This window comes from Syngnathus typhle, linkage group LG19 (assembly GCF_033458585.1).
Source record: "Syngnathus typhle isolate RoL2023-S1 ecotype Sweden linkage group LG19, RoL_Styp_1.0, whole genome shotgun sequence".
Taxonomy (NCBI): Eukaryota; Metazoa; Chordata; class Actinopteri; order Syngnathiformes; family Syngnathidae; genus Syngnathus; species Syngnathus typhle.
The window spans coordinates 8560713-8661990 of NC_083756.1; the positions used below are offsets into that span (position 1 = coordinate 8560713).

General features: G+C 42.2%; 1 protein-coding gene and 1 long non-coding RNA gene across 8 annotated transcripts; one reads left to right on the forward strand and one right to left on the reverse strand.

Annotated features, from left to right (window-relative positions):
* The first annotated feature begins 278 nt into the window (after positions 1-278).
* ofcc1 (orofacial cleft 1 candidate 1) lies at positions 279-61105 on the forward strand. Of its 6 annotated transcripts, none has more exons than XM_061266214.1 (20): positions 279-394; positions 17645-17711; positions 18093-18182; positions 19812-19901; positions 21768-21983; positions 22355-22452; positions 23824-23901; positions 27105-27347; positions 30456-30604; positions 30735-30846; positions 31105-31384; positions 34765-34856; positions 36435-36556; positions 42878-43153; positions 44939-45191; positions 45414-45577; positions 47347-47506; positions 55874-56074; positions 60533-60671; positions 60841-61105. In XM_061266214.1, the coding sequence occupies exons 1-20, from the start codon at positions 335-337 to the stop codon at positions 60909-60911; spliced, it is 2961 nt and encodes a 986-aa protein (XP_061122198.1). In that variant the 5' UTR covers positions 279-334; the 3' UTR covers positions 60912-61105. The 6 variants fall into 6 exon arrangements, 5 of the variants coding, with proteins under 5 accessions (XP_061122198.1, XP_061122203.1, XP_061122200.1 ...); XM_061266215.1 differs by having other exon boundaries at positions 330-394; positions 17921-18182; XM_061266219.1 differs by lacking the exon at positions 55874-56074.
* LOC133143934 (uncharacterized) lies at positions 13556-43943 on the reverse strand. Of its 2 annotated transcripts, none has more exons than XR_009710516.1 (5): positions 43806-43943; positions 27087-27238; positions 23718-23908; positions 21025-21187; positions 13556-14227 (listed from the first exon to the last, which is right to left on the reverse strand). It is a non-coding gene; the product is annotated as an uncharacterized LOC133143934 (long non-coding RNA). The 2 variants fall into 2 exon arrangements; XR_009710515.1 differs by lacking the exon at positions 43806-43943 and adding an exon at positions 28951-29122.
* Positions 61106-101278: the final 40173 nt, after the last annotated feature.

Sequence of the window (101278 nt, forward strand, 5' to 3'; positions counted from 1 at the left end):
GGTTGCGTAGCCGGCGCTACATTTATCCTAACAGCATAATTGGTCCAGCTCCCTGGGCTGCTGGCTCAGTTACCCGGCCTCCCTCAGGTCCCCCTTGTATGTGTTTGTGTACGGATTGGTGCATGTGCAACCACGCCCGTCCCCCCCCCCCCCCCCTCACTACTTGAATGGAGACATGAATTCCTGACTCATTAGTAGGGCTGGGTTTGATGTGCTATTGGCAAACGGGGCTAATAATAACAAACTAAAACACACCTGCTGACAACACCATTGCAGGGCAATGAGTGTGTGTGTGTGCATGGGAGTAAGTAGGAAGTGAAGTTGTGGTTGTTATATGAACACACATTTCTGCAGATCCACTTCCTGCCATGAACGGTTTATATCCACTACAAAGGTAAAGGTAAAACTCATTAACTATTAATGCTGATTATATAAAGGATTTTCTTTCCCATTTTTATTAATGTTAAAAAAGAATTCTACACATTTCCTAATTTCTCAATAAATGATGACTACATGAAGCCTAATGACAAAAGTCAGCATATGCAGGAAGTAGCGACGGAGCAAAGTGTTCTCGTGTGTCGGGAGACATTTGAAGGTGATAACCAGGAATGAGGCAGAGGTTGGCGGGCAAGAGGATGAGATTGGAGCAACATAATGCAGCGGCCACTGTGCTAATTTGGAGATTTCCAGCTGGTGCAAGCCAGAGGGCTCATGCTTCCATAACACCATATTGCTGCACATGCACACAGCACTTTTTTTTTGATAACGTGTGTTTACGTACTGGAAGAGAATTTGTTTTCCCCCCACTATATTCATCATAGGTAAAAAAGTACAGGAAAATACCCCAAAATCAATTATCTGCCCTGGCACCTGGGGGGGTCCAGTGGCCCCGCGCGGCCCCCTCTAGCTCTGCCAGTGGAGGGAATGCATTTCAATGAATAAAAAAAAAATTGTGATTGACCTTAGTCAGGTTTCCACAAGAATGGTAAGTAATGCTATTTCAAACACTACAGGAACAAGTCCTCTGCTGCCAGATGCCACCGTTTGCCTTCAACATATTGTCGGATATTACGACGACGCTGCTGCTGAAAAGTTGGAGTCAAATTCCTTTTCTCTCAGGCTAGATTCAAGTAATGGCTTTAATGCAGCTGGGTTAGCGTTTTTTTCTGGTGCTTTTACAACCAATAAGATTTCCCCATCTACAAACAATGCCCAAGTATCTTTTTTCTGCCCTCCTCCATTTGGTTAACCTCAAGTCTTTATGGTTTACTGAGGGGCTGCTCGAGGGGTGATGGCATTTGACTCTAGACTAGAACCAAAGTCAACGGCTGACTCATCTGAAACATCTGGCAAATTTGATGAGAAAAAGAAAAGTGGTAGGAAATCATGCCAGGTTGGCAGGTGGACGACTTACAAGCAAGCAACATATCAACTAATGTATACATGCACATACAACTTTCCACCACCGGGTGCAGTGGATACTGATGCCAGACAGTTTGTAGCTCTGTGCCATTTTACGAGCCACAAAGTTAACCAACTCTCATTTAAAGGCTTCTCTCCTCAACCACATATAAATCCACCCCGGCTGGCTTTGCCACCACCAATGGCCCCAAATATATTCCCTAGAGAAACAAAATCCTTGAAACTGTCAGCATGTCAAAAGTTGTGGTAAACTACTAATGACCGCACATTAAGGCAACGGGGAATCTTTAATTATTCATGACAATGTACCATATAAAATCACTCACTATTAATAAGGACATGACATTAGGTACCCCTGCTCATCTAATGAAATTCACAAGAACTGTATCAAAAAATTCTGTTCACTCTTCTGATGACATTTTGCAGTGATCTGTATCATTTAAGAATAAAGCTAAATTCTTGCGAGGTAGCAATACATATCATGGGCATACATATGAAATTTGTAATTTCACATACAACCACACTTGATGCACTCACTCAGCATAAGGTGCCTTCCCAATGCACTGAGGGAAAAAAAATTAAATGGCTATTGCACACGACAGCAAATCACACACAGACACACATATGCACACACACACGCGCACGCACAAGCTGAGGCTTTACGCCATGTTCAAGATGTACCATGAAGTAATTCACACACATGCATGCCGAGCTGAGGAACAGCAACAAATTGGATTTCCCGAGGATGATGGTGTGATGAAAGATTGTGGTTTTTTTTTTTCTCCCCCTCATCTACCGCCAGTGCTGTTAGAGCATGTTGTGATTAAATAAAAACCTTGCCCAAGTTTCAATAAACGCATTATAACAATTGCGTTTCCTTGACAAAGATTTAGGGACTGGTGTGATGCGATTGTATTACCGGAGCACATTGATCTTTCTTTTTTTGAACATCTGCCTCTGCTTGAGCAACTTTTTTTCTTGACATGGTTCGATGTAGTGCAAAGAAAAATGTTATTGGTCATATAGTTAGCTTAATTTTTCTTGACTATTTATGGAATATGTGTTCAAGCCTTTCTTCTTAAGGTGTGGCAGGATTGAGCAAAATCAAATAATAATGGAAAATAAAAGCAAAGTTCTTATTTTGTGCGAGTTACATATTTTGAGGGAAGTGTAAAGGTCTTAAGGCAAACTGTCCGCCTTCATATTGATTTAAGGTGCCACTGTCAGCAGACACAAACACGAATAGACACAGGTGTGGCACAATGCTATCTATGTATAATTCTGGCAGGTGGTGACAAGCTTAATAACAGCACACTGTCATATTTCCCCCCCTTTGATCTGCACACACACACACACACCGGCCGCATTTGAGATTCTCATGAAGATAATATTCAGCTAATGCCAATCAATGGGGGAAAAATAATCTATTCAGATGCGTTTGTATATGGAACACCTGCAAACACAAATTAAGTCCAAATAAGATAAAAAAAAAAAGGAAAAATTGCTTTAGAGTTTTACAATATTGGATATTAAATATAATATTCACATGAAATGTTCCAAGATGATTATCATGCATGCTATGACAACATTGTTTAACTGCTTTTTCTGGGAGTTAATGTTCGTTAACGTTAACCCAAACTAAAAATAGAACAAGCATTTATATGCTGATCGTTTTATTCCGGCTCCCCCACTCATTTTCTCACAGTTTGAGGCAACCTAGCGTGGCTCACAGTTTTTCCCCGCTCTCCTTGGAGGCGAAGTCAAAAGGTTTTTCATTTATCTCCGACCAAAGACGAAGCACAAACACGAATCCCCTGAGAGACCCACAAGGAAAGTAGCAACACCTTGCCCCAAATATCTGATCTTGGAGGAGCAAAAAATAGCATACGCGTATTTGTTTGCCGGGTCGCAAGCTTACGTTGTTCCCCTGACACGACATTGTCATTGAACATTTTGCCGTCGTGCGCTAGGCGTATAAAAATCTTTTTTTGGGGGGGGAAAGACACGTTCTGAGAACAAAGGATAATTATATTTGTTGAACATGCGGTGTTGTTGGTAATGTTTTGTAACTCCGGGATGATGCATAGATATCTTAATATGTGCATTTGTTTGGTTTGATGCTTCCGCATTTTTGTTTTTTGATTACTTACTATTGATGTATTAATATGCTTAAAACGTTTAATTAGAGAAGAGAACTCACGCAAGAAAAATGTAACAATTACTCAAGCCCTAAATATGTACTAAATAAGAAAGAAATAAGAAAAGAAGAGAAATTAGAAGGCCTGCTTTCACCCACAGACAGAAAGTTTCAGTCTGAGTTGTCAGCTTTGGTCTCTTGGCTACAGGGCATGTGGGATAGCCCAGCTTCTTGGCAGCCATTTCTACCTTAAGCGGGGAAAAACAATCTTTGTACGCTTCTGTCTGGCCTTCTGACTCATTCCGCTTGTGAGCATGTTTTGTTTTGGGAGGAGTCCGTTTCTGACTTTGCATGTGGCTTTTTACATTTTATGAGGCCTTCTGTTTCTTATATCGCCTCCTTGTGCGTGCCTATGCATGAATGCATATTTGGTTTTATGACTTTTGTGTAAGCGGGGGAGAAAAAAAAATGAATAAAGAGTGAGCCTTGGCACATGAGGGGAAAGTCAGAAAAGGAAAAGCAAAAGTTTGCATCACATTTTTTTGGAGTGGGGGTGTGAACTCATTTTCTCTTTCGCTCTTTTGTGCAACAAAAGGATTTATGCAGGAGTTTCTCAGTCTGCTTTTTCATTTTTAATCAAAGCCAAAAAGACATTTTAGGATTGTACTGTATATGAATGTATAAATGACAGAATGGCATGATAATAATAATAATAAAAAGTTCCTTTCATTATATTTGGGCTAAACTGCCTGAAGGGGGTAAAAGAAAGCTTTAACATTTCATATCGTGTCATACTCGCACTCTCCTCAGATTACACTGAGATGTCTCCTATATAAATTATTCAAATTCAGTCTTTAAATATTGGTTGCTTTTCGGTATATATATAAAAAAAAAAAGGATGTACTTTTTTTCTAAAAATAAAAAATCCCAAGCCTTCAGCAGTACAATTGGAATATCCGTTTCTTTTTTCACATGACTCGAACTAGCAATAGACTCGACTTTTTTCGCATAGTTGTGATGCTCCCTTTTAATAAATCAGGTTGGTCCGCAAATCTCACGGACTCAAGTTGTTTAACGGCCATTGCTAATGTTCACGTGCTTTCCTCTCTCTTTGTCTTGTCCGCGGAGTCGACCTAATCGCTGCTGACAGTCAGCTTTGCTCTTTTCTTAGCGCCGCGTCGCTTGCAATCAGTGACAGTGAAGTCAGGCAGCAGGAAGGGCTTGTGTGAAGTCAACACCCACTCGGGCCCACCACACACACACACGCACACGCACAAACACTGAAAGTCGCACTCACGAGCAAATAAAAAGTCTCTCGCTTGTGCACACAAATGTATATTAAATTCATAAATGCACACATGGACATGACAATAGGCACATGCACACATTTGTGAACGCACACTCTTGCTTTCAAAATAATAAAACCAGCTCAACCGGAGAGCCACTGGCCTCCTTGTATGTGGGTCAGACCCATGCAAAGCTGTATTGATTTTTCAGGCTGCATGTCTGACCGCGTGCAACGCGTTGAAAAAGTTTGACAGCAGAAAGCAGCAATATTTGACACGCGGCCATTCGCAGACGAGAGGTTCCGGGGTCCGCTCGCCTCTCCTCGTCAGCGCCCCGCCAATTGGCAGACAGTGGACTCGTTTGATAAAGAGGAGGGCTGACATTCGAACGGGCAATTTGTGAGTGACAGACCAGGAGGAAGGGATGAAGAGAAGGGGGAAGCGGTGGCGAGTGAGGGGTCAGGAATTTGCCTCTTTAAAGAATGTAGCGTCACCCATATGTCCGTCTGCCCTGGTGCATGCTTGATGGAGTGGAAGGACGGGGATGCGAGAGTGCTCTCTTCTTCCTCTCTCTATTTCCACTCTACTTTCTCTTGTTTGTTTGTTTCCCAATTGGATTAAACCATGCACTGGACATTTAGGACAAAGGGGAAAAAGCTTTCCAGCCAAAAAGTTTTCTGTAGAAGAAGTCAGATGCTGACCAAAGAAGCAAACAATGATAGGTTGCTTTACATAATATGTGAGAGAGATTTTGAAAATGGATTCAAAATGGAATAGGAATCCTTTGTTGTTGCATTTTAGACCAGCTTAGACTGTCTAACCACTTAGTGGAGCAGTCAGTCAAGAGTGACTGATTGGCTTTCTTTTAATGTTACACATGCGAAAGAATGCCGTCCTTGACAATTTCGGAATGTGAGCGTAAATGGTAAGTCCTGGTTAAAGGTGATACGGATGTTCTCTGTGTTGCTCGAGGCAAACGTGAGCCAATCTCGAGCACTTTTGTCACCAGAGACTTTATCTCTTAGGTCATGGGGTCCAAGGACGATTACTTTGAATTCATCTGACTTTAGTCGTGAGAAATTGTTGGTAATGAAACTTTTGATTTCTTTAAGATGTGCCTGAAAGCTTGGCTAACTGGTTGTTTCATGCAAATATGAGGTAGTGTGCCCTACTGGTCCAACTATGGACCAGACACTATGACCAAGTTTTAAATGTAAACAATCTGACAAGTAAGAATCTAAATTGATAGTCCTCAAATAAACTTGTTCGACAGGAATTCATGCATTTTTTGTCAACTGCTTTCACAAGGCTTTTGTAATGATGATTAGATATCGGTCTGTGGATGGCTTTCTCGAGAAGTCATGAGAAGAGCATCCACAAAAAGATGCTTTGTTGACGTAAGAATGCCCTCAAGTCAAAAACTAAATTATGCTTATAAATGTGGCTCGCAGAGGAGATTTTTTTTCAAATACTCCATTGAAGCAAGGCATGGACATTTTCTGTCCCGCTCCATAACGTTTTGAATCATAATCCGTGCTCAAAATACAGAAAAATATAGTTGTGTGAATTATATTTTGCCTGGGACAGTCTGGAAAAGTTGTTCCAAAATATTATTAAACATACCAAGTCATACCTGAGACTGTTCTGAAACTCCTAGCTAGTAGCGTAACCTCTTTGTTTAATGTGACTTAACCAAATGAGCTAATAGGAGTATTATTATCCACTGGAACTAAAGGTGAACCCCCCCGCCCCTGGAGCACACGTAAAAAGTGGCTGCCACATTGAGGAATTCCTAACATTAATGGAATGGCGTCCTCTCCTTGCAGAAAAAAAAAACGTGCTTGACGTCGCCATTGAAGTACTTTCAAATGACCTCTTATTAATCCTGCAGATGTGCTTCTCATATTTACTGCAGTGGTACTTTTTGACCCTCACCAAAAATTGGCTAATTTGCAAAAAATTGCTGAATTTGGGAGAGGGGGGGTTAAAGACCACTTAGAGCTAGCTAATGGCTTGCTCATTTGAAAGAGTGCACTCCGCTCAGGGGAGGGCTAGCTCGTGTCAGTGGGGTCCAACTGAAAGAAGCCCCCCCCCAGCCCGATCATTGTGAATATTTTCCACCTTTTTCCCTTCTGGTGACATTATTCTGCCATTTGTTATCCCTGTATGCTGTAGGCTTTTTCCAAATTTCAATCATATCTAATTTCTGCACTCAGTTACTACCTTTAAGGTGTGTTGTACTGTAAATTCATTTGGAACTTTCTGTCTTACTCCCTTTTCATTAGGGTAGTAATGGGCAACTCTTAAGAATAACCAGGGGGCTAAATGGAAGCAGGAAAGTAATGCCATGAACAAGAGAGACAGAGTCATTTCCATTAAAGCTGCACGAGAGAGAGAACATGATATGTGACAAACGATACCAGACCAGCATATTGCGTCAAGCCGGATCGTGCAGAGTCCATTGCCCCTCGGTCATGTCTGCTACATATCTTATTTCATGAGGTAAATTTCAGATTTTATACACATGGTGATTAGATTACATGCAAGATATTAATTGTAGGAATGAATGGAAACACATTAGATCAATGTGGTCAGCTGTAGCGTTTGATGAAATTAGCAGAACATGAATTTCGTCAATGTGTTTTTGGATGTAACATTTGAGACTTTCAGTGGAATGCTGAGATAGAATAAGAAGCTCTATCTTCCAGGAGTAGAGCCGCTGCTCCTCTACATAGAGATGAGCCAGATGAGTTGGTGTTTTTGGCACGTTAAGTCGATCCAGGTTACTCTCTAGAGACGACAACACCTGCTTTGTCTGGGAAAGATCCCCGCACATGAGCATGAGAGTGAAATCTTGGCTTTCTCGCTTAAGCTGCTGCCCCTGCAACCTGATCACGGATAAGCGGCAAAAAATGAATGGATGGATATCTGACTCCATGTGTGAATTAGGCCGCATGGGAGAAAAAAGATCACAATTCTGTCATTTGAACCATGTTGCGTAAATGTAGCATGAGAAACTTACTATCGTAGTTTGACTCAGTTTCTTTCAGCGTATACAGTTGAAAGAAATATAAAAACAACAATTTGAGCATGTTCAGCGTGTTTACGGATGACCCCTTTGAGCTAAATGAATAGAAGCGGCTTTAGGGAGTGCAGCGCAAAATCCCGAGCAAGATGTTCATTTGCAACGTGCTAGGATGATTAGCAATTTACCACTCTGCGATCGATCTCGCTTCATAATACACGTTCATCGTCTTTTGTTTTCTTGATGCCTGCGAAGGATGCGTGACTTATACAGCAGAGGATACGTCGGCCGCTTGCGTCTTGCACATAACTTCATTCATAGACTTTCCCACTGTGGTCCCACACATAAAAAGACATTGCCTGAAGATCCAACGATGATCTCTATGGCTCCAGGTTTTAACTCACTAACAAGAGCGTTGACAAGCCAGCTAATGAAAAGTCTTGAGTAAGATGTCGCTTCAAGTCACACTATATTGAAATATGTAACGTGCCGTTCCAGGGAGAGACATATTAAAATCCATACATCACGTGAGCGTTCAAGCTCTGTAGTATGCACATTTGCGGAGTCAAATATTTTCAATGATTCACCCTCTCATACAGTGAGTGCCCACTTATGTTCCTCAAGGTTGGGCTAATTACGGGCTTTGTAATTAATATAAATGATATAATAATCATTTGATAATTGCATCAACCTTTGCAAATTACATTTACACACTGTATATTATTGCTAGCATTAAAATGAATGGTGTTTTCCCATATAAGTGTTTTGTCAACTAAATGAGATGACAAGTACAAATGCTGAAGGAAATGTCTTGACCAGAAGTTCAAGAATGAGGCAGAGAAGGAAATAACAGCGTAGCCATGGTTACCTTCCGCATCATTGCTCGTGTTTTAATATGTCAGTGCACACACAGTAGTAAACTCCGCGTTGAATCATTAACTGTAGGAAATAGATCATTAAAAGTTCAAAAGAGATCTAGGTTAAACTCACAGAGTGAACACTATACCCTTTAAAATCTTAAAAGGCAAAAGAAGCAGAGGACGCAGTCTATGAATAGTCCAATGAGCTCACGACTACCCTAAGGGTCAGCGTTGCATGTCCTCCCTCCGTAGACAAGCAAGAGTGGACTTTGTCATTGAGGACATTTCCATTTCAAACACTTGATGAGGCCACTTGGAAGAGCCACTCGTGTCAGGACAGCTGATCTACATTTGCTTTGCAAACCTTCACCAAATGTTAGGGACTGTACTAAAATCACAAACATGAGAGCAAGCATATATATATTTTTTTTTAAGAGCACGGGAAGGTGATGACGATTTGAGCTATCCGTACTTTTGGTTAATACAATATATCCTTCCTACATCATTAATAAGAAATGTCATTGAGGAGTCTCCTGACAGTCACCAAGATTCTTCTAAGACCCCTTCGCACACTTGGCCTTGCTCTCAACTTCTCTTGCCCTAATGATGACCCTAGGCCCACTTTTAATCACCATTTGCCTTGCCCCTTTAACATATCATTCCACTCGCCTGCACAGGTTTAATTCCAGAAGAGATGGATTTGTGACATGAAGTGCCCTTCAGAAATCATCTTTTACATTTTTTTAATTCACATTTTTATTCTAATTGGTATTTGCTTTAATGGCTTTAGTGTAGCCAGCTGTATTGAGATAAAGTATCATCCCCATATGCAAAGGGAAAACCATCTCTTCACATTACAGACTCGGAAAATGGGGGGGGGAAAAAAACCACTTAATCAACTAACATTGATATTACTTCTGGCAATTAGTAGCATGCTGGTAATGATATGAGTTTTCAGCTGTAAATAATTATGCTGCCTGCAGGCCATACTTTAATTCTCGGCTGTATCTATAAACAATAATCAAACCAACAGCGGCAGGCTAAAAGTTGGAGATATGCTCTCGCAGAGGAGCAGTTTAAGAGCAGCTTATTGGAGCCCCGTGGTGCTGCCGGCAGTCAGGGTCACCTTCAGGTGCTCTTGCATGTACACTGGCGTGCTATTGCACAGCGCTATTGATCAGCAATGTGCCGAGACACAAAGCTGAGTGGAGCTGCATTGCCCACTGCTTTGATATGAAATGAAATGATGTGTCTGGTAAACACAGCGGAATGCAACAAAATGAGCTGTTCAAAAAGAATAGATATTCTTTTAGATATAAATATAAAACATAACTATAATATATAAATATTTCTTTTCAATGGATCCTCCGCTGTTCGCATGGGATCAGGACGGAAGGAAATCTGCAGTGCATTGTGAAGGAAGAAGAAAAAAAAAAGCTACAATGAATGACCCTTGCATAATGTTATCAGAAATTATGAAACGATTTAATATTTTAAATCCATCTTAAAAATAAATGTCTTCCAGATGATCTGGGTTCTTTATAGAAGCCACATCCAGTGACACTTGCCAGTTAACTTTTATTCACTGTCCAACGGCAAACAGGCAGCGCGCTGATGAGTCCAGACGAAGATGAAGAGCATAATTAAGGAAACACATGAAAGCCGACACCGGGTGCGAGATTAATTAGGTGCATGCCAATAGCTCATCAATAGCCGATTAACTAATGACACATGGCCCAATGAGGGCTATTGAGCTGCTCCTAGTTTGCTGTGTTAATAGGTTGGAGCTGACATTCAGAGTGAAAGCTGACACGCAGCGACGAGGCGAAGAGGGCCAAACTGCAAAATCACAAATGTAGTCAAACGGCATCGATGGAACGTGCTCTCGCGGGATGCCAGTGATTACTGTGACCACCATGTGACAGAATTCCCATCCTTTCAGTGATAATTAAAAATGACCCCAAAGGGGCCCTCCCCTCCCCTACCCTCTCCGGAAATAGAAGGCAGGACTCAATCGAGATTAATGGCGTTGGAATGGCCAACATCAAGTTCGCCACTTTATGATAATGATTGTAAAGAGAATAATGAACACTTGGATGAGGGATGAACAATCCCATGTCCTGCAGTCGAATCCCTATACAGGTTAATTAGGTAAGATAACATAATTAGCCACTCTCATGCCTGCACTAAGAATAAATTGGATAAGATGGCGATTTAGGTCTATATTAATCGGATAAACGATCAATGACAGCTTAGCTAGGACGTTGGCCGTTTGAATTAGAGCATATCTTATTCATGTATCTTAACGAAGACAGAAAAATGATCTGTTGTGATAATCATATCAGTTTGTGTGTATCAGTAAATAACATTTTATTTTATTTTCGGCCTTTGTTGTCGCAGTTTTAGGTACATGTAACCTGCTAAATGCGTCGCTCCTATTTGTTTTTGAGCATTACATCTGGTTCGCAATTTAGAATAACTGTTGCGGTTTAGCCTGATACATAGTTTGGAAGTTTAGCGTCGTCCTGCAAAATTTTGGATGGATTCCTAATTGCACTGCCTCTGGTATTGGAAATATACTCTATTACATAATACTGTGGGATCATTTGTCAACTATTTTTGAGCGTAAGCCAATTTGAATCTTTTTCTCAGAGCAGCTGGTTAACTTGCTGGCTTCCCTCCCGCTTGAGAAATGCATTTTTCTGCAGCTACCTTTCAATAATGTATAATGCAATTGTCATATGCTACATAATGCATGTTTACAAAGCAGAGCAAGTATTTTACCTTCAGTTTATTGTCACTGTGGAAAGGTGATAAAGTGGCCATCTTTACCAGTAATGTCTCCCTCTGAGTCCCGATGAAATAATAAAGGGCCATGGATTTTTGAGTGGAGCAACATTTCACACTCATTAATAATAAAGTAGACTGAAAAGACAACAAACGGTGATGCCATCTGCTAGTTGTGACCTCCATAAAGATGCAACTTTTTTTCTCGGCAGGTGTCGGGCATACACGTACGTCTTGTAGGAAACCGTTTGGAAACATTTTGGTTTACATGTCACCCAAATCAATCCTCAGCCCATCTATTTGTACTTTGCATCCTACTTTCACTTGCGCTTCATGTTGCAATGAGAGAAAGAGAACATGAGGAGGTTACACGAGTCGCATGTGTGTTGACGACAATGCCATGACAACTACTTTGGAGCTGACCATCGGGACAGACGATGTGGGCCTCTGAAGGTAACCTTCCCTTACATTAACTTGAAAATGCATTTCTGACTGCATTGTTGTTAAAAGTGTGTACTTTTGTGACTTGCGCTTTAATCGACAAAGGATGGATGGTGAACATCTTTGTTTGGCAGGGAGGGGGGAAGTGTGTGCCCCCTTTTACTTGGATTTGTGTCTTGAGGGAGGCTGGCTGTTTTCAAACACTGAGAACAAATACAATATTCTTTAGTGCACGGTGCCCTGTCCCTTGGTGACTATTGAATTACACTCCTTATCCATGTTTGTGGAAAAAGAAAAAAAAGCGTCGAGCAAAGATTTTATGTTGGGCTCTGCTGCAGAAAATTGGACGTGGCTTGTGTTGTGCAACACAGAGCCCAGTGTCACTCTGGATTAAGGCCTGATTGGGTTTAGCAGACTGGATGACAGAGGAGATGCTCACTCTCGGGAAAACAGAGGGAGACTGGAGAAGGTCAACTATTGTGTCAAGTCATTTTGGTGGAATGATGTCGAAAACGTATCTATTTTTAGACTTGAGATTCTTCATTATTTGGGTTTTTGCAGGCTAATTGTATTCGGGACAGCTTTTTTTAAATTTCCAGTATTGTGTTACTGATGATATGATCAATTGACAAATCTGTCCGTTTAATTATTATTATTTTTTTTAAATACTATTCTTCTCCGGGCCGTGATAAGGTGCATGGACTCTGCTTCGTTAACATTGACCGCAGACTGGCTCCGGTTTCACAGACTTCTTACGCCTTGAGTAATTTGAAACAATTACAAAAACACTAGCCCACTTGTTACAACACTCATTTTGCTTCGCATATACAAACCACGAGCTTTACATGTACCCCAGTGGAGCAGCAGTGTTCAGTGCAAAAAAAAAACCAAAAAAAGGAAAAAGCAAGGGAGTCTTCTATTTCATACTAGCTCGCATAGTATGGTATAATCTTTCCCACTTTGCCTGAGGTTTGTTTTGCTATTTCAGCAGAAACTTGTGCAAGCTATGTGAATGATCATAAAAAAAGAAATTGTAACAAGATCAATTGATACACTGTCACTTCAAATGAATTATTTAGTTGAACAATCAATGCTACTTTTTTGTTTATCTCTTATACTTCTATAAATGGCTTCCATTGTCCTGTACTCTCATTGTGAATAAAGAAGAACATTATATATAAAAAAAAAAAACACTGACCACAATTCATTAGAAAATGTCTGAGGATATCTAAATCAGAGGATTTGTATATTGTTATGAATACTTTGCTGGCTTTACCAAGCGGTGATGGTTTCAGCGCTAAACTTCATAGCTGAACAGAGGTCAGGACTGAGAAAGGTTCTGGTCCAATGTGACCACTGACATTTGGCATTCCTTTGTGCTGTTCTTCAAATGAGAACCAGACAAGAATGCCCTTGGAAATTTCAAGGAGTTCTCATGAAGGAAATACCTTGATCCAAATTGTGTGAGATTTTATCTTTTGGTCTAAATTCCCCTCACTTAATTGCAATTTGTCTTGATTGGCTCCTGAGTATTTACATGGTGATCTGACTGTAATAAAAATGTGTACTAGTCGTATGACACCATCATTCATTCAAAGTCCGGCTTGTTTTGACATTTTTATGGTGGAAAGTTTTCAAAGTCATTTTCCAAGGTTTCGCTTCCCCTCTCTTTCAGCAACGTACATAATCTGTTAGCATCAGAGGAGCACACATGCATAAATAATTGCCCAATTCACTTTAAGGGGGCCAGCGTAGATTAATTAAGCCTGAATACTAATTATGTTTTCTGTCTACACCAACTGACGCGCTTGTTGTGTTAATAAGAAACTGTTGGCTGGGTCACAATTACTGTGCGCACATCAAAAAGATCACACTTTGAGGGTAACATTAGCTCGATGCCTTGCTTTTATATTAACTGAAGAGATGCATGTGTGCCCTCAATTTGTGTTTCACATTGCCACACAGGCACATCACGACAGATGATGTTTACTCTATGATGTCTCTTAAAAAAAAAAAAACCTTGCATCATGCAGGCAAGAAACACAAATGTGATATTCTATTTCAAAGATCTAGGAGGACACACATACATACTGTATGTACAGCCTTGTCATTTTCAGGAGCACCCATGTCCTTGACTCCTTTGCCTATTGCACGTCTCCAAATGGTAGCTTTAGCTGGGTGAAGATGATTTTTTGTTGTCCACGCTCTCCTGGCACTAGCGCACACTGGGACCGAGGAAGACAGCTCAAAGCCGAGGCCTTGTTTACAGCTGCGTGGGGAAGAAAACAGGCAGACGTAAATGAGGGTTGACGGTTTCATGAAGCACAATTGCTTGACGGCCGATTCAATGTGACTGCGCTGAACTGGGCGATGATCCGTACAGTATGCAAAATTCACTTTCTAGCTGGTCTGTGCCCACCAGCCCCCAGCAGCAAGCGGTCTTCCCCAAAGCCTTCTAGCTATGCCTTTGAATGCAACAAGAAGTGAACAAGGCATTGCTGTGCTCAATTCCTTTTGACAACAATCGCATTTACCCAGGAAGAAATGGAGGCAAAAGTTACAAATGACGTTTTCCTCATTTTCAGCAGGGGCGTCAAACACTCTCCTTCCGAGAGCCGTTGCAACTGTCAGCGCCCAATATTATATACAATATAAGCAACACGACAAACTGAACTATAACTAGCTTCCAAATCAGGGACTAGCAAAAACTGTTTAAAAAGATGAATGGTAATAAAAATTGCCAGCAATATCTCTATTTTTTAATGTAAAGACAATTTATAATTGTCGTACTGGCACAAATTGATGGACAATTTGCCTTTGCCGACCACATCAAATGATGTGGGGGTCGTATCTGGCCCCCGGGCCTTGGGTTTGACACCTATGCTGTAAAAAGCAATGTGGTTGCCTCAAACTGAAATAAGAGAAGACAAGAGAAGGACCAATATTCTCCTCAATATGCACGTTGCAACTGACCCAAATGTCTTGGCACAGGGTTCTAGTGCAGCACCCCACGTTTTACATATTTATGTGTCATATATTTGAGCATGCGCACTGCGTTGTTGACCGGGCAGATATCAGTGTATTCTTTTTGTATGCCAGCGTCCCTGAGGATTCGATTGTTGTTTATCGTTTTGGAAATGCAACATCTGCATGTTCCATCCAGTTATGGCACATTAAACAACAGCAAGGAGCACGCTGTCAATGTCAGCGGGATAAAGGAAGCCAGATGAGAAGCAGGCATTTGGCTTTGCTCTCGAGACGCAGAGGCTCACGTGGTGTCGCGTGGATTCCATTTTTACTGACAATGACCCAAAGCATTGTGCCTGGGGTCTACAGTATGTACTGTACTCCTGGATGTGGATTTTCCCTTTTGTGTTACAGGGGGATTCTTTCTTTTTCTTTGCTAGGAACTCAACTTATGGACAGAGAGCTCATTTACTTGTTGAGTTGGTGCAAAAGAGGCCAATGCGAAAATGTTGTGATTAATTGCAAGCAAAGAATTTTCCTTCGATTTCCTAATCGCAGCTTTATAGATGAAAATATTTGCAGTTGAAGCACATTAGTTCTGCTGTATTTATTTATTTCCAAATTCTGGTTTGAGGTTCCAATAAGGTTTGGGATTTTAATACCTTCCAACAAATGATTTCACTGTTTTAAAGGACCGATATTATTTCACTCATTTTGTATGGGCACTTGACAATGTAGTGCCATTTTTTTATTCACAAAAGTACCTGATTAATTTTCTCATAATAGTTGTGTCCTACCTTGAATGTGCACCCAAACACCATTAGCAGCAGCAATACACATGCATATGTGTAATGAAAATGAGAATATAATAAGAAAAAAAACACACGCACGAGCGACCAATGCCTGTCTTGGAGTCCCCCCAGTCTTTGTAATTCACAAAACGGATTGGTACCCAATCCAAAAGAAAATGGTTTTTAAATAAGTTACAATTAGATAAGCATTAATCTCAGTGGTATAAATGAATGTCTGGCTGTAGGGCTTGTTGAATATAAAAACAGATTTACCAAAACTCCTCTTACCAGATTGTTCTGGCAGTAGTCCCCTCTCTATTTTAATTACTCTGTCATTTAGAGTGGAAATAACCCCGTCCACTTTACCCCTTGATTTTCCCCTTTGAAATGAAATATTGTATACAAACACATGTTCATGGGTCTGAACGCAAATCATCAACGGAATCTGCATAAAATGATGCCTAAAAAAAAAAACCTCAAACGCTTTGAGCAAAAGAGCCCTTTATATATATATGGTGCATCCTTGTGTAAACATATCCATAACCAAAACAACAAGTTCGGGGGATTTACCTCAGCACTCGTATTGTTGTCGGCGCTGCAGAAATGAGAGAGATGCGGGACTGGCGAGTTTGTTCCACGTACTGCTGATTTCAAAGAGACCCTGCTTGAAACATTCCATGTCATGCAAGTGTACAGTAGACCACCTACATTTCACATGAATGCTTGGATTATACGGCACAGGATTTATGGAGGTTTAACTTCTCAATTGGCAAGTGTTAGACTGCATGGAAATGTTTTTGTATCTTGACAAAATAGACACATTCAGGCGGTGTCATTTGGGCTATTGTTGTCACATTAGGTAGAGCAGTTTTTATAACGCACTTGCTGCAAAATTCATTAAAAAAAATATATAAATCTTAAAATTGCATTTGACAGTACTTCTGTTCTATTTAAAATGACTTAACCTAATTGCATGAAATGTTGCAATGTTCCAAGGAAGAATCTTTTACACGTTCAGGATTGAAAATTGAAAGTTCTTGTCTTAACGAATCCCAGTTGAGGAGTGGAATGTGTGGGAAGATTGCTGTGGTTCCTTCTTAAAAAACAAAACGAAAGAAAAAAAGCTAATTGTAAAACTTGTTTCTAAAATGGTCCAGTCCACCAAAAGGGCACCAAACAAAAGTCAATATTAAAAGTGAAATAAGATGTTTGACATAGATAATGAAGACTCACGGGGAATCATTTTAAAGGGAATATGGCAACAGAATAGCCTTTTTATTATTTGATTTTTTTCTCTCTTGTTTTTGTTGACAAATGGAGTGTCATTTCTCCTGTTTTGTTTTGTTTTGTGGTTGTTCCTAAAATGCCAAATTGCTCAGTACGGGCAGCATCAATATGATATGGCTGTAAACAATTTGGTGCTGATCCAAATTTGGTTTCTGCACGCTTGGCAGAGGTCGGACTTCTAATGAGTGGATATCTTCTTAAAGGCAGAATTTATGATGCTAATTTTGCCTTTGGATTTCAATTGATTGTACATCTGCAACATATGTTGTGGTTTGTACTTTGGCTAATGCAAAGGAATTTTAATTTTCACAGCAACAGATATTCTATGTGCTCCATGCTGCTTGTTTGGATGTACATCATTTTCCAGGAAAGAATGTTGTTCATAAAAAAAAAAAAAGGAAACAAGGAGAACATATTTGAATGTGACCTTCATTACTCATTCATGTCAACTTTTCTTATCTATTTATGATGAAATTTCTTTCCACTCCTGTTGTTCAATTAGCGCTTGACCCCTTTAGCGGCGATGTAAATTAAATGACATTTCAGTGTCGTCCCATATTTAAAATACTGCGTTAGTTGCGGATCATAAATGATGATCTTCATTCTGCAGCTAATTTATTCATTTAACAATTTCCCTCCAGAAGTTACAGCAGAAGGCTCTGCAGCAACCTAAGCAGAAGAAATCCAAGTCGGCTGAATTTCTGATGGGTGAGTCCTGCTTGATGAGTTATTGCTCATAATTTGTGTAAGGATTAATTAACTAATTACAGACAAATGGCTTTGGGCTAAATTTTGCTCTTGCTTGTCAGGGCGCAATTTGTAATTATTTTAATCATTTCTTCACCCCCCCCACCCCGACCCCCCCCCCCTCTCTTCCTGCAAGATTCTGATTTAATTTTAACCTAATTGTGTTTTAGTGTCAACCGAGGAGGATGCGTGAGAACATTCTGAGGGCAGACAACTCACCGATCGCATTATTTTGCTGCTAAATGCACTTTATTTGACAACGGGCCTATTTGACCTAACATTTGCATTTCTCCTTCATGTCTCTGTGTGTACTTTTATTGATATTTCCATTTATTTTGTCAGCAAGAGGACATGTTGCGGGCATGGAAAAACACGGCGGAGGAAGCACTGAGCTTTCCCTTCTTCCCGTTCGGCTGCCGAGAGAAATTCGAGGTGACAGGCCAGATAGCGCCCTTACAGCTCACACACACACACACACACACACACACACACACACACACACACACACAAATGGAGCTGCAAGCCCCAGCCAAAAAAAGAGGTGAAGCTTCATTTTTCATTAGCCTCAAATTTGTTGGCAGTAGATGTGTTCCTGATCTAACCTTTACTCCTGCTTTCTTTCTGACTCTCTTTCCCTCCATTCCAGGGCCCCTTGGTCCCTGCATTCCAAAGCGAGCATGTCCTAACAAGCAAAAGCCCCTCCTCCTCTAACTTCTTCCTCCAGTGGAGAACGCTAGCTACACTAGTGGGTGTTGTATATCTATCTGGAAGCACCCCGGACACAATCAGCCTTGACTCCCACTCTCAGCTCGCTCAATGCCTTGTGGTGGGCTGGAGTCATAGGAGAGTGCATTTCCATGCACTACTATGATAGTGAGCCTGTGCGTTGTCTGTGGCGCTGTACTCGCAACGCCCCCGAAACACGGCTTGGGGCCAATCAGGCATATGAATATGCCCCCTTATAATTCAGTATGTCAGGAAGAACTCTTGAGGAATGGGATGGTAAATTAGAATGCGTCTACGGTTGCCAGTGTGCCAGTTTTCTCAAGGATGAGTCACATGCCAGTTTGGGTGCTTTATTTTCTCTTTGCCGTGCGTAGAATGGAATTATTATCAGGGTAGTGCCATAGTGCCCCAATGCAAACACTTTTTTTTTTTAAATATTGAGACAAAAGGTTCATATTGTCAACTATTTGTTTATGCTTCTGTGGAGAGAAAAAGTTAAATAAAAATAATAATGGTGGAACCATAGCAATGTGACATCAAGAGGTCATTAGGTCATTCAGTGTACCAAAGACTAACAATATTTGTTCTTACCACACGTAGTATTCATGTGATAGCACATGGTAAGATTACATTTTCTAGCCCTGCAAACTAAGAAATACATGCAAAACTATTTAGATAGGAGTGAAATATTCAAAGGCTGTAATGAGAAGGATTTGGGGTTAAGAAAGCCGCTCGGTGGGGTGCACCTTTAATAGCGGCTGCCCCCGAGCGCTCCGATTCCCGTAAACTCTGGGCAGCAGACTTGATAGGTCAGTGATTGCTAATAAGAAGTCAATGAGACATGGACCCAGGTTATTTTCCTTTTCCACACTTGGCCAGTCCTCGAGGCCGCTGACCCCCCCACAGTATTAGGACGACGGTATTGTCTTTGAAATTCCAGGTACTTTTCAGCTTGTCGACTTTCTCATTAGTCCCTTTTGAACACGCCAAACATATGGCAGTCGTATTTAAGAGATTGCCTGCCGTGACCTTTTGCAGCATGCTAATTAGGCCCCAGAGCACTGCAGGCCATGCAGGGGCGCACACAGAAAAGCCGCACTCTCTCTCTCGCTCTCGCACTTCTGCTTCCTTGCTCAGGTCTCTTCCTAGCTCTGCCTTATCTGCAAGCAGCCGTTGGCCCTAGCCTTCTACACTGCGCGTTTCAAACTTAACATTTCGCTTCACGTGCTTCTAATAACTACTGACCTGAACCTGTATAGCCTCACTATCCCCCCCCCCCCCCCATCACCACCACCAGCAAGTCTTTCATTCTCTCGCTTCTTGCACTTTTCACAGGAACTGAATATGCCCGAAATTACTTTGACCCGATGTCGGCGGCGGAGCAGACGGACTCAAGGCGTAGCAGCGTGGCCGAGCTCGAATTAAGTACGTCATAATAGTTCTCCTCGGTTCATTAAAGTGAGGTGAGAGAGATCACCGTTTGGTCCAGTCTATGTAAATACACCAAATGATGGTGTCGCTAGATTGGCTCCCCAACGTCACTGTCATTGATGAAGGTCACGTATCATTGGTCAGTTTCCCTTCTATTCCCCCCCCACGTCCAATGTCACATGCAACTCAATAGTTGGCAAGCCCCTCCTAAAGTAGGCCCTATTAAAAAAATGAGCTCCTGGGAGCCAAGTAATATGCATGTTATAATGAAACATGGCTATTAATGGAGAAGCCATTTCACCTGTATCTTTTAGATATCACTGCCGTGTAATATCAAAGGATTCACTAAAGCATATCTCATCACATGATGACAGACATTTTAATGCTCCCGTTTCATTACCTGACTCCCTGTACTCCATTTTCAGCCATCCTTGTCCTGGCTGATATCAATCGTTTGCATGTTAATATGTGGTTTGGATTGACGTGGCTGATGTGTTAGAAGGGATTTGGAAGTTTTTGTTTTGGAATCATTCTAATGTATTTTGGACGGAGACAACATTTATTGACATACAATACGATGCAGCCATCCATTTTCTGAGCCACTTAAACTCATAAGGTAAAAATGTTCTGTAGGTTCCAGTGCTTGTAAATACACAATGCGACACCATCCAAAATATGACTGACTGCACACAAAGAACATGACCAGAGCTCTTCTTTCCAAGCACAGCTTTTGTTTGAAGCCAGGCGTGCCCATGCCCATGCTCATTAGCGCACACGCTTTTAAACGTGTGGCACACCAGGGCCACGTGGAGACGCTTTAAGCTTGCCATTGTTTTGGCTGAAGACACTCGCACCAGATATTGTTGACATGACGCGCGTCTTCCTTGTAATTCCCGTACACAAGTGATAGGTTTAGGGCCGCTTCATCACGGTGGAATTTACTCGGCTCTTATTATTTGCCTTTGTCTGGGATTTAGCTGTACCGCAGAGATTAGCAGCCCCATCCTCATTGTTTTGAAATGTTCATGAAATCCCACAGAGAAGAAAAAAAAAAAAGTAAAGAGGATCTCGGATTTACAGTTCCCGCATGCAATACAAGCAGAGAGAGCTTTCTTACCGGACTTCCAGACAATCACCTTACGCTGTTGTATGGATGCCTCCCACCGGTTTAGGCCGCACGTCCTCATCGCACTTGCACACGTGGATCAGCGTGTGTCGGCGTGGATCCCGACATTTTCCCGCACGCTTTTGTCTCGGCTTTTGCAGCCTGCCACAATGTCCTGAAGAACGAGCACAGAGAAGTATTGATAAAAAGGGAGAGACATATATTGAATGGAAAAAAAAAAAAATCCAGGACCAATCCCTTCTTCCAAAATATTTTTAACTAGACTAAGTCTCCCGCCGAATCCGACTGTACTTAGTATTTCCTCCATGCAATGGTGGCAGCTTGCACATGAAAAGCATGAAACGGTGATAACGGCTTTGGCAGTTGCTCATATGGGACTACACACGTTGCATATAGACACCTAAATTCTCAAACAATATCTTCTGTTCCCTACCAACGAGGGGGCGCAAGCAGGGAATCTGCAAAGAGGTTTGATTTTCTTTTTCAAAAATGGTAAATAATAAATCGCACGAGTATGGAGGTGTTAGCTTTATTGCTTTGACCTGAGAGTACTTCAAGCACAAACTTTTAAGGGTCAGACATTTCCAAATATAGTTCATATATTTTTATTCTTTACAATTTCAGTCTTCTGACTTAATATCCATGTCAGTATGCATATATATGCATGTGTTTATGTGTGCTGATTCATTTGTGCATGAGGCTATGTGCATGCCCACTGATGCGTATCTCTCCAGGTACAGTGGTAGCCTCCAGGGATGAGGAGGTGTTAGAGGTGAAGGCGGGTAATCCACTGCTGCTCCATGGTGGTTGCGATGGTGCCGCCTCAGGCTCGGAGCGCTCCCGGGCTCGTCCCACTGCCAAAACCCAAGCTGGGCCCACTGCTGGCCACTCACGAGAGCTTGGAAGACAAGCAGCGAGGACCGTAATGGGCAGCGAGAGCGCTGCAGAAAGTAACGCTAGGAATTGATTCAAATTTGTGTGCTGTCTTATTTCAGATGTTAAATTTGTTTGTGTGGAGACGACTGGAAATATTAAGGAAAATGTATTTCTGCATTTCTTTCGCAGAGCTTATTAACTGTGCTAAAAATAAATAAAAAACGTCAAAAATGGAATGTGAAACAACTAAATATTTGTATTAAATATTTTCATTTAAACACAAACTACCATAAAGAGATGATAGAAACACCGTATGCCTCAATATTACGCAAAATATTCTTTCTAATATGGAATTAGATGAGGATGCAAACATATTCAAATATAAAAACGATATGAACAAATGGTACAAATTCTAAGAGGATTTTTGAATGTCTTTCTTTTGCAGTAAAGATGTCCGAAGAGGCGGTCCCCCGCCATGCCTGGCTGCCGAGGGAGCGCGCACGACCTGACATAATTACGCTTGGCAGCCTTTCACTGCAGCAGGTCAGCTACAAAGCTACAAAGAGGAATATCTGTGTCATCATCCCATATTTAACAGCACATCAGCCACGTCCATTATGCTGCGTATGGCTGACTTTAGCTAATGGACGAAGAACATCTTATCTGTTGCTGTCAGTGTTTGTGTACGTTTCTGTCCTTTTTCTTTGCCCACTTCATTCTTTGCCCCACTTTTTTGCACAACTATTTGGAATTTGCCACATCTCATTCCCAGCGTTCGTCTGAATGTCTCCTGGATGCACTCAAGTAAAAAGCACTTACTAGATGATGCATCCATCTAAGGTACCGAAATAAGTTGAATAGCTTTAAAATATACAGTGCAAAAAAAAGTCAGCGAACAAATGTTTCTTTTGTCCACTGGATGGTTTTGATTCGTGGTTCGTGGAGGGTGACAGCAGGGTCATGCCATTATCGTTCTGCAGCTGGATGGTTGAAAACTAAAGATGAACTAAATCATAAAATTGTTATATTTTAATTAAAATATACAATAACTCACTTGACATATACAAGAAGTGCAGCTTTATTGTCTCTCGTTGCACGTTGTGCAGAGACTACTAACATCTGCGCTAAGAATGATTGAAAGAGCAAAACTAAAGATAGCTTTTGTAAACATTCAATCGAGTGGAATCTCAACGTATTGAAACTTCCTGTTGCATTGTCATTCATATTTGTTTCATTGATACTCCGTTTCGATGCCATGTTTATTTTCCTCCTCAAGCAAACTAGAGCGTGACTGCTTCGTATTCTCTAACTTGGCTTTTGTGCAAGGATGAACAAGCGTGACGATCCTGAGCTAGCCAAACATTCATTCGGTCACAACAGATACGGAGTGAATCGTCGCTATTGTGTACGGAAATATAGATCGCAAAAGACATTCCGTCATTTACATGCGTACGTAAACAGAACTCGTTATGTTTAGTCATAATCTCATTTGAAAGATGTAAGCGTAATTGGTTAAAAAATGGTCTGACAATGTCTTCCAAGTCAAAGAAGTTGACTCATCATCCCTTACTGGATAAGCTATATCAGTGCTAGGATCAGTATTATCTTCTTCTCCCGTGATATTTTCCACACCCACTTCTTCATTCAAAGTGCTTTATCCACCAGAGATTTGACATCTATTCAAAAGAAAATAATTGTGTTTTTCTTCCTAGGCTATTCTTCCATAGAAAGCAGAAGGATGGCGTCACTTAAAAGCATCAATGTGTCTATAAGGCCCGTGTGAATGTGCTGACTGGATGTAAACTCACACTCATGAAAGGCAACATGTCTTCAGGGTCTATCGATTCACTGTAGATTGCAGGCCAGTTCATTTCTTTTGCTCAATTCTTCCATTGTGCGCATGTGAATTTACAGCAGGTTGCTGCTCCGAAGATGAGCCACTGGGTGAAGATGAAGCGAAGGCTGATGGATGTCTTCAATGGGAATGGAAAAGTAAGGCCTATCGTGAAAGAACATACATCTTAGGTTTTCTATGATGGACAATTTAGTAAGATCAACACGTTTGAGATACGTTTAGAAAATGGCTCTCGTGAACCTAAGAAGAAAAAGGATATGCAGTGTTGAAAATGGATGCATGGATTTACTTCAGCAATATTGAATCTTGTGGCTTGCACAACCAAATGACAACTAAACTGTCAATTAGTGTTCTGGTAAATTAAAATGTGTAAAAATGTCAAACAAAATGCAGACATTTATGGATAGATGATACATTCATGCACAAAGCACACACAATCCAGATGAAACACTGCTGAGTCCATTTCATTTGCATATTTGTACATCTGATGTCACATCATCATTACTTGCGTGAAAAGCATTTGTATTGCCGGTGACATTTGAGAAAGCATGTAATCTTCTAATTCTGTCACGCGCAATGCATTATGGCTATAGGATGGCTCCAGGCCACTCCATTGTGTCCATGTCGTCGGGCTCGCAGGCGCATCAATTCGTAGCGCGTCCGCTGGAAGTCAGAGATCACACGTCACATCTCGTAGCCAGCGCCCTGCCCCGCCGCGGGCAATCAGCTTAGCATGTTTTTGTTTTGAAGTAATTATGGCCTAGCGTGGCGGCTGACATAATAAAATCAAGAAACTACTGCGCGCATCAGGATCTTCTCTTGCGTTTAGCTGATTTATGGGTGGGTGGTAGTTGGACACCAGCCCTGTCAGACGAATGTAGTTGGGAGTTTAGCGCGGTGACCTCCTCTCGACAGCTTTGAACCCAGTAAATTCCTTCCGATATCAATGGTGGGTGGCTATTAGACACGGGAGACTTTCTACGCATCACCTAAGGCTACATCTGCCTGGAATTGAATGAGAAATGATTTCACCATTTCGCTGGCTATGCCCATGAAAGGAAAAAAAAAAGAAAAAAAAAAAGAAGCGAGAAGACATGGAGCGAGCTGACTTGTGTTTTTTGGAACAAATGTGTAATTCATTTGTCTCCACTCTTTCTGATTTAATGGCGGTCGAGTAATTGCATTAGGAGGCGCATTGTGTCTCCTTGTGTGAACTGATGAAAGCACATGTAATACTTTTGATAGGCAAACAGAGAAGGCTGGAAAAGAAAGCAACGCCAGCGCCTGCCTTTGATGCCGAGCATTTATTTGCCCAATGATCTCCTTTTTACGCCCATCTTATCCCCAGTCACAGGCAGGCCAGGGCCCGGCCCGGCCCGGCCCCTGTGATATTGCTTTATTTTGAGGAATTAAGAGACGAGAGCGAGCGAAGCAGCCGCTTATTACATTACCTCTGATAAGATTGAAAGGCTGAGAAAGGGAGCAAGAGGAGAAAAGAAGTGTTTTGTTGTCTTCTTATTAGATTGCGCTAGCGAGTCAAACAACAGAGCCCAAAATGCAGCTTTCTAACACGGTTAGCTGCTTGTTTTTCGACGTGTGCTGCGCATGTAGCAGCGGCAATACTCTTGAAGGACCAGGAAGCCATGTCCAAATATGGACAGATGACTCAGCTTCCCAAATCCTTCTCTTAAGGGGCCCGATGTCAGGTAAGGTCTATTTCCACATGAATGTGGTTAAGAAGAATATATTGATCCTGGATTGTTTAGTAATTGTAAAAGCAGCGGGGTTAGATTATTCATTATCATTATAAATATTTAGATGATGTCATTGCAAGAAATCACATGAAGGCAGATGCAGTGTGGAAAAGCGCAGGTCTCATTCCAGGAAGCAAATAAGGTAGCCAACGCTGAACAAAATGACCTCCCCTCTGCTTTGTTGCAGCTTCCTATGACATGATGCTGGTTTTAGGTATCTAAGGGGGGAAAGGGAGATGAAAAGTAGGAGAAAGAGAAGAATGCGGAGCTTGGATGGGATCATCAGCAGCTGTGGGAGGGAGGGAGGAGCGTGCCGTGCCGTGCCATGGCGTTGTGTTGCATGTGGGGATGAGGCTTGCCGTGCCACCGTGCTGGCTTAAAGATGTAATGAATCTTCAGTCAGGGGCTTTCCTTCCAGGGTGACAACTGGCTTTGAGGAAGGTTGTAAATGCAGGGGAGATTGTGGTATAATTCCTCAGACTGGCGTTTGTGCCCCCCAGTCACCATTCGATTATCTCCCAAATTGCTGTGTTTCACTGAGATAAAGATTTTTTATGGCTTGCTGACTTGAAACAACCGGCACAGGCAGAATAGGGTGCAGAAGAGGGAGAGGGGAAGAGAGCGAGAGAGAAAGCAATGGCCAAACCTGCTACGCATAGTAATTTCCTTTGGTAAATGACAAAATCTTTGTTTAGATGACATTTCCCGAAAATGACTGCGGCGAGATGAATGTGAAATATGAAATGCCACATTTGGCATGCAAAACTATGAAAATGTATTTCTGTGCAAAATTCATGGAGGCATTTAATTTAGAACGTGTTTAATAACGACGGCAGCCTGCATCAGTAATCCTGCCCGGAGGTCCCGAAAAGATTGTCATATTTATTCTCTCCTTTCTTCACCCCCCTCCTTCATTCCAAAGCCAAATTTTTGGAAGGGGTAAATGCTCATTGTTAATTAAGATTTACTAATTAAAATGAAAATAATTAACGAGAAAGCTTAATCTCTGAATATTAGCCCATACTTTGAAAGAAAGGAAGTTTTTGTACATGGCATTTCCTGTCTCTATTAAGAGCGCATTTTGTCAATGTGCGCAAAGCCCGCAGAAGATACACGGCTGACGGGACGGCGGCTTGCCAGCCCGAGCGTGGAGACGATCCCTCTGTGGAGCCTTTGATCTCATCTGTAGGAGTGCTGTAATGTTACGCCACTTTAGGCACCGCTCGGGCTGGCGGCAAACAAATCGCGTCTCGTGTCGAAAAAAATTGGCCCCCTTCACCTTGCCCTCCGTCTTCCCCGTGTGCAAACGTTTGGGCCGGATGCTAATGTGCAAATTGAAGTGTGATGATGCCATTTTATTGTCCTCCCTATACTTCATTTTTTTTCCCGCCCCTCCTCCTTTCTTCAGTGTGGGGGTTCGAAGGCCTCCTTCCCAAATGTGTGGGCGAAACCGCTTTGCCAGCAATTACATCAATTTCACTTTTGCCCATATTGTTTTCGTTGTTTAAGTACGCAAACAGAGAGAAGATTCCTCTTTGAGCATTTGAGTTGTTTGAGACTTTTCACACCTGTGTTTGTTCTTATAGATGCATCCAAGTCCATCTCCTCAGCCTGTGGAAGTGTGCGTGCGTTGTCTCAGGGCCACCAGAGACAAGCTTCCCAGGGGCCTCTACAGTGTTAGTGTGGCCCTTCACAGCCATCTTGGAGGTCCATCTCTAACCTGGAATAACGACAAAGGTCAACATGAGTGGATGGCATCCACCGACCCCATTGAACACCACGGCTGCTTTTACAATATAAACCTGCACGTTAACCAGAATCTCTTCATGGTGAGAACAAATCAATAACAACAATCATTTATAACTGCCATTTTTTTTTAGCTACGTGTCGACACTGGTGCGTTAACATAACTGGTTTGGTTTGCGGCAAGCGTTGCCATTCACAGATAAGGCTCGTATGGCTCAATGAGAAGCGAGAGATCTCAGGCAGGTGACGGTGAAATGTTGCCTCCATCTCCTCCGTTGACACTAATATGTTTTTATTCAAACAGGGAAAGACAGAATGGGGCGGTTGATTCTAAGAAGGCTTTATTTACATTATGCTTGGCGAGGCTGCCTTGAAAGCATCTTCCTCTCAGATGTCTGCATGATGAAAAAGAGGCATAAATGCAAAACATGTGCTGCCTCTGCAACGCTGACACTGCATGGGAAACAACGTGCTCTCCGTTCCAGTGATGGGCAATTCAGTGAAACATCAGAAGATGCAATCCTGACAACAAACAATGTTTTTGTGCTAATGTAGCCTAGCTACACGGCACAGCAGCATCCCATTTCTCTCGGTTTCATCATTTGCAGTGAAGACAGAGTGCTTTTCTCAATGTGAAAGGTTCTATCACTGCGGATATGAAAATATGCCACGCGCACGCAGCCTCCAGCTTTTTCTCTGGGCTTTTGCCATGAATAAAAGAACAACTTTTCAACATGACATTTAACCCGTGTATGTAAATCAAAAGCGATATCAATTATTCATTTAAATAAGGAAGTCATGTTTTATTGGAAGGAAAATGAAGTCGAAACGCATTTAAAAAATGCAAGCGTCTCTGTGCATTGGGAACATAATCCTGCTGGGTTTGGTTGATGGGAATGAGCAAAATGTTCTCAAGAACTGGTCGGCTGCAGACTGGCCGTGCACTGTGGAACGAGGCTGATTTGATAGAAATCTAGATACAGGGAAGTGTCTGTAATCAAAGTTGAAACTGTTAAGCCTCACATCATCGATTCCTTGCCTGCTGAAAAAGTCTTAAGAGTTTGTTCAATCCAGTGTAACACAGCTTTAACCTTGTTAGATCACATTTGCAACCGGCCCAGATTCAAAAGCGATTGAGAATTTTGCTCAAGAGTGACTTTGCACACATCTCAAAGTATCTTATTTTTGGAATGGTGATAAAAATCCCAGCTGCTTAAATGTGTCCTTTTGCCAAGGCGTTTGAAGATACTGTAGAAACCCCACTCCTGATTATTTATGGCATCTAAATTGAAATGATGCTTTATATGATGGAAAAACATCTACGGGTGCCAAAAGCTTGAAGGAATCAGATTTGATGGTCAATAATGACAGCTGGATCAAAAGTCTTTGTTTGGTTTCTTCAGTGACGCATAGAAAGAGAAGTTGAAGGGTTTCACTTCATACTATGATATCCTCTCTAAAGGCCTCAGCTTTTGCTGAAGCATTCAGCAAATGTGGACACTGTCAGTATACTTGTGGGCGTATTCAGTGAGCGAGAGCATCCAGATTAGATTGTCTCCTACTCCCATCAAACATAAAGGCTGGGGTAAAAACTGGCATGACGTGAATACAGACCTGGGATCTGATTCAGAAGTTGAAAAAAAAAAAGGTTTAAGTACGGCATGGTAAACGGCTCATGACACTCACCCCCGTCTTCATCTCTACAAAGCTATTGAAAAACCTGTTGTTGTTGTTGTCCTCATTGATGGCTGTGAAACCACTCATCAGATTTGTGGGACTATCGGGGCTTTCTTGAATGTTTTGCTTCGCCTGTCTGGCCCACACTATAGCGTGCGATCTTTCCGAGCGCTCGCTTAGAGGAAATGAGGAATTAGTGATAGTAGGAGGAAGCCAGGAGCTTATTTTTCTTTCCTCCCTCTCTCCCCCATCTCTTTTTTCATGCACTCTTCGCTTTGCGTCTGGGTTTGCATTTAGAGAGAAAAAGAGTCACTTCAGCTGGAGAGTGGGAGCGGAAGAGTCAGGCCTGGAGTCTTTGTTCATTTCTTTTTTCTTTTTTTTGGGAAGCTATACAAAGGTTTTAAGGTTAAGAGGATTGGAGATTTGGGATAGCCAATATTTATTCCCTGTGCCTCCTACAATCTGCTATTATGGTCACCACATGTATGAGAGTTTGGACTTCGAGAATGTTTTCGTAGTAGCATTTTTACAAATAAGTCACAAAAAAACTTCTGCTTTATAAGTCTGTTTGCAGTTTTAATGATTATTAAAAAAAAACGGTGTGACACAAACGGAAGTCTGATTACTTCCAGTGTATATTCTCCGTCTCGCAACAGACCTTGTTGAGGCTGGTCCATGTCACCCAAATGTGTATTTATGTAGATAATATTTCTTCCATTATATGAATGATATAAAATAAGCCGTATGATATTAAGTCATAAATTCATGGAGTGAATCAGACCTGTCGTTTTACCAAGTGTACAATAAAAACAAAGACGGTAAGAATATGGTGAGGAAAATATGATTTATGTGTTAAAACATGTCCTTGATGCATTCCTTTTCAAATAAAAAGATGAATCATTTTCACCTGGTGATGGATGAAGTGGCACACAGCTCAGTGTCGGTTCTTTTTTTTTTTTTTTTTTACGTAAGGCTCATTCTGCGGGTGAATAAGAATGCATTTGTTTGGCACCGAGTGTGATAACCACTAACACTGTTAGCCTCATTTAAGATAGCCTTAATATCATCACGCTGATTGATGTTTCCCTCCGTTCATTGAAAATTCAGCAAGTGTCAGCTCGTAGACTACTACATTGGCAAATCGTCACTATTCCCTCCGCTTTGTGCTCGACGCTGAGTCTTTAACACGCCAACTCCATTTTGGAGAGAATTGGTACAAGCGAAGGAAAAAAAAAATAGAAGATATATAAATATTTTGGGAATAAGTAGGAGGCTTCAAGTCTACTGTAGGATGTAGAATAAGTGGAGCCCTGAGGGCTTCTTTCCTTGTTGTTACCTTCCGTCTGTCATTGGCTTTGTGGGTGAGAGCAAGTCTGTGCATGTTTACTTCATTAGTACTGCATTAGCAAACACGCTATGTGCATATGTGTGCTTACGTTCCTGGAAGGAGCTGCAGGCATGTGTATTCATCTGCATAATATTAGGAGTTTATTTGCCCTGTTTTCTGTCTGCAGATCTTACCCCCAGCCCGGGAGCTTCTCCCTTCCATGGTCCTCATATTCCGACTAACTGCATCACCAGGACAAAGTAGCTACATGAAGTCTGTCCTGGCTTGGGGGGCCTTTCCCATTTGTGGACCAAACCTTAGCCTGGTTGAAGGCAGGTATGTCTTGGACTTGAACCTCAGAACCAGAAATGCGAGTCAATCGGTCACAATGACGCCACCACTCACTGATTTTTACTTTCCAAAAGAAATAGTTGCTGTTACAGAACCAAATTGTTTCCTGAACCAGGTACAAAATCCCACTGCTTAGAGGAGAGCCCGGCTCAGTGGACCAATTTCGGACAATTGAAGCTCTCATCTCATCTGATCTAGATCACTGGCTGTGCAATATGTACTTTCAGGTGAGCATTTCCAGTCCAGTTTTATATTCCATTAAGTCTTACAACAGCAGATTACATTTATGCATTTGCACAAAGCAAAAGAATGCGTTCCATAAAGAAACGGTTAATTGGATTAAACTGTCACCGTTTCACGTTGTGACAAATATTAATTAAGGCAGTTTGATCACTCATACCTGTATTGTAATTACACACGCTGCTCTCCCGCAAATAATAGCAATGCAAAAGAACATTTGCAAACACGGCCACATTGTGTTCCAGATAAGGAGACTCCCACCGGGAGCATCCGAGTGCCCCGCCTCCCTACAAATGCTACCTTTAAACACCCCTGTTATGCTCAAGTCTGCCGTCCAGCACAGCCAAGTGCCAGGCCAGGCTCCTCCCGGGTCCAAAGCAGATCCACAACCAATCCATCCCCAGCTGAACCTGCTCCATGCTGGCCCCAGCAGTAGGGCAGGAGAACCTGGCGCGGTGCATTCACCCCAGGGCTCGCCCCTCCACCTGTCAGCTGATTCGGCTTGCTCTTCATCATCTCTGCCAGGTAGGGGTTTAATGTTCATTTTCCCCCCGACTATGCCACAGTGGGAAGAAAATGTCACCCTAATGTCACTAGAAGTGGCACTTTTCACTCAGTGGTGGGTGTACAAGTGCCGGAGGGCAGGAATGGGTAGACACGTGGGCAAAACCTGCCAGATAAACAATGTCTGTTCAGACACCAGAAAAGTACGGCAAAGAAAAAAATCGAACCGAATATTTGAACTGTTACTATTATGGGTGATGAACCCTGACGAGTTGGATTTGTGAAACGGTCCATGTGACGTTTCAGCTTAGCAGTGAGCACACTATTTTTCTACGTTTGCAGCCATCCAATACCTTTGAACAAAGTCTCATTTGGTATTGATCTTCTGCAACCAAGCCTGGCTAACCTGGTTGTTCTGAATACATGCTGCCCTTTTCCCCTCGTATTTGGTGAAAGCTTTGCTCATCTTTATTTAACAGTCCTGAAAAGTTTCTGGCATGTTCTGCTTTAAACATCACACAGGCTTTTTAATTACAAATGAGTTGTGACAGGTCTGCTGGGTAGCACCCTGGCCCATTTTAAAAGTGATGCCGACTGACAGCTCGGCAGTGTTCTCCCAGCGCTGAAACATGTGGAAGAAATTGGTCTTTTACGTTTCACAGCTTGTCGCTTCCTCCGCCAACTGACCTGTGACCCCCCCCACAGAGATCCTAACACCCACAAGGGATATGTCCCCAACGAACAGAGTGGCTTGGGGAGAGAGATCGTGAAGGAGGGAGGCAATCACCATGAAATTTATGTTCTGCCAATAGAGGTAGCGGAGGTACCAGGTCTCCGCAAACCACATGGCTTCGTACGAGCACCGACGCAGATGTCAGAACGTAGCAACATTTTTGTCGGGAAGGTTGCTTGGGAAGTGAACCTGATCCGTAAGTGAAATAACGGATCAAAAGGTGTCCGGCGAGGTCCCTCATTCCCGTTGCCGGCTAAGCCAAAGTGACGTTTTCTCCTCATTTGCATGCGGATCCGTTCATGTTGCATTACGTCTGGAGGAACTTTAGGTGTTTATATCGAGAGATTACATCGACGTTGAAGGAAGTCATTGGCCAGACAGCTTTAACCGATTGCAAATATGCTAATCCGACTCAACAAGGAAAAGAGGAACAAATTATTCACCCAGACTTTGCAGTTTTTTGTCAGGTCTGAGACATTTCTTTCCCCCTTTGTGTGCCGGGGGATTTTTCTCATTAGCCATTTGTCTCAGAATCGACAGAAGTATATGAAGACCTCTTGTCATGCAATGTAACAGACAAATCTGAATATGACAGTATGACTGAAAGTTTGGCTTCCTGAGGCTGGAACCCAATTAATCCCTGTGGAATAAAAAGTCTGAGGTGTCTCTTTCAGAACAAAAGATGACATCCCAATCTAGGAGAATAACTGACATTTCTCAAACCCCCCTAAAAATCTTGAGATAATTAAATGTTATTGTGTAATGATATCTTTTTTGGATTAAATGTCTCAGATGACTCACCCAAGCATGATGGTGAGTATTTGGCGTTTCAACTTGAAGATTAGCTGGAGGCACTTTGGGTTAAGTGACCTTTCCCATTAAATGAATGATCCAGTTACATCGGGTTTGTTTGAACCAAAATGACTAATTAGATTAGCGTCTTGTTTTGCGATCGCCATTACTGGATCACTATGAGCATTCAGATGATTCTGTCGCAATTTGCAGCCTCTTTGATTTTCTGCACTAATATATCTTTTTATTACTGTGGCTTTAAAATAGCAGGAGATGCAAATATAGTTTCAATGGAAATGGAAATTAGACAGTTGAATGAAACTGAGTCTCAAATTGACACCCAGTTATAAATTGTTTTTCATTTTATTTTGTATTATTCAAAACTTGAGTTTTTGCCCTAGGGGTCATAGTCCAGATAAACTCAAAATAACAAACTGACACAGGCTCAAGGCTGAGTACCTGATCCTACGTTTGTTCCCTCTGGAACTTTGAAGGAGTCATCGGGCAATTAGGGGCCCAGGTGAGCAAGCGCCGACCGTTTCAGCGGTCAGCGCTGACATCCTGATGGGATTTCGACGGTGTAATTGACCTCGGGCCTTTTTTGTCTCCTCGGATTGTAGCAAGGTACGCTCATTCGTATTTCCACTCTGGAAAGTGCTGAAAGTCCATGTCGAATAATATTAATGATGGCCCGCCCGCATGTGGGTGCCTCAATGTGTGGATTATGCACTGGACTTCACACATCCTGATAGCATAGGGGATTGTTGCCGGCCTTGAGTGCCTGGAGAGGCTGTAGTTGTGGCTGCCCGAGTGCTCCGAGTTCACGGACGTAGCCTTCAGCTGTCCGCGCTGCCTCCGCTTGAGTCGCGCACATTAGCCAGTGATGCCTCACAGAAGGATTGTGGTCAGTAAAGCAAAAGGCATCACAATCCGCGCTGGGCCAAACAGTAGCTGTTTGTTATTGTTGAGCTGTTGTCCTTGAATGTGGACAAAACATTCACTCATTCTGCGTACTGAACGTCTTAAGCTCCTTGGTCCATTTACGATGGTTTCGAGATTTTTAGGGTTCTACGATCAGCTGTATGAGTTTCAATGTCAAATTTGGTTCAATATGTCCATTTTTACCTGGTCGTCATATACAGTATTTTTTTCCACATTTGACTATTGTCTAATCATTAGCACAGTTATGTAATGGTAGTCAAGTGATGAAATATCTCACCTGGTTCCCAACCAACCATAAGCACTCCAAATGGTTTGCAACGTCATCCTGTCGTAATTAAGTGTTATTCCATATTCATATTTTAGACCTCTTGGAATCAAGGAAATTTGATTTATATTTTCTTTTTTTTTAGGACCGATAAATGTAATTCTGCAGAGGAAATAAGACGGGGTATCTTCATATGTATTAGATAGATGTGACCACCTTCATGAGGGTGCTAACTTTCACAGAGTGAGATTTTGCATGTATAAAGCTAAGGTTTACTTAATTACAACCTTCAGGCAATGCAGGAACCCCGTTTTAAAATTCTGTGAATGTTAATATGCTAAATAATGCAGATCTCTGACTCTTCAAGCATGAGACACACATCTGGCGGCTTACCATTTAAATTACAGGGGGGGGAAAAAAGGATGAGGGGGAAAAACACTTCAAAAAGTCATTTTCCAAAGAAAAGACAAATAGAAAACATGTATTATTTACTCCGCTTTTTATAATTATTACCGATAATGTGCATACGTTAAAATCTGATGAATATTTAAAAACCGTGCAGCTCGTTACCACAATAATAATAATAATAACAATTACAGCTATAATGGTTGTCTTATATTCAGACTATCTCAAAACAGACATTCATTTTTTGGGGGGGGTGGAATTCAGGAAAGGATCCTTCTCCAAGAGACATTTCCGGCAACATGGGAGCAAAGAGTCATCTTCGCAGGGAGAAGGAAGAAGGTGGGATCCACTTCAAGGTAAGAGTGATTTTAAAAGGGAAGCATCCTTCTTGGCTTTTCCATGCTGGGCCTCTTGCCACCCCCCCAGACCCAAAGACACACACACGCACGCACACACATGCACTACCCTAGTCTATTATCTGAGATTTGTCAAAAAGCATTTCACACTAACAGGTATTTTGAAGTCTTCAAAGCTACTTTTGATCTGCATGACCAGCTCAATTCAGTGAAATCAGCAAAGCCGGCCGGCCGGCCGGGCAGACCTTGCCTTTTTCTCTCGTAGCCGCTCGAAAAGTCTCAAAGTGCTTTTGCTTTGTGCTACAGAGGACTTAAGCCAAAGGAATCAAAGTCTGCATGTTAACCACCACACTTTGAAGAAACAGTCATCGTTGCACAATGATTTCAAGTTGTTCCAAACCTATCATCCCCATCAATTGCTATCCTTCCACTGCTGAATGGGCGCCAAAGACTGTCATTAATCTATGCTATCGTGTTCAATAAATGAATTTGTTGCTATGAGGTTTTAGTTTCCCGCAGCCTCTGTAGGCCCTAGCCCCCCCTCCTGGTCTTTAAGACCTTGCTAACTCTATCAAATGTTGTGGTGTGGAACCCAGTTGTCTAATGATTAAGTGGAGTGATCTTCAACCTACCCCAGCCTGGAAGCACTAGGGATCAAATTTCAAACCATTCAACCTGCAGTGCAGGCCTAATTAAAATGAATTTTCTCCAGGCGACCACTTTGCCCACAGGGCAGGCAGGAATCCAGCTATAGAGCAGATCTGCTTTTAAGGTATTGCATTAAATTTATTGCGGGCAGAGAACATTGTGCTTCATATACCCACTGCATTTTCCCCTCTCTCCGCTTTCTTTGCCGTTCCTCTCCACCTTTTTATTGTGATCATCACTCTGGAATCCCAGCTTTCTTTGGCAAAGATTGCCCTATGAAAACGAATGGAGCTTTTATTGGGGCCCCGCTCATTTACTACTTTCTGGGTTTGTCTCACGGGAGACGGAGAACGAGGGAGATGGAGGAGAGGAGCAGGTTGAAAAGAAGGGAACAGACAGAAGGTTGCAACCGTGGAGCTCATTAGCATACATCAGTATGAGTATTTCACAACTTCAAGCGGAAAGGCACTAAGCCCACCCAAGGGCAACGCGGGGCTGACAGGGCCCGGGAAAGCAAGCCGTTAACATCTTGGCGGCTTAACAAATAATATCTGCTCCCAAGTACCTTGGTGAAATATTTAAAGCCTCGCTTCCTAACTCCATTTGACTGTGTTTACGATGATGACAGTAAACGACTTGTATGGAGGGGGGGGGGGGGGCTGTCGACTCTTAGATATCATATATTTAACAGCGCCGTCGCTCTGCACACATTTCCCAAACAAACTCCACTTGAACGATTGCGTGCCATATGCGATTTCGCCACCGCTCTCGTCTGGTGTCAACCGCACAGCGTTTCACATGCTCCAAAAGCGTCACGCACGCTGTCACCGTCACCGCGTGCATCCCCCGAGATAAATTCCGAAGCCCGCTTCCTGCTTTGCTTACAAATGACGTCTGCGTGTGTTCTTCCCCGACTGCTGCTCCTCACAGAAGAAGCCAATCAAGAAGACAAATAGCCGCGGCCCCAGCGTGAGCGGTGGCAGCGCGCAAGATGTACAAAATCACAAGATGCTCAACATGGAGGAGATGGAGGAGTACACCTTTTCCCTTCTGTAAGTCTTAAAGCAAGCCGATGAAGAACAAGCAAATTCAACAACAACTATTTATCTGGATTCAAGCTTTCCTGATCATTTAGACCTACTACACTACTGTATTTGACAACCTAATGCATTTGTCCATATCATGCAACTTTTGTGCAGATACAAAATAGTCTTTTGAGCAAAAACATACATTTTGGGCTGCTAGATTTCTCATGACTGTGTGTATTGGGAGCTTTTGAAGCAAAGGTAAGAGTGCCCCCCTTCATTCCTTAATAACATTTCAGTCGTTTTGCATATAAATGAATGTAGACTCAATATTACCTTGGCCTCAGCCATGCTCGTATTAACAATCCAAGCTGTGTTCATCTTAAAATTTGGGCTGCGATGGCTTGTATTTCCAGGCCCGTTTCAACGTCAAAATGAAGCGACTGAGCTTCTTTCCTTTTCATCGTAGCTCTCGGCATTTGATTTTAATGGGAAAAAGGGGGGTGCGTGAAGAAAACAAACAAAGTGAAGGCTTGCAGACTTTCAAACTGTATGCCCATACTGCATCAAAAGAAGCCAAAAGCAAAAAAAGGTCTTATTTCAACTACAAAGTACAATCCGTACAGGTATTTGTTATTTTCTTTGAAATCCAACTAAATGAAGGGGAGGCGCAACGGTACTTTAGGGCGAGTTACATGACGACGCTTACCCTGGAGAATGAAAAGTGGGATTCTTGTTTCCTCATTTGCGCGGGTTAGTAATTTGTAGCTGCTGGTCACATATTAAACAAGATCAGAGACTACTGGCTGACATCTTGTGAACATACTGAGGGAATTTGAATGATTACCAGCCTGTCCCGCCAACCAACCACGACGCACACAATAAATAAGCACCCGGGCAAAAGCTTGCATACAAAGAAATACATTTTTTTTTTTTTTCACAATTATTCATATAGCAGCTGCTTTTTTAAGACCTCTTCGCAGTTCTGGAAAAGCCATTTTTTTTTATTTCTTTCGTTCGTTGGGTTCTTGATGAGATTGCACTGGGATGGAGGCCTGGCTCCAAGTGTTGCTATTGATTTCATCTTCACAGGAGAAGATATTACACCATCTTTGAGCTAAAGGCTGTTTTATGACCTCACCTAATCAGAACATTAGAAAGACACAGTGCTGCTGTTGCCTTTCACAGGGATATAAAAGACAGCGCAAGCTCAAAGTCATTGCCTCACGCATCCCTCCCACTGTGATGTTTGACTTTGCCAAGGCTTCTCCACGTTACCTGAGGACTAGAAGAGATACAGGAGGGAGGGACTGTTTTTTTTTTCTTTTAATATATATATATATATCTTTCTTGCATAATAATGATGTGATGTGACATATTTTCTATTGCGCCCCTGATGCATCTTATTTGTACTGCGCATAGGCCACGCCGTGTGAGATTCAAGCCGCAAGTGATTGAAGGATATTACTGCCATCTATTGAGCCACGCCGTAGTGAGCGCATTTTTATTGGGTGTCCTAATATTCATAAATGATTAAGGAAACAATTCAAAACTTTGGAATTGATTTGGGATATTCAGACAAATCACAAAAATGCAATCATTTCCAGCAAATTGGTATTTGTGTACACCTTGAAGCACAAAAAAAAAAAAAAAGAGACATGTCTTAAGAGACTGTGCGGTACAGTATGAACTGTAACTAAAACAAATAGAGCACATACTTGTAATATTTTTGGCTGCAGGTGCAACGTCAACGTCCGTAACAACTTGGGGATACATCCACTGTCTGTCAAGCGTATGACAAGTGACAGGTTGTAGGAATTAATCAGCCAGAGATGTCAGTTGCATTGAAGTATGTGCATCAACCCCCTCATGTGTTTGGACTAAATGAACTTGATGAAAAGGAAATAGCATGTATGCCTCAGGAGAACGGCTAATGCACAATTAGAAGCTCCTATTGATAATTACAGATTATTTCTGAAGAAATGAAACGAACAAAGAGCATCCAGTATGATTTGTCCGTGTTTGTGTGTGGACAGCCGACATTCCCGAAACATGCTCGAACATGCAAGGAAAGTCATTTGGTGACCTTGCAGATCGTAGCTATGTTAACCCTCCTTTGTAAAAATGTTGCAATTCAATGTGAATTGTTTGAGAAAGATAATGAAGTGTCACTGAGGTGGTTGATGACTCTTAATCACTCATAACTTTACCAAGCAAATTTTAGTCATTATGATGATCCTGAGCTTTTTTTTTTTTTCCCCACTCCCTCCACCTCTTAATTCAGATTTAGAAAACTTTATCCCTATGGGCCAATTAAGGAGCTAATGTACTGATAACATGGGTTAGCTGCTGAGGAAGTTAGTTGCTTCGGTTAAATATCATTATTATAAAATTGTCTAAAATCAGTCATTTGTTGTGCCCATTAGAAATGAGCGTCTTTTTGAAACCTTGCGACTGGTTGTAGGTGAGAAACCTGTTTTAATCAAAGTCATTCTCACATAGCATTTAGATCTAATTAGCTCAATTATCAAGATTATAATTACATTGAAATATAGCCCCTAATGCTCATATCAATTATATGTGTGTTACCCTGGTCGGGGTGGGGGTAGAAAGAGGGAGGGAGGGAGGGAATGATAGAAATGGAGGGTAAAAGGTCAAATGGGATGCTTAGTTCCATGAGGCCAAACTAAATGTTAAATTTCCCCCATAAATATCTCATATTAGATTTGCGTACAGCATTTAAAGCATGCCAACAAAAAGGTTTATGATTGGTTGAATATGAAATGGACGGGCAAAATTCACCGTTTTTTTTTTACCCATCTCAAGGCGCGGCCATACTGCCACTTGCTGTCGACTGAAAATGACATCACAATTGCCACAACCAATCACCTCCCACTTTGACAGAATTGCAACACGCACACACAATGTGTTCTTTTTGTGGAATCAAAGAGAACACATTGACCTAATTTCCCTCAGTTAGCTCGCCTCGTTGGGGACCGACGTTCCTCTTCACACGTTTCTCCACACTAAGTCAATTGGAGGGCTCCATTTCTGCTGTTCTCATCCTCATTGTTGTTTTCCTCTTTATGTTTTAGAGTGAAGGGGGCATTTAATCATTTCAGAAGTTCATCCGCTTTGACCGTGTTAAAATGCATCTCAAGGAATCATGATGGGCTCGCACCTGAAATGAAACAATGGCTAGTCCACCAAGTCTGATCATCTGTTTGCAAGTCTTCGGAATCCTCATTTCAGAGTCTCTCAGAAGTGCCGATAAACCATTTTGACTTGACAGTGTCAAGCATGCCCAAGCACGGTGTGAGCTTCTCAGTGAAGGTGTGTCCTTCAACGCCCTAAAATTAGGATTGCATAAAAGCTTGGCAGCGTCAGCAAAAAGATCCAGAAGACAAATGCCATCAACTTCATAATCAAAGGGATGAGATGTAAACAAAGATAAGGTATCAGCAGTCCTATCTCTTTCTTTGACACCTCAGATAATCACACTTCCATAATCAGTATGGCAGTCATGCATGTAGGCCACGAAGAGAACAATCACATTATCCGTCAATCTTTTAAGTCTATTTTCACACTCTCAATTTTTGCCTTCTCAATTTCCCCCGACAGCAAGCCGTTCGTTCCTCAACGATGTGTGAAAAAGATTTGAGTGCATTTACAAACAATGCCAGTGGCCCAAATATAAAAGTGACAGGAAATAACTTAATCCTCAAAATGAAAGGATAAGTCTGATACTTTTAAGTGGCCCTCCACTGGAGGCTTTAAGCCTGCAAGTGCGACCGGCAAGGATTCTCAGGGTTACCTTCTGCAGTTCAGCCCTTGGAGAATTATTAGCATTAATCTGCTATTTAAAATGGAACACGCCAGTGTAATCCTCACGCTGCCCATTCTCATTACCTAAGCATCTTTGAAAAGTAATACCGGTCTCTATTTTTTTAACAGCCAAAGCAGTCCAAGAGAAAGTTCTTGCGCAAATGATTGACACGTCATTTGTATACTTTGCCCACTTTGGCAAGGTTTGGAGAAAATGATGAGTCAGTTTTTGCAAAATAGCAACACAAATGTATCCAGGGAAGATAATTAGGGAACAGCTTCTGACCCAGATTTCACACAATCCTTTAAAGTGCAATTAAAATGTAGCAACGCGTGCCAATGCATGGCTGTTGAAATGAACTCTGGGCCTTTGCCACATCAGATTCGAGGGACATGCTTTCATCGTTGGAAGATAAAATATCCAACCTTGCATTTCATCTATTATGGTTTTATAATTGGAGGGGTCTTAATGAAATGAATTCACCGCTGAGAAAAGATTTGCTTTGGAAGAAGCACAAGGGCGCCCGCCACTCAAGTGTCTAAAAATATTCCTCTTTCATCCATCATCAATATCTTATTTGAAGGATGGGCGTCAGGACCACTTTGCTGTTTTCACTTAATGCCACTTGACAGGGCGTATTTTTATGGGACACTGATTTCTTTTTAGTCCACTTTCCAATTCAAATGCACAAAAATGTCAAAAAGCTTGGAAGAAAATAAGACATTTGCATCTTGTAATGTTTGTCACTATGGGGATCACTATTTTCATTGCCTCATCTCTGGCAGTAAATAGAATTACATCAACACAAATTTCTATTCAACTTCAGGGAATTGTCAAATATGGGATTTGTTTATTTACAGTGATAGTGTCTGTTGTGTGAGTCCAGAAATGCCCTGGGATTCATTGATGACCAGACAATACCTGGGATTAGGGTCTAGCTCCCCTACGACCCTGAACAGAATGAGCGGTGGAGAAAATAGACGGATGGATGACGGTTGATTAGTTTATCTCCAGTATATACTGCATGGTACATTTGCATCAATCGTGAAATGTAGCCAGATTTTACATGCTGCACTTCATCTCGTTTCACCAGTGGCCAACTTTTTATGACAGATGTTTGCTTGTTATTGTTTCAGGAAACCTATTAATATTTATCAGAGCAAAATTGCTGGCTAAGTGTTTTCTCAATGATTCCCTCTGCCCATTTGTGCATGCACCGAGGAGCTTGAGAACTTGAAACAACTCAACACCTCAGAGAAAATGCCAGCCTCACAAAAAAAAGATGTGTTTCGTCGTACGTGAGCAACTTTTGATATTTAAGCAATGATACGAGCTGGGAAGAAAATAAAAAGGAGTATTTCTCGAATATTGTTGAGCCAAGACATTTATAAAATATATATATATATATTTATTTATTTATTTTTTGCCCATCACAAGATATCATAAATAGTTGAAAATATATATATATCATTAATGAGTTTTCAGACAAATTAAATGCAATTGGATAATTCCCCGCAGCACCGCCGATAACACGCTGGTTGGGAATCACTGCTTTAAAGTAATGTCAGATTTAACTCTAGACTCATTTATTGGGTGGAAGGGTTGGGCAACACAATTGATTCTGTTTTTTTATCCTTAGGCACTGTACCATTTTCCCTAGATAGTCACTACAAAGTGAATTCCAGCCGTGCTCTGGGACACCGTGGTGAGACACTGGGATATCCACAGGCAAAAGCCCAAAGTGGCACTCTGATGCTAACCTTACTTTGGCTACTTTCAGTCCAGTTTAATTCAAGTTAGCCATTATCCGGGTCGACTATTTGAGTGCAATGACATGATTCTCTTCTATGCTGTTTTACCGTAAGTAGTGCGTCTGAGTTCAAGTTTGTCATGCAAAGCAAAATGTAATCGCCGCCTTCGCTGACATATTGTGAGTTTGTGTCTGCGCTTTCTCCATCTGTGCCCTCCATATGAAAGGGAATAGTTGAGCAGACCAACAAAGGGCAGCACAGAGGAGGCAGAGGTGCCGAGGGAAGCGCACTGCTGGAAGGGAGGAAGGGAGGGATGGCTGGCTGTTTGCTTGAGTGACATTACATTGATGCACAAACATAGCACATGAGCTGCACCTTTAGCAGACGTTTACACAACCAGTGGAAATGAATGTAAATTGTGTCATATTGGTTTGTGTACATGGTGTTCACACAAATGTCACAGTCAAAAGAGTAATGTCGTATTATATTCCAAAATAGTCATTTATATTCTAGGGCAAGTGTCAATACAAAAATGTATCAATTGTCTTTGCTTATATATAGTTAGTCCAGTGCACTTTTCCTGGTCTCACATTTGCTTGAATGCAGCTTATAAAGTGAAAGACATACTATAATAAATAAAAATGATAAAGGAACTCAATTTAGCCCTCACCCTTTGCTAACCTCCAAATAGCGTGCTGTATAACATACGTATATGTGCCTGCCTGTCACCAGATAACTAATTTGCGTGTGATTTTGGTTGTCTTAATACAGGCCTTCACAGAATGGACCAAGTTCTGCTCAGCTGGCCAACCCAGCCCACTTGGTCCTTTGCATGTTACCATCTGAGCTGGGCCTGTTGTTGCTGCGGCAACACAAGCAGCAGCAGAAGCAGCAGCAACAACAACAAGCATGTGGTAGCTGGCGGCTTTCTGTTTTGCAGCTCAGCTTCATTATGCTGCTGCTGGCTTTGATGTGGTTTGTGAGGCTCTACCTGCATTACTGCAGCCAGTGGCTCTACCTCCAGGCCATAGCAGTTCCTGTCAACAAGTGAGTTCACTTCCTTTGATACACACACATACAGAACTAGAAGGATGGGAAGGAGTTTACGCTCATATGCATGCACGCCCACAAAACTAAAATGTATAGTTTGTGTTTTTTTTTTTTTTTTGCATATTCTTCTGTATCGTGTTGAACCAACACAATAATTTGCTAGTTTTATAGTGTTGTGAGAAGTAAGGATTGGATCACATAAAAATGTAGAACACACAATATAGGAATCCTTTTGCGCAACATTAACATAGCATCACTGTGGAACTATGTTGATGTCACTAGACACCTTTAACACCCCAGTAGACTAGATTATTTGGAAGGTATTTAGCATTATTATCTTGTAAATGACCTTTTAAGCAGCATTGCGATTAAATAGCAATACGACACCAAAGACCTGTAAAATAGCATTTAATTGGCATATGGTGCTGATTGAATTGATCATAATAAAATGCTCCAGCTGTGAACATGCATACCAACAGTTTTTATGACACTATCATGGGCGTAAAAACATCACGTATTAAAATGGAGACGTGATTGGGGATTAGAAAACAGAGAGAGGCATTCAAGGAAGAATGACAAACATTTGACCAAACACTGCTATGGAAGAAAAACACTTGGAAGGGGTAATGAGAAAAATAAGTCACTGTACCATGGGTAGGCAACTTTGGTCCTGCAGCGTGGTAATCCTGCATGTTTTCCATGTATTCCTGTTGCAACACACTTTATTCAGCCATCCATTAATGGCAGAAAATATGCAAGGTCTGCAGAAGCTGGAAAACAATCCTAATCATTGAATCCGGTGTGTTGGAACAGGTGGGCGGGGTCCTGCATGTCTTCCTGTTGCAACACACTTGATTCAAATGGTCAGAAAATTAGCAAGGTCTGCAGAAGATGGATAACAATGTTTGAATCAGGTGTTTTGCAACAAGTAGCCATAGAAAACATGCAGGAGGACCCGGATTCTTCAATTGTTCACAAATATAAAACATGTCCCAAAGCTGTCATCTCCAAATGGCTTCTAAAGTGCACAGAACAAAACCATATTCAAGTCAATTAGCCTCTATGCAAAATTAAAAGCAGAATGTGAACGGTATTAAATTAGAGGTAAGGTACCTGCACAATGTAATGAGATGTATCAAGAATCCAAAATACAATGCTTTATGATCCATAGTGTCATTTATCTGGATGCAGAATTAGTACATTAGTGTAGAACTATTAAATAAATAAAGTTTTCAATTCGATTCAGCAAAGAGTTGCTTTTAATGTGGCTCCCTCAATTTGAAAGTGGACCAGAAGGAACAATACCGCCACAAAGCTCTAACCTGCAGTGTTATGTTTGGAGTTTTGCTTCACGTGAAACTCCAATGGACCGCTTCATTGAGATTAATGAAGGGAATCTGGAAAAGGCAGAATCAAATGGGACTTAATGAGCATAAAGCAGACCTGTCCTGTCTTACCACTGCTTTGCCGTCTCCTGACTGATGGGAAGATTAAGGAGCTCATGAGGCTTGCTTGTAAACAGAGAGTCCATCTTGCAGGTATAAAAATAGTTACTTTATAGCAAGTGATGCTTTTTCTCTAGTTTTCTCCTCATTATTTGATCTTAATTCAATTATTAAGATGCTAGAAAGAAAGTAGCTCAGATAGTCTTTATGGTGATGGTCCAAAATGATTGCATCTCTCGTAAATAACATGATATTATGGTCACAAGTGCCCTACAGTGACACAAGATAATAAACCCAAATGTGCCGCATACATATTGACACATGCACCTCTCACCAGATTCCAATTTCACGCACACACGGTGGACCTGGTGTACCAGAGTTCTTTGCTCCACACCCGCGAGGAGCTGGCTATGGTGGTGGTGGGTCCCCTGACCTTGAACGCAGTAACGTTCCTGCTGGTTCTGATCAGATGGGGCTGTCAACAGATATTTGGATCACTCCCTTCCTTCACGTCAAAGTTTATCATGGCTCAGGGAGTGTGGACAGTCCTGCACCCCCTGGCAGTCCTTGCAGTGGACGCCGTCCTCGGGGTAAGTCACTTAAAAATAACTTGCGCACTTTAAATAGGAGTTCACTTTATCTTAGCAAAGTGACTTTCGATTACAGAGAAAAATGGGGTGAGTAGAGGATGAGGGGGGAGAAAGTGCAAGGTTAGCTAGCTGTGTGTTATATGGTTCTTTTTTTAAATCACAGTGAAGGACTACAAATGAATAGAAGAAATACAATATGTGACTTTATATTTGTGATCACAGCGTCTATCCTACAGCCCAGACAGACCAGTGGGAGATGCCGCCAAGCTTTTCTGGCACTTCCACCGAGTGGACCAATCAGGCACAGCCGGGGTCATCATCACTGTTTTCCTATATGCAGTCATCTTTCTTCTATCCGTCACCATCCTTTGCGTTTATCTGCTCAGGTGAGACTCACGGGTCCGAATGGATATGTCGGCTTATCTCAGTCGAATTGCAATTGTTCCTAATTTCCATTTACTTCACAAAACGTGTTGATTATGCGTCACTCTTTTATTCATGTCAAGCTACGGCGTGAGAAAAACAACAACTGCAATGCAACTGCAAATCTATTCTTTTTTTTAAAAATGCTTGATGTAAACTCCAACTTTGAGCTCCATTTTATAAGTCCTCAGTGGCCGAGAAGCACGACAACTCGAGTTGCGAGAGCAATGAAAGTCACGGCTATTTCCAAAATGAAAGTAACCTGTAGGGACAATCTGACCATGAAGATGAATCCTTTCCTTGCAACACTCTGGCCTGGCTTGACTTAAACATCTATTCGGGAATAGCTCTCTCTTCCGCCTCCGCAGCCATGTGCTAGTCCTAACTCATAATCCATCCAGACCCTGAAAAAAACAACAACAACAGAAAATGGAACAAATCGGATGCCTTTTGATTTCACACTTGAATGGAATTACTTATGCAGGTTTGCATGGACCTCACACATCAGCACAATGAGTATACATAAACACAAGAGCAGTTGTACACACTTGCATCACACAGCTGCCTTTTCACAGCCACCATACACCGTGCTATCGGTTGGAACATTGAAAGCATTTCCAATCCAAAAGTTCAAATGTGTTTTGATATAGCGTGAACATATAACCCTCTTACATGATCCTATTAGGCTGAATGCTTTGCATGGCTGCTATCACTGCATGCATATTGAAATAGAGCAGATTTATTGTAGAATGTATATGACAAGGACTCATCTGACAGCATCTGTGTGTTGCAGTCATGTTTCAGATATTGAGGTCATCCATGCTGAATTAGCGCGTTTATTTATATTTAGTATGTTATCATAGCTTACAAACAAATCCTAAAGTCAGAGACATTCTAACAGCAAAGAAGTGTTTGAAGAGAGGATGCAAAGATATGGACGAGAGATGGCATAAATGAATGAGAAGCACCGTTGAAAAGAGATGCATGGGATGAGGTCAGGATACTACAAACATCTGCATTCCCAAGAGGGACAGTGGATGTGCTTGAGTTCAAAGCGTTGCACCACTTCCATGCATAAATCCTCGTCGACTTGATGTTGCTTTCATTCGAGATCCGATTACCCTCCGACAGACCACAATTTCCACGGAAGGGTGCGAGGTCGGCTTGTTTTGATGGTCAGCCAATGCATTATTTCAGTTTTACACACATGGTGAATCCCTTTCAAGGTCGACTGCCTGCTTCCATGTGTGGCTCAAAGAAATCCTCGCACTTTTGCGATAAGCATCTACGGATCAATATGGTCTCGAGTCTTTCCTTGTGACTCAGGCTGGGTTCTCCAAACTCCTCTACAATCGGTAACATGTCAGGATTGGACTCCCACACATTAGCAACCGCATCACACACAAAGAGACGCAGACATTGCTGAAGTCAGTGTGAGAACAAAGAGCTTCCTACTCAAAGCGCAACATATTTGATTCCATTTGCACTTTGATTTTTTGTATTGATCCGTTGCGTGCTGTGATCCAAATGTATCTTCAGATTTTTTTTGCATTGATTTGTACAAAAGAGCCATTGTGACAGACAAAACAGACTCGTAGTATGTTTGCAGCTTTGCTTAGTCTGACTTGCTTAGGTATTTGACCTCACATGACCTTAACGGTGAGGAGACAGTGATTCAGACTGGCTTCCCACTCCCACAGTTTTCCTTCTTTTTTGACTCCACACTCTCTAGATTTCACAACAACGGCCGTATGCTGGACATCTTCCAGAGGCTCACCGGCAAGGAGGGGACTTATTTCCTACCTCAGGACTTAGAGCTGTCCAATCAGGAGCTTAGCTACATCGTCAAGAAGGCGGAGCAATGGAGGGGCTATGATGGCGAGAGGCGCAAGGTACGTGCATCCAGACCTGACAAAATAAAGTAGAAAACAATGTGGAGAATTTTGTTGAATTGTCTTTAGTTACATTTCAGAAAGCTGAGAAGTCATCTCTAAGGTATCTAGCTTCATTCTAATTAGTACAGGATAATTACCAAAACAGAAAGCCATCTAGGAAGCTGCCTGATTAGTCTGTGGAAATGACATTACAAAGACATTTTAGTCAAATAGGCTGCTCCATCAACATGCCAGCCAATTTGTTCCATTTGCTATTCTTTGAAGGTGCGGTGGACACGTCCATGTCACGAGCGCAGGATTCCACTTTACATAAATGTCGCTTCACGTGAAATTAGCATCGGCTGCCGCATGTTTGACAGCCAGGCGTAGGTTCATGGCGACGCCACGGCAGCAAGAAGTCTATTAGCGCCAAGCCGACACCAGATGTCAAATCTTTTGCATAGTGATTGAAAATGTGACTTGTTGAGATAAGGGAAATAGAACATGGCCATCAAACTGCAGGCCCTTCTCTAATTTAGTCTGTTGGATTTGTAGTGGCATACATCGTTCCGTGTTTGCCATTTTCATTAACTCCCTTTGCTCTTTGCTTGCTGAACTTACGGGCCAACCAAATCATGAAACGTAGGCTTTTTTTTTTTCATTTATTTTATTTTTTTTTATTCAATGTTATTTTTTAATAGGTAAATTATCTACATTGCCCAAACGTGACCATTTTTTGTAACCTTAATAACATTTAGATATCGTTAGACGTTAAATACTAAAATAAATAAATCTAACGTTCAGCTACTAGTTAGTTAAAAGATAGAGCACGTCATTTAATTGATGGTTATTACATTTTGCACCGCAGTTATTTTTCATCTAAATAAGACATGCTGATGTGTCATTATTTTATAATTAGTGATGCCAAGTCTCCATCGAGGGTCACTTTCCTAACTCAAGAATAATTTGCAAGGGTGCAATTTCTTGTCATTTTCCCTTATTAACTATTTATCACATGAAGGAAAAAAATATATAAAGTGAAAATTCATGAAGGCAAGCGAAGGAGCGACCCGACAAGAGCTGAAAGTAATATTTTGCAACTCTAATGATTTTTTGCATCCCTAATTAGATAGAATAAGGTTGATATGATTAGGTCAGGATGTAGTGTTTTTCATTAAAAATACATTTTCCAAACTGTATTCCAATTGTGCCCCTTCAATTAAATAATGAATCCAGCGCATTTCTTATTACGAACCCAATTAATATCAGAGGCAAGGGCGAAACTTTAATAACAGTAGGCCACGAGGCCTTCATTAGCTGGCTGGGAGAAAGAAGGAAAACAAGGGATTCTATCAATTTCTAAATATACCAATATTAATCAAGAAATATATAAAAACTACATTTAAAAAAGGTCTCTTGACAAATCTCATCTGGGCAAAAACGGGACTGTAATCCTTGAGAATCATTGAAGTCCACTCAACAACATAACATGATGTTAGAACAAAAGGGAAATCTGATAAACTGTCAATTTGAAATGTGTTCAAAACCCTTGAACCTAAAACACCATGGCATCCTGTTGCGTTGATCTGAGCTATGGAGGCTTCGAGGGAGCTACTACTGCTTCAGTAATGAGCCCCATTCATTATGTATAGGCACATTGACGTTATTAATCGTCTCCTGTCACCCCCTCCAGATCACTGTACATACTGTGAAATACCGAAACAGGTACGCAAAGTGTTTTGTCTGAGCCATCGCTATGGCAGTGACAGAGTGCGGCAGCCGTTTACCCGCTGCAAACCTTGTTTGCTGCTAATTCATCCAAAAGCAACATTTCCCCACCGGTGGTGACATTGGGATAATTGAAGGAGAGGACAGATTAAATAGAAAGCCCAAAAGGCTGAGAGGCGCTTTGTGGGCTGGCCCGGAGATGTTTTGCCAACCTGATTGCATCGACGCTCACGCTCCTTCATGCCGTTTGTCTTGGTGTGTCGAGCTAATAGATTACTGGCAGGCACATTTTGGAACACCCAAGGTGCTTTCCAACGTTAACATGCTTGATAGACTGAAAAGCTGCCCAGGTTTCAAAAGTTGCTGTATCTTCAAAAGGTAACATCAGGCTTTAGTTCATATGCTACTTTTGACAAAACATATTGGACACTTTAGCAGGAAATAAGGCAAACAGAGAGGGTGGCCGGCCGTGACAGAATACCCAGGAAACGCTGTCACTAAACAATAGAAGCCGCAGCTCGGGAAACAGGAAGCCACAACAACAGCCAAAGGAACGCCGGGACCACGCTGAGTGCTAAGGTGCTGTAGGTCAAAGCCACCAGCATTGAGTCGGATACTAGAGCTCTCTTGGTCAATGCGTTTGTTTATACGCTTGAGTGCATGTGCAAAAATCCAATTCGACGTTCACCTGAATTCTACAGTATTTGTCAAAGTACACTCATACATGCATATAAACCGTTTTTGCACGCCTGCATGTGCATGTCACATTAAAGTGGCTTCTTCTATTACGGAGGAAAGGCTTTTTTTTTTTTAAGTGGACACCGCTTTGGGCCCCGATGGCCTGAGGCAATAACAGGCAGGCAGGCAGGCAGGCAGGCAGGCAAGGGCAGCATCCACACAGGCTGAGTATTAGGGAGCTCAATATGAGAAATGACGGCAAATGCTACACGGCCACGTTCCTGAAAAGGTCACAGACTTCGGTGAGCACTAATGTGTAAAAGAAGTGGTCAACTCAAACTAAAGCGCACAGATAAAGATGAAACACACGTTCTATTTTCAGTTTGCACACACTCATGCACCCCCTCCCACTCTTTTGCAAGTCACATGTCAAATGTTATGGGCGTTAGGCATAACGACTTAGCATTGAATCAACATAATCACTGAAGCAAATGCTAGCGCTGCTGTAAATGTTTCTATAAAGGAGGTCATAAGATGTTTCAATGGTTAACGCAAACACTGCGTGAAGGAAAACAAAGATACTTTCAGTGTAATCAATCGTTATTAAAATCAATAAAAAATAGGAATGATGCATCATTGTTCTCCGATACATCTGATAAGAAAAAAAGCTTCTGAAACTACCGATATTTCACACATCCTGATCTGCATTGAAATTGGTTTTGGTTGCTCTGTTATGTTACTTGTTAAATGTCAAAAAGATCAATGGCATCAAAGGAAGATTGTTGTCAGTCCAACCATCCATTGATTTTCTAGCGCAACAACACACCACCAGGTGTTGATCAGTTAATAGCCCCGCCCTTCTCCGCCTGTTGTCGGTTTACCCGCAAATTTTGATCATGGTGAAAAAAATGCACCTTTATCGCACGCTGGCATATGAATTGACGCCATCAGCCAACTGTCTTCCCGTTTTGTTTTGTTTTTATTTCTTTCCCTCGTAAAAGCACCACCATGGTTCCCATTTCTAGACAGGCCAACGCTTCCCTCACTTGGCAGACAAAAAGAGAAGAAAATATTCTAGTATGAACATGTCGGTTTTGAACCGTTTAATTACAGGGAGTGTCAGTGGCATTGCCTAATGCGGCCCTCGCAATTAATCCGGGAAGAGAATGTGATTATCGACCAAACCCGGACCTGACCGGGCTTTTGTGGGAGAGTCAAAACAAGGTAGAGACTGACACTGAGGGACTGAACTGAAATAAATAAAAAATAACTAAATAAATAAAAAATACATACAAATGTAAGTGTGTGTGCACATGTGAGACTGTGAATGCATCTCATCCCTTATCCTCAGCTCTCAAATTGGTTATTGGAGGCTTCTGACCCCCCAAGCCTCCGAGGCCTGATTAATTTGAAGCTGCTTCACCATCAATTTTCTTTCTTGGTTTTTGCTCACTCACTATCAAAGGCAAAAGCCTACTTTGGCATCTGTTTGCTGCATCTTAATGCAAAGATGACCCCGCGAACTACTGAAATGTATTCCATATTGACAACATACTGAAGTGGTATCACTTTATTATTTGTGACTGAGCTTTTGGACAAATTAACATCAGTACGTTATGTCAGTTTTCAACACAAATTGCCTCGCATTCCAGGACACCTCATTTGGTATAGATTATATAAGAAACTCTTTTTAAATCAATTTTAAGGAGGAATGGGAATGTAGATTATAACTGTATCATTGTAAAACGTTTAGAATCGACATGCGGTACTGAATTAAACTAACTTCTCTTCCGTACTAGTTATTGAGACAAAAGTTATTCTTTGTATGTTTATCTGATGAACTGAGTGCATTGTGCATTTCAGGGTTCAAATCCCATGAGGATTTACACTTATTATATGATTTTGCCAGGTAAAGTAAGTACAGTATGTACATCAATGGTAAAGTGATGTCCTTAGGGTAGTCGAGTCAGACATGGTAAGAGATAGGTAGTCTGTGATGTGCAGAGCTGTTTACTGTGGGCTGGCAATAGGCATTATTTCCCGCAAAGGAGATTAGTAACAGTAAATTATGCATATCTTATTTTCTGGATTATCTCAGACACTCCACTATATTATCTCTCTGTCTAATCTTCTTTTAAAAGTGGCTTTATTTAGACTCGTTATAGCCACCGTTGCTTGTTTTTCTTTTCTGTGCTAGTTTTGGATGCTGTGTTTTAGCTGTGATTATTCCACTTCAGATGTTTATAGGGTCTGGTTTTGCTGGATAGGCACAGTAATGAGGGCTGAAGATGCGATGGTAACCAGTGTAGTGTGCTTGCACTTTTGTCACTCTGTGTGCATGTGTGTGTGTGTGTGATTCCTGCATGCAAATGCAAATGGGTGGCCTGTCTTGTCCAGTGGTGCGTTTAACAAGACATAGACCTTTGCTTAGGCCAAATCATACAGTGTGCATCCATGCCATTTTCAAGATGCTCCAATTATATCTGCCAAGCATCCACATATTGGCCAGATGTAGAATAATAGCATATCTATTTTCATTCTAATGGCTGACGTTGCTTGGCTTATCCATGCATGGATGTCGATTGCGCTTTTATGCTCTATGCTTCCACATGTTCCCAGCCACTTACTGTGTGTGTATTTCAGGAAGCACTGCTGTGTGCGCTTCCCTTTCTATCTGTGTGCATTTGTTTATTTGTTGATGGGCATTTGTGCAGTATGAACCTTGACATATGAGTCTTGTTTATGTGTATTACAATACACAGCGTGCATTTGCTAGTTCAAAATTGTGAATGAGCCCAATTCATCTGTGTTGGCATGTGCTCGAGTGTACTTCCACTTAGTCAGTGTCTATGCGGTGCAGGATTTGAACCCAGGGTCAGTTCCGTGGCGGCGGCAGTATTGGGGGAGGGGGGGGGTTGACCCTTTCTAGCTTAGATAGCCTCTGTGCGGCGCATACTCCTCTAACCCTTCCTCACCCTTCTCCCCGTTTCTCCACAAACCCTTCCTCCCCCTCATCTCGATGGCCCGCGGGCACTGGAGATGTACGCATGCTCGCCGTGAGGCTTTGTTCACAAGAAAGTGAAATTCGACAGGCTGAAAGCTGCGCAGACTCCATTTTTGGTCCATACATCATTCAGGGGGATTTAAACTTGAGGATAGCACAAAAGAGTTCTTTTGAAGAAGCGCAAGCGTTTGTGCCGAACGGATACTTGGTGGAAAGGGTTCTTTCAAGTCTCTCCGTTTCCAAACCTCCATTCTCCGCATTGGCCTCCATCACGCAAGTATGTTCCCATCCTCAGCCTCGCCTTCCATGCGCCAATGATACATAAATAACCAAGCCTGTCCACCACCCAGGCAAATTCAAATGCACCTGTCAAAGTGATGAAGCACCCGCCCGCAGGGAGGCATTGTTTACATTTTCACTCCACTCGTCGCAAAAGTGAGATTCTAATTATTTCCCTCACTGTAAATTAAAGCCAAGCGGGACAGAAGTACAAACCAAAGGGTATCATGGTCTGGGTGCAGGAACAGGGTCTTCCTTCCAAGAAGAAACATTGGCGTTAGCCTAGTTTGAAGTTGTTTATTTGTGGACAATGTCTGCCAAGGTCACAACCATGATGAAGTCACTACAGAAATGTTCCATTACTTTATGTTTACTGTTTTGTTTTTAATGACAAAGTCTAGACACTGTGTTTATGCATGAGGGAAATGTCAGAGTGATATTTGTGAGAACAATTTTTGCACATTCTGATCCATCTCAACAGCTTCATTGGAGATTCTAACATCCTTTTTGTATGTATTCAAATCGTTCGGAGAGCGGAAAATCACATTTACCCTGAGAAAGACAGACTGACTGTCGTTGTAAAGCAGCTGTGCCGTCCATACTTCCTGTGCCTCCGTCCGTCCGTCCCTCCCTCCGTCCGTCCCCCTTGCCCTTTCTCAATTTGCCATAATGTCTACAAATCTTGAAATTTATGCCCCTGCTGGAAAACATGGTTTGCCATTTATAGTCGTCAGCCCAAACCCATGAGGTCTGTCTCTCATGATGCCAGTCAAGGGACTGATGCAGACTCTATCAGATTTCTAAATACAGACCCTGACAATAAATCCCAGCTTGATTGGCTTTGAATTCAGTTAGCTCACTTGAATGCTATCTGCTTAAACCACAGCTGGCCTGTCTGCTCCATGCAGGCATTGAAGCTAAATCAGTCACTTAGTGCTATCAAATGGAACAATGGCGGAGTGGAAAGAGCACTCAAACTCTTGTTAGAAGCCAAGGAAGCAGGCGAGCGCCATGATGGAACAAAACCACAAGAGAACAGTAGTCGTGTGGAGCCTCTAATGCTCTTTCCGGTTGTTTTGTCTCAGCCCTGAGAGCCGTGGTGCATTGCATGAAATGGCATCACCCAAACCCGACACACAAACACCTTTCAAAGCTTTTGTTTGGCCTTGTCAACTGGATTTCACGTGCTAATTCAAATCGGACCGTAGCAAAACAAAAAAACCCTCTCCCTTTACATTCAGAACCAGGAACAGCATCCAATCAGGTGTGTTGAACCAAAGTGACCGCTGGGACCAGAAAGCTTCTATATTTTACTAGCAACTCAAGTCAAAGCAGAAAATACGATTTAGACGTTTGGCCACCGCCATCAAACTGGGTCATAAAGTTCCTAGCGTTCATCTCAAAACAGTTGACTGAAAATGGTGGGTTGTTTTCTACTTGATGTGGTTTATTTGGATTAGTGTGGGTAGAAACTCCACGGAAAGGGATTTTGGACAGCATTAACAATGGAGGCCAATTTTAGAGCTGTTTCACCCATTTGCTGCAATAAAGTCTGTGAAATAAGAGGCCAATAAGTGAAGCGAGCAATCATCATCACGCAACGTAACGGAACCTAATACAGGGTCGGAATATGCCGTGAGTAATTTGGGCCAGAGAATAGCTGTGAAAACATCTGAAAATTCCTGCTGCTGTCAATTCACCTCTAATTGTATCCTGTGTGGTTCAAATATTACAATTCATGGAATATGAGAAAGTTGTGTCCAGTTAAATACAATGGAGAAAAATCATCTATTTTGGAGCCACACCGTGATAGAAAGACAAGAGACAAGCACACAGAGTCACGCCGCATGCAATTTTGCCAATGACATCCTTTCTAATGGCAAGACTGCCTGCTTTGCAGCTTATGCAGTGTCTCTAATTACAAGTGAGGTAATAGGGCCGCCTCACTGTTTTCTCTATAAAGTGCCTTGAGTTGTATTTGGCTAAGTGTTTAGAGGTGCTGGCTGACATCGATACAGGGCTAAATTAAAGCTCTCCTTCAGCTTGACCCTGACACTCACGACCCATTGAATGAGCCGTTATTTTTCCTCCGACAGTTTCGATGTTTTCAGACAAATTACACAGTAATTAGACCACCAATTATGGGGTCACCTTGAATATTACCATTGAAAAAGTTGCTCTGAGTGACTCCACTTGTTTTTGTATCCTTTGGCCGTTTTACACAGATTTATAATGTGAGAGTTGATTTGAATGTTTTTGTTCGAAGAGCTGATTCGGAAGAAATACACGTTTTGTTTCAATCATCTGAGTAACTGACACCGTGTGTAAAATTGTGCACTCAGGACACATTGGTGCCTTTACCAGCGCACACGTTCAGATCGAGGTTCCATGATCTTCACACATGGATGACTTCGAGTTACATGACCTATATAACATGTTACACGCTCTGCTTGCTGCCTGTGTCTCACCCTAATAAAGAAGGGCACAGCATTACAGGTGTGTAAGGCCCGAATGCGTATCAATATAAAAAATATATATAAATATCATTTCATATATTTACACCCCCCCAAACCTGTATCTGCATTTTTTTTTCAAGTTATTGGTGAATCTATTGTCACATTTATAGCTCAGACATGTTTTATGCAGAGAGAAAATAGAATATATTCTACAATAAATCTCATTGTGTGTGTGACTAGGTGGCAGTCTATGACTATATCTGGACAGCAGAGAACCCATTGGCTGGTTCCTCTACCCCCATAGATGACCCACATAGTGAGTCTTCTCCAATGCCACACGGAGAGACCAGCACCCACATGGCTATCTACACGCTCTACCTAAGCGGGCTCAAGCGAAGATACAGACATTTCCTCCGACAACCAGATGGGGCCATCATTGAGGTACGGCATTTGGGCTTCACACTTGTTGGGTCTCGCAAGCAAGCATCATTCATGTGAACATTTTCAGAATGTAACCAAATGTAGTCATAGTAATATTTTGAACAAAACTGCCCTGCCTTTGTTTGGTTTTCATTTTGGGGGATTTAGTGCAAGAGAAAAGTACAGTACAGGTTAAAAAGGATGGAAGGATGGGTAGGATGCTGATTCCCAACCACTCCTTCTTTTCATCCTCACCCTCCCTCCTTCCCTGCCTCCCTCCCTCCCTCACTGTGCGGAGGGAGCACAGTTCCTCGCAGCTTCAATATGGAATCCAATCCACAGACAACAGTACAGCTGTGTGGTGTAAGAGGGTGGAAAAACAACACCCGCCGCTAACCTGAAGAACTAGAAAAGGTTTTCCTTGGGCAAAAACAAATGGTGTTTCCTTCTCAAATAGAAGAGAAGGAATTTGCCCCCAGAAACAAATCCTAACTTCATACAAAAGATCTGTTGTAGTCACTGCTTACCAAACACCAATTGCCTGATAAGACAGCGTTGAGACTATGGCTTGACTACAACGTCAGCCTGAATCAACAGAGAGAAGCAGTCGGGGAATATAATTACATTGGCAACTCTTTCATCTGACTTTCGACAAGACGTGAAACATTGCTTCATTAGTGCTACGTGACAAGTGCTGCATTGATTCCTTTCTTCAATCATTCCTGTCAGTCCCCCAGAAAGAAACTTGCACCATCTTAATATTTGGAAGGAAGGACGTAGATGCTAACAATTAGCTCTGAGGGTCTTATGTACGAATAGTTCTCTGTCATTATTTGACTAATGTGGAGTGTAAGCACGCAACATGGTTCTCTATCTAGTGTGGGTGTGTGCATGTGCATAGCCTGCAGAGCCAGATCAGACATCTGCGTAAAATATCCACACAAAGCACTTTGTCACAACTACATCACTTGTGAGTTTCATAAGGGCCACGTTAAGCGAAGGATACATATATATATGTATACGCGTCCCTCGGGTGTTTCTGTCTGTTCTTTGCAACCTCACCACAAGAGACGCTGTTGGCATTTGGCCCGCTGCTAGAATGGCGTCGGCGAGAGGACGACTCCATCCCGACCTTTTATGCATACTCCAAACGAATCCTCCCTCCCCTGATTATATAGACTGCTTTTATGTATATGTAAGCATCCAGGAATCACCAAGGGGCATTCCTGGCACTCGGAAGCATACTTGCACTGATTTTTATTGGCCGTCTATATTCTGGTATTAAGATACACACTTACAAATTGGCCTCCAGATGTATAGTGATAGCACTTAAGAGATGAATAGCAATAAAAATAGAAAACAAAACAGACAAAAGATGGATTATAATGTATGTAAAGTTATGATAGGACAATGGTTCTCTTGAATTAAAATGCCATTTTCCACCAAATCACATGCCTGCTTGATGACCAATGACATCATTTTGATTTCTATTGTATTTATTTGTCATCATTTTAACTCAATCGGTTAACAAACCAATGGAGGTAAATACTTTTATTTTAGTTTTATCCGTTACTGAAATGCAAATAGAGTCTCCACCTTTTTATACAAGTGCAATTAAATGATAGACGTCAGAGAAGGTGCAACGAAGGTGTCGTTCATTTCAAAATGAACTTTTTTCAGTTGTAAAATCTTTGGTCAAACCTGCCCTCCGAGATCGACAGTGATACAAATATTGAACTAGATTTAAATATGCAATCGTGTGACGCCACTCTTTTCCCAGCTAGTTACCAAGGGTAATTGTGCTTCTTAAGAAGGCTTCTTCCATTTACTGAGGCAATATTGACGGATGGCTCATTTCCTTTAAAGTGCTCTGTTTTCATAGGCAGTGTCCCGGACGCCAATGGCCCGGAGCAGCAGCTCCTCCCTTAGACTAACATGACCACAGCTCCGGGGGCCAGCGGCTTTGCATATTACTCACACGATTACAGCCAAAATTTGTCTAAACGAACACCTTAACAATTTAAGTCCCGGAAGAATGGCCTCCAGCTATAGACATTGTTAGACACTGTTTGGAAGGAACCCAACAGTCAGTCAGGTGTGTCTTGTTTGCTGAAATTTGAGAAAATGAGAAGCAGTCACGAAAAAAAAAAGAACACTTTCTATTGTTTATGCAATTAGTATTCAACCGGTTACTATACGTGGTGTCGAAAGGTTCACATTCGGTGTGAATGAAATGATGCAAATGTCTTGTAAAACATCACAATCATTTATTGAGTTCCACTCAAAGAAAGTTAACATTAATGATCCCTCGTACGGCATCACTCTGCATATGGCTCAGGGCGCGGCTGGCGTAATGCCGGCGGAACCGAATCACAACAATCCAAAAACGCGGCCGTTCGTGGCCAATGCGGCAAGAAAAACAAAATGACATTGAAGGTAAAGTGAGGTGTCGCTTTTCAAACAGTCATAAAACAGATGTTCCACAGATGCCGCCTCACAAAAAGCACTGCTGACAACAACAGTTAGGGCCAAAATGACTGCAGCCGTATAACAGAGGACCTTCAGTGAAGGCCTCGTAAGCGCTCTGTCTGCAGAAACAAGATGGCTGATGAAGAAATGAATGCAGGCAAAGTCATTATCTTCCCTCCTAAAACCACAGTGGGTTTATGTCCCCCCGCGTCGCTCTTTTCCTCGCGGGCTAACACTTAAGTGTCGACGGACAACTGTGCTCTCGTTTTTGTCTCCTCGCTCCATATGGAAGGTGGCAGCATATGCAAAAACTGGCTCTGCTTCTGTAAAACTTCCATTAAAGATGCACAACTAAGGCTCCGCCAGCTTGACTATTACCTCTCCCCGCAAATTATTTATAGCGGCAAAAAAAAAGAAAAAGAAAAAATGCTGATGAGGAGTATCTCCACCGACAAGGAGAAATAAAAGAAAAAAAAATAAACACTTTTCACTTACAATTTCACCAGCAGAGGATATACACTTTATACACACTATCCACTTTCTGCTGTTTTATAACTGCAGTTGCATTATGCATCATGCTTCAGTTTGAATTTCTCGCTTTTTCACAAAAGACTATAGACAAAAGTATCGGGACACGTGTCCAATAAATGATGCATTCAAGAACACTGGGAAAACCCGTCTGACTAGTTCCTCTGTTGTTTGTAGTTCCAGTCCAGTAATTCTTAATCATTAGTTGAAGGAACTGTTGTGTGATCAGATCACCGTTTTTGTAAAGATCTTTGAAGGGATCATTTCTGCTTCCACTGATTTTTGCGTTGATGCTATAGGTGGCGATTGGTACAGCGGACAGGAAACCCCATTGTCCCCACCTAATATGAAGCATAGACTTCAAAATATTAGAAGACAAACCTCACACAGATATGATCACGTGTAAGAAGTGGAAATAGGCCTCATAACTGATAACCCTAGAAATGTGTTAGGTATGATCTTGCCTTTCTCCTCACCACTCAACTGGCGATGCGTTTGGATCTTGGCCATACCAATATTGACCTAATTTAACATGCAGAGAATATGAAGAGATTAACCTTTTGAAAAACACCTTGCAGCAGCAGCAATAATTGACAAAACACATCAATTCTCCCCCGTGACTGGCTTTTTTTTTGTAATTACTATGCCGCACCTTTGATTGCCGCTTTGGTGCTGGAGGAGCCACGCTTCATTTGCCATGAGGTCGTCAGCCCTCAGAAATATGAATCTGATTCATAAAGCAAATGTGCGTGTATGGGTGGGACGGCGGAGAACGTCCTTGGCTACATACTGTAAATTGCATGAGGAGATTAATGCCTCCCTGGCAGAAATATCTGGTTAGCAGGAGGACATCTCCAAAGTACACTCGCAGGTAATTATCTGGCAAGTTTTAGATTTTAAAAAAAACAAACTATGAGGTACATTTTTCAATTTGACTCCTTTATCTCTGCAATTCACAGCTACAAAAAAGTAGATGTAAAACAGATTAAAAAAAAAAAATGCATACAAATACCACACATCACAAATATATGATCAAAAAAGATGTTGCAAATCACGAAACTTGATTTGGGAGACAGTGACGAAAGTTGCATTTAAAGTGTGAAGATTTTTTTTTAACGACTTATTACAAATCCTACCATTTGCAATTGCCCGTAAGTCAAGTATTCATATCAGCAACCATTTTTTTTCCCCTCATCAGAATAAAGATGCAGATGAAGGATTCCCGTTTTTCCCTTTTGTTAGCATGAAGAGGTTTTGTATATATCAAAGTGCTCAGTTTCGTTTACACATCACAAACATCTCTTAGTTAAATAGAGTCCCATTTTTTTTCCCTAAAAGAAGTTTTGTGTCATGAAGTTTTTACAATATACCATGACTTAAGCAGACTATACTCGAGGCTTTTCCGAAGCTACTGGTTTTCAAAGTGGCTCAGATGGTGCTTTCGCTGCCTGACAAAGGCTCACTTCTTATTATTTTCTCAAGGTGATTGGTGACTTGGAGGGCTTCGACAATGCAACCAGAATGGAGCCCTTTACAGGTCAACGATCAGGGCCTGGGACCGTGGACCAGGAGGGCTCAGCGGTCACTCGACAGCTACGAAAAAGAAAAAAGCTTTTTGGACGTGAGTGCTGCAACCCAATTCTGCTTGCATGTTTTTCCTCCGAATGATAACCCGTTATGAAAAGTACACGTTGACGAGATGCCAACGCCAAGCTCGCAAACATTTTCTTCCTGCTATTTGTTTAACTGAAATTGCACAGTTTTAATGGCGGGCGGCTCTGTTGCCTCAGGGTGTCCTCGTGTTGAGCCAGTAGGAGGAAGCAGGTGTGACTCCAGTTATGCACAAGAACTCAACCAATGAGAGCGAAGCAAAGCGGGAAGGGCTTTGGACACCCAAACTGTTGTCATGTCACTTTAACAACTGCCATTTTGTCAGTCTTTTGCAATGTACATTTCATTAAAGAAAAAAAGAAACAAATGGAACAAGTATTTACACTCGCACTTTGAAACTAGTGCACTGCACTTTCAATAAAGAGCAGAAACTTTTCCCCCTGATTTGTTGTGATATTTCAATTGGTTTCTCTCTGCTCACCTTTTTCATCCAACCAACAAAGCCTTTTACAAATGATGCTGAAGGCTGCAACTGCACTGAGGCTGAAGGTATTGCACTCTCTCAATATTTGATTGCTGAGGACAAACACCATTTCCACACAATCTAAATTTCAAATTGGTCCCTGGGAGGGAGCGAGACATGCCGCTAGGTCTCAGCGCCACACACTGGCTGATTTATGTTAAAAGACAAAAAAAAAAACTTTTTGCACAGCTTTCATGAGGGAACTTTGACTTTTTGAAGTTGAAGAAGTGCGTGTGTGTGTGTGTGTGTGTGTGCATCTACTCTGCTTGGAGTCAACCTGGGGATGTAGCCCGAGTGACACGGGGAGAAGGTGGAGGAATGAAAAAGGAAAACACTTTGTATGTAGCCTTCAGCTTGAGGTAGTCAGTTTGCATTCAAAAGCGCTGTCGTGATCATTCTGCTTTTTTGTTGAGATTGGCAAGACTTTGGGCAATGCCTGATTCAATTGAATTAAAGCCACAAAAAGAAATGAAAGGAATTCAAAGTCCCACTTTGGCTGTGTGCTCTTTGTAATTTCAGGACTTTCATGAGTGTTGTTGTTTTGGTCTGAAATGTGATTTACATGTCATAGGAAGTTGGCACAACACACTTGAGGCCACATATTTACAAGTGTGTAGAAAATACAAATGACCATTATACCTGGATTTTGGGATTTTGCTTGTCAAGTTATTTTCCACAAACGCATTATTAATCAGAATATCGTGTTTAGACTAATAGGGACGAATGGAAAATCTGCGACTGGAATTCCACTACACATTCATATTGATTTTTGATTACACGAAGAGAAATGATCTGTATGAAAAGGGCAGATCTACATTCTAGACCCTCTGTCAGGTGTTGTCGTCCAAGCTGTATTCTTCTTCGTTGAGCCCCAACCTGAAATCCTGGTGCTTAAGCGCACGCGAAAGGAAGCAAGTAAGGAAAGAGCGGCTCTACGAGCAAGTCAATATTGTGCCATATTTCAGTGGCATCTGGATGGATCATGTGCCTGCCTGCACACATATTTATTTATTTGAATAGAGTCGGGCGGGCGGTCGGGCAGATGTCCTGCTCACAGGAGAAATCATTTGCAGTGGGTGAAAAAAGGAAGGGGGGCTGGAGTGAAAAAAAAGATATATGAATATGCAAATTTAGTCACAGTGTGGAACCTTGTAATGAGTGGGAAATGTAGACGCCATCTTTCATTATGCAGAGGTCATTGCTTAATGCCAGGCAGCTGGGCCCGGCTTCTTTTCTCTGAACCCAGCCCCCCCCCACACCACCACCACCACCCTCTCCTGTCATCTCACGGCAACTTGAAGCATAGTGTGGCACAAAGGAACATGGCACACATCCACATGTGGACTGAACATAAACTACAGCTGCAGCCTCCATTATTGCGCACCGATTTTCAACAACTTTCAATCACTCACAATTAAAGATGCCGGCGGCCATGTTTGTTTAAATAATACAAAATAACTTGTTGATTTTTATAAATATACTGCCTTTACTCTAATATGAGTTATTTGCTTTTAAATTAAAACATTTTAATTTTTCCTTAGTTTTTTTTACATCGATGGAAAAAAAAGCTTCAGTTGTGTCCAGAGCTGTGTCAAGCTGACTGTGCAGGTGAAAAAGTACATTCAAACAGTCCAAGTCACTTGTGATATTTATGTTGTTCCGCCACTTTTCCACCAACTTTATGAGCCACTTTGATGCCTGCCTGCCTCCCCTAACAAACCTTACTGCCTTGCACATCCACTTGCCTGACATTGAGCTATCAGCGTAATTGTCGGACAGACTCTTCAAATAATCCCGAGTTTCAATCCTAAAAATGTAATGAACTTCACGGTTCATTGGCTCTGACATTGCTTAATTAATGGGTGCATTTAAAGTACATAGGGCCCCTGTAATTGATTTATATGCATGATTTGCACATACAGCTGTTGGTTCCTGTAGGAGAGTCATCACTCACAAAGTGGCGGCGGCGGCAACGGCGCCGCTGATGAGAGTGTGGCAAGGTAACAGCGGAGCACTCAGTAGGCTCATCCAGCCTTGGGAAATAATATGACACATTTAGGAAACTTTTTTTTTCCTCCTCAATTTGTCTTCATCTGCATCTGGGAGCCCATCCCAATTGACTTGAAGCGTGAGGCGAGGTACACCCTTGACTAGTCGCGAGATTGGAGACAGAGGGAACGTCGGGCTACAGAGAAGGATCGGCAGATAAAACATTATGGCGGAATTTGTGAAAAGCCAATAATCAGTGCGGCGCACTATATCAGGAGCGCCAAATCAATATCGCATTACTTTGAGTATGAGAGCATATACAAGACTCATCAAACTGATTATATTTGATGCTACAATGGCAGTTTCATTTACTGTGGCCCTCGACAATTACCAACCAGTGCTGTGTGTGAGCAAGAAAAAAAGAGAAAACAAATAGAAGGTCGTGAGAAAAAAATAGAAAGAGCACAAGACAAATGAGTGTTTATTTGACTAAATAAAGCCATGGCTGGAATAGAAATGAGGGATAGTGTGTCACAGTCAAGCTCTGCTTAAAAGATGACATTGAAATTTCATGAATATATTTTCCAAAGGGCTCCACAAAAACAAAATTCATCACCAAGTTTGTGAAGGCCAGAATGTCACAGTAAGGATTTGTCAATTTCCTAATGGATTGTGTGGCCATGTTTAGTATTATGCCTCCCTGCCGTGCAAACTCCAATGTTTCATTTCTTGTTTTGCAAAAATGCTGTTCAAGTACTAAAGCATAAAGCATATTATACGGTTCCATTTCCGGTCCAGATTATGCTAGAATTCCTATTGCCAATTAACGTTTGGAATAAACAAAAATAAAAATATACATATTATATACTTACATTAATGGGATATATTATTATTATGATTTTATTTTTTGGCCAGTCTCATTTAATGTGGACAGTAAAATACAGTAGTACATTTTCTTTAATATTGATATTCTATTTCAATTTTAAAGTTCCGCCAGCCCCTTAAGGAATATCAGCCCAACTGTTGCCCCGCCCCCCCAATAGCTCTAAGTCTTCAATATGGGGCCATCAGGAGAAACAAGGCACCGCAGCTTCTTGGATGATTAAAAAGTCATTTTCTTAACTGTCCTCCCAGGATTTGTGAGCTTTTTTTTTTTTAATATATAAAAAAACAAAACATTAAATTGCTCCAATCAAGCATAAACGTCTCGTGCTTGTGCTGCTGTTCACACGGTTTTGTCATTGGTTTCCTTTGGCGCTTTTCCCAACTGCCTTGATCAACAATTAATACTTCAAATTGCTTCCCATTACTTATGGCTGTGCGCAAGACAGATGCTCAACAGAAAAGGAATCGAACTGAACGTCGCGCATTTGTCGTATGGCGTCAACTATGCACAAAAGTTTTGTTTGTGATACACAAAGCAATCCTTTCTATGGCTCTTGCTCTTCCTTCTCGCTCTCCCCCACTCTCTTCTCTCCCACAATGACCTTTAGTGGTCGTTTCTTCATGGCGGGGACAGGCCGCGGCCTGGCATCTGATAGAATCAATATTCTATTATGATAGTGCGTGGAGCGTGTGGGGCTTTACAACTCGGCGGTAATAGTCTCGCTATTTCATCCCGTGGCAGCAATGGCCTGAGGGATCATTTCCGGCTTCTCCGGGCTCTATGCTCCCAGCATCGCCCCCTTTCCATTAATGTGGCAGGCCTCTGCCTACCAGGGGACAATCTGGGTGTGTGAGAGATGGATGGGGGCCGCAGAGAGTCCAGCCCAGGTGCAATGTATGACCTGCATGCCACGCCATTGTTACTCATATAGCTACAGTATCAAAAGAAAAAAAATGTCAGAAGATAGATATAATGTATAAACATAAATGAAATAAATATATAATAAATACAAATATATAATAAATACACACATACGCTATAAAAATAGGCTATTTAAAACATGACTCTTTTTTTTTTTTGTAAATAAATAAAAGCATGCCTCCCTGCTAAGGTGACAAAGCTAAGTCGCAAGGAAGCAGCAGTTTTTATGACACATGAAAAGGCAGCTGTTGGTCCCAATGAGGCCTATTATTGTTCATCATGAGGTACTGTACAAGCATGGAGGGAGTGCTAAAGTGAAATGTTAAGCTATTAGACATCATTGCACCAGGCAGACCTCCTATAAAAGATGAATGCCATTACACATGCCTTTCTCAAATAATTAACTTATGTGAGTATTTTACACTACTCCATGTAGTTAGGCTTTCGAAATCCTTGCATTCAAATGTCACTCGGGTGGGGATTTTTTTTTAATCTTGGCCAATAAACATGATGAGATGACCAGGGCGTGCAAGGGGAGGAAAGAAAAACTCTTATGGAGTTTTCTGTTCAAATTCTCTTGAGTGGTGGAAAAGTCATCTTTTGTTATAAAAATACTTTGATGCATAATATTTTGCCACAAAAGTCAAGAGCAAAGCTTATGGTCAGAGCTCAAGTGGCCTTTTTGCAACCCTTTAATAATCCCCCTGAGCACTGGCTCCCATATTTTACAAAATAGATTTGACCCTCATTCCGCTACCGTCTCCTTTCTTTCCTGCACTTGTCCCTGACAGCATTCACGTTCCTTTTGTGATTGAGAATTGTGCGATTGGAGGTGTGCGTGTGTGATGAAGCCCCCCGCTCATCTCCTATTCATCATGATGTAACCGTGAGCAACCCGGATCTAAATTACCTTCATCTGGCATCATTCCAGCACATGCTATAAATGAGGTAATCGTCCTTGACTATAAAATTAGCATTTTCCAGACTTAATTGCCATCATTACATTTTTTTTTTTTTTGCGTGCTTCTATTAATTTAACAGAATGGGTTGGATCAGAGGCTTTTTTTATGGTTATAATTTGCAGTAAAAGAATGCATTTGCAAAAGAAGACGTAGCATTACGGGTCCACTTCCATTATCTGTTCTCACGTCATTTAACGAAGACAACTCTTAGTCTGACATAGAGGAATGAAAAGCTTTCTGATGAATACAGGAAATGCATCAGCAATTCATTGTGTGGGCTAACTCAAGCCTGTGTCTCAGCACAGTGGGGAAAGGACTATTTTTGCCACCCTTTTATATATATATTTATTTTCTTTTGTGCGTCCACCATGTCAGCTGCACTCAGCAGTGCCGTCCCCAAACGGTACAGAGGAGAGCACGGCGGATGACATGGAACAACAGAGCCATCAAGTCCCATTTATGCCTCCTGCCGTGACCTTGCCACAGACGTCGGCGAGGTTCAGCCACGCACCGAGCCGAGCGCCGGCAACATTCTGCAACCCGCTGCACTTCCGTGGCACTCTGCTGACCTTAAAAGTGTGTCCTCAATTTGGTGGAAGGCTGAAAACGTTCATAAGCAATCTAGTCTGTATGTGTTGACAATGCCCTACTTCTTTTCGCAAAGCAGCTATTCTCCTTTCATAGAGGTCGAGCTCTTTAAAATGATAAAACCAATCCAAATGTTCGTCTTTAAATCATGCAACGGAGGCTTCCTAAAGTAAGGATATGCCTGTTTCCTCCAGGTCTCCTTCTCTCCTGTGGAGCCCTCATGCTGACTTTTGCTGACACTGACCAGGTGCTCGTCACAATGGTTTTCCACAGAGCCTTCAAACAGGAAGCAGGTACGTCCCGACGCAGCGCTCGCTCTCGTGCCCGACGTAGCGATGCAGGAACAATGTTGTGACCGTGTCAGGCGACATCAGCTCAAAAGCCGGGGTGCGGGGAGGGAGCGAGGGAGGGAAGGAGGGAGATAGCTCCTTGGTCTTTGTTTCAGCATCTGTGGTGTGACTGCGTGTTGTGGCTCTGTTGCAGATGTGCTCAGAAGAACGTGTCAGGTGTTTACACGCCGACGGAGAGGATCAGAGCACTGCTGACAGCAACGTTTTGGTGCGCGGTGTCTATGGCAGCGCTTGACTCACCTCCGTGTATCACGGCCTAGGTGTACACGTCTTAAACGATTCTGTCTCTATCTGCTTGTACTTGGTGGAGGAAAAAGAAGATGCTTTGTTTTCTTGCCGCATGCAACGTAGCAGCTATTAAAAGCTCAAACACAGTCCAATCAAGTGCAATATACAGACAGCACTTAACAGTCTGCCTGTTTTCTGAGCACCCATGACCAAATGATGGCAAGCTGTAGAAAACGATAAAAAATGGTATATAGTACTATGCCTGTTGGTTTGCACAAGAAATATATATAAAGATATTCAATTACCGTAATTTTCGGACTATAAGTCGTTTTTTTTTTCATAGTTTGGGTGGGGGGGGGCGACTTATACTCAGGAGCGACTTATATATATATATATATATTTTTTTTTTTCACTTTTTTGGGCATTTTATGGCTGGTGCGATTTATACTCCGGTGCGATTTATAATCCGAAAATTACGTATATATATTAATTGATCATATGTTAAAGATATTATATATTGTAAATATAACATGATATAAAGTTATTTCCTCCTTTGCATGTGCCACAAGGTTTATGAAAATCCCTCTTGGACTCTTATATCACTTTGCTAACAAACTACTTCACCCTTAAAACTGCTAGGTTAAAAATGGGATCCGGCATTTTTAAAAGTGGACCGATTTTGCTGTTTGCACACAAAAACCACCTCCATCAAGTATCAAGTGTAGTACTTGTGTTGTGTAGTATGTGTGAACAACTAATGTCTAATCTACCTTGCAAAGCTGACATTAAAAGCACTAAGTACACATTTGTGTTAGTTCTGCGCCTTGTTGGGATCTGTCGGTGTTGAAAGCTCTGGTAATCCGCATCCATCCATCAACACACTAAGCTTGCTGTATTCAATAGAAAGATCTGCTGTGATTTTCTTTCTATTTTCACGAGCATTTACATTATAACTCTATAAAAATTCCACATTGAGTTTTTTTTTTCTTGTTTCTGTTTTAGCTACATCGACACATTAGAATGGAATACATAAATAAGTACGGGTACATTCGGAGAGTTGCATTAATGCCAAAATCAAGAGGTCGTTTAACTTGTGCAACAGAGGGAGATTTAGTTGATGAAGCACTGTACTTGGCGTTCATCTGTTGTGCAAATTAACATTTAATAGCCGCACACATTTGAATATGTTCTTTCCCAACGCAGTTAGAAACCACCAACGTGGAGAGCGCACACACACACACACACATGCACGCACACACACTGTGGAGGGACGAGAGAGACGTGTTTTTGGCCGCGAGCACATTTGCCCACCGCTAGCACCATTCATTGTTTCCCAGGAAAAGTAAACCAGCACGGCCATTTTTCAATGTTGTTTCTTGTTTTTCGCCTTGTAAACAACTACCGACTCACAACTTGTTCTTCGTAGCAAAAGTAGGAAAAAAGATATTTTATGACATGCAAAGGAAAATAGACGATAAGTAGATTGTGTCTTACTCGCATTTTTTGTATTAATAATTCTAACATTTACATACATTTGATGTCTTTCTTTTCTGTTAGAATATGATTACTCCACCTCACAGTTCAGGGGTCATGGACTCTGGTCTTTCTGTACTTGAGGAGCTACTCCTTGGATAGCGGCAGAGAGCCTTAGAGAAGATGTCACTTTAAAGAAGCTCTATGAGCTGTACAAGTGTTTCATTGCTACACGATTGCTAACTCTCCCTCCCTCAGGTGTGACAGAGGTGACAACCAAACGGGAACAGCGTTTAGCACCACTCCGGTGGAGTTGAATCTCCTCCTGGCCAGGATCAGGTGCTCTCTATGTGGGAACCGCGATAGCTATCTTGACCCTGCAATAAGCACTATGTGAGTAAGTGTGTGCGTGCTGTGTCTGATTGAGACTGATGTGTGCCGATTGGTTGCCAGGCCCTGCTCAGCGGCGGCTCGCCAGTGTCAGGTGAAATTAGCAACCGCCAATGAAGACCACCGGACCTGGGGGATTCATTAGGGACATACTCGTTATGCGGCCCCCCCTCCTCCTCCTCCTGCCACATCTCAACATGCTGACAGCACTTCACACTTGTACCTAACATGGCATGCAAAGACGCACACAGAGACATCACCAGTGACTTTCCTGTGACCATCAGTGCCTACGGACACTTTATTAGGTACACCAACATGGGGAAAAACTACCAAAAAAGACGTACAAGGGACATATGATCATCAAGACACAAAGGGCCTTATTTGAAAGTCCAGCACAAACTGTGTACATAGATGGAATTGTGTTTCTTTTGCAATTTATGTTGCTGCGGTCAGTTGTGGGAGTGACTAGTTAGGCCGCTAGCGTGTTGCGACATAGCAAGGGTTACTCTGTGTTGCCAATATCGCCAAGCAATCACCTTAAGCGGCAAAAAGAAAAAAAAAGCCAACAGGTAAATGTGATCTAAGTGCATGAGTTTAATTTGATAAACACTGCTGTGTTGTTGTATACATCTGCATGCCTGTTCGAAGCGGATGAGTTGGGAATGATGGCTCCATTTCCTCTCCCGAGAGTCTGTTAATCCAATGTTTATCACTTTAGGAGCTTTGTGGCTGCGACGCTCATTAGAAATGGGAAGACATTAGTTACGACCAAAGGAACTCTATTTCACGCACGTCTCCCCGTCTGACTAAATGAAGCTTTGCAAATCGTACGGCACATTTTAATAGCTGCCACTAATATTACAGGTCACGTGCGATTGCTCGCTCCGACGTTTGGCTGATCAAACACAGGCCGAGATTATCAGAGTTATTTACGCCTGTGTATCATTTTGGCACAAACATGCATTTATGGAAATGGGATCGCTTGACAGTAATGCACAACATCATGATTTATGTGAGAATGATTCACGGGAAAAGCGGCAGCATCTACCACAGAGCTGTTGTTATGATTCCTGACTAGTTGAAGCCCAAACGCAGTATCCTGGAGAAATATCATATACTATATATTTGAGGTAAAAATAAAAAAAGACACCTGGATGATGGTCTACGCAATACAAAACCAAAAAAAGAGATACATTTGTGTTTTGTATTTTTAACTTCAAGTCAAATCCAGTGAGGTATTAAACTAAATATTGACAGTACTAAAAGATCACACATGTCGTCACAGGTAGTCAATATATTAACCAATTAAATTGAAGGATTACTTTGATGGCTCTTGGTTAAAATACGTGTGTGTGTGTGCTCTTTTGTGTGTGTGTGTGAAAAGCCAGGCATGCCTCACATTGCCCACAGCTACTCGGTAAGGATTCCCGATAAGGAGAATTAGTCAAAACTTGGGAGCTGCCAGTCAGCGCCAATTAAACTTTAATCTTGGGCTGAAACAGGCACAAATAAATTAAAGCCTTGTGAGCGGCAATGTGCGCTCTCCTGATAATAGGGGATTGAAGTCGTCGTCTTGGAGCAAGGCAGCGTGTTCCCTAGCTCAGCCGTGGCTAGAAAGACGGTGCAGAGGCGAGCGCAGCGTGAACTGAAAAGAACTCTTCGAGTTGACAAATTGCGTAGACATCCACATGGGCACACTGACTGAAACACAATCAATTAGTTGGTCTGCAGATACTGGACTGCAGGGGATATCAGGACTCCATTTGCCCCCCCACCCCCCCCCAACAAGGGGACACATTTACAACTATTAATGTGCACTCTGATTTGAATGACTTGGCTGTGTGACCATTTAAAAAAAATGACATCTGAAATGAAGCTGTCTTCCATTGAAATAAGTTCTCCTTCCATTGTATGGTCATTCCACTTTTTGTCTTTGTCATGATCGGTACCCTTCCGTGCTAGTGTCATAAGAAAGGCCCAAAAAAAAAAAAAAAAACCGCGTACTTTGGAAGTCACATACAATATGCTAAAGTCTCGCTCGCAGCGTGTGTTGGAATTTCCCAAATGTAAATTATATTTTCAATCATGCTCAGGCATGCAAATCAAAAAGCAAATATCCATCAATATATAAATGCTAATAGAACAAAATCAAGCCTTCGTAGTGTATGCGCCAGAGGAAACATATTTAACATTACAATCCTACAAAATATACTATTCTCTACAGTGGGGCTACAGTCTTTCATTTATATTTTTAATGAGGTACCACTCCTATCTCTAGTGGCTGACCTGTGTTAGTTTGGTGTTTCATTTCAAAGTCATTTTCTCGCTACTATATGAGCGTGCCGTTTACGTACTAATGCCATGGGCCTTGTCGAGCAATCCCTCGATTCATGAAGTAGTCGCCGCGTACTGTACACGCGGATGATTAGTAAATAAGAAAGGCCGTAATAAGAAAACAATAACATGAAGAATATTAATGAAAATAATTGCCAGTCGAGCAACAATGGTAATCGCACATAAAGGAATACCTCAGTGTTTGACCGAATCATACACAATTATCATGCATGTGTATATAATATAATTAATTCTACGTCTGAGCCTTTTAGCCCCAGGCCATCGGCATAGAATCAGTTTTGTATGTATAATAGATCAGAGAGCAGTTCATGAATAAAACAAACGTGGGGAGGGTGCAGCAGTGACTGCGAATGTTTGTCTTTGGACAGCACAATCAAAGTGAACATGTAATATTGGGATAATCCATACTTGATGAATTCAAGAGGCTGACTTGCCTTGGCTAAGTTCAGCTAATTTCCAGACATGGCTTCCCTCCGTAATTGACTTTCCAATAACATTAGGATGATTTCAGCCCGCATGATAATTGAATTCAAGGTATTTTTGTAATATTGGAGATGTGTGATTATTATGCATTTGCATGGAGATTCCTGTGCCTTCCTAAAACTCATCACTTTTCTTCCTAACTGAATTTCCCATATTGTAGCATCAATTTGATTCATAACAAATGATGGAATCCCTGCGCATTATAAGCAAAGAGTCAGTGAGTCCTAAAAGTTCATTTCTTGATCGATTCCGCCAAATATCTAATATTATATGTGATATTATAATATGAGTCATCCCAAACAAGCCACCAAATATCTACCAGGCATTTGCTAGTGTCTAAATAGTGCAACTTCTGGGGCTTTCATCGACAGGCGCCCACCCGTGCGCTGAGGCAGACTGCGTTACGACTCACTGGGCGTTCCAGCGGACAGAGTTGGGGTCTGCTGACTGAAAATAGATTGTGTTCGGAGTAAAAACAAACCTGTCTTCATGGTAAGTGTAAGATTTTGTGGAGCGTGCGGAGCCTCCATTGATCTATTGCACGGCCCCAGCGCATCTGGCAATAGACTGACTACCTTAAACCAGGTCTAAGTTGTGGCACGGGAGATCTAACAGTGATTCTGAGCTCAGCCAATACTCATGGTGGAAGTCATTGTTATGCATTAAAAAAATAACTAACTCTTATGAGAACAAGCACAATAGTAAATAGATGAATGGATGAAACTGGAACAACTTGGAAGTCTTGTAGCAGACTGGTTTCAAGTTTGGAGTTTATACTTCATGATGTGCAAAGTGAATCTTTTTACTGTTGAACTCATCAAATTCACATTCACGCCACAGTTGGAAGAAATGCTCGCAAACTTAGACATTGTGGCCCCAATCCTCATTTGTTGCATAATGTAGAGTGTCTAAGTAGGAATGCAAGGGATGTTAATGTAATTTTCATTAGGCTGACGGCGCTCCCGCAGATTCAACCCGTGCGCTGAGGTACAGTAGAGACTCATTTTGGGAGTCACTCCATTATTCTTTTCAAAGACACACAATTCTTCACAGCTCGAGGTGAACACGCTGGCATGGTTTTTGCCCCGGCACTAAATGAATTTTTGAAGAAAAAAAAAAAACCTAAGATGTTGTTGCATTCATACATGCAAAAGTGGGAAAGGATTTAGCTCAGCATCAAAGTGAGCAGAGATGCTTCGGCGTTAGCCTTAGCCTCCCGTGGTAGCTGTCACGACCGGCCGGGCAAGGCGATGAATGAAGCCACTCGACACACACGGGTGGTGGCTGTGAATAGAAGCTCGATCCATTCTCATCACTGGGAGTAGCCACAGGGAAGTGCACCAACGAGCATGGCACTAGCCAGCCAAGACGTCATGGCAGACTTTAGCTGTTGTTTTGCATAAATGTTGAATCATGCCAGCGTCCTTTGGAGTGTATAACAACAGACCGCATTGATATTGATTTAATGCTCACTAATATTTAAACTGCCCTAAGGGATCGATGACGTTCAACATGATTTAATATGGCTTACTAGTACAGATATAAATACAGCTACAGAACATCAAATCAATATTGTTAAAACAGGATTCAAATTGCAATGTTGTTTTTTACCTTTTATTTTAACATATTTTCCGAATCGATTTTGAGGGGGTAACAAGAAACGATATGAAAGCGATTGGAGAATATGTCTGTGTATGTTTTGAAATCCCGTTATGATGTCAGTATTGGAAAAGTGCTTCGACTTGAAACAAAACATGACATCATCACCAAGGCTGACTCCTCATTTACATATGCTGACATTTTCCTGAGAATATTTCAACGTAGGGCTGCGTTGTAATGAACTCCTGCCATGGAGCAGTCGAGGAATAATGTTTCCATAAAGGTAACCTGTCCACATCTCTTCATGGAGAAAGATGGGAGGCGAGAGAACCCCCCACCCCTTCGTGTTGGGTGCTTGAAACCAAAGGGGCATTTTTCTTTCAGCTGTCTTCAATTGTAGTGTATTTTTCCAGTCTTTTCCAGGCTAATTGCATTCCCACTCTGTGAATTTGTTAGTGGTGACACCTTGCCTACCCGGTGGGAATGTGTCTCATTACTGGACACCAAGTCCAGGAACATCAGATATTATTATCTGTCATTAATCTGCCACATATGGGGAGAGTAGGGGGGGGGGGGGGGGGGGCAAAGAGGGGCAACAAAGAGACACATATGTTGCCTCTATGCAGTAATGTCAAAGGTTACAAAGGTTAGGAACAATCGATAAAGGCAAGAAGACGTTAAAAAAAGTGTACCGCCATTTTAAAGAAAGAATTACACCTCAGTAGTGAGAACAAAATGGTAGGAATTTTCAAAAAGATTTTCAAAAAATTGAATAGCAGGAAACCTTTTGGGCAACATATGCTGTAGATAAAGCACCATATCATTTATATATAAATCGTATAATTTATTTTGAAACGTGTGTTATCGTCTCGAGAGTTTCTACTGGATTCATCCAAAAAAAAAAAAAATGGATCATGCAAAATGGAGACTAGACACTGCACATGAGGAATGAGACTTGATTGTGCAATGGAGACAAATATTCACATCTTCGTCATGTCAAAAGCTGTCAGAGCATTTGGTTCCCTTTGATTCATTCCCGCTCATATTGAGACAGCTTAGAGGAGATCCTGAAAAGACCTTTTGAAACGGACCAAAGCTGGCAGTGGAGCTATTTGGTAACCCCCCTCCTTTCCACTCAGCCTCTTTTACAATCTCATTAAATCGGCCCTTTTGTTTTGCCACTTTCCAAGCTCTGATCTCTGGTTTAGGACAAGTCAAGAGGCCGAGACAGTTTGAAAAAGGCTGGCCCGCGCCACAACGGGACCACTTGTTCCCAATTGCTCCCCTCTTCAACACTCCCCAGACAAAAAGCCAGGGAAGGAGCAAGGGGGTCATTCACTTGCACGATATCGTGAGAACTTAATGAAAGTTTTATAACTCTTGAAATGTTTATGACCTCCCCACTCAGCAGCTTGTCGCCCCAATTAATGCTTGATGAGTCCATGTGGCCCCAAGGAAAACAAGCGGAAACTATGTGATAGTGTTGAAACGTGCTTGAATTATGGCTGCGGCTCCGACAGGTAGCATGAGCGTCATCTTCCAGCAATCTTACTATTGTCAACTTGCCATTCAAATTGACTTCCAGGTCTTAGTAAAAGCTGCTTTATGGTGTCTGCCTCTTGATGATGTCACTTTCTTAACAGTACATCATAGGTGAGGCCTGAGGGCCAGATAAGTCATTTGATGACAAACTGTGCATCGACTTACTAAATACTAAATACCAAGATGACAAATTGTCTTCACTTTTAAAAAAATACAGATATTGCTAGAAGTTTCAAATTTAAAATGATAATAGGCCTTGACGGTGATGATGGCCCTCCGAAGGAAACTACGATGCAGGCCCCGACAAAAATGACTGACAGTCTTAATCGAAGAGAGATTTACAACTATATGGATGAAAGTATTAGGGCAACACTACACGAATTTTGCAAAACAATTTTTTGATTCAAAAGTGTATCGTGGCTATTCTCCATATGGTGGAATAATGCATTCAGACGGTTGCAGTCGCTTCGACTCACTAGACAGTCATTACTGAATTAGGCCTAATGCAGAGACTTAAGAGATCCATCTTGCTACTGTGAACCTGTCATGGAGCAATGAAGGGGAATCCAGCGCCCATCTAAAACAAATGACAATGTACATCGCCCAAGGGCCCTCGCTCCCTCTTCTTAACAGCTACGCTGAGAAGCCATCGCTGTCCGCAAAATATGATAAAACCCGTGCCATAATAGGATTCATAAACATGCCCAAATACAATTTGCTGAGATGTATTTCAGGAAAAGACAATCATTTACAACTTCTGAGGGGGATTTAGAGTAAGTATGTTTGTATGCAAATCCTGCAAACAGGTTTTATGTACTCGCACAGCTCATGAAAGCGCATTAGATTTATGGCAATGGGTGTGCATAATTGTCAGGATGGCAGGGTGGGGGAATTGAGCCCAAGGAAGAAGTCGAAGGATTTATATTGAGACCTTTTGGAGGATTTTGATTAGTGTCGAACGAGCACAGCTTTCATGCCCCCCGACATGGAAAACAATCGGTGGCACTTGGCTGAGTCCTGGGCATCATCGAGGCCGTGGGACGCCGCCAACATTCTCTTTTGGCAATACAGATAGCCGAGGACAAAAGACGGCAAAGACAAGTACCTCTTGGCAGGTTCTTATTTGCCGCCACACCCTTTTTACATGCCCTCAAATAATGAGCATCTAGAGGTGGTTTTGTCCAAATCATATTTATTTCTATAGATTTATTTTTTGTTTGAAACTTTCTTCCACTTTATTTTCTTCCCCGAATCCTCCTCACATATGGCCTACTTTTTGGGTGTCTGAGCCACCAGCCGCCTCAATCTGCAGGGGGAGAGGAAGAAGTAGAATGGGAGTTCCATGTTGGAGGGGGTTGACCCAGGACTCTTGAGTTTTTTTGGAAGGGGAGTTCAAAGGAACTCCCTCCAGCCTACATAAACCACCCTCAATTGGCACAAAGAGGAAACTCAATTTGCAGGGAGCTGTGTTGTATACTTTTTATAGAGGAACTTTTAGTCATTAGGCCACATGCTGCATCTCGCTCACAGAAGCGGGCGGCATGGCAGGAGGCCGCAATGTGCCTCTTCTACAGGAAAACGGGACAGAAAAACCCCCAAACTGTAGACAAGCCAGGACAAAAAGTCTCTTAATGAGAGCCCAGTTAGTTCCTGTGTCTTCAATGATTTGTTCGGCAGAGCTATGTTAAGCCCTGCCGCAACCAAAACTCTGATATTTCAATTTTTAATATGTTCATTCATTTTTTGATCACCTTATAGCTATCCTTTAATCACCAATATCTATTTTGATATTTCATTTCACTTTTACAAGTGTTCTCTACTTTTTTTTGTCTCCAACTGTCCAGAATTATTTTTCTACTATCTTTTCTAATTGTGTTACCGTCTTGCTACAAAAAATTTCAAATTAGTGCTAAGTGTAATAGGGGGAAAAAAAACCCAGCCAATCTTCACAGAGAAATAATATGAGTGAAGCAAAATTCACATGTGATCTTATCAGGAAAAAAAACTTGCAATGACAGGAGGGCGGGGCTTCTTGTAGTTTACCCATTCAGTCTATAAATAGTTCTGGCAGCCATCAGAAAGGCTGCCATTCATGTGCTTGACTTGCTCTAACGTTGGCTTTATCTTGATGAATCCGTCACGTATCTACACACCCAAGAATCTTTGGGGGATTAGAGCGTTTAACCCCCTCCGATTGTCATTAGATGGAGGCTGGCTGGCTGGCTGGCTGGGTTGGTGGGAGGCTTGGTGCTGGACGGTGGATGCACCGACAGAGGAAGCGAAGGAGGGTGGGAGAAGAATGAAAACAAGTCAAAGTTGAGGAGATAACCATCAAGCTCCTAAAGCCATTATCTGGCCCCGGCCCACTGTTGAGTGTCAGGAGTCACGCCCAGGTCCAACTTAGCCTGGAGCTATTGACCCCGTGCTCTCTACTGACATTTCCATTCAGATGAATGGCTCTTCGCTGCATGCAAGGAAGTGTCCAGTTTGACCCTTACCTGCCCCAGGATTCCCCCATTATTAACCGACCCCCACTGTCTAACCTGGATTCTACCGCCAAGCCCCTTTACATCTCTCTCGAGTAATGAAGGACATCCCGATGTTGGTACATGAGTACCTTGGCTTGAGGACACGTGCAGGCATGAACAATATATTTAAAAGCGTATTTTGGCTTTAACATGGATGTTACAAATTATGAAGCAGTTTTTGCTACATGGATGAAGTCAGCCATGTCCCACCTGGATGCAGTAACCAATCATATTGGAGCAGGGCGGGGCATGTCCTGCCTAGAACTGACGTAGGAGTCATTTGAGCGCATCGTGGCCCAAAGCAGATTGCGTTCATATGGCAAGACATAGAAATTGAAATCGGATTGGACAGAAAAAAAACCCTCACAAAGTCTACTTCCATCACGCAAAGTCTGTTCCAAAGTTCTACCAGCGCAAAGTCGTTGAGAGAAAAAACACTTGCTAGGAGGTTTGTGGACTTGCAAGACCAAAATACCAAAAGGACCTTCACGGGTGTGCTTTACTTAACCAGCGTAATTAGCAAGAACACAAGTAATCAGTCCAGGGAAGTGTGTCATTAAATGACACCCCCCTACCCCCACCCACCTTCATGATTAATTGGCCGATCTTCGCAACGAAATGAACCTTCTCTGTGTCCTTAATGACCCTGGTTAATCTTTTGAAGAAACGGGGAGGGAGGGGCAGGGAGCATCCAGTTAGAGATGCGTGTGGCTAGTTCCCGCGAGAGGCAAGCGACAGTTATCTTATGCTAGATAACTAAGGTGCACGTCATCCGAGTGGTTAAGTAGCAACACAAACAGATTGAGTCCATAATAATGTGCGTGTTGGATAATCCCCTTTTAAAGAACAGGCAAGCACATGGCAGCCAGCATCTGACACCAAGTTGAGCTGGTGAGGAGATTAGTGCAAGGCCCTATTATACGCCCTGTTGCATTATTAAACGCACCTCTATTTTATTCATTCTTCAACGGACTACATATTTGTCTTGGTAATCTTTCTTAAGTCATGATGAAGCAGAATGAACCACTTGAATTAATCATGGGAACTAATGCTTTGATACTAGGCGTGGGCCTTTGCACGCAGCCAGCTGCACAGGCCGGCCGGGGCCGGGGCCGGGGCCGGGGCCCGACTGCTTAACACCAGAAGTGCCAAGCATATGCTAGTTGGAAGGAGGAGGGTCCGTAGGGTGGCCTGGGTGGGCAGGGAGGAGGTCCCCACGGAGCCCTTCACAATGAAACACAATATCCTTCTCCTCAGACGCGTGCAATGACTTAAACACTCCATTGTATGAAATATGAATGAGCTTCCCCATTGTCTAGGCGCCGGCGAGCAGGGAGACAGTGTTGTCGATTAGCCACATGATTAAGCAGACGACACGGTAGGGGCCGCCGAGGTAAATAAAGGCCGCCTTCTGTCATTTTCTCGTCCCCGAGGGCCCCCCCCCCCCCCCTTTTCCCTCCCCTTTCCGAACTTAAAGCCAATTGACGGAAAAAGTGATAATATATGAGTGTGAAAACAGCTGAGTGATAGAAGGCGGGGAGGGAGATTAGTCCACTAGGAAGTGGGAGGAAAAAGGAATATGTGGCCATAGTAATGACGGGATGAGAAAGTGTTGTGGAATAGTGGAAGAAGGAAAAAAAAAAATTGGAAGCGGGGTCTTTGATTAAATAGGCAAGCTAATTCATGTCAGGTGTTTCTGATCCCATTGTTTCATTTGCATATGAAAAAAAGCCTCCCACTTTGCCGCTTTGTGACGGCTTGACTGGGCGGGCATCTGCGCAACATTGTTGCAAAGCGCCCCCATCCCATAAGTTGAGTGCATGAACCCAGTCACGGCTATTCACACTGTCACACGGTTATTATTGGTGGTGTTGGGCGGGAATACAAATAGTAGAGAAGCTAATAAGGAAAGGGAATACACTGATTTAATCATTTCCCCTAATGAATCAATTTGAAGCAATATGTCACAGACAATGGCACTGACGACAATGTTCGCCGGGCAGCACTGAATACATTGACACAGGTTTCTAATATTGAACACATAGAGGGCCGAAATTAGCAAGCGTTCAATTGTGCGCTCTCCCTAACAGATCAGACGACTGCCGTATTTGAAAATGAATCAGCACTATTATTTATTGCTTAAAATGATTTTTTCGATTTATTAGATCACCCAGTTTTAGGATTATAGCACCACATCTTTATATTACAACGTGGGTAATTGAGATGCTAAAGTTATACGTTTTTCAATGCTGTAAGGTCATTATTGTTCCTGTATACTTTAAAAACTATTCATTTTGATTAAAAAGTCTCATTGTTTAGTTTCATTCCTAAAAAGAATAAAACATTGTTTGTTGCAGTGGAACGCCAAAGCCTAGTTTCATTTGCGACTTCTTCGAAAAGTCCAGTAAAATTCCGCTTTTGTTTTCATCGCCGCCCCAACTGCCCTTTGCACATTTCTCATCGGCCCCAAACCTCCACTGACCAAATATTTTCACATCCAGTGAGGGCGCTCTAATTGAGCTCGTTTTCTTTCCCATTCAGTGAAATACTATCTGCAAAATAAATCAATTCAACTTACAACGATGTACAAAGAGAAGTGCAATATTGGCCTTTCAAGCTGGTGTCAACATCACAGCAGACTATGAAATCTATCCCGTCCTACATTTCGATCTCAGTTTGCATATATGCAAAAATCCCAATGCAGTTTGTAATCTCCCTTGTGGGTGATCTCCATCCCTTCACTGTAACTATGATTAGCCTTCTTTAATGATATGAAGCAGCTAACCTTCAGCCAATCTCCTGTCAGGATCCCGCTCTCCCTTTGCAGCCCGCGACCTCCGCTCTTATCCCGATGCGGGACATTCAGGTAACTAATCTGCCTTTAAATATGTCTCGAAGGAAGCGCGGCTAATTAGTATCGGAATTTACTGCCTTCACTTTTATTGACTTGTCCTACTTCTCCGATAATTAACTAATGAGCAAAGTAATGAGCTATGTCGTTCAGTCGTGCTGTTCAATTAGGGTAGCGAATCAATTATTGAAAATAGTTTCTGATGCTAACGTCTGTTGTGTGCATGCAGACAAGGGTACATCAGTAAATGAATGATCGAGAGCCTTGAACGAAAAGCTCACACAGTAAGTCTGTTTATGCTGTTATTAAAGAAGACCGCAGTGCCTCCATTTATTGTATTTTTTTTGCCTCACTAGTTCCTACGTGCTGTTAAAACAACAAATGCTATTCTTCATTTGCACTTTCAGACAAGCTGATGAAACACAAGTGGCGGGCGGTTACAGCATCCCACTTTAATAGACAACAAGTGCGCTTTGCAGAAATCCCGCCGGAGCCAAAATGAGCTCTCACAGTAAACAAACGTGTCATTGAGGCATTTCGGAGCTTAACAAAAACATTGGGTTCATTATAGAAAATTAATTAGAGGAACACACTCCCAAGTGTTTTGGCTGATAATGAACGCTGTTTCATCAGGCCACTTTGGCCTGACTCTCTTTGATAATTATGTTTACATCCAAAATCAATGCCCCTTATAATGAAATATCTTATGATGCAGTTTATGTGCACGAGATAGCGGAACATTGAAAGGCTTTACACTTTTTCTAATCCATTTGTATTGTGTTCATTTACTGGACTGTAATTTACCGTATGAATTTTAAAAACTGGGTTGCAAATGTTTAATGTTGTTCAGCTAAGAATTAGACTCATGTTGAGCATTGTCATTCTCAACTGGTGGGTCGGGACCCAAAAGTGGGTCACGGTCGGACAGAGCCACATATTAAACGTCACCGACTTGTGATCTTGTCAGTAACGACTTGATTGTCTATTTTTTTCTTTGATTTTCTTTTTCGTATTACGCTATATTACATTGCGCTATGAGAGCAAGAGAAAAGAATGAGGGGTTGCAAATGATTGGCTCCTAGACTTGGATGTGTCAAGGGTGGGGAGTGTTTTGGTCCAATCGATATTCTATTAATATTCACATTGCCAGGGGTCTGCGCTGGTGTACGCCATTCAGCGCTGAGCCGATGTGACAGGCTCCCGGAAAGACGCTAAAGCCAAGGACATGAAATTCCCCCTGACAGCAACCTTAGAGGCCATCCCAGGCACGCGTCACTTTGACTTCTCTAAATCACGGAAATCCACTCAAAAGAACATAATGAAGTCAGATCTTATTATTATTATGACAAGTGGACTTTGTTTGGGTACGAGTGTATAAAAAGTGGTTTTCGTTCAGAGCTCTTACGAGACAACCTAGTGACTCTCGACTGTCAAAGACATCTTGCACATTGAAACGCTGCAACGTGCGTTCGAGTACATCTTCAATGCAGGTGCGCAACAAAATGGATTCATGGAAATTGTTTCCAACAAGAGATTTGCATGGACGCAGAATAGGATTTTCGCAGTCCGAGTATGGTGGCAATCGGACACATTGCTCGGTAATCTCCCAGGTTGCATAGAATACGCAAAGCTATACCAGAGATGGAGATAACACGCTTCCCTGTCAACTGCATTTGTTCCTCTGATTACATCCGCAAAAGAGGAAATAAAACAACAGATTATGACACCGCAGAAAGCCTGAAGCAAGGCCCAATGTCTTCTATTCCCCTCTTTTATTGAAGCCTTGGCCCAACCTTATCACCATTGCTCCCATTTGAATAGTATTGCATACATGCTGGCCAAGAGAGATGGAGATGTCATAAAAAAATGCCATTGATTTCTTTTTGTTGCTTGTCCTCATGCATTAATATCATAAAATAACTCCTGTTTTAAGCGTGGTCTTTGCGTGTGTGTGTGTGTGTGTGTGTGCGCGCACTTCCTCCATCCCCTCACACTCCTCCCCCTTCAATATGTCGTAAATGATTCTTATGACGTTATCGTTTCAGAGCAGCATGACTGATCCTTCTGCATCTTGTCAGGCTTGCCTGGAAAAAAAGAAAATGCAATTTCTGGCATGCACAGTGATGCTGCGCCAAGATTTTGACATAAAAATGTGAACAGTGGGGGGGGGGGGGGGTGGCTGTGTCTGCATGTTATCCAACATGTGCATGCATATTGTTGTCATGTATGCAATTGTGCTGTTTTTTGAGACCTGGGGGGGCTTCTAGCCTGCCACAGTTGAAGATATTATAGCAAGCTTTATTTTTTTTTTTATTTGTTATTGTGTTCTTCTTTGTCATTATTTGTGAAAATTGGGTTTTAACAATGTGAATAAGTGCATTTTTTTAGCATTAAAAATGGGAGCGATTGCAGTTTCTACACTGATGTAGCCTTTTTTACAAATGACCTGCTTCTTCAACAAAAACATCCTTCCAACTCCACAACTATGAATTGCAATACTTTGTTTGTACCCACTTTTTCCCCGCGCCACGCCCCCTTAGCAACACTCAGCACAATGTCCTGACACAAAGAGGCACCAAAAAAGAAGTCAGCACCCCCCCCCCATCCCAAAAAAAAAAAAAACACACACAATCAGAAGGGGTCAGCATATGTCCAGTCAGCGTACGGCACCTAGCAAGACAACTGTCCCAAGCAAGCAGATTGGCTCCCTCTTGCAGTTCAGGCGGTGTTTGTGTGTGTGCATGTGTGTGTGCGTGTCTGCCCATGTCAAGTGCAATAGCACACAAGTGAAGAAGAGGCAGAATAGAAGGAGAGCTGCATGGGCAGATTCGGGTGTTGCCCCAGGGTGCGTACACTCGCCACCGTAAGTAGCAACGTGACAGGCCTCAGACGCATTTTTGGAGGAGGTGGGCACACAATGTGGGGCCAGGTAATCAACTATCAGAGTTCCTTTCTCGACACGGAAATGGAACAAACAAGAAGAGGCAATAAATACGGTCGTTAAAACAATAATAGGGTTACACAAATGATAAAATGTGTGCTCTCTTTACAATGTAGAGGTTGGGTTGCTGTATGGAGGTGACAAGAATGATCTTCTCAGTCTTTTCCACTACTAATATTATTTGTTAGTGGAAGCTCATCATCATCAAATCTGCATTGAGCTAGTCATGAATGTGTCGGGCGTTGTTGCGTTGTTTGCGTTCCGCCTGCCGCACCAGCCATCCGAGTTAATCACTCCAAACAGTATTACAATTAGTGCAGAGTGGAGACAAACATCCATCTCCTGCTCTATCTATCAGCATTTTTTCCTCCCCTATGTGGTAATATTCCCCAATTAAAGCATTATTGTAGCCTACTTCATCAAGGGCTAAAGTAATCAAGATTAATCTCAGTGAGCTGACACGCGCTGTTTGCTAAGGAACACACAGAACAATCGCTCTGGGCAAGCATCATTAGGAAATGCAATAAAATTGGGCAAAGTGATTATATTTCAAGACTGGGGGAGCAAAATAAAAACACAATTATGCTGGATACACTTACAGCCATGCAAATGATGAAGATGTGTGGATTGGTTTTCATCAGAATCCGCTGTGAATCGGGGATTTGAATCGAGCTCTTGAGGAGCGACCGGACTTGGGGAGCCCTGGCAAATAGGGTCGGAGAATCCCTGCTGTTTGGTGAGGGCACATGAGACAACCACTTAAATGCTGACGATTGGCTGAGGTCAAAGGTTATCGTAAGGCAATCAGAGGTGAATAAAAATTCATCTGAAATTGTATTTAAATCATAAAATAAATGTATACCATATCTCAGTTGATAAATGACACTATCCATCTATTTCCACTCACAATACATTATAATATATTTTCTGTGTTTGCCGCATTGAATTTACAAATCTATTCTACATTTACACAGAGGCTCCGTGCTTACTCCACCTACAGCACACGCGTATGAACACAATAGCCCGCTGCTGGTGCAATCTGTTGAAGTCATTCACGGCCACTCCGAAGTGAACAATACTGTGAAACACACACTGTGATCTGCCGCTTAGCACGGAAACCATTTTAAATGCTTATTAATATTGCCTGGGGCCAAACTCCTTTCCTTCCTAAGCCAAAATAGGATGCAATGAATGAAAATACAGTCAAATATGAGAAAATTCCTTATCTTATCACCTCGTGGAGGTAATATTGTGTGATCCTTTGTGGAACATCCCATGAATATATTTGGAATATTCCCTTGCCTGCATTTGAATTGATGTACAACAGGCCGTGGAAGAATTCCAGCCTCACTTGGATCAAAACATTCTGGAAATCAACTCTGACACTGTTTTTTTATTTAGATTGGTTGATGGAATAGAATAAAACAGTCTTACGGATTTTCCCCACCATTGGTGATAACTTGGGAGGATTATTCTGCAAGGATTTGAGGAAGAATCGAATGCACTAACACAAGTCAATTAAGAGAAGTAATGAAGGAAATTGGCCAAGGCAGGACACAAAGTATGGGGATAATGGAAAGAAATAATGAAAAGAAATTCAAGAAGGTAAACACAAATAGAAAGGAAGTAAATAAGAAAAAGTTCTCCTCACTCTTCCACTCTTGGTGTAGCCCATTTATTCATATTTGTTTGACACCTACAGCTATAAACTGCCCTAATCAATAAGAAAAAAAAACACTTATGGCACCGCTGTTGGAAAAATCATAATCAATATTCTAAAGAAGCTGACCTTAACATGCTCTATGACCTCCTTGCTTCTGATTCACATAAGTATCCGTTTTTACACCCCATGAATTCTAAAAACATTACAATATCATCATTGCATTGAGCTGTTTTGACATCAAACTTCCTTCACCCCATCAAGAGTTGACACTGGAAGTTCCTGAAACTTCCAACATTATTAACGAGCTGATAATGATTCATTCTGTTTTGAGTTGTGAAATAAATGAAGTTGATCCGTTCAAATCTTTATGATGCTTTCATGAATACATCATTATTAAATCAATCAAAGGCCCTTTTATAAAAGATGGAATTTATCTGTCTTTTTTTTTTTTTTGTTGCTTGTTATTTCTTCAACGCAGAATGAGCTCATCACCAAAATCGTTATCAAAATGTGCACAAATAGGTCAAGTTATGCAGGATTACTGGTGTAGTCCTCGCTGGTGTGAGTCAACACATCTTTTTGCTCCAGCTCCTCCACCATGAATGTGTTATGAGGCCTGTCACTCTCTGATTTGCTTGGCCAAGGACAGAGGTTTTGTACTTTATCTCCCAGCAGCGCACTGGGCGTATGCAGCCGCATCAAAACAGCAGTCATGTCTTGTTACCTGGCAACCGTCCCACTAGCCGGCTAAGGCTCCTGTTCCGGCGCAGAGAGCCAGTTTTAATCACCTAGCGAATATCCAGCGCTGAAAACAGACAGGGCCTCAGCTTAATCTTGTTAGCACGACGAGGCCGTTTTCAGATATCATTGCTAATCAAATCATCCCAAAGGCTTTAAGCCTGTGGGTTTTTTGTTGGTGGAGGGGGGGGGGGGGGTTGATGGTCGTGTCTGTGTTTGTTTGCTGGGATGCACGCATGTGCATTTCTTTGCAAAGGTGTTGCCCTAAGCTCTAAATTCATTCCACATGCACGCGTGGACCCTCGCAGCTTAAACACCTATACAATATTGTATATACAGCATAGATCCACACTTCTGGAAAACCTCATCTTCTCGCTTCAATTTAAAAGGCTCCCCCACTTCTCCCAGTGGATAACCTGCATTTTTTTTTAATAGCCCAGAGCCACTCGCCTGCACCCAGAGAAACTCCCCAACCCAGGGCCCAAGAGAGCCTGCACAACAGAGAGAAAAGGAGAACAAAGACAACCTGCAAAGTCTTAAAAAGTTAAAGCGTGTACTTTGATAGCCTCGGCCTACCTATTGCGGCGGCGCTGATCCGACTCCAGGGAGACTGACAGCACCGCAGAGAAAGAAGGAATAGAGAGAAGTGGGCCACGCCAAACTCTTCTGCTTCATCTTTTACTCATATCTCCACTACGCTTACATTTTTAGTTTGATATGTGCAAAGCTGATGGCTTTCTGCAGTTAGTGTACGGGAATAAAAGGAGGAGCACCCAAGCAGTTCCTGTCGAAAAAAGACAACAAGCTTGGCGCTTAATCTTCTTGTGGGGGGGATTGTATGGAGATTGCCCGACAAACACACACACACACATAAGCAGACACAAAAACCTCCTCCTCCTCCTCGTGTTATTAAATTTGCCAGCTAATTTTCTCTGAGGGTTCCGTGTAATTAATGGAGCAGTTTAGAAGGGCCAGTGAGACCACAAGCTGCCGTCTCTCCGCCTGTTCTTGCGGTCACTTGTGACGGGCCCCTCCAAAGGCCCCGGTGGGCTACCCGCGGTACAGGAAGGCCGGCCGGCCCTGTCATTCACATGCCCGCCCAGAGACCAGGCCCTGTCCATCAGGGACGGACGGATGGGTGGCAGAGAGGGACGCCGATGACTGAATCCCCCTCAAGTCGTTAGGATTGTGCTCATTACTGCCCATTTACATTTCATCAGCGGGCTAGCTAGACTTCGCAACACTAACTCATTAGCACTAAGGGGCTAGGGGGTGCTACGGAGGAGGAGGAGTGAGGTGTGCAAAGGCCTGAGGCGTCCGGCCTGGAAAATACACCAAAGGGAGGTTTGCGCAAAAAGAGCACAGTGTCAAAGCTGCGAGACGCAAACGCACAAAGATTTATCACCGTATCTGTGTCTCATCTGATAGAAAGACTAAAAGTAAAGCACAAAGGATTTAGATGGATGTGCAATCATATCAAGCCACACTGTAAGAAATCTTTTTTGGACTTAGTCTTATCGGAAGATTTCCCTTCTTTATAGCCCCGTGGATATCTTGCTTATCTTGGAGGGAAGAAAAACAAATGCCATTCAAATATTTGTGTGGCAGTAAACACATTAAAGTGAGATTTGTATTGATTTACTATGCAGTATGTAGGACAGTATTTCCATATGATGATTAGTTTTACTGTGCTGTACCCAAGCCCAATTATTATTATGAGTCCCAATTCAAAATAATACACAACAGAGCAGGATGATGAGGATGCATGATGGAATATAAGCGTGAATACAGTATGTCTGCCCTCTTCTGGTCACCGCCTCCTCATCCACACACACCTCCACAGGCTGGGGTGGATGGGGTGGAGGGCTGGCCACAGAGAGAAAGACTCTGAAGGTAGAGATAGGGAAAAGCATAACAACAGTTGCTCCACCTCTGGCACATAGCAGAAGTGAGTGCACATCCACAATATTCAACACTATCACAACTGTAATATTACTATTTGTTATCATGTGGAAACTTAATCATTCCAATTAAAATTGTTTGCGTGCTGGCTTATTATCCAATTCCCTTGTCACGGGCGTGAGAGAAAAATATCATTTCATATTAGACACCTCATTTTCACGTGGATATTAACCCAATAGCGTTTGAAATTGCATTTACAGCTAAAAAGTCTGACAATATTTAAAATGTGATTAAACAACGCTGCCATATTGTGCTACTTGGATTATTAATCAACCAATGACTTAGTGATGAAGAAAATAAGAATGGAAAATGCTTTGCCTTTGTTTCTGGTCTGACAGCGTTTTTTCCAATCTCATTAGCAAAAGCAAATTGACTGCAAATGATGAGTGCATATTGCTAAATGTTGCTCATTTACTGCCGTGCTGGGTGACTTTAAAATATCATTTCAAAAAAATAAGCCTCCAACAAAAGGCAATAGTATGATTTGTGGATAAATATCACATTTGAGAGCTTGTCTGACAAATAGCAGCTTTGGAGTGTGTGTACGTGCGTGTGTGTGTGTTTTCCCAGGATCCACCTCCCGCCTTGAGGTGTTTCTGGGGCAGGTGTGTAGCCAACAGGCAGCAGTGAACTAGTTAGCCATCTCTGGAGGTGAGAGGTTTAATGTTAGAAGAGCTAGTTAGTGGTGGGAAGGATTAGGGTCTTTATGTCAATAGTAGAAGCTTCGGAGCTGGGCTGGGAGGAATTAAAATTGGTCCCACAGAGGTACACACGTTTGAGGTTATTCGTAGGCCTTGGGCAACAATTCCAGCTAAGGTAGTGAATGAATGAGAAATTGTGTAAACAATGTGTGGCAGGGGGGGGGATCTCCAATCATGCACTGAAATAATAGACAAATAATATGTGTGTGTGTGCATCAAAAATGAGATGCTCCAATTTACCACAATATTATGAGCACTTCAAAATGTTCCGAGATGCAAGAACCATACAAATGTATGCAAACAGATGTTAAATGTAATGTTTTTTTGTCCAAAATTTTTTGTTTCTATTCTTATCCAGAGTAAAACGAACATGACAAAGACTTTGAGTAAAGAAAGATTGAAATGTTTATTCCTGACAACCACACATCTTTGATAGAATTGTGATTTGCAGTGCCAGGGAGTCCAAGTGTTGTTGTTTTTTTTGCTTTTGCTTTTGCTTTTGCTTTTGATCCTGTGCCAGTCTGTGTATTTGTATGCCAACGGCTGAGTGCATCCACCTGCTCTGTTTATCCGCGTTTGTGTTTGCATGTCGGATTGCGGTGTGATGTTCCTCCTCACCTCTGCGCGCTCTTCGGCCTGCCTGACTCTGCGCTGCGTGCACCTGTCTTTCTATTTTAGACGTCCCACCTTCATCTCGTAGACATTTTGCTTGGCCCACACGAGATAATTGATAGTACGAGATCCTTTTACCTCACTAGCATGCACTCAATGTGCGTGTGTGGGGTGTTCCCCAGGGTTCTTAGAGCAAGCCTTGTCCGCCTCATCAAACTGTGTGTCTGGGGGCATGGCTATAGGCTGGGCCTCCACTGTAGGGCCCAACAAGGGACAATCACTGCTGCCTCATAGCTGCAAGGAAGGAGACAGACAGACCTTGCCTGCCTGCATGCATGAAAAGATCTTAAAAAATAGGCCATATTCTGCTATGCTCCCCCTCATCTCCACATTCCATTTTCTTAATCCCTCCTTCCTTTCACAAGATATCACCTTCCACGTGTGTGTTTTCGGAGTCGATTTTTCTTTTTTTTAAGGAATCTTCTGTCAACACTTTCTCATCTGCTCAGTCACATGATCTTCCCCCTAACACCACAAGGAACGCTTTTTTTCCTGTCAAGTTTTCCAGGCGGATAGAACCTTTACCTACCACCAGGTTGGACAGGTTAATTATGTTTATCTCTGGGTGGATTACTTGAAAAGTTATGCTTGACATCGAAGGCTGATCGTACAGATTCAAATCAGTGACAGCAATGATTTGGGATGGACCTCTATCTCTCTTTATCCACCCATCCATCCATCCATCCAAGTTTTGGTTGTGTGTTATAGAAGTTGTCATTACAATTCATGTCATGCGATGTTCTAATATCTCATACCATGACCTCATTTAATGATAAGTCTTTGTTTGGATTTGGCTGCAGTATCTCTTGTTGCTCTTTCACTTCCCACAATTCCAACACGCTGCTTGCTGACACATGACGGATTCAACTGCGCACTTGTCAATTCTTCTTTACGGCCTGCCACTGTCACAATGGATTGCACCTCCGAGTCGGTGACTTCACCTAGATTGGATTACCTGCCCTCCACCCTCAATTGGAAGAAAAGTAGCTTTCACCTTTGACCCATGACTCCTCTTGACAAGTCTCACACACGCACAAGAAGGGACTGCGTTAGTTAGCAATATTCCAAGGTTTATGAAGCAAAACTATGGTTTGTGAAAAAGTATTAAATAATATCCACAAATTTGAATATTTAAACATATTTATGAAATTATTACTCAATTTTGTTTTGTTATGTGGTAGCGCAAAATAAAATCATCTAGAACAAATTCCCTAGAAAAATCATGAACAATTATTTCAAACTCTGAGTACAGCTCAATAGTATGAACACTTATTTTGATGGATGAAAATAACATAGCAGACCATCAATGGAAACATGTGGAAAAGGCTGTAAAAATGTGTCCAACTTGTTTTAAACATGCTTCAATGTAGCAAAGAACACAGGCTGCTCTATTATCATTACAACTGCACTGTATCTCCAGAGTGACGCAGCATGGGTATTTACACGGGGAGCTCCGTTGAGAGCCAAGAAGGAAAGGCTGCTTTTGTGAGAGTGCAGAGGTGTGTGTGTGTGTGTGTGTGTGTGTGTGTGTGTGTGTGTGTGTGTGTGTGTGTGTGTGTGTGTGTGTGTGTGTGTGTGTGTGTGTGTGTGTGTGTGTGTGTGTGTGTGTGTGTGTGTGTGTGTGTGTGTGTGTGTGTGTGTGTGTGTGTGTGTGTGTGAGAGAGAGAGAGAGAGAGAATGTCTGTCTGCCTGCCTGTCTGTCTGTCTGGATAGAAATGAGGGGCTTGGATGTGTGATGGAACAACACAAAAAGACAAAAGGAATGTGCGTCATGTGTCATAACGGACATCGTTCATCTGCTCTTGGACAAAGGGACGGCTGGATGGACAGAGGGTGCGATGGAGGTGCTGATCAAAAGGATTGCAGTCATGATGATGAGGCCTGTGACTAGATGGATGGATGGATGGAAGGCGCCCGCCTCTATCCAGTTGGCTCTCATCAATGTTAATGCCGCTTTGACAGACACTGCGTGGCGAGCAAGAGATGTATGTCTCGCACTTACTCATTCCTGTCTGCCTACACACACACACACACACACGCGCGCACACATTTTGACATCATCCCAGTGGCTATCTGCATAATTGCAAGGAAAACAAAATCCTAAAGTGAGTGACGGCTTTGGATCAGGACTAAATGGAACAGGTCCACAAAGACACAAAGTCGTAGTAGGTCCGTGCACAAATTTTGCTCAACTTTGTCAAATGGACTAGCTTCATCATTAACTGGACACAAAAGACCCTAGAAATTGGCCACCATTTTCCCACTGAGAATGCTGGCAGTAACAAAATCCTGCATGTAGGGATGACGCAACGCAGTATCACGCTTCGGCCTTTCTCGCCTAATCCTCAGATCCATGTCAATAGAAGCATAGTGTGGAAATCCCCGTCACAGATCTGCCACAGTGTATGTCATTGATACGTGGAGGGTCACCTCCTTACATTTACGCAAACAACGGGACGCACACCAATTGTTATTATGAAGTATCAAATGAAATGGACGCAAGGTCATTGAAATGTAATCCAATTATAATCTGATGAGAGTTTGGAAAAATGAGTTTAGTATTGATTTGATTTTGTTTATTAACAGATGCTTATCAGATTCAGAAGCAGAATTATTCATTTTCCAGTCCCTGAATTACAGAATTACTTTTTTTTTTCAGTCATTGCTGTATAATGTATATGTATATAAAATATTCACACAGCAACAGTAAGGTCTAATATTCATTATGAATATAATTTAATGAAATGAATTCTATGATATTTTTATCTTTGTGAATGCGTGGGGATCCCGTTTGAATTTTTTTTAACAAGCATCCCATATCAAGGCAGCGATCTTGGATCCGCACGCAGCGTTGAAGTTCTTTCAACAAGAGCTTTTCCCACTTGTGACAGACATTGTCAATGGAGCGTGCTCTCTTTATGAAGTGAACTTCAGCATTTGCCATTCAGGGCTTCAAGAGCGGAGCACAATGTCCCAACGGCTTGCTTTCACTCTCTAACAACAATAATGGCACTTTCATTTAACCCCCTTTATATATGTTAATCCAGGGATGTCAATGGGTTCTCTTAAGACTGTTGCACAGGCCGGCCGGCCGGCCGGCATCAGGAGCTGCTGAGAGGCCACGGTCGAGCCGCGCTTCCATTTCATTTGACTAATAAGAGCGCTTTTGATTCAAACAAAAAGGCACATTGTCGCTCGCTGCAGCCATTGCGTGTTTGAGGATGAGAGGGCCAGTGTGAGTCAGTGTGAGTGTTTTAGCCACCCACTCCATACTCACTTTCTTCTCACTTTTTGCAGCCAGCACCAAGTGATGAATATTTAAGGGCGGCTTGAAAATGAAAATCCCAGCCCCTAACCCTGCACACGGGTCGGGGCTTAGGCGTTATTGCCGAAGGGATCTCCATCTGCTTTGATTTCTTTTGTCAGTGTATCTATCCATGTATGCGTCTGTCAATATGTTGATTTCTACGCATGAATCCACGGAAATACAGGAGAGACAAAGTCATACCTGCAAAATGGCGTACATGGACGCATGAGCTGTTTTCGCATTAGGGGCTGCGCTGTCTTGTCGAGAGGGCACAGCGGTCCCCGGCTTGACAGAGGCAGCCAACAGATCACGAGCGAATCGAGACCTGGGGGCACGCCGGCTTCACTGAGGGGGAAGTGAGACATATTCAGTGAGACCAAATCCGCCTCAGAAAGCCCTCCAGAGCAAGCGCAGCTTTTGCATTTGTGCGCGTCTGCAGATGCTCAGTCGTCGTTGGAAAAGTAGAATTGCATTCACATGTTGTTTGGTCAATTTTTCATTGGCTACTGCAGGGATGGCAGATCGGCTCATTTGAAAAAGAAATGAAGCACATTTTTGAAATCTATTACGGAAAAATCTAATCAAATTACAGAAGGCTTTAGGTTTGTAATTGAAATACCATTTTAATGAAATGCATTGCCGGAAGCAAAACAAAACCCCCCGAAAGCCAGGAAAGCCATATTCACAGCATTCCTTGTCATAAATGATGAGGGAGCAGACAACATAAGAGGCTTTAAGTTGTCGTCTATATGGAAGATGTCCCGGAATTCCTCAACACCTGCTTCTTCTTAACCGTGTGGAGGTGGTTGCAAGAGCTGGACCGATATCTTTGTGAAAAGCGTGGCACACTTTGGAAGTGGAGAGACAACACACACATACATATCGAGTTGGAAAGGGAATAGTGGAGTTTGCTTTCAAAAAGAATTGCAGAGATGGGGAGAGGGCTCATTCGACTGCCTAGTGCGTGGTGGAGTGCCAAATAAGCAGCTTTTTGCTTTTGACTTTTCTTGGCTAGCTATCGACGCAGCACTTCAAAACTTGATGATGGCAAATGTTGCCGTGTGTGTTTCATGAGCTCGACTCATTGTAGGGACATACTATGTCATTTCGAGTTTCTGTCACAGAAAAGAAACATTTATTGTATACCAGGGCCCGGTTGTTCAACATTTTAGACCACTGTTCATTCCCATGGCTTCTTTTTGCCAATCTCTCATCCTTCTTCTCTTGACTCTCCCCCGTTTCCTCATGCTCCTACTGCCCCGCCCCTCGACTACCATTCTCTCTCTCTCTCTCTCTCTCTCCCATTCTCCAGCTCTCTCCTCACATCAGAGAGTGTTGCATTTTGACATCTGCCTGCAGGAGCAGTGACCCATGAAGTAATTAGAAGAGGAATCTCGCCTTCTCTTCCTCCTATCCCTCCCTCCTTCCCACCCTCCATCTTCCCCACACTCAGTCTGCTTTGAGCCGGAGATCATCTATATATATATATATATATATATATATATATGAAAAAAACTGGTTATGTTTACTCCCTGATCCATTTAATTTCTGTAACGAGGGCCGAGTCAGGCCTCATCTCCTTACCGCGCCGTGCTTAAGCCAAAACCATTGGCGAGAGTGGCGCCCCGGACCCCTGAGGGGTACTGTTGAGCTTCAACCACATCGCTCGGCTGCTGAGACGAGACGAGACGGGGACCTAACCGGATTATCTCTCAAGCAGCACAGGTGGAGGATCCCTACTTCAAACACATACAGTACACACGCGTACATACGTACAGGCATGCATACGTGTGCACACAGAGCGAGATGCAACACAATTGAATGCATCATCCAAAAAAAAAAGTGCTGGAATGGGAGTTTGTTTGTGTATGTTGGAGAAAAAAGTCAAATCCGTGCTGTCTGAGATGAACATAATGACCCCCATATTAGCTTCAGGCCATATATCCCAAATGTTGTAATATCAAAAATACTGGCACAGACAAATCAACCTTCCCCTCCCCTACAAATAAACATATTTGTGCCCATCCACAAACAAAGTCAAGACTGGGGCAAATTTCATGTTTTGGCCAAGTTTCTTTATCTCTACACAACTCTACTTTTTCCACCTAGCTGTTTTCTGAATGGGGCTCATTTGAGTGCATTACCAAGTTGAGTCCTGGAATTAAAGACAACATATAAAGCAAGCTAATGCTAACCTGGAATCTGAGCTCAACGTGATGACAGGCTCACTCTACTGCTGAATAAGCCTTTTCATTCCACGTTGTCGAGGTCAAGTGCTTTTCCCAAAGGGAACCTCATTGATAGTTGTTGATAGAGTGATTCCCAACATACAAGCTGGCAACCAAAGTGGGGGTCAGAGCTCATTTCCTTGTTAGTTCCTACACGATATGAGCCATTTGAGATTGTTATTGGGGTATCCGTTTCTCAAGTCTTGAGATTGAATCGAACGTCTCATATTAATTGTTTGGTAGGGCAAGAACATAGTCATGTGAAACCAGTGCGGCTGGTCAATTTCTCCGTCTGTCTGTCAAGGTTCAAATTCATTCCATAAATGTTTTTGACAGACAAATGACAATCTGGACTTTGAAATGTCAAATCTTTGTAGAGACTAAGACAAATGCTCAGGTGCGGTCACCCATCAGTGAGTGAATCTATACGATGGTATCTATTTTCAAGCATGTTCCTATTACCAAAGACATTTTGAAAATGTAATTGCTGTAACATGATCGGTGAAAAACAGAAAGGAGGACAACATAGAACCCGGGCAGGTTGGACTGGATGGGAACCAAAGGAGCATCACGCACACAGTTGGGGGGATTCCCAGATGAAAACAAATCCTTGCACAAACAACAATTTGAAAAGAACTTTTGAAAACCCTGATCACATTAAAATTTGGATTCCATTATCCATAGTTTTTATTGAGCCGATTTATTGTCAATCATCTATTTGATTTGGAGAACATTTTAAAAATGATATCCTTGATGATGGGAGAAGCAACCTGTGGGAATGTGTGGCTTCCTGTAAGCGGCCAACCAATGTAAGTGTCGAGGGAAGAAATGTGTTAGAGGGAAACACATTTGCTAATTGTGGCAAATGTGTACCAGTTGCCTGCGAGATGAGTCACTGCTTTTTGGAAGGTCAAGTTTCAAAAGTACGGGATTCGGCTGCTTCACCGCTCTTTTCCGACACAGGTCATGCTTTGAACTCTAGAACGCAAGACGTCAGTCACTTTAAAGAAATGCAACAAAGGGCACAGCCGAATACCTACGAACCCAATTTTGCTTTCCCGAATCATCTCATATCCAAACATAAATGCTGTGCTTTCACTTCAAACACGCCAGCGTTGTTATCACCCTAACTTCCTTTTCCCCCTTCTCACTCCTTCCTTTCTTTCTCTTAAAGCATGAGAACGGAGCTGAGGCGATTAAGGAATCCTAGCCTGGGCTAATCACCCCGGACTGGAGCACTTCCGCTGCACTGATTACCAAGGAAACCATTAAGAAGAAGAAAGTGGCTGGATCTTTCATCCTGGTCGGCCAGGCTCAGGGGAGGTCAGAGAGGGGTGTGTTTGATAGGCCATTTAGCCTTCCTGTTCTTATTATTCCAGCATTTCCTCTATCTGGACTCAACACGACGACAACTAGCAAACTCTGGGCCCGTCTCCTCGTGGGCTGTAATCATTGCCATACTGGTGTCCTGCTCTCACGTAGTATCCATGAGTAAGGGTGCAAGTTCCTTCACCTGCTGCATAAAAGTCATCTCTCCAGCAAACTACATATATGGTGCTTTTTTCTAAGATACAAAAAAAAGTGTGTGTTGCTGGCACAAGAGTGCCTCATGGGTGCTGTCACAGATGGTGTTAATGACGTGTGCTCTGGCCGAGGGAGGAACCTTATTCGCTGTAGACGGGTGACATATGCTCGGTCACAGGGCTATCACCAGGGCAGGGTAGCCCGCCCCGCCCGCCAATGGCCCCAGAAGCCCCCCTTAACCCCGCCGCCTTGGTGACACATTGACAGCGACAAGCCCTAAACGAACACGGAGCTGTGTCGGCCCGTTTTCTTTCTCAGGCAACTCTCCGTCCCTCCTCTCATTGTCTCCCTTCTTGTTCATCCCTCCTCTGCCATTTTCACTAAATGTCCGCACTGAGCCCGAGCTTGATGGATGACCCTTTTGCTTCTGCCATTAAGGGCCCCATGAGAGCCCATGCCCTTTTCTATAGGAACCTGGGTACAGCAAGTTGAGGCCTCAGAGGGTTAGAATACGGGGGGGGGGGGGGGGGGGCTCCATTTACCACAAACCCCGTCAAACAGGGTTTCAAGGTGACGGCACGCAGTTAACTAGCTTGCACAGCAAGAAGGCACGCTTAATTACCATTGTACAGTAGTTCATTTCAAACAACCCAGGGAGACTTCCTCATCTTATTTTCCAAATTGAATAACATCCTCCCAGTCCAAATGCCACCCCTGAACAAAGTTTTCTAGAAATTGCCAGTAACGCATTTGTGTCATTTTGTTCATTAAAAAAAAAAAAAAGAAGAAACCACTTGATCATTTTGTGCTTGGCAGCACTCAAAATGAAAGATATTATGAAGTTGGCACCTCTCTAAAAGCTAGAATCACGATTACTCTTCTGAAAACATTACACAGCTCCTTTCTGAGAATGCTTGCCCACAGTCTTCGTTCCAAATAACCGCACATACTCCAGGGGTTCTTCCCTAAATTCTTATGAAAAAATAAATAATGAATTGTCCATGTATGTGCTTTTCGAATAGTCTCAACAATAAAATGGCTCAACCAGGGGAATTCCTTGAACATGATGGCAACTCAAAGGACGATTAGCTGTCATTATACCCGTAAGCCAACCTGCCCTGGATGACTGTAACCCCACACTCGTGCACTATGGATATGAATCAAACACCAGAGAGTGACTCCACACCGGCTTATTGTATCACTGCATTCCTTCCAAAAGTTGTAAAAATGCTAAAAGGCCCTCCCTGTTGAACAAATGACCAAATTTCACTGGAGCCCCAGGGGAAACGAAATGTGGAATCAGTGGAAAGTGTCGTGAGTAAAAACATTGTGTCCTGTTTCGGTAACCAAGAAGGTGTAACTAAAGCTCCCTTTTGTTCCTTGACAAGTAAAAAGGCCATTTGCCATAGCGAACGTGAAGATCCTTGGTTGATGAGCTCATGGCAGGCACAACATTAGATGAGTTATCTATGTGGTGGTTTGACTACTGATAAGTACATGTAGACCATGAAATGTATCACAGTGAACAAAGTAATGCCACGCAGTTGACTACACAAATAGCTTGAAGGTATTTCCATAAAAACAAGGCGGGTCTCTTTAATTCAGATTGTTTTTAATTGACTGGACTGTACCTTATTCAAACAATCAATGTATTCATGCTTGAAGCAAGGTCTTGAGTTTTTTTCTCCCAAGTCAATGTCAAAAAAAAAAAAAGAGGCTCAAACTCTCCTGGCAGTAAAAAAGAAAAAAAAGAAAAAGCTGCCCCGGTGGTCTTAGACAGTCATCATTTTCTTACTTAATGCTAATGGACACCATGTGGCCTGACACAAAACGCAAAGGCCTGTACGGGGTAAGACGGCGGGGGGGGAAAAAAAAAGGAAAAAATATTTACGTTTCCCTAAAGAGCTCGTATCCGGAGATAATCTGCTGTATCCTGAGAGAATCTTTAGTAGTTTATACACACCATCTGACCTCCAATTAATGGCGCCGAAGCACCATGTACATGTACAATTTGCCCCATTACTCTATTTTATAATTTTATAACGTCCTAGAATTCATAATCCTTATTTGGGGATTTGTATTGGGATATAAGATTTAAATGCAATTAATCAGATTAATTCATTACAAATGCTGTTATTATTTTTTAATCACCTCACAGCACTATACTGTATATACTAAAGTGAATATCTGTGCCATGAAACATAATGTACATCATTAATATTAGAGTAGGAAATGTTCAAATATGACTTGAATTGGAATGACACTCGATGAGGAACATGAACTTTCATCAGGATTCTTACCCTAAATCAGTGCTTCTCAAATAGTGGGGCGCGCCCCCCTTGGGGGGCGCGGTGCTATTCCTGGGGGGGCGCGTGTGACCCTGGGGAACAGGCTTTTTTTTTGGCAGTACTAGAATAAAGTGTAATTGCGCGTTTACTACAGCAGGGGGCAGTGGCGCTCTCATTGTTACTTCTGTCACGTTTGCGACAGTGCAACATTTTACGATTTACAAGACAAGTTAGGATAGTCACGGTGGGGAGGGGGGGCGCGAATAGTTTTCTTCTTGCTAGGGGGGGGCGTAACAGAAAATAATTGAGAAGCACTGCCCTAAATGCACTTTGAGATGTGTGGGAATATCCCTGTCATGTTGTCTCCAGTGTCGTTGGCTGTCATTTTTCACCTCAACTGTGTGGAAGGTGAGAATTTGCGTGTGTGTGTGTGCGTTTGAAAAGCACACCTGGCAGAGAAGGAGACCTCTAACCCCGGATCCCTCCAAACGACCTCCTATCCCTCCGCCTTCCATTCCACCTTCCTCCCATGCCTGCACCCCGAGGGTAGAGATTGATCTGTGTGTGTCTGCTCGTAGTGATGATGTCACTCTTGGCGAGTCGAGGCTTCAAGTAACTTTATGTGCATGCGCTTACGTGTGCATGGGAAAAAGTGTATGCAGCTTTGAAATTCACATCATTGCATTCTATTGTATCGACACAGTGAAAAGACAAAAAAGGAAGGTTACGTCAATAGATTTGTGATGTGACAAGAAAATAGTCATATTTTTCATTATATTTAATTATTTTTCAGTATAATTATATATATATATATTCGTATTTACCGTAATTTTCGGACTATAAGTCGCACCGGAGTATAAATCGCACCAGCCATAAAATCCCCCAAAAAGTAAAAAAAACATATACATGTATATAAGTCGCCCCCCCACCCAAACTATGAAAAGAAACGCGAGTTATAGTCCGAAAATTACGGTATATATATGTATACGTATATAATGAGTAACCTTGACATCCTCACTTCTTCCAGTGAAGTGTCAGTAGCTTGAGCAGCAGAGGTGGACGTATGGACATTCCTTTTAACTGCGGCACGCACGCAAGATGATTAACGTCCTCCTTTCAGTGTCAGATAAAAGCATGAATGATGGCAAGAAAAAAGGCGTGTCCCACTCCAGTTAGTTATCTTATCAATATAATGCAATTACAAAGATTTATGTCACTCAGCATTCCACGGTAGGTTGGTTTCAGCCACCTGCGGAAATATGATCTGTTCTTAACTGTGGGAGAGGAGAAGACGAGAGGTGCGTCAAAGCCATTTCACCTGATGTTATAGTATAAATACGTCAAACCAACTGCTCGTCACAGTCAAGCTCTCAAAACACACTCCTTCACCTGAGTGAAGTGAAACATTATCTGCATGTTTGAAATCATTTCACACACTGACAGTACACACACACAAACACACACACTTTGGCACTTTAAGAGGCCGGCCCTCTCAGGCACCCTGTCACTGAATTCACCAATGTCAATATTAGCTAACGCTATGTTTTGTTTTCTTAATATTTGCTGATCATGAAGTCAACCCAAGGACAATTTCAAGGTCAAATATGCAATAATGTACAATAATGTCACATTTAGGGTATGAAGTGGTGTCTCAGTTTTTTTAAACTTCTAATTCTCATTAGGTCACGGGTGTTAAAGTCAAAGTCAGCTTTATTGTCAATCTCTCCACATGTCACAACACACAAAGAGACCGAAATTACGTTTTCCTCTATCCCACGGTGACGAGACACATAACACGATAGACATACATGTACGCGACACAATATAAAAACAAGAAGGCAAAAATTCTAACAATCAATAGTAAGAGTGATGAATAAATAATAAATAAACAGATAACACAATAAAGAACGATTTATTAGACAATTAGATAAAATTTTATATATATTGATATTCATTAGGGGTGTAAATCGCGGGTTTTTTCACGATACGATATAATATCGATATAAAGAACTTCGATACGATATTTGCCGATATCTTAAAGCCTGCTGCGATTCAATCACGATATATCGCGATATAGTGCTCTACGATCGATATTTTTTTTTAATAAAAAAATATAGAACAATATCCTGATTTATAACAATTCATACGCAAAATCAACAAGGTACTGCAAACTCTTTATTTAGGAAATTACAAGAGTATTGTAGTATACAAATTGCTTACTTTAACACTTAACTTTGATGTCGTGTTTTTTCTTTAAATGTGCGGCGAGATTTGTGCTCCCTGAATATTTGATCACCGCATGGCAGGATTTACAAACTGCACGTGTCTTGTCCGTTGAGCCATCTTTTTTTTGGAATCCAAAGTGCTTCTAAACGAATGACTTGAAGCCTAAAGCGGAGCAAATTTCCTCGTCTTTTTGGACACTAGCCATAGCACCAGCCCAGGAGCCGCGTACTAGTTGTCGACTCCCCTTCCACGTGCCTGCTCTGCTCACAACACAACAACGCCGGGCGCACTGCTCCCGGAAGAGGAAGCAAGCAACAATGAACTGGATTTCAAAATAAAGTCGCGTCTAATGTCCGAGGTCAAACACGGCGATATAAATCGATGTTTACCTTTAGCATCGATGCCAACAAATCGTAGAGCATAATATCGATTAATCGATGTGTATCGATGTATCGTTACACCCCTAATAGTCATTATTAATTATATATATATATATAATTCAATTATAAATTTGCACTGCTGTCAAAATAAAGGTATATCTGTCATAGTCAACGTTTCCAACATAACATCGGACAACAATGGCATCCGTGCGCAGTGACACGACTTGGGTCAAACTTTTCCAGACCTGGTAACCGTATCGCTTATTTTTCCACCCCATAGAGCTCCATAACTAGATTTACTGCAATGCGATCCAGCACC

Excerpts from the sequence above, each read along its gene's own strand:
- ofcc1 (XM_061266214.1), top strand. The coding sequence starts at position 335 with ATGAACACACATTTCTGCAGATCCACTTCCTGCCATGAACGGTTTATA. Across the intron at positions 19,902-21,767 it reads CGTGGCCGAGCTCGAATTAA|GTACAGTGGTAGCCTCCAGG; the intron begins GTACGTCATAAT and ends GTATCTCTCCAG. Across the intron at positions 45,578-47,346 it reads CTTTGCGTTTATCTGCTCAG|ATTTCACAACAACGGCCGTA; the intron begins GTGAGACTCACG and ends CACACTCTCTAG.